Genomic DNA, 144,179 nt, shown 5'->3' with positions numbered 1-144,179 from the left:
GAATATATATTCTTTCAGAGCGGACGTTTTTAACTCAAATCTTTGCTTCGGGGGGGGGGTCCCTGGAACAACATATTTTCAGATGGGGGTCGTGGCATATGTAATTCTGGGGGTCCTTGACATGAAATATGGAGTACCACTGAGGCACTGGCACAGAAACATGAGGTATTTCAGAAAACTGTCGAAACTGTGTGTGTGTGTGTGTGTGTGTGTGTGTGTGTGTGTGTGTGTGTGTGTGTGTGTGTGTGTGTGTGTGTGTGTGTGTGTGTGTGTGTGTGTGTGTGTGGGGGGGGGTCATTTAAATATGTCCACATATAATGCAACAATAAGCTTGCCTATAATGGCATTATCACAATAGGACCACCAGGTTGTAGGGTTACAACACTTTTCAAAACATATCAATTAATACAACAATACAGAAGAAATAAAAGTCATGAAACATAATGAAGAGTAATAATGAGTGTTACAGCGGGTGGTACAGACCCTCAGGTTGTCTAGAGGGGTGGTAGATGTGGATGTCATATGGACGGTTCAGCTTGCTGATGATTCTGGTCTTGTCGATACCATGAGTCTTGTTGGCTCTGTAGATGGACATGGACCCGGTCGTCGAGTCTGTCCAATAGATGTGATCCTCAAACACAGTAATAGTCCAGATGCTGTCCTGGATCACAACTACAGACACACAGAACCCCAAATACAAAGAGTCAGACTGTTATAAAATGCAGGGATAAAGTAGTACAAATACTGCTTTAACATACAATAGAGTATAACAAAGTGAACAATGTTTTCTGTGTGTGCGCGCACGCGCGTGCAAGCAAGCGTGTGTGCATGCGCGTGCCTGTGTGTGTGTGTGTGTGTGTGTGTGTGTGTGTGTGTGTGTGTGTGTGTGTGTGTGTGTGTGTGTGTGCATGTGTTGTGCACCTGTCTTTCTGTTGGTTCCATCCAGGTTGGCAAACTCAATGTGTGTCCCATCTTTGGTCCAGTAGACGTGATCATCGATGTAGTCTAACGTCAGGCCGCGGGGATTGGAGATCTTCTCCTTCACGATGACTGTCCTGGTGGTGCCGTCCATCCCCATCCTCCCTATGTTGTTCTTCACTATGTCTGTCCAGTACAAGTATCTGTCAGGGAGACACCGTGTCAGGGTCAGGGGTGTGTGTGTGTGCGTGTGTGTGTGTGTGTGTGTGTGTGTGTGTGTGTGCGTGTGTGTGTGTGTGTGTGTGTGTGTGTGTGTGTGTGTGTGTGTGTGTGTGTGTGTGTGTGTGTGTGTGTGTGTGTGTGTGTAAATGTATCTGTATTTATTTAACATGTTTTTTTGGAAAGTATACTATTAAATATGTCAGTATATGTCTTTGCATATGTCATAATCTGTCCTGTGCAATTTTTGATTACGAAGCCTTAAAAGCAATCTGAAATTAAAATCAATTCATATGTTTTAATGTTCAATGTCAAAAACACAATTAAAATGGTGATAGCAATTATTTGTGTGACAATTATCCAACTTAAAAGTGTAAATGTGACAGCCCTATTCACAGGATGGTTGATAAATTCAGTGTGTGGTTCATGATGTCACCACAGTGTTCTTACCCGTAGCGTACATCCACAGCTATGGAGTAAGGCTGGTCCAGGTCAGTGTTGAGCAGGACTGTTGGGTACGACCCGTTTAGTTTGGACACCCCTATGGTCTCATGTATCCAGTCAGTCCAGTATAGGTTTCCTCCTATCCAATCAACAGCCAGACCCCGTGGTGTGATGGTCGAGGTGTCGTGAATGACCTGTTAATGAACCATACATGCACTCTGAATATACTCACCACGACTTCATTCTTATATTATGATAGTTAGAGTTTGGACTGCATGGGGTATGTGTGTGCGTGTGTACACTAACTCAGTGGTTCTCAATATCAAGAATAACATATTACAGTACATATTATATTACATATTAAACCCCGACCTCCTGCAAAAAAAAAGTACAACAAAACAATCTGTTTAGCCAGCTCCTTTAAAACTGAATCAAACTGAGTCAAACTGAATAATATAAAACAAAAATAGTCTCATCTTTTTCTGCTGCATATTCCACATTGTGTACAGTAGATATCTATATAAAATACAGCAGTTAAATCTCTCTTGACAGAATATTATGTTGCTTGGGGCCACTAAAGGCCTAGAACCGGCACTGGTACACTGAGTACTAGTATAAATACAACAAGTATCCTTCATTCATCCTCATAGTTGTCGTTGTCACACTGACCTGGACGTCACTGCCGTTGATGTTCATGACACTGATCATGCTGTGATAGGAAGGGGTCAATTCTGTCACATCTATCCAGTAGATCTTCTGCTGCTGATAGTCAAAGTCCAGAGACACTGCAAGCTTCAAGTCCTGTCACACCACAGCAGTTGTGTTAGTCTCAGACTGGAATACATTCCAGCATATCAAAAGCAGTGCGTGTAGAATATTGTATAGGATTACATAGGATGTGTTGTTAATTATGTCCAATGGTTTTCACCTGTTTGAGCTTTGAGCTGGAGCCGTCCAAGCTGATCCTCATCAGGTTGTCATAGTTGGCTAAGATGAGGAAGGGCTCCACCTCTGGATAAAGTGAGACATTACACTTGAGTTGGTTTACTTTTAGAAATACACCAATCTGAGAATCCCATCCAAATATTATGAACTGGGGACCCCCAAAATGAATCATATTTGAACTGGGGACCCCCAAAATGAATCATATTTGAACTGGAGACCCCCAAAATGAATCATATTTGAACTGCAGACCCCCAAAATGAATTATATTTGAACTGGAGACCCCCAAAATGAATCAAATTTGAACTGGGGACCCCCCAAAATGAATCATATTTGAACTGGAGACCCCCAAAATGAATCATATTTGAACTGCAGACCCCCAAAATGAATCATATTTGAACTGGGGACCTCCCACCCCACACACACACACACACACACACACACACACACACACACACACACACACACACACACACACAGTCTTACCTGTGGTGTCATGTGACGGTGTAGCATGGAGAGCTGAGGAGGAACATAACAAAGTAAATGAGCTTCAGTGGAACAACAGCATGGTTGGTTGTATCTGAGGTTTATCTGTTGAAATAATTAATACACGTGAAAGATATCCTTTGGTTCTCCTCTTCACTGCTATTTATTTGCCCCAGGATGGGAATCATGAGTAACTACGATTTCTATCAGAGCTCACATGAAATGAAAATAGCCGGTGTTATGATCTGATCGCCCATGGCTGTGTACTTGTACGTGAATACACAATGTACTAGATATGTATTGTGTACTGCCTGAACTGTAGCATACTTTATAGTTAGCTACTGGAGACATACCAAAGGAATAATTCAACTGGATTGTCACACACCACACCACCCAGACTGCACACACACTACCGGTCTGCCAGAACCAGACGAGGCTCCAATTAGAGTTTACAACAGCCGGCAAGCAACATTTTGTTGTAAATTAGTTCAGGTTGGCTCGCATTTTAGTCTAGTACTCCTCTACACTATCGTATACTTGCCAGCCCATTGTGAACCCGGACATGTTGCATGAGTACACCAATGTTTTATGTTAGATGTGTTGAGTATGGGCCCCCAGCATGTAGACACTGATGTTAGAAGTGTTGAGTATGGGCCCCCAGCATGTAGACACTGTTTTATGTTACATGTGTTGAGTATGGGCCCCCAGCATGTAGAAACTGTTTTATGTTAGATGTGTTGAGTATGGGCCCCCAGCATGTAGACACTGATGTTAGATGTGTTGAGTATGGGCCCCCAGCATGTAGAAACTGTTTTATGTTAGATGTGTTGAGTATTGGCCCCCAGCATGTAGACACTGATGTTAGATGTGTTGAGTATGGGCCCCCAGCATGTAGAAACTGTTTTATGTTAGATGTGTTGAGTATGGGCCCCCAGCATGTAGAAACTGTTTTATGTTAGATGTGTTGAGTATGGGCCCCCAGTATGTACAAACTGTTTTATGTTAGATGTGTTGAGTATGGGCCCCCAACATGTAGAAACTGCCTGATGCTAACTTGCATATGTTGAGCAATTTTCATAATTGGCATAACATGTGCACATCATACTATAATTCAGCGAATGTCTGAATGTCAGTCTGAATGTCTGAATGTCACTGACAGCGCGTTATCTCATCATTGAATGCACCAATCACTCCCAGTTCACACAGGCATTGACCATATGAATATGGAGGTCTTAACGGAGCCCTTTTTTCGATTTGACACATTAATGATTAATAATGAATTTAAAACAGCCGTTTACAGCCAGTTTATTTGTGGTCTATCTCCGACCGAGCCACACTATTAGCACACATCTCTCCATGCCAAAAAAAACCTGCACGCTCCCAGAAACCGGCTAGGCTACTTTTCACAGACGCAACTGTCATATTTACTGTACAAATATTGTTTTTACATCACCACACCATCCCACGGGCAATGCGCCCGGGCACAGTACCCCCTGTGGCCACAAGAGGGGGGCAAATATCTCACAACGGGTAAGGGCTATACCATTAACAACCTATAGAAGGCAAAATGTCATCATGCTTTATGTGTCAAACTAGGGGGTTTTCATGATGCTGAATCCATTCAAAGCATACAAAAAAAGAAATAAGTGAATGGTGCAACTCCGAGTGGGGGTGTGGGGGGGGGGGGGGTGCCAGACCCACAAGAACGCACCCAGGGTGCCGGCCCGATTCTGGCGCGTCCGAAACGGTTGAGAAATTACCGCTGAGTTACCGTGTGGCCTGGGGGTCCCTCTACTTACCCCCTACTGTACTGTACTGTACTGTACTGTACTGTACTGTACTGTACTGTACTGTACTGTACTGTACTGTACTGTACTGTACTGTACTGTACTGGCACCATACAGTTATTATGTGTGTGTGTGTGTGTGTGTGTGTGTGTGTGTGATAGGTTGCGCACAGGTGGTGAAAAACAACCATGCTGTTTTCGTGCTCAGATGCACCCAGCCACCCACCCACCCAGCCAGCCAGCCACACACAGCTCCGTAAGGGAGTGGTTGCACCACTCAAAAACACTCATTGGGCTAAAAACGTCGGAGGCGGACCAGAACATAATAAAAGTATATTAAAAAAATATATATATATACACAGTATGTTGTTTTTATATCTGTTTAACATAATTGTGAATAATGAATCAATGGACTGATGAACTCATTCTAATAATAATAATAATTTGCATAGGCTATTTATTTATTCTCATAATTATAAACCCACGTCCTCACAGACATGGAACACATCTCATTTTTAAGCATAACTTATACAACGGCGTCAGTGATACAGATCTACAATCTCACATGTTGCTGATCAACTCGCATCGAACAACACTGTTACACACACACACACACACACACACACGAGGCGCCCCACACACAAAAACAACAGTATAGCTTAATTGCACCACACACTCAACCCTCCCCCCCGGTCCCCCCCCCTCCGCCACAAGCCTCACAGCCTGTGTGTGTTGATAGCCGTACAGACCACTGTGGAGAAATGGATTGATTCAATAATGATGTTCAATAGATGAGCGATCACAGCCACACCCAGCCTATAGCCTATCCTGGCTCAACAGCTACATGATTGACAGTTACAGTTGGAACCAAAATGGGCCCTTACGGATCAGTACCTCTGAGAGTGTACAAATGGAACCAAACCGGTCCATTTGGTTGCGTGTGTACTGTACGCTCTCAGAGTTATGGGCCGGGGTCCCTGAAATAAAAACCTTTGAAACCTCAACTCACACACTGTAGAGCAGTGGTTCCCAAAGTGGGGTCCGGGGACCCCCAGGGGGTCCTTGAGGGAGTTCCAGGAGGTCCCCAGCTAAATTATAGTTTGGAACCATGTGGACCCTTATGTGTCTGTAACTCAGAGAGTGTCATGTCAAGGAATACACTATTGCATGTACTGTATGTACACACGCATGCGGGCACACACACGCACGCACGCACGCACACATACACACACGCACGATGGTGCGTTCACGCGATGGTGCGTTCACACGATGGTGCGTTCACACGATGGTGCGTTCACACGATGGTGCGTTCACACGATGGTGCTTCACACTATGGTGCGTTCACACGATGGTGCGTTCACACGCTGGTGCGTTCACACGATGGTGCTTCACACGATGGTGCTTCACACGATGGTGCGTTCACACGATGGTGCGTTCACACGATGATGCGTTAACACTATGGTGCGTTCACACGATGGTGCGTTCACACGATGGTGCGTTCACACGATGGCAGATGAAATTATGCAAAGACTGTTTATTTGGAGCAGCTGAGCTACATGCATGTTGCTGGATCCATTGACAATGAATGGATATGCATCATTCAATCTGCCCCGTGTGAACGCAGCATAACCCTGACCGCCCGTGGAAGCCACGTAGTCTGAATGACGGTGCGTCAGAATGCCACTCTGTCCCCAGGAATGAGGATCTATGGAATCTCACATTGCTGACAAGCAATAGTTTGTCGTCATTTAGTCACAGACACCTTCACCACCAACAAACTACTACAATTATCCTTCCTACTCAACGGACTGTGGAACAGTCCTAACAATTTGCACAATAACAAGAAAATGACATTTGGGCTGCAGAGCTCCCTGTGAGAGCTAACAGTGACTACAGAGCTCACATGTACTTGATGTCATCCTAGATTGAACACTCACTGATGAAGACAATGAGCAAGAGGAAGATTCCACAAGAGGGAATCACTGGCAGACATGATGTCATCCTAATAAATGTATGACCTCTGACCCCAGTCCATAGCAGAGGTCACCCTGTGCGTCTCACCCAGTGGTGGAAAAAGTACTCTTTTGAAAATAGCAGATCTAAAAGCTCACAATGTGTCGCATCGTGTGTGTGTATGTATGTGTGTGTGTGTGTGTGTGTGTGTGTGTGTGTGTGTGTGTGTGTGTGTGCGTGTGTGTGTGTGCGTGTGTGCGTGCGTGAGTGCGTGCGTGTGGACACATGGTCATTTTTCAGTCTTTACTCACGACAATCTGCAGGTTCGTCTGACCGGTCCCCACAGTCATCTACTGTGTCACATTTCCATGACAATGGAATGCACTTGTAGTTCTTACAAACAAACTGATGGGGGAGACAGAGGATTCTGTTTAGAATCGGTAAACAATATAATGTAATATAATGTAACACAAAATTAAAACATTATTATAATTTATTACCAAACAATATCCAACTTTTCTTTTCAAGTGAGAGTCAACACAATTTGAGAAGAATCTGAATGTTCACAGTTATTGAGGAGGACCAATATAAAATATCATTGTGTTTCTGTTAGAGGAGTTACTGTACTCTGTGGAACAAAGTACAGCAGGAATGAGTTCAAACAAATGTTTAAAATGTACATATTAAATAGAATAGCTTGGTACGGGAGTTGTAGGTTTTGTTTTGGTGCATCATTCTGACTGTATTGTGTTGTTTGTATTGCTTTCAATGTGAGTCACTGAGTGTGTAAACACTGGGACGGATGTAGTTTGAGAACACAAACATAATGGAACATGGAACATAATTTACTGAAAACTAAATTAAATGAAAATGAAGTAATGTTTCAAATGCAGACATGAGACATGAATTCAGACAGAGTAACACAAGTGAAGCTGAGGTGAATCACCTGGCTGGCAGTGCAGTTGGACATGCACTGCTTGTCGGTGGGACAGCAACACTTGTAGCCTCCTCCAGGTGAGAGCAGACACAGGTGACTGCAGCCTCCATTGTTGGTCTGACATGGATGACCAGACACTGCAGGGTGGAGAAAACATGCAACACATGTAAGGAATATGAGAACACACACCTATATGTTACAACAGTGCCTTATAAACCTGTTGTAACCAAGAGACATGCCGATGTGTGTAAGTAAAACAATAATAAGAAACACCTGTATTCATAATGAAAACAGCTGTTCTACAAGTTCACAACACATCCCGCCGCGATGCATTGTGAAATTGTACATATGCTGTTGTCACATTTTAAATGTATTATTTTCCTTTTTAAAAAATTCCTTTTATTTATGTATTAACCCATTTTGGGCGGGAACCCCTTTTAGTGTTTTAAGCATTATGTTATACTTTAGCTATTGAAAAATAGCACATCTACAAGCTCATATAGCGCGGACGTGCTACGAGCTTGTAGGTCTGCTATTTATTTTTTTATCGTGAAAATGTGCCTCAAATCTTTGAATATATATTCTTTCAGAGCGATCGTTTTTAACTCAAATCTTTGCTTCGGGGGGGGGGGGGGGGGGTCCCTGGAACAACATATTTTCAGATGGGGGTCGTGGCATATGTAATTCTGGGGGTCCTTGACATGAAATATGGAGTACCACTGAGGCACTGGCACAGAAACATGAGGTATTTCAGAAAACTGTCGAAACTGTGTGTGTGTGTGTGTGTGTGTGTGTGTGTGTGTGTGTGTGTGTGTGTGTGTGTGTGTGTGTGTGTGTGTGTGTGTGTGTGTGTGTGTGTGTGTGTGTGTGTGTGTGTGTGTGTGTGTGTGGGGGGGGGGGGTCATTTAAATATGTCCACATATAATGCAACAATAAGCTTGCCTATAATGGCATTATCACAATAGGACCACCAGGTTGTAGGGTTACAACACTTTTCAAAACATATCAATTAATACAACAATACAGAAGAAATAAAAGTCATGAAACATAATGAAGAGTAATAATGAGTGTTACAGCGGGTGGTACAGACCCTCAGGTTGTCTAGAGGGGTGGTAGATGTGGATGTCATATGGAAGGTTCAGCTTGCTGATGATTCTGGTCTTGTCGATACCATGAGTCTTGTTGGCTCTGTAGATGGACCTGGACCCGGTCGTATCGTCTATCCAATAGATGTGATCCTCAAACACAGTAATAGTCCTGATGTTGTCCTGGCTCACAACTACAGACACACAGAACCCCAAATACAAAGAGTCAGACTGTTATAAAATGCAGGGATAAAGTAGTACAAATACTGCTTTAACATACAATAGAGTATAACAAAGTGAACAATGTTTTCTGTGTGCGCGCGCGTGCGAGCGTGCGTGTGTGTGTGTGTGTGTGTGCATGTGTTGTGCACCTATCTTTCTGTTGGTTCCATCCAGATTGGCAAACTCAATGTGTGTCCTATCGTTGGTCCAGTAGACGTGATCATCGATGTAGTCTAACGTCAGGCCGTAGGGCTTGGAGATCTTCTCCTTCACGATGACTGTCCTGGTGGTGCCGTCCATCCCCATCCTCCCTATGTGGGGGTTGTTGTTCCCCTCGTCTGTCCAGTACAAGTATCTGTCAGGGAGACACCGTGTCAGGGTCAGGGGTGTGTGTGTGTGTGTGTGTGTGTGTGTGTGTGTGTGTGTGTGTGTGTGTGTGTGTGTGTGTGTGTGTGTGTGTGTGTGTGTGTGTGTGTGTGTGTGTGCGCGCGCGTGCGTGCGTGCGTATCTGTATTTATTTAACATATGTTTTTGGAAAGTATACTATTAAATATGTCAGTATATGTCTTTGCATATATTATTGTCATAATCTGTCCTGTGCAATTTTTGATTACGAAGCCTTAAAAGCAATCTGAAATTAAAATGGATTCAAATGTTTTTAATGTTAAATGTCAAAAACACAATTAAATTGTTGATAGCAATTATTTGTGTGACAATTATCCAACTTAAAAGTGTAAATGTGACAGCCCTATTCACAGGATGGTTGATATATTCAGTGTGTGGTTCATGATGTCACCACAGTGTTCTTACCCGTAGCGTACATCCACAGCTATGGAGGTTGGCAGGTCCAGGTCAGTGTTGAGCAGGACTGTTGGGTACGACCCGTTTAGTTTGGACACCCCTATGGTCTCATGTAACCAGTCAGTCCAGTATAGGTTTCCTCCTATCCAATCAACAGCCAGACCCCGTGGTGTGATGGTCGAGGTGTCGTGAATGACCTGTTAATGAACCATACATGCACTCTGAATATACTCACCACGACTTCATTCTTATATTATGATAGTTAGAGTTTGGACTGCATGGGGTACGTGCGTGCGTGTGTACACTAACTCAGTGGTTCTCAATATCAAGAATAACATATTACAGTACATATTATATTACATATTAAACCCCGACCTCCTGCAAAAAAAAAGTACAACAAAACAATCTGTTTAGCCGCAGCTCCTTTAAAACTGAATCAAACTGAATAATATAAAACAAAAACAGTCTCATCTTTTTCTGCTGCATATTCCACATTGTGTACAGTAGATATCTATATGAAATACAGCAGTTAAATCTCTCTTGACCTTTTAAACTAAATGTTTTCAAAAGGCAGCCAACACAACTGTTTACTCTGAGAAATATGTAATGTGCTATTTTTTACATAGAGCGCCCCCCGGACCCCCCCCCCCCCCCCCCCCCCCTGCCCTGCCACACGGGGGGGGGGGAACAGAATATTATGTTGCTTGGGGCCACTAAAGGCCTAGAACCGGCACTGGTACACTGAGTACTAGTATAAATACAACAAGTATCCTTCATTCATCCTCATAGTTGTCGTTGTCACACTGACCTGGACGTCACTGCCGTTGATGTTCATGACACTGATCATGCTGTGATAGGAAGGGGAGGTCCATTCTGTCAAATCTATCCAGTAGATCTTCTGCTGCTGATAGTCAAAGTCCAGAGACACTGCAAGCTTCAAGTCCTGTCACACCACAGCAGTTGTGTTAGTCTCAGACTGGAATACATTCCAGCATATCAAAAGCAGTGCGTGTAGAATATTGTATAGGATTACATAGGATGTGTTGTTAATTATGTCCAATGGTTTTCACCTGTTTGAGCTTTGAGCTGGAGCCGTCCAAGCTGATCCTCATCAGGTTGTCAAGGTTGGCTAAAATGAGGAAGGGCTCCACCTCTGGATAAAGTGAGACATTACACTTGAGTTGGTTTACTTTTAGAAATACACTAATCTGAGAATCCCATCGTCAAATATTATGAACTGGGGACCCCCAAAATGAATCATATTTGAACTGGGGACCCCTAAAATGAATCATATTTGAACTGGGGACCCCAAAATTAATCATATTTGAACTGCAGACCCCCAAAATGAATCAAGACCCCCCCCCACACACACACACACACACACACACACACAGTCTTACCTGTGGTGTCATGTGACGGTGTAGCATGGAGAGCTGAGGAGGAACATAACAAAGTAATTGAGCTTCAGTGGAACAACAGCATGGTTGGTACGTTGTATCTGAGGTTTATCTGTTGAAATAATTAATACACGTGAAAGATATCCTTTGGTTCTCCTCTTCACTGCTATTTATTTGCCCCAGGATGGGAATCATGAGTAACTATGATTTCTATCAGAGCTCACATGAAATGAAAATAGCCGGTGTTATGATCTGATCGCCCATGGCTGTGTACTTGTACGTGAATACACAATGTACTAGATATGTATTGTGTACTGCCTGAACTGTAGCATACTTTATAGTTAGCTACTGGAGACATACCAAAGGAATAATTCAACTGGATTGTCACACACCACCCAGCCTGCACACACACTACCGGTCTGCCAGAACCAGACGAGGCTCCAATTAGAGTTTACAACAGCCGGCAAGCAATATTTTGTTGTAAATTAGTTCAGGTTGGCTCGCATTTTAGTCTAGTACTCCTCTACACTATCGTATACTTGCCAGCCCATTGTGAACCCGGACATGTTGCATGAGTACACCAACGTTTTATGTTACATGTGTTGAGTATGGGCCCCCAGTATGTAGACACTGATGTTAGATGTGTTGAGGATTGGCCCCCAGCATGTAGAAACAGTTTTATGTTAGATGTGTTGAGTATGGGCCCCCAGCATGTAGAAACTGTTTTATGTTAGATGTGTTGAGTATGGGCCCCCAGCATGTAGACACTGTTAAATGTGTTGAGTATGGGCCAACAGCATGTAAACACTGATGTTAGATGTGTTGAGTATGGGCCCCCACCATGTAGAAACTGTTTTATGTTAGATGTGTTGAGTATGGGCCCCCAGCATGTAAACACTGATGTTAGATGTGCTGAGTATGGGCCCCCAGCATGTAGAAACTGTTTTATGTTAGAGTGTCATGTCAAGGAATACACTATTGCATGTACTGTATGTACACACGCGTGCGCGCACACACGCACACACATACACACACGCACAGTCACACATACACACACACACACACACACACACACACACACACACACACACACACGTCAGCCGTGATGGGCAGATTGGTTCAATGTATATAGGCTAACTATATTAACCCAAAATATATTCAATCATGAATATATTATATAAATACACATTTTATATGTAAATTAATTAATAGTAAATTATAACACATTATTTGTAGCCTATAGCACCTTTTATGACATGCAATGCAACTCAAAGTGCTTCTCATAAAAAGAGCAAAACGTTTAGCATGGTGTTGATAGCAGAGTATAGGCGCGTACCACATTAAATGTTTTCAAAAACATTTTTGAGAGAAATGTTTAGCTGTAAATTACATTGTGTGTTACTGTGTTTACGTGGCTGTCATGTTGGTAAATCAAGCGGGGCGCAGCAGGTGCTCCGAGGGTTTGATTATAGGCATCGGTCTGTTACAGAGCGGAGCGGTCGTTATCCAGAAATAACACACTGCTGAATATTCAGCGATTGACCAATCAGAATCAAGCATTCAACCAAGCCATGTAATAATTAAACCCATACAAATAATTACCCACAAATGGGCCCCGACCTGTTTGGGAAACAGTTGACTGTCAATACATGCAGAAAACCCCCAAAATAGGCTATATATGGCACAACTGCCATTTCACTTGCCATGACGCGCACACACACACACACACACACACACACACACACACACACACACACACACGTCAATTTCTTTATGCGAGTCCACATTTATAAAATACATTATCAAGGGCACAAATATTTTTCAGTTGCTTTTGATATCCACACACTCGAAACATCATGTGTCTCAGCTTGAGACACATGATGGTCACTTCAGTCTGTTATTATTACCAACACCGAAAGAAAAGCATGGGTACAAAAAGCACCTTCTCCAAATAGACCGACTGCCTATAATGGAGGAGATTGAACAGTATGTTGCAAGCTGCTTTGCTTTACACTTGGACAACCCCATAATCCTCAAGCCTCTGACCACTAGCCTGTGGACATGGTCCAGGATGCCAAATATAAAAACAATGAGCTGACACGTATAGCCCAGCCCGCACAACGAAAATATATATGTGATGTAGCCTATATTTATTTCCGTTTTGTTTTGTTTTCTCGTTTTAACCAAATATTTTGTGCAGTTTCTGTGTGGGAACTGGGAAGTGAATGTGATAGTGTATTTATGTTTTTGGTGTCTTATAATCACATTTATGACAATATACGGAAATAAAGATCCATTCATTCATTCATTCATTCAGGGTCCCCCAGAGTTAGTGTCAAAGTGACACTAACACACACAAGTCACACACACACACACACACACACACACACACACACACACACACACACACACACACACACACACACACACACACACACACACACACACACACACACACACACACACACACACACACACACACACACTCACAGTCCATGTAAAGCAATCAGCAGTAGGCTACTAAATGTGTTTAAGCGTCATGGTTCTCTTATAGTCGTACTAATAGGTCATGGTTCTCATAGCTGTACTAATAGATAATGGTTCTCATAGCTGTACTAATAGGTCATGGTTCTCATAGCTGTACTAATAGTTAATACATCATGGTTTTCAGTGTCATTTCACATCCACATCAAGCAACAAGTGTCATTGTAACAGAGTGTTTACCTGAGCTCCAAAGCAGTAGAAACAATATCACCGTCTCGTCCATGTCTGGATTCTCTCACACTGGATTCTCAACTGGAACTTCACCGATCTGCACCGACTGGTTCTGGCTGGGATTCTGGTCGACACTCTCTGACCTTCACCGATCTGCACCGACTGGTTCTGGCTAGGATTCTGGTCGACACTCTCTGAACTTCACCAATCTGCACCGACTGGTTCTGGCTGGGATTCTGGTCGACACTCTCTGAACTTCACCGATCTGCACCGACTGGTTCTGGCTGGGATTCTGGTCGACACTCTCTGAACTTCACCGATCTGCACCGACTGGTTCTGGCTGGGATTCTGGTCGACACTCTCTGAACTTCACCGATCTGCACCGACTGGTTCTGGCTGGGATTCTGGTCGACACTCTCTGAACTTCACCGATCTGCACCGACTGGTTCTGGCTGGGATTCTGGTCTACACTCTCTGAACTTCACCGATCTGCACCGACTGGTTCTGGCTGGGATTCTGGTCGACACTCTCTGAACTTCACCGATCTGCACCGACTGGTTCTGGCTGGGATTCTGGTCTACACTCTCTGAACTTCACCGATCTGCACCGACTGGTTCTGGCTGGGATTCTGATCGACACTCTCTGAACTTCACCGATCTGCACCGACTGGTTCTGGCTGGGATTCTGGTCTACACTCTCTGAACTTCACCGATCTGCACCGACTGGTTCTGGCTGGGATTCTGGTCGACACTCTCTGAACTTCACCGATCTGCACCGACTGGTTCTGGCTGGGATTCTGGTCTACACTCTCTGAACTTCACCGATCTGCACCGACTGGTTCTGGCTGGGATTCTGGTCGACACTCTCTGACCTTCACCGATCTGCACCGACTGGTTCTGGCTGGGATTCTGGTCGACACTCTCTGAACTTCACCGATCTGCACCGACTGGTTCTGGCTGGGATTCTGGTCGACACTCTCTGACCTTCACCGATCTGCACCGACTGGTTCTGGCTGGGATTCTGGTCGACACTCTCTGAACTTCACCGATCTGCACCGACTGGTTCTGGCTGGGATTCTGGTCGACACTCTCTGAACTTCACCGATCTGCACCGACTGGTTCTGGCTGGGATTCTGGTCGACAATCTCTGAAATTCACTGATCTGCACCGACTGGGATTCTGGTCGACACTCTCTGAACTTCACCGATCTGCACCGACTGGTTCTGGCTGGGATTCTGGTCAACACTCTCTGAACTTCACCGATCTGCACCGACTGGGATTCTGGTCGACACTCTCTGAACTTCACCGATCTGCACTGACTGGTTCTGGCTGGGATTCTGGTCAACACTCTCTGAACTTCACCGATCTGCACCGACTGGGATTCTGGTCGACACTCTCTGAACTTCACCGATCTGCACCGACTGGGATTCTGGTCGACACTCTCTGAACTTCACCGATCTGCACCGACTGGTTCTGGCTGGGATTCTGGTCAACACTCTCTGAACTTCACCGATCTGCACCGACTGGTTCTGGCTGGGATTCTGGTCGACACTCTCTGAACTTCACCGATCTGCACCGACTGGTTCTGGCTGGGATTCTGGTCAACACTCTCTGAACTTCACCGATCTGCACCGACTGGTTCTGGCTGGGATTCTGGTCGACACTCTCTGAACTTCACCGATCTGCACCGACTGGTTCTGGCTGGGATTCTGGTCAACACTCTCTGAACTTCACCGATCTGCACCGACTGGTTCTGGCTGGGATTCTGGTCGACACTCTCTGAACTTCACCAATCTGCACCGACTGGTTCTGGCTGGGATTCTGGTCGACACTCTCTGACCTTCACCGATCTGCACCGACTGGTTCTGGCTGGGATTCTGGTCGACACTCTCTGAACTTCACCGATCTGCACCGACTGGTTCTGGCTGGGATTCTGGTCAACACTCTCTGAACTTCACCGATCTGCACCGACTGGGATTCTGGTCGACACTCTCTGAACTTCACCGATCTGCACCGACTGGTTCTGGCTGGGATTCTGGTCAACACTCTCTGAACTTCACCGATCTGCACCGACTGGTTCTGGCTGGGATTCTGGTCAACACTCTCTGAACTTCACCGATCTGCACCGACTGGTTCTGGCTGGGATTCTGGTCAACACTCTCTGAACTTCACCGATCTGCACCGACTGGTTCTGGCTGGGATTCTGGTCAACACTCTCTGAACTTCACCGATCTGCACCGACTGGTTCTGGCTGGGATTCTGGTCAACACTCTCTGAACTTCACCGATCTGCACCGACTGGTTCTGGCTGGGATTCTGGTCAACACTCTCTGAACTTCACCGATCTGCACCGACTGGGATTCTGGTCGACACTCTCTGAACTTCACAGATCTGCACCGACTGGTTCTGGCTGGGATTCTGGTCAACACTCTCTGAACTTCACCGATCTGCACCGACTGGGATTCTGGTCAACACTCTCTGAACTTCACCGATCTGCACCAACTGGTTATGGCTGGGATTCTGGTCAAGACTCTCTGTCGTCTGTGTGTTTTATAAGTGACACATGTCAGCTGGTCTTATCTCTTCATCATTATGTGGTGTTTTCTTTCCTATGTAAATTCACACCTTTCTTGTTTACTAGAAGTTGCAGCTCCTCCTGCCCTACGTAGTGAGTGAGTGCTTCACATACATTAGAATAGGCCTACATCATTATTTAAAGTGTGGCATAGAAATGGTATTCACTCCTTCAAAGATCTTTATATTGATGGGTTATTTCCGACCTTTGAACAAATACGACGCAAATTCAATTTACCCCAATCACATTTCTTTAGATTTTTTTTAACACAACACACTGCTTCATTTCCAAACATACCTCCCAACTCATCAATGGAATCTATATTTCTACCTGACCCATTGCTCAAAGGAGGTGTTTCTATTATTTATAATTCTCTCTCATGTTTAGATAATAATGCCTCCTTGGAGTATTTAAAAACTGCTTGGGAAAACGACTTAGGAATATCTATCAGTGACGAGCAATGGTCTACATCTCAAAAGTTTGTGCACTCTTCTTCAGTATGTGCCAGGTACGGTCTTATACAGTTTAAAATATTACACAGGTTACATTTGTCAAAGGAAAAACTCAACAGAATGTATCCAAATGTGAATCCAGCCTGCGACAGATGTGGCCAGTCGCCGGCCACTCTAGCTCATATGTTCTGGCATTGCACTAAACTAAGATCATATTGGCAAAGTATATTTAAATCACTGTCAGACATTGTTGGAAGACCTTTTGACCCGGATCCACTGACAGCAATTATGGGAGTCACGGGGTCAAACTGTCTACTTTCCAATATAACATGGTAAAATATGTGACTCTACTGGCTCGCAGACTGATACTGTTGAATTGGAAACAAGCACAGGTTCCGACTCACACTTCACTTATGAGAGATGTTATGCACTACTTACAATTAGAAAAGATTAATTGAGAGGGAGTGAAGATAGATTCTACCAGACATGGCAACCCTTCATTGAATATTTCAATAGGTGCACGCTAACCCCTCCTACACAATAGATAGCACAATAGAAAATTGGAAAGAAAGAAAGGGAAAAAAGGAACTTAGTGTTTCTTTATTTTATTTTTTCTTATTTAAAAGAATGTCTGTAATTAACTTAATTTACAACAACATGCTGGAAAAGTTTGAGAGCAAGAGTGGCTGTCCTGTTGTCTGTTTTGTTTGTCTGTTCACACTTGTCATTGTTTAACTGTTTTTTCATGTTTATCACATTTATATGTCTTTTTTATTATGTATTGTATGTGGAACATTTACATTGCCGGTTATTTTTTTCATTTTATTTAACTGAATTACTTATTATCATTGTCGATAATATTCTGAAATTGTCATACAAAAAATGCCTAATAAAAACAGTATTAAAAAAAATGAATAGGCCTACATTCATTTAAACAATATACAGAAACACAAACTGCACAATAGAACTCAGACATACAAGAAAGAAAGTCAAGGATATTCTGAACAGTAGTGTTAAATGCCGCTGTCAGGACCTGTGGCAGGGATTCCACAATCTGGGAGCTACAGCTTGAGAGTCTCTGTCACCTCTGGTTATACAATTGGTGCGAGGGATGACTAATGGACCATATGCAGACCACGGCCATCTTACCATTATAAGTTAATGGCAAGGTGCTCATGTGACCTGGGCCGATTAGAGTCACATAGAACTTGAATGGAATTACTTCATGAGAAACACAATATATATATTTGAAGTGCACTGTTAAAAGTGCAGGGTGCATAATTGTGAAACCCAATAAAGCTGGTTGTTTGCCACTACGCCACCTTTTTTAACGAGGATGGTCCTCTGCATTGACTGCATAACACTCTTAACGTCGATATAAAGATGCACACAGGTTCTAGTCTTATACCAGGTAAATGAGCATTTAAACATAGGAAACCCAGGAATAACTGAAACAGAAACAGTTCTAAGGTACGGCTGGTACAAAACAATGTGGATTTTATTAGGGCACTCTAAGATGGCCGATTAAAAATACAATAGAAACATCTAAAAGCCTAACCTACCTATATCCTATAAACAAACTAACTAATTAACCAAACAACCAAAACAATAATCAACAAATCTTAAAACATTTACTGTTCAAAATGTGCAACTTGCAAGGGGGCAATTAAGGCCTATTCATAGTCTGGATTTTCGGTGATGAGGTGACCACCGCTCCGGTGGTGAGCTGACCACCGGAGCTGAAATAACATTGAGCGGTAGTGAGTAAAAACAGAGAGAAGGGCTGGAGCGGTGGCGGTGGTTTGCTCTTCACCGCGGCTCGTGACGTCATGTTGTAGTTCGGTGGTCACCCCACCACCGAAAATCCAGACTATGTATGAGCCTTTAGTCTCTTGGCAGACAGGTGGGTTCGAGGGAACTTCTCAGCATCACTGTGAACACACAATGGACACACAGCCAGTTCATCCAGTCCCAATAACCTCACTCCACAAGGCAGCAACAGACAGTATACAGTATGTTGTCAAGGTCAACTTGAAGGACACAGAGGGGGTACTTAGCTATGGAGAGGGGCAAGTCGCAAACTTAGCCCCTCTGCTGCGGTGATTTGGCTTCCCCTCTGTCACTGTCTCGTCTGCCGGTCCAGATCCTTGGTTAGTTGCACAACTCCTCCTCGATTACGTCCCATGAACAGCCACGCAAGCCAGTAAGCTCCATGGCTTAGCCTGGGAGCTGTCTCCTCCTTTGTCCTATCGTCCGCACACAACAGACCCACTCCTCCAGGCCTTCTCCCTTTCCTGGGTCTCTTGAATGAATTCTCTGGCCCCATTTATAGCCACTGTAGCTCCACCCCACTCATTGACAGGGCTGGCACTGGTCAGGTAATTAAGGGCTTAAAGGGGACGTTCAAGAACACAACCCTTAATGATATTACACAACACAACAGTACATTAAGACAGTAATATAAAGGACACAAGGGAAAACAATATTACTGATTAACAGGTAAATACTAAGACCATTAGGAAACACAAAAAAATAAAAAGAACACTTGACCCCCGTCACACTCACAACTTCCCATTGACTGCCCATTCATCCAAACAGAAAAGTCCTATCTGATTGTATTACACAACGTCAAACGCACCAACATTGCAGCTGTACGAAAAGCTTGACTTATTCTCTTTCTATCCTCAAAGTGTTTGTTTCCTAAAAATCCACTGTGGACATGTTATTATGAGTTACTTCATTTCTGTCCTTGCAGGTGATTCTTTTTCAAAGTGTTGCAGTTTGGAAGTGCTCGTTAGATATCACTCAACTGCGTACCACCTGTTTTCAATTTGCACATAACGCAGGAGGCAGCATGGACGTTGCTTTACTGAAAACGAGTGCTTCCAAACTCTGATGGCAAGATGGCCGCGGTCTGCAAATGGTCAATAGACCCTGGTGAGCTGACCTAAGGCTCCTGCCAGGCACATACTGCTTTAGCAGGTCAGTCATATATGCTGGTGCTTGACCATGCAGAGCTCTATAAGTGAGCACGAGGACTTATAAATGATCCCTGAAAGCGACAGGAAGCCAATGCAAGGAGGCTCCCTATAGCTAGACTAATAATGTGACACCTTCGGCTGGGCCTGGTTAATAGCCCGGGAGTAGCACTTGGGATACATTGGAGGCGGTCATAAGGATGCTTAATACTGAGGCAGGTGAAAAGTGCATCACAGTAGTCCAGATGACCAGACCTGAGCTTAGGAATGTTCCTGAGGTGGAAAAAGAATGTGCGGGTTCCTGAGGTTGGAGCACACGTTCATGTTCAATACAGTCTGCCAACTTAGGGGCGAATCGGGCGATACAGTCAGAGGCAACAATGAGAACCTCCGTTTTGGCCTTGTTGAGCTGAAGAATGCTTTTTTGCCACACAGTACGTCCTGAACGTCCTTTAACCCTCTTATGGCCACCCTAATTAACAGTGGATTGTGCCTTTAATCTACCTGCACTATTCATACATACACACTATATCTCATTCTAACACAGTAATCCTATAGACGAATTCAGAAACGGGTCTAAAGGCTGCTGTACTTTATACCTCGTAACCAGTGACTGTGTGTGTGTGTGTGTGTGTGTGTGTGTGTGTGTGTGTGTGTGTGTGTGTGTGTGTGTGAGAGAGAGTGTGTGTGCGCGCAACAACACATAATAATAATTAATAACCCATCCGTTTCTACACAATACTGGGTTTACAAACACAGCTGAAACATGAAGTGGACTCTGGGGGGATATAAAAAGCAATACCATAAGATATGCCTCATATAGGCAAAATCTGTGAAAAATGTGGGAATTGTTAACACAATTCCAATCCCGCACCAAAGACCTACTAAGGCAGACACAAGCCAGCCAGGCAGATACAAGCCGGCCAGGTGGTCTTGCACGGCACCATATTAATCCGCCAGCAGCCAGGTGTCTGCACGGCTGTACTGATTCTACTGAATGGGGGTGATTAGGGGGCCGTCGTGTCACATAACTAGGGATACGCAGGGGGGGGAAATAAACTCAATGCACTAATATTACAATAACTATCAATAAAGGCAGAGAAGCCCAACAGATATCTGAAAAGTTTAGCATTTGTTCACCAGATTATAAGTAGCAACATGGTGACGTAATACACGGCATCTACAGTTAATTGACGTATAGAAAACACAACATTGTGTGTGTTTTCAGCGTACGTTTGTACAGAGATCTGCAGAGAAGCAGGTGTTCTTAGCAAGGCTCAGGCTTGTGGTCGGCTTGAAGGTTTCATAAGTGCACCGTGTGTCATTTCTGGTCAATAAGCATGATGTACATCCTGCTCTGTCTGTGACCACATCCTCTGCTCTAGTGCTGCTGTCGTCTATGTGTTGATTAGTGACATGTCAGCTCTTCATATCTCTAAGTGTACATCATCATGTGGTTTTATTCACACCTTTCTTGTTGACAAGAAGCTAAAGTTCCTCCTGCCCTACATAGTGAGTGTTAACTCAACTGTCAGCATTTAGTCAACTGTCATTTCTGGAGAGGAGTGAATTAAATAATGAATGAATTACACTACAGTAAGGGTATGTTCACACTATACCTATCTTATATGAATAAAACAAAAAAAAGTGTTTTTTTTGTTTTTTCTGCTTCGGCCATCATGATTCATGCGGTGGGATGGTTCTGTACACAGTGGGGACCTCATGTTTTTTTGTATTGTCTTGGTGTAATGTGCTCTGTGTTGTTTTTGATGTGCGTGTTGAACAGATTGTGAAGACGAATATCCTTCGGGACAATAAAGATTATTATTATACGCTGGCACGGCGCATAAACACATCAAACAGCGACATACGAAAACTATTTGTGGCCATTTAGCATGCGTGAGCACTTAATTTGTTCACAAGCTACTGCTGTACCTGCCCATCGGCCTACTTGGGAACGATACAATGTCCGTTGTCATAGCACCCGTTTTAACTATCTGTCTGTGTCCCTTTTGTGTCCATACTGTATATGTAGAACTGGCTGGAGGCATGCCCAATGTCCCTCCATCTAGTCTAGGGCAGTGGTTTTCATCCCTTTTCATATCAAGGCCCATTATGAGCCACGGCCCACCATTTGTAAAATGTTATTTCACAGTATGTACAATGGGTACACGACGTACATTTCAAACAAAAGCACAAGTCAATACAAAACTGCTACTTTGGGGATGAAACCATGAAAAGCACAAGACTTGTTTACATCAGGGTCCACCATTTTCAATTCATCATAACAAATTAACAATATAACGACGTACAAATATACACACGAAAAAGAAAAAAAATGAGGGGCGCTCTATCATCGTGCATCATCATACATACTGTAAATTTGTGGCAACAGGCATTCTGATTGGCCAGTATGAGATGATGCATGATGATATACATTATACAATGATAAGAGCAAATTCTGACTGACGAAGGCCTGCGCGGCGAAACGCGTTTGTCTGTTTTATATAGAAGTGTACGTCTCTAAATGTGAATGATGAATTGAAAAGGGTGGACCCTGTTGTAAACAAGTGTAATGCTTTATCAGTGTCGTCCACAGTAACAGTCTTTGTATTGAGTCGTGCTTTCATGTGAAATGTGCCCATTCTGCAAACTGTCAATAAATACTTCAATCAAATCTTTCCTGTGATAAAATGGCTACCAATAAATTATCAAAAAGGTCAACCAAAGAACAAGATTCCTGTACATAATCTCCTCAGTGGTCAGCAAAAATACTTTGAAGACCCTAACAGTCATTCAAGGTTTATTCAACTATGCATGCACCTCAAAGGCCCTAAAAACAAGGCTCCAGACAACAAACTAGTCAGGCTTCTACTTGGCCTAACTCCCCGAACCCTCCGAACCCCGCTAATTTTGATCGGTCGTTGGAATGGCTTAGGGTTGGCGACAGAGTATAGCAACTTGCAATGGGCCTCGCCTACAAGATTTGCTACACCTCTCTAAGAGGATACCCATGTACCTGTCAAAATACTTCCTTAATGTCAACAAAGTCCATGATCACAACAACAGAGGGAGTGCAACAAAACACGTTCAACTCCAAGGGGTGAAATTCATTTCGTTCCTATGCCACTACAATGTGGAACGGACTACGAACAGCCATTAATAAATGTGAATCCCTAGAATCCTTCAAAACTGGTCTCAAAGAGCACTTATGGGCAATTCAAAAATGGCCCCTGTAAAAAAGTTTTTATTCAGACAGCAAACAATTATATACAGACCGCAGGTTCTTCAAATTCGACACACACGTTCCGCAGTGCAGTGCCCGTAACTAGTCAGTCGGACCCACGGTTCTCCAGAACCACCGCAAAAGGCTCTGCCAGTGCGCCTAATCAGCCTAAATCCCCTCACCTGTGCAATTTCCAGCCTCAGCCAATTGATTGCCATGGCAACCACACACCTGCCAATTGATTACTTAACCAGTCCACTTTTAACAGTTTGCACTCTTCACACACAGGCAGACAGACACAGAGATCTCCATGTGGTACACAGACAGACAGTTATGGGTGCTATGAGGACAGGTACTGTATTGCATACTACAGATATCTCCATATACAGTATGGGCACAAAAGGGACACAGATAGTTAAAACGGGTGATATGACAAGTTGGCAAACGGGTATTATTAGGTTCCAAAGTTGCACCGTTCCCAAGTAGGCCGGTGGCCAACGGGCACCTACAGGTCTGGTGTCATTAGTAAGAGTTCTTGTGTGGCAATAATACAAAAAAAGTGGTGAAATGGGGAACTTCAGGCGGGCCCCTGAATTATGACGAGGAAACCCCGATAGCTGGGGTTTAACAAACGCTCAATTGCACTTTCCGCATTTGACCATCAAAATTTGGTGGTCAAATGCAGAAGTAGACCGTTCTTCCGGGTGCTTCAAAATGAAACTTCCATCAAAAATGAACCGCTCCGGTTCGGCCTCTATCCTTTTATTACTCTATGGTTTAGCCTAGAACTGGAGGTCTAGAACTTGGGGTCATGTGATCAGTGACATCACAAAGGTGTACACTTTGGCCTTGCAGAGTATTTCAGAAGTAGCACTTCCAGTTAAAAAAAGGTGTGTGTTGGCCTGGGCCGTGGCTCAGTGGTCCAGGCACCTTGGCCGGTAATCCAGTCTGGCAGTGTGCCGCGGGGTTCGACTCCCGATCCCGACGGCCTTTACTGCATGTCTTCCCCCCCCCCCCCCCATCTCTCTCCCCATTTCCTGTCAGCCTACTGTCTGTCGCTCTATAAAAAAATATAAAATAAGGGCGAAAGCCGCAAAAAAATAAAATAAATAAAACATAAAAAAAAAAAAGGTGTGTTCAGTGTGGTCAAGACATAATTGGAAGTTGGAACACAATCAATTTGAAGCTCATAAATGGGTTCTCCGATTAGGTGAAATTGGCAAGCCATGTAAACATTTATTTTTCTGTTCATTAAAATACCTGGACACAGGGACACCCGTTACTGAACAAAACAATCTAGTCTATAGTAATGATTTATCCATCAATGTTTGAACAAACAAACAAAAAAAACGTTTTAACCAAAAAATATAATTTACAACACCTTTAATGGTGGCAAATGGTGAACATGGCAAACATTTATAATTTAAAGCAAGTACAGCAACTTTCTCTTGTGTGACAGGAGGAAGTAGGGTAAGAGACACGATCAAAGTGACACACTAAGAAAACTATTATTTATTGTTTTTAAAAAAGCATACACTCGAGTACAGCAGATAAAAACTCCAAATGGTCATTTCAAAACAGTTGTATTTGGAGTACAGAACTTTAGATTATTTTTTTTTGTTTGTTTTTTGTTTCATTTTGTTGTCTTTACAATTCTATATTTGCATCAAGGGTGAACTGGCAATTTATAAATTATGTAAAAACTTGAAAACACAAAAGGACATGACATAAAAAAAGTGACATGAATTACATGTTACCATCTTTATTATTGTACACATAATATACAAACTGGTCCTTTGTATCATTTTGCTCACCTCTGCCTAAATTCTTGCTTGGATTAAAAGGTAAAGAGAAATAAATAGACAACTCTAAGGGGCATGAGGTAAGTGAATATGGAAAGCCTGCTAATTCCAATAAAAGAAGCAAAAGCGAACTCTGATGACATAAAAAAGGACACATTTTCAACCTAGGGATTATTGAATGCATGAGCCGATGCTACAGTAACCAGATTTCTGAGAAGGATAACATTTCCTGTATTGAATAGCACATTGTGCCCATACTGAATAGGAAAAAAAAAAGAAAAAACTGCTTTCAGCCCACTAGCTGAAATAAATTGAAATGAAAAACAAAAAGTTTTTTTAAAGTTGAATACTACAACTAACATCACTTGCAGGGCAATATATCAAAAACAACACAGGCAGAAATTAAGGAACCGGGGATAACATGATGATACAGATGGGGTTACAGCTGTCTCTGTAACAAAAAGCTCAGCTTCTCCAGTTTTGCTAAAGAGAGGGATAAGGAGGGGTAGATGAGAAATACTACCAAATACTGACCGCAAAGTAACACAAGGAGCTCAAGATAAAATGTTAACGTTTATCAAGAATATCCATGAAAATGATCGCTTACCTTTACTGCACATTATCTGTGCTTCTCAGAAGATTTATGAGTGTGAGTGTTAAGGGAAACAAAGAATAATCCAATATGAGAATAAAAGCCCAGCTTTGAACCGACAATCTATAGAGCCACGTGCCCTGACTAGGGGGTCTACAATCTGCTAATATTGTATACCTACGAATCCTAATAGTTTATTATTTTAGCTGAAAATATTCACAAAAAAATGTGTTCTAATTTTCTCTGAATTCTATTGTCCAATGTCAGCTAAAATAAAAAACTAACATTTAGATGCTAAATATTATGTCATTGTTTTTGTTCAAATTGTCACTGAATTATATGGCTGTTGAAAATAGCACTGCTTAGTAACAAGGATTAGCAACGGAAACGTTTCAACTTTGGCAATATAGTAGACACAATCCCGTAAAGAATTTTAAAAAGGTACATCATTCAGGTGACAATTCTCCGCTAGAGTAATCCGAGTTACTTTCACCACTCAAAATGACATGGGGAAGCAATGGTGCACAGCTATAATGAATGTAGCGATTTAAGAAAAGAATGTAGGAACTGTTGTGCTATGACTTGCACTGCAAGACTGAATGGCAACTAAAAACTAAACTAAAAAAGGTGTGTGCTTGTATTGCTTACAGAATGGTGAAAATAAATCATGCCGAAATCTTTCCGATTGTTGTCATCGTCAGTTTTATCTACGTAGAAAAGTCAGTGTTCAATATACATAACGTGATGAACCACCTTAAATATAGGTTATTCAGCCCCAATTGGACGTTATAAAGTATTCACACTATATAAACGGTAAAACAAAGTGCTCACAGTTTTAGGATTTAAATTCAAGGATATTGTTTCTTCTCTTCTTTCCCACCACTACTGTCCCTCTTGTCTTTCTTCTCAGATTTCTCTTTGTCGTGCCTGGACTCCTGCAGCAGCACAGTCACAGAAAGGACATGTAAACGGAAAAAAATCCATAACTGCAATGATGCAAACCCGTGACTAAAACGGAGCCATACACTTTCTCTAGATTTACTACATATAAAACTGACTAGTGTGCAGTGAGAGCCGTCCCGCTCACCTTTTTCCCTCCAGAGGAGGTCCTCTCGGGTTTCGCCGACTCTCCCTTCTCCTTGCTGGATGACTTGGGCCTCTTCTTCTCCTTCTCAGCTGAAAGGGCAGAGTCTGAGGAAGGACTGGCACTCTTGCTGTTTTTGGAGGAATCTGGGACGAGAAGATAAGAATGCCAATGAGTACACCCCCCGAGCGGGTATTTCATCATTATCATATAGGCAAGAGACACAATAATAAAACAAATGAGTGAGATGTGTGTCATAAGTGTCCTTACTGGTGCCATTCTCATCTTTTCTACGTTTGGTTTCCTGGGTCACTGATTCCCGCTCGGCGACAGTGTGGTCCTAAAACAGATCACAACAGGATAACAACCAGGCAAATAAAGCTCTGAAATAATTCGACTTACTGATTTATTTTTTTATTTTTTATTTTCATGACAATTTATGATGATAGAACAATGATAATAAATTCTCACTCTTTTCCTTTCTTTCCGATCCTTGTCTTCTTTCTTCTCTTTTGATCGGCCTTGTTGTGTGTTCTCAGACTCTTTCTTGTCCAATTCCTTCTCTCTGCTCTTGGATCGCGCAACTGAATTGTAGTTGGTGTGGTGCTGTGAAGATAATGACACACACAAACCAAACCAGAAAAGGGCATTATTTTTTTTTTACCCCCTCATTTCAATTTACCATTCAAAACAGGTCTAACTTCATAACTATCTGACAAATGCAAGTCTGGTATGATACAAGAATAATATCTGTTGGAAAGACTAATTGCACAATAATTAAATAGCCTGGACTAAACACATCTATTGGACATAAAAAATACATACCATCGCTGTCAGACAGAAACTTAACCAAAGAAAGGCACTATCAAGAGCTTGTGAGTGACTAAATTGTAGTGATGAAATGTAAACCCGTTTCCATTTCCTGAAAAGTATTGGACACAAAAGGTTGTCCTCTTTGACAGACAGCGAGAATATATAATTCAACAGATCACCCGTTGAACTTTGAGTTCAGACTGGCAGTACATCAGCACAACTAAGGATGGTCTGGTTGGGATTTGTGCTGAAAGAATGATCCATTCCTTAAAATTAAAACTTGATACTTATCAGATGCTAGTTTCTTAACACAGTATGTTTCATGTTTTGTAAATTGACATCAGGATGCTTAAATATATAAATATTCGAACACTGATCGAATATGATTCATTTTTATATTGTAGTTGAAGGAATGGATTTGGAATGCAACACAATATCTAAGATAAACATCGGGCATCCCTTAACCTGGCACACAACATAAACCTTTGCTTGTGCAGCTTGTTTTCACTTCATGAGAATGCAATATTTGTCCATAAAATGCAAACACAGGCTCTAACCACGTTTGAAAGAGATTAACATGAATAAGTATGATTTAGAATAAAATGGCTAGAACAATTTGTTCTAATAACGCCAATGATCACCATTTGACTATTGTTCCGTTTGGAAATTGGACAATGTTTGAGATAAATAGTCAAACATTATATCAGTCTGTACAGTTAACAGAACCGTTAATAGCCACAGTACAATAGATTAAATGGTTCTCTTTCCAAGGATATTCTGCATGTGAACAAGACAAATTGTCTAAACTTTGTTTAGGCCTCAAGAAATAAATGAATTAAACTGTTTTTAGACAATCAAGACTGTTCTCTAAAAACATTTTCTCCCATTAAGTGTGTGCTATAATGCAGTGGTTCTCAAGTGGAGGTAGGTGTATATCCCCTAGGGGTACGTGAGAGGAAGTGGAAAATGGAGAAAAGAAAACAGGACACAATTTAAAGTAGCTCAGGATGGTCTAATTTCAAGTCTTTCACTCCTTTTCTTATGAGAGGTCTGCCCGACAGCAATGATATGCTTAGATCGGTTTTTATCTGAGCAATATGTATGTCGGGTAAACTACTTTGATACAGAAACCCGGAAAAAGGGGGACACCGAAGCCGTAATAGAACTACTCATTCAAGTGTGTCATTATGAAAGACTGGAAGGATGGGGACAAAACACCCCAAGTGAATTGCATCTATAGGCAACAAACTGGGCAAAAGAAAAACTCAGCTTAAACCCATCGAGGACGGGAACCCCTTTTGGTGTTTTAAGCATTACGTTATACTTTAGCTGCTATTTTCAGAAAAATCGTGAAAATATCGCGCAAATCTTTATGTATTCTTTCAGAGCGTACGTTTTAAACTCATATCTTTGCCCTTGTGGGGGTTCCTGGAACAACATGTTTTCAGATGGGGGTTCGGCAGCCAATTACATATAAATGTTGTGGTCCTTGACATGAAATATTGAGAACTAGAGATGTCCCGATACTGTATCGGTATAAGTATCGGATCGGCCCTTATTCGTCATATCGGGTCATATCGGTATCGGTGAATATGCCAGTCTAACCACCAATCCGACACAGGGGTAAAGGGTTGACACTATGGCAGGTAAATAAAATGTTGAGACATGTGGAGTTTGCTTTTGGAGTTGCAAGTGCACGTTTGAGTGAGGAGTCTGCTATAAACACAACACGAGATATATAGCTAGATAATAGCTATAAACACAACATGAGATCACGACACTGGTATCGGTATTCGGTATCGGCTAACACGAGTAGGCATCGGATCGGAAAGCGAAAAAAGTGTTATCGGGACATCCCTATTGAGAACCACTAACATAGAAAACTGTCAGGATTTAGAATACATTTAGTAGACTATAATCGGTCTAAATGGGTAAATACAATGAGTCGTAGTAGTAGTAGTAGAGTCATTTCAAACCTTGGATGCAGAATCCTTGGGTTCGTTGCTATTGTCCTGTAGGAATGAATGGAGATGACAGATGAGCTGGGAGGGGGGTGGGGGAGGTTGTCAGACAGCAGTAGAGTTTGAAGGAAGGAGGGTAGTGGGGGAGGGGTGGGGGGGTGGGGGTCTGTCCCGGGCCGACAGCAAACTTCTCCCCTGATCGCTGACCTTCAAGAACTAAGGCTTTGACAAGGTTATCACATAGAGGAGAATTAATAAGGCTCAACATCTGGAATGTCAATATTTAAAAATGGACAAAAAGGAGAAAAAAAAGTGAATGCAATAAATAAATAAGAGTCTCAGGTACTTTAAAAAAAGTGTCTGGAATTTTATCACATTATTAAACCTTGGCCTACAGTGCAGCTGGGTAAGTAACTATGCCTAAAGTGCAAGTGCTGTAGTGTAGTGTAAATAACAAGTGTGTTCGTGTTCGTGTGTGTGTGTGTGTGTGTGTGTGTGTGTGTGCATGTGTGTGTGAAATCTTGTGTGCTTTGAGCTGCATCCCTACATAGGAAATTGTCGCTGTCACTTACAGTTCTGGAATGGATAAGACTCAGGGGGAGCCTATTTCTCTGGTGGAAGAGTATAATTTAGACCTATCACAAGCCACCTTCCAGTGGTTTGGGGGCAATGCTCCAGTCGATTCCAAAGGGTTCGCCCCCGCACCTTCCCTCCCTCTCTCTCTCTCTCTCTCTCTTTGTAGGGGGGGGGGGGGTAGGCGTGTTTTATATTGTGGCCCATTCAAAACAGCGACATCGGACGTTCTCCGTCTCCGCCCCCGACCTCTCAGGTGCTGGTGGCTTTGATTCCCGCTGTGCGTGCGTTTGGAGGTAGTAGTGACAGAAGCTGGTCAGCTGGTGGGTTTGGGCCGTGTGGCTGTTGTGGGCCCAGCAGGAACGCCTGGGCGCCGACCCGTCTCGACTCGAAGTGCAGGCTTGCATGCAGACCGTTTTGAAACAAACTGAGGTGAAAGGGCTGGGGCTGGAGGGTAGACGAGGGTAGATGATGATGCCGCTTCCGCAGGAAAGTGCCTCTGTGCCACGAAGAGGCTCGCTGGAGACACCCGAAGCCCTCTTGTTGTTCCCGGCATGACGAGGGACGAACCGATGTGTGACAGCATTTTGACCGGGGAATCTTCAGCTCGCCAAAGTGTACGAGCAGGGGGAGGGGGGAAAAAAAATCTCAACTTGGGCCTCCATTTTAATTCTTAAAATACAGCTCTTTGAGGGGTAAAAAAGAAAAAAAACATTTTCAGCTTGCCAGTGGAAAGGGGCAGACATCTGATATGGCAAAGCCAATATGTTTCAGGCAAATATTTCTTTCTCCAAAAAAAGAAAAAAAAAAACAGCACAAGGAACGTAGAAATGCGTTAAAAAAAAAAATCTTCTCAAGGCACTATAACTGCTTTCCTTAATATAAAAAAAATATATATAAATATCTCAATATAAAAATAATATTTACATTATTCTCTCGGGCTAAGTCCTCGATTTCTCTCCCAATTCAGGAAAATAATATACTAGTGTTCATGGAATGCTTTTCCAACTCCCATGGTGTTTTTGGATGGGGGAATTCCAGATGCCACGCCTGCCATGTACGAGATCTCTCCTTTGGGGTTCTTGAGGGTCGATGGAATGGGCAACAGATGGGGAACGCTCCGGTAGACAGAGAAGAAACACGGGCCACAGCTTTCCTCAGGCCATACTAACCTTTACAGATGAGGAGTGCGCTGGTGAAGAGTGGCTCTCGACCTTTCGCCGTTTGTGATCTGTGCACATGTGGGAAATGAAAAGTGAAACTTAATTGGCGTGGTAATTTTTTTGTCAAGACACACGTTCAACACATTTGTTACATTCAAAAAGGTCACTTATATAACTCCACCTCACAGCTTGTGACAGGATTTGGAGACTATGTTTAATATTATGCCAAAGAGAAACTAAAAGCCATGCTTAAAAGAGCAACATTACAGTACAAGAAGTCCATTAAAGGAGAATTCCATGCTAGAATGCTTTCTTATCTTTCTTACCTTTCTTTGTAGTCGTTACGTCCCCACCAAAGAGGTCCAGGTGTTTTTTTGTGCAAAAACTCCTTATTGGCTATTTTCCCTATACCATAAGCCCTCAATTGCATTGCATGGAATGGGAATTGAATGGGGCTATGGGGCGTTATGCTAGTTAGCTTATTTCCATCGAAAGAAGTAGTAAAGTGTGCCGCTTGGGATATTATTTACATTATGAAGAGAGGATATATACAAAGAAATTATCATTTTGAGCGATGGAAATAAGCGAATTAGCACAACACCCCATAGCCCCATTCAATTCAATGCAATTCATTTAGGGCTTATGGTAGGGGAAAAACAGCCAATAAGGAGCTTTTTGCACAAAATAACACCTGGACCTCTTTGGTGTGCAGGGGACGCAACAACTACAAAGAAAGTTTTAGTATGGAATTCTCCTTTTAAAAAAATGTTGAAAATCTTTACCCCTCTCAGACTCGGCAGACTCGGATCTGGGAACTGGCGACTTGAGGGACCCAGATGCGGCGGTCCGGTCTCCCTTCTCCTTGCCCTTGGACTCCTTGACGGCGTCCCGGTCCCTGGACGTCTCCTGGGACTCCCCGTTGTTGCCGGCCTTGGCCTTGTTGTCCTCCTTGCTGCTGCCCTTGTCGTCGGCGGCCGCCTTCAGCTTGTCCCCCCGGTCGGCCTTGGGCGTCTTCTCCTTACCCTCGCGTGCGGCCCGCTCCTCCTTTCCGCCGCCTCCTCTCTCCTCCCGCTGTTTGTCCCGTCGGGTCTCCCCCTTTGCCTCCGGAGTGCTGCCTGGCGTCGTCTTCTCCTTCTTGTCTTTCTTCTCCTTCCCACTCTTCTCTTTGTCGTCCCTCTCTTTGATGGGCTTGGTGCTGAAAGGGGGAAAAAAACGGAGGATTGCTTTTTTGGTTTGTTTGTTTGGGGATTTTTCGAAACGCCTTCGGTTCAACAGATAATGACCAAAAAACCTTACTAAGTGTGACATCAATTCTGACGGGGCAACAAAAAAAACAGTTGTTCCTTAACCCATTCTGACCTGAGATCAGATTCATACGAAGTTTCCACTGGACACACACTGGTCGATTTTTCAAAAATAGCAGACCTACAAGATCGTAGCGCGCCACTCGGTGGCGCGCTATGAGCTTGTAGATCTGCTATTTTTTAATAGCTAAAGCATAACATGATGCGAACACCAAAACGGGTTCCCGTTCAGAATGGGTTAAGACTTTATTGAGAATTTCTTTAAGACCAATATTACCATTATTACCAATTCAACTGTGTTGAGGTATTGTGCTGCTGTCACAGTAAACAGTAGTTTAAACAGCAGTCTACTATCACCCAGGCGGATGCGTGCACACGACCTCGCCTCTTTAGGTTATATTATATTACTGGTAATATTATAATTATACTGCGTCTATTACACAGGTGGCTAAGTGCCTTCCCCTATTTCCACTACAAACGTACCTGTTAAGAGCACCATTGCCATTGCTGGTGGTTACTTTGGCTGCTGTGCTGTTGGCTTTGTTCAAAGGTCCCTTCGCCGTCCCCTGAGATTTATCCTTGCCCCGATCTGTCGAAAAACACAAAAAGCAAGAGCTGGGATGAGCACAACGCAACACAATCACGTAAAATCAAATGTCACCACGCTTTATTACATGTATGTACCATTACCGACTGTCAAACAGGAGACGAGAGGAACCAGAGAGAACCCAGGGGGGGGGGGTGGGAGAAAAACACAGAAAATACTGTCTCAGCCTGCTCCAACTCACCGCCCTCCTCAGAAGTCCCCTCGTCCGTCTTGCTGGCGTTGGCGGTGGGTTTGCCGGTGCTGCCGGGGCCGTTCTGCTGACTGGCCGGGGTGGCGCTGCGCACTGGCTGCTCCTTGTGATGGAACTCGTTCTCTGGGACCATGTGCACCTTCCGGCTCTTCAACTGACCTGAATAACTGCGAGATAACGCATACGACTGGTTTAAACCAGGCACAGGCCATGGGGGGGGAATCAAGAGAACTTTACACAGTGTTTAACGCAACTGTGTGGAAGCGAGTGTCATTTCTCATACAGTGAGGAAATGTTTTTGTCAGTGCGCACATTCGCGTGCGGCGCGCATGGCCGAGTAGCTTTCTTCATAACAGAAGTCATAAAGCTGTACATATATCTCTCTCGAAGCCAATTTAATGTAGGAAAACAGTTTTTTGTCCATAATAAAAAACATGTACACACCCCCCAACAACGCACAGACAAACATTATCGCAAAGTGAAATTAATTTGACACCCCTCTCCCCTACTCCCAGCTAAATCCACAGATTACCTCCACAGAAAAAGGGACATTTATTTGAATGCACACAAGCTTAATGGAACCGGTTCAACCTCTGGAACTATCAAACTGAATGCAAAAAATTACTATCTAAATGTATACATAAAAATCTTAAATTTGAAAAGCAATAGCCACTTATAGCGCGCGCACGCACGCACGCACACACACAATAACATCTCTCTGACTGAAGCAAAAGCGCTTTTGCTTCAGCTAGCACAAACAAACAAACATGATGCATGTTGTATGTGAACAGTGTGGCTCCGCTGAGAGCTGCAGCGCACACACAGGGCTGTTGTTACCCCATGGCCAAGGCATAGAGGTCGGGCCTCTTCTCCTTCTCCTCTAAACAGATCTTGTGGACGCGGCACTCCAGTGCCTGGCCGAGGTTCAGCACCTTGGGGTAACAGGGCAGGATCTTGGTGAGAACGATAAGGATGTTTCGGATGTGGGTGTACTCCCCGGTCTCGAGGCAGTGGACTGACGCCTGGTTGACGGAAAACAATGTTGAAGATGGGGGGGGGAGGGTTAGTTGCCAAATACACACCTTCAATGAACATCTGTAGCAATTAACAGAATATATATATATATATCTAATAACAGACTTAATCATGTAGCTTAACTACTTTGTACAAAAATAGTGAAAATACCCATTAATCATAATTGAAGCAAAAGTTTGAAATACTTAATTTGAAGTCATGTCGTCGCCCACTGTAGGCTACACTTTGGAAATTCTCATCTGAGCAATTTCAACCGACAGGGATGTAAGGAGCATTAGCGGTGGGACTCACTTTAGTCAGCATGTAGTGCCACTTGTGCACCACGTGCCTGAAGTTCTCGTAGTCCAACTGGTCGGCCTTGTTCCCTCCGTCGAAGCCCGTGGCTCTGAAGATGGTCATGAACCCGGGGTAGTTGCCACACTCCTTTCCGAAAAGGAAAAAAAAACAAACGCAAAAGTGAGACATCGATTCAGGAGAAAGCAAGAGAGGACGATACATTCTCGGAGGAGGAGGAGGCGTGAGCCGTGAGGTCACCTTCTCGTAGATGGCGCGGTCGCTGTGCCAGCGAGTCACCGTCTCCAGCATGCAGCAGAGGAAGCGCCCGTAGCGGCGAGACTCGTTCTCCGTGCAGCTGGCGACTGTGTAAATGATTGCGGAGAAAACCTGCGGGGGGGGGGGGGGTGGAAAGACAATGTACAGATCAAATCAAATGCGTTTTACAATATGTGAGGCAGACTTTTTAGGCACACATAGCCAAAAAGAAACGAAAGTACACTAAAATAATCATTATAGCATGACGTAAACTAAACATTCAAATAATTAAGTAGATTAAAAAAAAAAAGAAAACACTAATAGCTGTCATTTTATTTCTCCCTTACAGTACTTCATTAAAAATATTAAATACTTTTTAACCCATTTTGGGGCGGGGAACCCCTTCTGGTGTTAGCATTACGCTATGCTTTAGCTATTGAAAAATAGCAGATCTACAAGCTCATACGAGCTCATACGAGACCTACGAGCTTGTAGGTCTGCTATTTTTGAAAAATCGAAGAACGACTGACACAGAAACATAGCTTTTTCAGAAAACTGTCAGGATGTAGAAGACATTTTTTTAGAATCTGATCTCAGAACAAAATGGGTTAATAACAGTGGTCCGATGCTTACCCTGTCGTAGCACAGGAGGGTGCAGAAGTTGGGCGTCTTCTGTTGGTGCACGAGCTCCACGAAGCGCGCACAGTACACGGCGTCGATGGCGGAGAAGATGCAGCGGGGGAAGATGCAGAGCTGCAGGAACTTGGTGATGGTCTCGTTTTTCGTGGATTCTGTTCGACAAGGAAGCGAAAAAGAGGTTTATTATAATAAAAAATGGCTCCACGACGACAGACAAGAAGAATCCAGGCTGGCCAGAGACACAGCCATAATACATCAAATCTACGCGTGAATAGCAGGCATGGACTTTTTAGCCTGGAACTCACCTATGCTTTCTATGGCATATATAGGCAGCTCCCGGCAGGGGGAAACTATGCGCAACTGCGCGACATGAGACTAATTACTTTGAGCGACAGAGAGACAGAGAGAGGAGTGCGTGTGTGTGTGTGTGTCAATTTAACAAAGGTGCAGACGATCAGAAATCTGCAGAGAGTGAGCGATGTTTGCGCTATACTCTATGTCGTATTGAAGTGGACTCTCGGACCCAGACTTTTTTTCTCTCTCCCTGGAAATAAAAAGGTCTGGGTTTTCCGAGGCTAAAGCCCGTAGTACGTACTAGCCATCAGCCAGCTGTCCTTCTCCAGTTTGAGGCGGTGCAGGACCCTCTGGACGTGCTCCAGTTGCTTCTTCTCCTCCTCCTGCAGCTTGTCCTGCAGGGCCGTGCAACGCTCCTTCTCTTTCTTCTTCTTGTTTAGTTGCTGCAGAGGGGAGGAGGAGAGGAGAGGAAACCACACACCGCAATGAAGTATACCCTTCGTGCATATTAGTACGCAGCCGTGTGTGTTTTATAATAGACTTATTTAAAACAAAAAGGGGACGTATATCTTTTACAGCAGTACGCGTGCATTTGTGAGCGTTACATTAAGGAAAACTTTGACAGGAACAGACTCGCTCAGCGTATAGAAAAATAAGTAAAATTCCTTAGACTGAGACTTAGAAAAATATTTTTTATTTTATTTTATCATGCTCTTGTGGTGCAATTAAAAAAGCAAACGTTTCGGTCCTCAGACCTTCGTCAGTGCCATGTTTCCCTTATGTTTTTGAGACCACCGCTACCGTAGTCAAGTTTGGAAAAGAAAGGACGAAGAAAGGCGCAACAGTTTTCTCAGTGCTTGAGCGTTACATTAACCCATTTTTGGGCGGGAACCCCTTTTGGTGTTAGCATCATGCTATGCTTTAGCTATTGAAAAATAGCAGATCTACAAGCTCATAGCGCGCCAGCTTGTAGGTCTGCTATTTTTGAAAAATCGAAAAAAAACGACCGACACAGAAACATAGCTTTTTCAGAAAACTGTCGGGATTCAATCAGAAGAAATTTTTTAAAGAATCTGATCTCGGGTCAGAATGAAAACCGTCAGGATGTAGAAGACATTAAACATTAACATTATACTCACGATCTCCGGGTTGTCCTCGATGGCCTTGATCTGCACCTTGAGCTTGTTGACCTCGCGCTCGTAGGCGGTGTGCGGCACGGCCAGGTCGTACATGGTCAGGGACCAGAAGGTGGCGTAGAACTGGGGCCGGAGGTCGTCCCAGACCTTGGGCGGGTGGAGGGACACGACGGCCTCGTGCACGGGCGCCATCACCTGCTCACACGCCGCCACGTACTTGTGCACCTTCTGCTGCTGCCGGTTGCCCTTCTCCGCTTTCTTCAGCTCGTCGTACTTTGACTGAAGTAGAAACGGAGAAACTTAGTACACCACGTGTTTTTTTTGTTTTTTTTTAGCATTTCAAAGCCAACTACGATAAAAAATATATATATCATTACCGTCAGGCACAAACCCTGTATCTCCAAATATATATTTATTTCCCTACATAAATTAAATTCCTACTTTGTTGCCCAAGAAGTACTAGTTTTCGACTGCGTGCATAACTACATTGACGCCGTTAAAAACCACAGTTTCCCCCCCCCCCCACTTTCTGAAAATCATGTTTTGAGAACACACAATGTTTCTACGCGACAGTGACGATGTCAGACATCGACTTTTCCAACAAAAAAAAAACTATGTAAGCAATTCATGAAGAGGGGCAACAACAACCAACGGGAGGGACATGACAAAAAGGGTGAATTGTAAAAAAAAAACGGAGCCTACACAATGCCACACACACACACACACACAAAATGGCGGTCGAGTCAACTCACCAGAATCTGATGGGCATACATGGGCCGAGAGAGGAAGAAGGCAGCGTCGTGTGGGGTGTGGAACGTGTTGCACAGGATGTCGATGCTGGGAACTCGCTTGATGTAGTCCTCTGTGCTCAGGTTGGACGCCAGGAAGCCACCGAACTGCACTAGTGTGTCGTGACACTGTGTCACGGGACGGGACGACAGTAGAAGATTGTTATGGGGGCTGTGTATCGTTTCTTTCCATAGAGCCTTGATAGCGTGCGACTAAAAGGGGAATGCCGCTCAACATTAAACCATGTCATTATTATTATTATACCTATTAGTTAGAGCGGTCGTGTGGTAATAAGAACCCCCCACCCTAGAACTGGAGAATGCATTTTTGTGGTCATGTGATCAGTGACGTACGATTAATGTACAGTACTCTTTAACCCATTCTGACCTGAGATCAGATTCAAAGAATGTCTTCTACATCCCGACAGTTTTCTGAAAAAGCTATGTTTCTATGTCGTTCTTCGATTTTTTCAAAAATAGCTAAAGCATAACATAATGCTAACACCAAAAGGGGTTCCCACCCAAAATGGGTTAATCTGGCTCATAGACTATAATGGGGAATGTCGCTTACAAATGAGCACTTATTGGCCGATAGTGCTCCAACAAGTCTTAATCCATTCTGGGTGGGAACCCCTTTTGGTGTTTTAAACATCGTTATGCTTTAGCTATTGAAAAATAGCAGATCTACAAGCTCATAGCGCGCCACCGAGTGGTGCGCTATGAGCTTGTAGGTCTGCTATTTTTTTAAAGTTGTGGAAATGTGGTGGAAATCTTTGAATATATGCAACTGGACACTCAAAAGGAGTAGGGAAAAATAATTAAACTATGTGTGCTATGTATGAACTGTATGTCCTCCATTCAGAAAATAAAACGGAACTGAACTGAACTGAATATATATTTCAGAGCAAACATTTTTAACTAAAATATTGGCTTCTGGGGGGGTCCCTGGAACTACATATTTTGAGATGGGGGTCCGTGGCCCAATAGAGATAATTATGGGGGTCCTTGACATGAAAAAGGTTGAGCACCACTGACATAGAAACATTTTTTCAAATCGACCTCAGTCCAAAATGGGTTAATTTTATATTCAAGTGACGCCGTTTCAGCTGGAAGCTTGATTCCCCGTTTAATCAGTGAGGCACTGGCAGCCTAGACGGCGGACTGTATGTCAATGGACACATGAATGAATTCTCCAGTTCTAGGCAAAAACAGAAGTGGGAGACCGCTTTCTAATTTCCACACAAAAGCCTCCACAACACGGTCGTCTGCAAACCTTTTTTGAAACGAAAAGTGCCATGTTTTTATTTTCCATGTCAACATTAATACACAAATTGCTTCAGTGGCCTGAGCGATGGAAGTGAGCCGTGGTGTCACTAGGCAGATTACGGATGGGGGCAGGGTCGAGTACAGCACTCAAAACTGACATTAGGAAAGTATCAAATGGTCTCGTCTTTCAGAACTCTGTTCATTTGGAGTATGCTGCAACGTTCACAATTGGCCGCAGTAACAGCAAGTAGTTTTCAAACCTTACTACTAAATAAGATAACAATAACAGTATCATGAATACATTAGGTCACTGGTTCTCAACGTCCCAGGAGTAGAAACCAAATGGTTCCGTAATGATCCATTTGGTTTGGTTCCTATGCCTATGGATCCACTTGAACGCTATTGGTTCCATTTTGTACACTCTGCAATATCAAACTGGGGGATCCTTAACATTTAAATGTGAAGAACAACAGCAGTAGGAGACCGGCGTGCATATACCTGGTCGTATAGCTTGCCCACTAGTTTGAGGTGCTTCTCTCCTCCTTCTAAGAAGACCACCCCGTTGCGTTGCTGAGCCATCAGGAGACACAGGGGCAAGGCCAGCTCGTGGTCCAGCAACACGTCCTTCAGACGCTGAGAGGACTTCTTGGTGTTTCTGATCTGGCCAAAGTAGCCACCCTGTGGACAGAAGAAGAAGCCACATCGTTAAAGGCGCAGTGAAACGGAAATGGTGAACAACATGAAAATGGTGTTTCCACATGAAACACCGGTCTGAAATCAATCAGAGTGTCGCATCCCTTCAGGCGATGGGACGGTAGCTAGGGACGGTAGCTATGCTATGCGCTACAGCGTGGTATGTGTTTGTTTACAAATCAGACGGTCGCCCAGCACAACCAGTTTACTGTTATGTGGCTTATTTCTACCCTATAATGTTTTCAGAAACATATTTTAGCGTGATGATTAAGTTGAAACCGAGTAATACACTGTCTGAATGTTATCTTGAATGGAAATAAAAACGGAGTAATCTGTAATCAGAAGCAGCTGTGTTGCATGGATGCGCAGACATGGGGAATTAAACTGGTGAGCTTCATTTTTATTGGCTTTTATCGATGTGTATCTCTACACGTCATCACGCAGCACGTTTTCGTTTTAATAAATAAATAATACAATTGTTTTTATGGACCTTTGATATAAAAACACACAGAAATGAGAATTTTCCCATTTTTTTGGCATCCATTGTTAGGTATGCCCATATGATGACCACGGATATGGTCTAAAAGTGTGAAAAACGTCTTTTTCATTTCACTGCGCCTTTAAAACAGTTCAGAGAGCCTCCTGGAGGAGCATCACATCCAGACGAGGAGCATGTTGGGAGGTGAAAAGACAAAAAGTTGTACTCTGTACCTCGGCTTTAAGTTGTTCCCCACCCGTCATGGCCTCCAGCTGCTCTAACGTCATCTCGTCCGTGATCTCAATGCCCGCCATTTTTTGCACGACCTCCTTGAGGATCAGCAGATCAAAGCTACGGGAGGGGGGAGGGGGGGCAGAGAATACAAGTTGTAATTTAATTTAAAACCATCAAAAAGCAATAATCGTTGTGTACACAATGTGAACCTGACCAGAATAGAAAACGGCTTACCCAACATTTCAGAATGGGTTTTCATACGGTTCTAACCCCTTTTTGTGTTAGCATTATGCTATGCTTTAGCTATTGAAAAAATAGCAGATCTACAAGCTCATAGTGCGCCACCGAGTGGCGCGCTACGAGCTTGTAGATCTGCTATTTTTTGAAAAGAATCGAAGAACGACGGACATAGAAACATATGCTTTTTCAGAATCTGATCTCAGGTCAGAATGGGTAGCAACAGCACATCACACGGACGGGTTTCAGCAGGAGCCTCCCTCCCTCCGCTCACGCCCAAACGCGCCTGTGTGTTGTTGCTGCCGCCAGATGATAAATCATGCCAGATAATAAAACAAGGATTTACAAGGAAGTGCCTAAGAGCTGCTGATCTTGTGATTTTGTGCTTGTGGGAGTAATTTTGCCTGTTAAAAATACAGTGTGCCACTTCCATTTATTTCTTTGCCCTGCATTCGAGACAACTCATTTGAGTAGCCAGATTTCCAGGCCCTAGGACTGAGGCCAATTCTTAAAAAAAAAAAAAAAAAACACCTTCTAAATCCTGACCGTAGTTTTTAATAAATGTTTAGTCAATTCAAATATTACAAAAAAGGTTATGTTGCTATATACTGTACATATTTATATTAACAATTATCCCAAAAGGGGTTCCCGTCTTGAACGGCAAATACCCCAAAAGGGGGTTCCCGTCCTAAAAAGGTTAAATCTAGTCACACGGTGAGACTATTCTCATGGCAGACCCCTGGAGAGGGTTTGTGCCAAATGTGGTGTGGATCGAACCCACAGTGCACCTTTCAAGTCCGGATGTCGAGCTTGTGACGTCCACCCACTGACCACCCACCGTGGACATCCACAAGGTCATTTTATTATGGGAGGATACATTCAGCAGAGTACAGCGAACAGCACTCTTTTCCCACTCCTACTTATAACAGCTTTTGGGTGAGCTGAAATGTTCTCAACCAAGCAGACTCACAACAGACCATAAACAAGCACTTTAACTCTCCAAGCCCAATGTGCCCACGGTTTCACTTGACGTGGAGAATGTTACCTCTTTCCTGCTTTCAGCTGATTGGTCACGTACTGAAGAAGGCCGGCCAATTCGATTGGGTATTTTCGGAACACAGCTCCACACAGACTTGCCAGGCCTTTGGTAGACAAGAGAAATGTCGGCAGGTCAAAAAAAAATGCATTTATTGAAGCACATGAACTGAGACGTACCGCACAGGCCCAGTCATGAAGCAAAAATAAAGACAGCAAATAAAACTTACTCTGAAGCCAAGACGAGATGGTTGTGTCATCGTGCTTCATTTTCTCCTTTTCTGGGTTGGCCAGGGCCTCGATGATGCAATCTGAAGACATAGTTAAGTGGGACATCCCAGAAAGACAGGGCAACCCTCCCCCTCCTCGACTATGCTTTTAATGAATTTACTGCCAGAGTTTCTCTAGAACAGTCTTCAAGCACAGCCAGTATTTTTACTAATATTTGAAGACCAACTGACTATTTTGTTGTAAACACCAAATATCTCTCTACTTTCATCGGGGGGGGGAGGAAATGAGTGTCAGTGCGATGTTCCATTCTTTAGTTATTGGCAGTTGAATATAGCTTGTTTTCACCACAAACTGTGTGGGAACAGAAAGCATCACTCACAGGTTTGCGAGCTATTGTAAACACTGAAAACACCACACGACAATGGTGGTCTGTGCGCTGGATTGAAATGGCGTACATACATACGTCAATGGCAGTCAATAAGTGATATATCTGTGAAGGATACAGGCCAAGACATCGTAGTTGAGAGACGTGAGGTATTTCAGCGAGTCCACGACAGGACCAATAAGGTTGTCGTACCACTGGATCTGAGACAGGATCTAGAGGAGATGCAGCAATGATTTGTTAACACATTTTGTACATAATACGTCCTGAAACGTCATAAGGATTGGAACCGAGAGGTGCCTTAGACGTCTGTGGACGTCCTAGCGACGTCCAAACGACGCGGGCGAGATAATAATATTCAGAATAATTACTTTTTTTTTTTTTGGCATTTCGCTTTTCGCTTGCCGTATGCTAACGCTCTGTGAAACTATTAGCTTGTCATTGACTCCCATGTTAGCGCGGCGGAAAGAATGACTCGTATCTCCTCATCCAGGGCGCTCTCCGTGGTGATGAATGGATCGATATGCTGGCGCTGCGTTTCTGCTCCTCATCCGTCTCTCCCGCAAAATATGAACTCTTTTTGGAGCGTATATAAATATATTAAGATGATCGGAGATTGTGATGGCACTTTGTCAGTCAACTTTTTTAAGAAAGTATTTCCGGTTCATGGCTTTCAAAATAGAAGCGATCACTACTCTGGCGATTACTCTGGCGCAAGCAGCGCCTTTATTTTGATGCAGTTCCGGTACTAAATGTGTTAATGGCGAATGGAGATTACACATTATGTGTAGTAATTATCTTGTGTTTAACGGTTTTACATTGTGAAAGCATAGTGAAAATAAACTCAACTCATCCTATTAAACAATATATGCACTCTGGTTTCATCCTAGGCTTCCGTTCTTCTCTGCACTTAAATTAATACCTGTGCCCCATACGATCGGCTTTTGGCTGAGGAATTTAACAACCAGTTTGGCACATGAGAAACTAACTTATGTAATTAGGAAGAAACCTGAGGTATTCTACAAGATATGGGAGAAGTTCTTGGACTTCATTAAGCGAGGTGATATTGAAGAGGCTTTGGATGTATAGTGGTTAACTGAGTAGTCAGCTGGGGGCCGGTAGGGAACTGTGATGGACATTGTGAATCTGTTTGTTTAACTGTATGTAATTGTAATTTATTTCCGTTTTATTTTTCGTTTTGTCATTATTTATTTATTTTTGTTTTGTATTTATTATTGTCAAATCATTTCGTGATAAGATTTTGTTTGTATTTGTGCTGCCAGGGGGATGTGGGGGGGGAGAAATATATATATGTCAATTGTTGAAAATACTTATGTGCACTATAAAGAAAATGAATAAACATGTTTAAAAAAAATATATAATAAAAAAAAATAAAGATTAATACCTGTACCAGTGATAAAATAGCACATACTCCTGATAAAAACAGCCGCAATACTTACATAATCAAAAACGATGGTGGGGTTGCTGTGGCTAAGCTTGCCAATTTGCCTTCCAGACGGTTTCACACTCTCTTTGGTCAGTCGCCTGGCAAAAAAAAAAGAGATACAAAAGGTGTATCAAATCTATTATGCATCTTGATTAGGTTATAGTCGTCGAGCTAATCGATTACATGTTTTTATCATGTGGAACTTGGGTGATCAATACAGGAACTGCGTCACTCCAATCTTTGTTTCCAGCCTGTGACGTCAGCCGTCTACTCTATCAACATATCTATGATGCATGACAGCCAGATCAGAGCAGATAAAATTAAAGTGAAATATTGGCGGATTTACTTCCGTTGCCTGCTGGCAGTGTGTGCATTTTGCGCTCAACTAGATGGCCAGACTCCAGAGCCATGTGGTAAAAGAATATGGATTTGAATTAAAAAAATTAACAATTTTTGGAAAACAAAAACTCTGCTTAAGACTATATTTGGTTGTCCATCCCATTAGTGACAGTGATTTCACTGAAGCGCACATATTCTTTCAACAGCTGATCTGAAATTGCTGGTGGTGAAGGAAAAAAAACATTCAAGGACGAAAGAGTCCTTTTACGAGTGTCTTACTTCATAATGTATTTGGCCCTTTCCACAGTTTGAGCTTTGACCTTGACCAACAGTGGGTGGCTGAGGTACGTCTCATTCTTCCACTGCCCATATAACCGGTATCTGTAGGAGCATAGATCGGTAGACATCAGTTAGGTGGGATAGTTATGCTGCTGTCAACAACAAAAAAATACATTACCAGCACAAAGCTGAAAAGAGTGCTTCATTCAAACACAAACAAAGATGTCTGAACACGCGCACACGAGTGAATTATGCTTCTCGTTTTGCTTCCATCTGTGTATGTGAATCTCCCACCTGTGCTGGTAGGGGAAGAGTTTGAAGAGGCCCCAGAGTTCTTCAGATATACACGCGTTGCACTCCATCAGAGAGATAGAAGGCAGCAGCACCTGGTCCGCAATGCTCAGGAAACAACTCAGCAATATCTCCTGCAAATTCATTCAAGTACAGCTCTTTAAACAATGTTAACCTGTGATGGTGCATATCTGCTCAGAAACCACAAACATCAACGTCAGACTAATCAAAAAGGTCACAAGCACAGTAAACCAATCCCCATTATCACCAAAATCACTTAAATCAGGACTCAAGAGTTAAATTATTGTTAACCCCTTTTGGTGTTTTAAACATTATGTTATAATTTAGCTATTGAAAAAATAGCAGATCTACAAGCTCATAGCGCGCCACCGAGTGGCACTCTACGAGCTTGTAGGTCTGCTATTTTTGAAAAATCGTGAAAATATTTGTTTCAGAAAACTGGAGGATTTAGAAGATTTTTTTTTTATTTTGAGGTCAGGCCTAAATGGGTTAAATATCTGCATTACTTTATTTACAAGAATAATAATTGTTATTTTGATCATGTCTGAGTCACTCTGAGTGGTCTATGGCTCAAATGGCAAATAATGGACAAATACAAATAGGGTGGAAAACCGCTGACGTAAACCATATATACGCAAATATCAGAAATGAAGATAACAAGGTGCTGGCTATTTGTGACTGTTCGTATATTATGACATGCCCAGAACAGGGTGGAAATGTTTTGTTACTTACCATTTTGTCTTTGACGTCGGACCTCGCATCAATTTGGTACTGAAAAGGCATGAAAGAAACATGTGCGTCAAGATCGCGAACGAGAAGATTCGGCCAAAGACTCGTGCAGTGACAATGTTGTGTGTACCTCTTTCATGAAGCCCTTGCCCAGACGCACTATCTTGGCGAAGAGGATTGGGTCATGGGCGAGGTGGGGGCCCAGGTATCCTAGCATGCTGAACGTGTCCCTCCGCAGGTCCTCGAAGCACTCTGCTGGCCGAGGGGCCCTTTTGTTCCTCAGTGGACATAGCTTACATCCCTTTGCTCCCTTGGGGACCCCAGCTCTGCAAGGTACAGACCAATGAGTAAGCGTGCGCCTCTTGGGTGCTCCACAATGTCTCAGCCATTAGATCCATAATGTGTATTATTGAATGTCCATGCGGTGGAAAGGGCAAATGGTGTACAATCTCGGCGTGTTGTTTGGTAGAAGATGCCTGCTGTTATGTATGGTATGGTGTGGTGTACGTATGGCATGAAGTAAATCCATGATGGTAGCTAGTCACCTTCGGTACACTGGCTCCACTGTCAGGTGCACCAGCTGGCAGAGAGCCAGAGCAATGGCCTTGTGAGAAGTGGCGTAGAAGGAGGGCATCTGGTCCATAATGATCTGGGCATGGTGCCAGTCACCAATTCTGAGCAGCGCTTCCAACAAACCAAGCTTCTGGTTATCTGGTGGCTGAGGGGAGAGGGGAGAGTAGCAGCTTAGTGACCGTTACAAAGTTTAGGAAGGATGGAGCCAGGTGAACCTCTCACTCTCAATAGAAGGATGGCTAAATAAATAACACATCGATGAGCTCAACTGGCAGCGAATAGATCTTTTTTGAGGGTGGACAAATAGTAAACGGCGCCATTATCATCGTACACATATGACGTAAATTCTCCTTTCGTTGTCAATGTGAATTTAATGTTTGTGTAGGACAAAAATACAGATTTGCTCGTCCACATACGTATGACGTAAATTCTCCATCGATTGTCAATGTGAATTTGATGTTTGTGTAAGACAAAACTCTACACTAATACTGAATATAGGAGGGGCTAGCGCCCCTCAAAAACAAGTACAAGGTTCAAGGTCTTTATTAATGTCCCAGAAGGGCAATTAGGTTTACAGCAAGAGTAGTGGTTTAAAACATACAAACAATACAGGACAACAACAGACACGAGACACCATAGCATAAACAGCGGTCTGGTCTGCATCTAGTGCAGCTATAGAATCAAAGATTGAGCTTTCTCAAAGATGTCTACTCTTGTCTTTCACTTTGTTGCGTTTTCAACCCCCCCGAAAACCCCCTGTCGTCTCAACGGAAGGCACATCTGACATTTCATTTTGCCGTCTTCTCTAGAGACCCTAAATCTCCCCTAGCCACACAGTACTACCTTCATCACTAGCTTCCTTATGCATGTGTAGAACAAAAGGGAAATGTCTCTGAGAAAAAAAACTTTCTGGAAAAATAAGTGATAGAAAAAAGTGATAGAACAAAAAATGTATGCAGTTACAGGTGTCAAGAGAGAGCAAGCACTTCTGTGCTGTTTCGTGTTAAAGCTCTACTCCTTCCATCACTGTCATCACCCTGGCCATCAGCATGTCATTGTCTGACTCGCACATCCTTGGTAAGGCTACGTTTACTGCACCAGTCTTTCCAGAATTTAAACACCTCAGGCCTTCACGAAGAACAGGAGACAAGGAACAGAAACAGAAATCCAAATATTCATTAACATACCTTGTCGTTCTTCTCCTCTTCCTTCTCTTTCTCCTTTTCCTTGTCGTCACTCTTTTCAGACGGCAACACCACCATGATCAGCTTGCGGGCGAGCTGCTTGGCCTCTGAAATGTCTCGTTTGTGTTCCTCTACAATGGCGGCATCCGGTGGCATGAGCTGGAATGACAAAGGAGAAAATAGACAAGGTTTCAAGAGTTACAGGGAAATGGCATAATCGTTATTCTGATGTCCTACACAATGTTTGAGTTAGTAATAGTATTTTTCTTCTGCCATGTCCAGAAGCTGACAAATCGAGAAGTAAAATAATGGCAATACATTTACTAAACTTATAGTCATACTGTGTAACATTTGTGAATGTGATATAGTCTTATACTGGTATATATATTTTTTTTTAATGTTTTTTTTGTGGCTTTCGCCTTTATTTTATATTTTTTATGGAGGGACAGACAGTAGGCTGACAGGAAATGGGGAGAAAGACGGAGGGAAGAGATGCCGTAAAGGCCGTCGAGATCAGGAGTCGAACCCGCGGCCACACTGCCAGACTGGATTACCAGCCACGGTGCCTGGACCGCTGAGCCACGGCCCCAGGCCTACACTGGTATATTTTTCCACGTATGTGTTTTTTGACAACTTCTCTCAGCACTATTTTCAGCTGTGAGCGACTTGCCAAAATGACACGGGCATCGGACATTTCCTGGAAATGTATTCATGTGTGTATTTTAAAGTGAATGTTGCATTTGCGTTCCAAAATAACCTCGGCCTCGACCTTTTTCTCAACTGAAAATACACTTTACACATAACACTTTTTCAATCAAAATCTAAGAGTTTACAGTGAAGTCTTTCTTACATGTGCATAGAGGTCTTCCAGCTCTATCAAGTTGTGGTGAAGCAGTGCAGCAGCAATGTGGTAAAGTGATTTAGGCGTTTCCTCACTGGGCTCCTGAAGACAGATGAGAAAGTATTTTTTATTTTTTATTTTTTTAATCAAGAAAAACTATAAAATGCATATACAGCTTTGTTTTCATTCAGATTGTCATCCTTCGTGAGCTCAGCTCAGAACTGATGTTTCTCACCTGGTAGAACTTGAACTTGAAGCCCAGGATGTGGCAAAGGGTGAGTGGCTCACACATGTAAGACTTGATGAGGGGCAAGAAGAACTCGTCTTGGTCCGACCGATCCTCATAGACCTCCAGGATGATATCCAAAACACGGTTAGGATCCAAGTTGAAACATCCTGCATGAAGGAAGCGTCATGTTTTTGTTTGTATTGCATCTATAATAGTACATTTAATTATTCGCTTAATTACATAAAAGCATTGTTTTCCCATTTAAAAACGGTTAAGGCTCATACATAGTCTGGATTTACGGTGGTTAGGTGACCACCGAACTACCACATGACGTCACGACTTACGAGCCACGGTGAAGAGCAAACGGCCGCCACCGCTCCAGCCCTTCTCTCTGTTTTTACTCACCACCGCTCAATGTTATTTCAGCTCCGGTGGTCAGCTCACCACCGGAGCGGTGGTCACTTCATCACCGAAAGTCCAGACTATGAATAGGCCTTTATCGCGACCAGCTTTAACCTACATCTGTCAGAGCGATGCTGCTTAATACATGTCATTACATGTGTTTCAATTTGAAGTAATGTGTTTTATAACAGCACCGTGAGAGTTGACACATGTCAGCCTCGCTGGATTGTTATTGTAAAAAAAGGCAAGTCTTAGCTCGCATAATGCTTCCCCACACACTCGAGTTCGCCATATTCCCTCATTCAATTCACCAGGTGCCGCTTGATGTCCTCGACTCAGAAATCGAAATGCAAAAAATGTGTTTAATTACTTTTTCCACCTCAATTTTCATACATGCAGGTCTGTGGGCAGCACCTTCCAAAAAGGCAGTTGATCAGAAATTAAGATTTTAAATCAAAACTGTAATTTGGGCTTACACTCTGAGGTGAAGTCATATAACTGGGTAACAACAAAGCAGTCGTTTCTTACCTATGAGGGATTTGATGCTCTCCAGGACAACATGGCTGGTGATGTTACCCGATAGGTCTTGACCCAGTTCAGTGATAAGCTTGGCATACCCTTCATTCTCTTCCCTCAGCAAGTTAAACTTCTGTTGCTTGTAGCTTAAACAACACACAAATCATAAAGATAAGCATTATTATTAGTATTATTGTTTTGACAGGCATTCCAATGAGAAACTCCAAATGTTGATGTAGGATAAGGCCCTGACATAGACGTGAGGTGACACAAAACATGGACGAGGCCGATGGACAGACTTCTGCACCTGCATTAACACATTTTGTACATAATACGTCCTGAAACGTCATAAGGATTGGAACCGAGAGGTGCCTACGACGTCTGTGGACGTCCTAGCGACGTCCAAACGACGCGGGGCGAGATGATAATATTCAGAATTATTCTTTTTTTTTTTTTTGGCATTTCGCTTTCCGTATGCTAACGCTCTGTGCAACTATTAGCTTGTCATTGACTCCCATGTTAGCGCGGCGGAAAGAATGACTCGTATCTCCTGATCCAGGGCGCTCTCCGTGGTGATGAATGGATCGATATGCTGGCGCTGCGTTTCTGCTCCTCAACCGTCTCTCCCGCAAAATATGAACTCTTCTTGGAGCGTATATAAATATATTAAGATGATCGGAGATTGTGAGGTCACTTTGTCAGTCAACTTTTTTAAGAAAGTATTTCCGGTTCATGGCTTTCAAAATAGAAGCGATCACTACTCTGGCGATTACTCTGGCGCAAGCAGCGCCTTTATTTTGATGCAGTTCCGGTACTAAATGTTAAGGGCCTTTCAAACGGGAAGCAAGGAACGCTTGGATCAACGACAGGTCTCCTCCAGGTCTGGATCAACGACAGGTCTCCTCCAGGTCTGGACCAACGACAGGTCTCCTCCAGGTCTGCTCACGTGAATACACTTGCGTTGTCGCACCGCAACTTGCTCCCCAGTGCTCCGCGCAAAAAAACGCAGGTCTCATTGAAAATGAACTATAGGCACGTTATATCACTTCACGTTTGAAAGTAACGTTAGAGTAAATAACTCTACATACCACCAAGACATGTCTTTTGTTATTACTTTTTTTTTTCTTTTTTCAAAAGTACAAAATATAATTATCTTTAACTAATCTGTACATTTCACTTACAAGAGTTTGGTCTTGATTTTTACAATCTTCTGGTTGAACTGATGGGCTTGCTTTATAAGTCCAAGAGACTCCAATGTTTCTGGATCCAGCCTCTCTTTCAGAATAGACTCTGGCACAAAAAACTGAGTTTGGGGAAAAGGGGTGTGGATGGGGGTACAATACAATGCATTTGATTAAATAACATATTTAAGACAGCAATAAAGAATGACCAAAACATGTGGGTAATTGCTCATGGATCCACAGTATCACACACCCAGGAGAAAAATAAAATCATGGTAATGAATTACTTATTTTTAATCAATTCCCCAATTTGCTTTCATTTCGACCCAGCTCGCTACCTTGAGGGCGATAACTTTAACCGCCCGACAGCAACCCGATCAAAGCGGGCGGTGGAAGCATTCTGCTTCAGGCAAAACAATAAACCGTTCATGTATCGATTCAGTGTCACAAATAAAGCCTAATCAGTAATCATTCTCAACCACAGCATGTTAAAGGGGAGGCGTCCTGTGGCACTGAGTGAGTTTTAAGTAAAAAAAAATTAAATAAAGTTACGGTAAGTAGAGGCAGTTACCCAAGAACATGGTTATTATGAATAATATTGTATACTTGGCAATGTAGTGTGAAGTATGCCACATTAGAACAGGTTTGCAGTAATTAACACTTGGCAGCTTGTCAGTACAGAATGTGAAGGAGTTGTGTGTAATGCAGTGCTACAATACAAACCCATGGGGAAACTATATGATGGCTGCTAGGTTGAGGGCAGTAATGTTAATGGTTACTGCAGGCCAGTGCAGCAGATCGGTTCAGAGGTTTTGACAGCAGTGGAGCGCACCACAGAGCTCAGTGCCCTCACTGCCCTGCCCTGTAGTTGAACTGTTATGCAGCGTCCTATAGGGAAATCCCTGCTGGGGTCACTAGAGTAGATTGACTACATAATACCATCTTCTCCTTTTGAAACGATATCTAGTCCTTACTCGTCCCCTTACATTTACTGACTGCAGTGTTTGCTTCAACTAAGCGTACATATATACTGTAGGCCTGTATGTATTACTACTGTACTGTCTACAACCAACGTTGAGAATCACCAAGACGTGTGCGCCACCTCAACATAGCCTCACAAGTCTCGGTGTCTCAGCGTTGACGGAGGATTTCGTTCAGGCCTAGAACTAAGTCTGAGAAAACTCTGCTCTGACCAGGTGCCGACTGTTTTAACACTCTAGAGCCCAATGTCTGTTATATACGTATAGTATTTAGTGTTTTATTTTTTTATGAACATATGTATATTTATCTTCACACATTTTTTTTAAATATATACACAGGATTGTCTAAAAGCTAATAATATCGTGGACATATATATATATATACAGAAATACATATAATTGTTATAAGACCTTTCATGGATATTTGTTTTTCTTACCAAACATGCTCCCACCAACTGTGTGTAATGATCGCGTTTGTTCTTTTCTTCCAGTGCACTCGTTTCTATATCTGTGCAAAGACAACATTCGTCAAAATGGCATCACGTTTACTAGTTCAATTTATTAGTCATAACAAACACTTTAAAATGACAGTAGTTGTCATTTAATTATCTTAAAGCAGTGGTTCTCAACCTGTGGTAATCTATTCAGTCAGACTCTGTATAGACATCACTTTTTTTTATTCAACATTAAGGAACACAATTCCAAAGAATGTGACATGGATATTTTACCCGAGGGCCAATTCCAAAAAAAAATAAAATAAATGAAAAGGAAAATAGACCACTTTCTTCGGACGAGTCTGGTTCGTTGTATGCCATCATTACCAAATGGGTCGCCGGTTCCGGCTTGACCTACATAATCATTTTGAATCAATTGAATTGATGTGATTCCTGACTGTGTGCATTCAGTGCACAATGCCTTTGCGGTTACCAGTCGTGGTTGTCTGTCTGCAGACAACAGACCGCAGTAAAAAAGTAGAGCTTAAGGTCCCTGCACACCAGGCGCGTTTTCGGATTTTTAGCTGCGTTTTTCCGTCGTTTTTTCCGAAAATTTTCATTATCCAAAATTTTCATTTTATTTTATTTTATTACTTGAACCTTTTTTTTATTTCTTTTTTTTTTTAACTTTCATTTCTTTTTTATAGTCCAATATACGTTCATATTTCAAATAGTGGTTGAAGGCCCCAACTACACACACACACTGTATAGACAATTGCTCCTTCCAATAGACATGGTGGTGAAAACTGGAGTGGAAAGAAGGAAATCACTTTGCCGAAAATAGCCGATCTAGGCGCTTACAGCACATGGCACCTTAATGCGTTGTGTGAGCTTGTAGATCGGCTATCCCCGTCCGTCCAGGGATTCTAGGGTTAAGGACAACAAGCACACAGTTCCAAACCGTCGAGCCAAATCCAAAAATCACACCTACCTAGTATACTGAAAACATCTGCTAAAATGGATGGCATGTCATCTCTGAATTCCTGAAAAAGAAAAGAAGAATAGTGTGCAGTTACCGTTACAGTTACCGAAACTTTCAGTTAAGAAACTGTAAAAATAAAAAAAAATAAAACATCAGCATCATAACAAATGCAGATAGAAGAGAGGAGGCTATGTCCTATGTGTAATATATTATATTATATTATATATTATAATTTAATAATATGTTCTATATGGTTAATTTACACCACTGTGTGCATGCTGTTCATGTTGTTCAAATAAAAATATATCACTAAAAAAAATGGCTTTAGTCTTTTTGCGCTCTTGGTCTCCTGGTGGTGTGCCTGCGTTACACACTGCAGACCTGGCGGAGCAGACACAGCAAACGCACTGTAGGAAGAGGGCATTTGAAAACAAAGATGCTATGGCTGGAAATGAGTAGTTGTGTTTAGAAACACCCTGCAGCGGTCCCGCAATGAGTTGGTTTATCTCCTCTTCTCCCCACGCCTGTCTCGTCTGTCCCCAGCCAGCGAGAGGCGGCTGGGGACAGGGCTAGACGCTTAGCATTTTTTTGTTGAAAGTTGAAAAATCTAGCAGCGCACAAATTATTTTAGGAGCGCGATGAAAGGTTATCAAATAACGTTTTTTTGAGGGGCGCTAGCCCCTCCTATATACAGCTTTAGTCCCCACACGTCTCAATATTTGCCACGGACAATGAACGGAGAAATTAGGTCAAAATTCCGCTAAATATGACGTGAATTAAACATCAAAACATTAAACGACATTGACATTGCAAGGACAATAAACGTCATATGTAAACGAGCAAATCAGCTAACCAATCACAGGCAACAGGCATTCTGATTGGCCAGTATGAGATAATTCATGATGTATAATGATAAGAGTGCCCCTCACTTTACACAGGTGTGATTTTTCTTTAATAAAGTGATATGAGGTAGGGGCGGGCAATATGGCAAATGATATCACAATATCTTTTAAGAAATGATCACAATATTGATATTCATCTGGATATCATTTTTATGTTTGTTTTTATATCATCTATAATCTATATAATCCATTTGTTTTTATACTGATAGACTATTAGTTTTGTATGCAGAATTGCAGATAGATAATCAATTCATTTCATGAATGGATGGATGGACAGACAGACAGACAATCCGTTTTTATCTTGCTGTTCTATCATGTGAGTGTGACATTTAGTGCAGAAGCTACTCGATGGTGAATTAGTATTGTAACTCTCCTTGGCTTTGACTGCTTCAGTTCAGACAGAACATCGGACATATGCTACACCTCGGCGTGGTGGAAGGAGGTGGTGGGGGGGATCTTTGCCTTTTTCCCGTTGCTCGTTATGCAGGCCACTGACTAGCTCTGGTCCATAGCTCTAGTCTAATGCGTTGCATTTAGAGCTATGGACCTGAGCTAGCCACTGACTAATATATCCAGCCAGGTCGGTCATTCGTATTGCGGTGCGCACGCGCTTTTGTAAGCGAGGTGCTAAACAAGGGTTGTTTTTGTTTGGGTATATCAATCAATCCGTCCACTCCATGTGCATGCGCACGTGCACTCTTTGCGTGCACGGCTGCACGCCGTTTCAACGACGTTTGGTTAAAAGTTATATCAAGTTATATCAACATTTAACACAAACTTTCAAAATAACTTTAGTATTCAACGTGTCGGGGTCATAGCAACTCCTTCTGTCTTCTGTGCTACCATGCTATCCTGCTGCGTTAGCTCCGCTGCTGACAGGGAAGAGAACTGAGCAGCAACACAGGGAGGGGTGGGCGCAAAGGGGACAGATCTTCAAATGAACGCCACATTGAGCCTCGACACGTTGTTAGCTTGTAGCTCTGCTCTTTTTGGCGAACGACACCGCCGTTCAGAAATATAAATTTAGGTATAGAACCGCGACTATAGAATGTGCAATTGCTGTAGAGCCTTGTCTTTATCACGATTTAATTGTCAAACCTGTGCTACAAATTGCATGTTACAACTCGCACTGTGATATTTTTAGTAGCAAATGCGAGCACCTAGTCGCACTGTCGAGCTCTGGCTGGGGACAGTGCCCACTCTCTGGTTGAACACGAATCTTCACTTCAAGTATACGTAAATGATTCAGTTAGCACTTGAGGTCATCGTCGTCTAGGCTTGTAGGGCAGAGTGCCGACTGTTCTCAGGGAAGGGAATGGAAACAAACAGGGCAAGTGTTCCGCATCGCTGTGTCCGAATGGTCTTCCTCACAGGGGCCGCTTGTACCGAACGTTCCACGGGGGGGGGGGAAAGGGTCCGACTATGATCTTGTGGTACCTACTGCTATGTGCCCAATGCCTGGCCAGAGGGGCTCGCTTTCACCCTCGGAGACACAGCTAAAAATAACAATAGCGATTATTGCCATTTAAAAAATAATAAGCGTAAACAAACTGTTTCACATGAACAATGTTGGTGTAACTAATAGATTTGAAAGGGAATATATATTTTATAGAGATTTACAAATAAAAAAGTTTTTCCATGTACTCTATTTCCTGGTTTTGTGGTCCTAGCGAAGGGGGAGCGATACACGGGCAGGCAGGAAGATAATTTATTTTGAACATTCGTGCACAGCACACTTGCGCACCAGTTATGTGCACGCCTCCATGGAGCTTTCTAGTTTGCATCTATTATTACAGAAAGGAACTTGAGCGAGACACTTTTTTACAAATATAACTATATCAATTCTTGTTTTAATTTTCCAAAAGAGAAAAGACTTACCATCATGTCACCAAGGACACAAGCAGCAAGATCCAACTTCAAGTTCCCCTGTACAACTTGCCAGCAGAGTTCATACAAGGCTGATTGTATATCTAGATTATATGTATAAAAAGACAAAAGGCAATTTTAAGGCAAAAAAGCAAAAGCAGCTTCCAAATGCCTTCTGAATTCTGTGAATTCAAATAAACATTCATTTAATTTGCTCATTTCCACTGACTCAAGGTTATGCGCATTACAAAATCCCAATATATGAGCTAATACAATTCCTAATTGTATAGATGCTTGTTCAGTATTATCACAATTTTCATTTCTTAACAAGCGTATTATAAATGTTAATCCAAACAAAACATCCTGCATAACGTGTAGGAAACTGTGGCGTGCCAATGGAGAGGATATTTTTAAGCTTACCTTGAATAGTACTGCCATGATTTGTTTTCTCTGTGAGAACCTTGCACAGCTGGACACTATGGGAAAGATAAAATAGAACAATCAGTGGCCGCGTTTATATGAAGGGTGATCATTCCGAATAAATACTTCCGAATAAAATACTTCGGAAGTAATGTTTTTTGCTTCGAGTTTCCATGGGAAATGGTCATTCCGAATGAGTGTTTATATGGAGAAGTGCTATAAGACATGATACATGTTAATTCACGTGAAACGCCATCTGTTGGATACATGAAATATAGGCAGTTCATTCATTGTGACTGACTCTCAACAATACAAACATTACAGACGAAAGACGATACTTTGAAATCCCATCATTTCATTCCGCAGTAGCTTAGAGGCTGCTGGTTGGATAGGGGCGGGCATATATGTTTACCGTCTTTTTTTCCCCCACCCGCTGCGGCTCCCCTTCTCCGCTGGGAAGGTGAACATCTCATTTTTATTTGTACTTTTGTACTATTATCTACAGCACGGTATCGGGTCGCTCATTATTTTTGAGAGAGAGAGAGAGACCGTTGAACACACACACACACACACACACACAGATCAGGGGTATCATCATCTGCTGCTGCTCCCCGTTTTTGGTGCGGATTTCGGATCTGCAAAATGCACAAAATAACGATAATCGCATCGAGCATTTTCATTCGGATTTAAGTTTTTGTAGGTGTTTATATGACAACGTTTAATAGGATTTAACTTCTATTCGGAATGAAAAGGGGATTTAACTGTCCATGTAAACGTAGCCAATGTAATGACAGTGATACAGACTATCAGTATTCATTACAAGAACATGCAATGGAATCCTTCTCATAATTAAGTGGGCCTGACCAACAATGTAGTTTATACAACCCAACCAAACAGTTGTGGACATTTAGCAAAAAACAGGCAACTAAGCATTGTAGCCAACAGGATCTAACAGAAATAATGTACATCATCATGTCGACAGTACAAACTGCACAACATTAGTTTTGATGATGTGTGTTTGCCAAAATAGCAAAGCAGAACACCTCAAGGTGACATAATCCATCACTGTGGTGACCACACAGATGGAAGTACAAGTGTACGGGCAATTAAATGGATTTATTTCCTGCTTGGCAGAGTATGACAGTGAATTCCCTATATCTTTTTTACAAGATGAATGATGAAATCTTCTGAACTTGTAAGTAATTTATACTAACTCAACTTTAGTTACCAACGTACCACATTAGTAGAGAAATATCAATTATGCATCATGCAGGATGACTGACAGCTTTGATGCAACTATGTATATATTTTGGGGAATATGACTGTGGGATTATGGTCAAGAGAGATTCAAAATGTCAGTACTGAAATACAGCAACTCCAGCTATTCACTCACGTATTGGATATATGCTCGACATATTTTTGACCCAAGAACAATGGCCTGGCAGCGGCGGCGGTATTGTGCAGAATTCACACACCAGCAGCATCGTTTTGCTGACACATTCTTAGAATGCAGCGAGTTTCCAATTCCATGCAAAACCGTCTATGGATAGGAGCAACCACTACTTTCCACACTGTGTCGGGGGTCGACCCAGCAAAAAGTGAAACATCAAAGTTGAAAAAAAAACGTCCAACTGCACAGAGCAACAAACCGTACCTAAGCACGCCTGTGCTCTTCTGTAGGCTTTTGTAGTAGTTTGCATATATACTACACTCAGAAAAAGACTACTTGTACGGATATAGCAAATATTGATAACAATAGGTGTGGGCGTGAAATTAATCAACATGACCTACTACATGTGCATGGCTCTTGCCTAAAATGTATATACGGCATAATGGTTTACAATCAGGCTGTCAGGTACGAGCATTGAGCGTCTCTCCTCCTCTCTGTGAGGTACTCAGCTTCTGCTGGATTTATCCGCTTGGACCACCAGAGCTCTTGCCGGCAATGGAATAGGCATATACCTACATACAATTTACACATTTAGGAAGCTATAAATAGCAGACGCTCTTAATCCAGACAGAGCGACTTACAGTAAGCAAGAACAAAAACATGGCAATACATAAGCTAAGAACCTAATAGTGGAATATCTAATGAAACAATGCATATACCGTGGCGTACACTATACGAGTGCTATGTTTATGTCTACATAAAATGCTATCTAAACACCACTTAAGATAGACAGAAACGGACTGCTGTGTGGAAGTAGTGAATATTGATGGCATCGTTTTAAACTAGCAGTTGTAGATAACTTGGATAACATAGAGAACATATTACATCCCTAACAATCTATCTATCCCTAGCCCTGCGAGAGCTGATAGACATGAGAAGAGAAGTAGATCTATACAATATTGCTCAGCTCTGGCTGCCTGTTTGTAAACAAACTATTCAAAAAATGTATTGCATTTTGTGAATGTTCACATTCACAATGAACATGCAGTGTTAGTATTCAATGGCACACTGACAAAAGAGCATTTACATGACACCTGCCTGCACTTGATGCAAACAGAGCATAGGCATACAGTCTTACAAGATGACAGAAACATTCTTCACATCATGCAGTTGCAAGCCGAAGGCCTATATAAAAGAAACCTCAAACATTTCCATGGCAATTGCCCAGGAGGCCATTCTTGCTTCCATTTCCTTAGTAAAGACACAACTACAATAAATACAGAAAGTACACAACTGAGAAGTCTACACAATCCTTGTCTGCAATCACATTTTCTGTATTGGAAATGAAAAGAAAACACTAGATTTAACTACAAGTGTTTATTAGATGAGATGCTGACCCTGCAGCCAAGATGTGTGATTTATCATAACCCACTGGTTATGCTCTGAACAGTGCAGTGGTGAAGGAAAGTACACTAAGCACATATTGCCTTTGCTGTGCTCCCTTTCATGATGGTGACTGGACATTACGATATATAGGCCAATGTATGAATCTGTTTTGACCTAGTTTGAAGCATATTGTTGTATGGGTATGGAAACATTGGAACCATATGAACTATGAAACTGCCTTCTTAGCATGTCTCACTGAAGGCCATACTTAATCATGCACGGCCTGCTAAGATAATAAGGCTGCTGCTAACGTTATTAATATCGTATGGGATATTATATAGCGCCTTTTATTGATTAAAAATGTCGCGTCAGGACAATAAACGTATTAATTATCATTTATACTTTGTGGAAATGACCATGCCTCGCGCAAACTAAGGTCAATGAGGTTGAGGCAGGCGATCACCGACGCATCAACACGTTTTGAGTTAATGTTAGGACATTTCCCTCCCATTACCTAACGTAGGTTAGCGAGATGCTAATACATTAATGGTCTCCTCTGGTAGGATGAGAAGCAATAAGTGGCAAAGTGCAACGGTCTAAACCTCTTGTTTGCAGAGTAGACGCCTATATTACAAACATTGCACTGGCTTTCAGAGTGTGATGTTTGACCATGTTTAGAGGATCTCACTGAAGACCGTGTTGGCTTTAGCTAGCTGAGCTTTGTTGGCTGCGCATGCCAATGTGTTTACAAATGCATTAGCCTTTAGCTAACGTCGCCAATACACCTGAATGCCTTGTTGAAGCTAAAGCTGTCTAGACACGGAGTGTTAGCATACAGATGGCCGCACCGACACAAGATTGGGCGCATCACATTTTCTATAATGTACCTATATTTTAATGTTGCACACCTAACGCCAGCTACAGATTTGACTGTTGTTTTCCTTGTTAACAACTTGGCAGTTGGGCTGCACGGCTAACACAACGTAGCAGGCCGGGGTTGGCGTTAGCCTAGTGGGCTAACGTCGAGTCCGCTGTGTGTTTGTGATGCCACGGGAATGAAGACTAGCAGACTACATGCTTGACAATATTTTACAAACTGGTTCGCCGCCGAATAAACCTCACACAGCATTACAGTACAATCCTAGTACTCACAAGTCGTGTTTTCCTGATTTTTCCCAGTTTTTGATCCAATCACCAGGGAGGATAAGTGTCGCCATCTTCCCCACACAGACAGCCCGGATGTCTACTTCGTCATGGCACGTAAAGGGTCAATGTGTGGAACTGTGGGACCCTCTCAAGAGTAGAGGCTTTGTTTCTACTAGTAATGTGACGCGGATGAAGGCTCCCGTACTGTAGTATACACTGACTGGGGGTGCCAGTGGGGATTGCCTTACGTCTTAATCAATACATTATTCCACGGACACTGATATGAAAACATGGTTTGGTTTATGTTGTAACGTAATCTCATATCTCTCTCTCTCTCTCTCTCTCTCTCACACACACACACTCTGACACACACACACACACACACACACACACACACACACACACACAGTATATATATCGCATTGTAATAATTCCACATGAATTGTAATTCCATTGAATTAATTATTTTGTATTGGGCTTATATTGGGCAGTGACTTATATATAGAAGTGTATATTCGTATGTCTCTAAATGTTTTGATGAATTGAAAATGGTGGGCCCTATTGTAAACAAGTGTAATGCTTTATGGTGTCGTCCACTCACAGTTAACAGTTTTTGTATTGAGTTGTACTTGAAATGTACTGTCATTCTGCAAACTGTTAATAAATCAATCAAACCCTACCCAGGTCAAATAACATAGTGTCCTCCGGCTTGGCCGGGTGTCCATATGAAAACAATTGGCCATGTTCGCAGGGAAGCCAGGCATGAAGGGGAATTTCTGTCAGGGTGGCACCCTGGGTGGCACCAGCATCACTATACGGGCTAGCAGGGTGCCTGTCGTGGAGGGTGTTGAACGCTGACGCATACGATATGATTAAGACTCCATTGCATCATAGAGCACTGAAAAGGTTTAGGCCAGCTAACTTTGATTTAAGCAATATTACACGGGAGGGTGTGCTTTACTGTCATTAATGGCACGCCTGCGTTGCCGTTGCTGCAGGAACAGGATAGGCGAGTTCCGTAGGCAGCGCACTTCAAACGGAATGCACCATGCATAGACAGGCAGACATAATCAAATCATAACATCATTGCAGGAGTTTATTCTGTTCAAAGTTACATCTCCAGACATAAATACAAACAATAAATGATGCAGTGGACACTTTGTCAATAAAAACACAAATGCATATACACAAATATTTAAATATGTGTGTGTATACATACAGAAGTATGCACAGGATCAGCTGTTCAACGCGTAACAGAAAACATCCAAAGTGACATGATGCAGGAAAAGTGAGTGTACAGTCCATTAGGATTTTTTTGGAAGAATTAACTGCAGTATTAATAGTTAAGAATATGTGATGAAATCATGAACCAGAACTTGAAGAAATATTTCTGATATTTGATATATTCCCATAAGTTTGCAGCAAGAATCTGCCAACCACCCCAACTCAACAAATGGAAAGAAATATGAACACAACAAGCCTTTAAAGCCATACTCTTTCTTTCACTGGCATATTTTCCACAATAACCATTCCACATGAATGCATTTTAACAACTTCTCTAACCACTATTAATATAATTAACCATTATGTTTGTTTGTGAGTGTCCCCGACACACCAAAATTATATAGGCACTGGAAATGCATGCATTTATTCATGTGTTTTACAGTTAATAAATACCGTTTCTGACAATGTGTTGTTGCTTTACAAAATGTCCTCGGACGCTCAGACCGATATATTATAACTATATGGCTCAGACCAGGCTGCAGTGTTCCTTTTTCAGTGTTCCTTCTGACAAATTGTAATGACATGACAAAGGAGCTACAAGGGGGGGGTCCTAAAACAGACAACCAAAATGAATGTTAAAGGGACATTTCACCGCTGGAAGAAACTCCAGTCACTCAATGTTATTAGTATTTGTAGTAGATAACAGTCAGTAGCACAATTTGAAATGTGCGCCCTATGGCAAAATAATGGAAAATAATGAAGTCTGTGTGTTTGACTGGATTGCTGAATTCCTACAATGGCCATAATGCTTTGGTGCACTGGCGTAGGCTGCATGCGGAGGTGTGACTTGTAGTCCAGGAAGGAAGTGAGACCACATTGTCATGACAAATTTTCGTCATGAAGATGCATGGCGTCAGGACTAAAATATCTAAAAACACATATTACAGATAAAAAAAACACCAGGAAAGTGTTTCTTGTGTCCTAAACATCATTAAAATAAGATCTGGTTGCAAAAGGGGTTTAGTGGCCCTAAGGTCCCTGCAGAGTGCAGACTACTTTGTTTTTCCAAAAGACGACGGCAGTCTGCAAGGATCTTTACAGTACGACTTAATTGTCTTGAAGAAGGCAAACACAACAACAATACAGTACTTATAGAAAGTGTATATTTAACTGCAAATTAGAGTGTTAAATTCAAATAACCTTCCATTTACTGCAAGTTTTTTGCTAAATTGGATTTCAAACAAAATTTGCAAATACAAAATCAGCCCCAGCAACAAACGTATATGTTTAGCTGTGTAATATAGTTGTAATTACACACAAATATGATACAAGCTTAGTTCCTACTACTAGGAAATAAGTAGTATACTATATGTACATGATTCCTGTTGTGAAAATCAATAAATCTAAATCCTATCATCATGTAACTTAGAATCATTGTAGAACACTTTCATACCTACAATAAAGATATCAAGTAGTCATCAGTGATGTCAGATGGAAGCATATCTAGCTGCAGAACTTAATGGGGCCCTTGACCACTGTAATGCACCAAAAGCCTTTCGCTCAACAAAAAATATATATAATTTTCACCTCAAGTTGTAAATCAACTTGTTGAGCTTTACTGAAATGCTCCTCAGAGGTGAGCCCTTCCAGGGATTCCATGTTACACTACTAACTACACAACTGAACTAACAAAAACAAAAGAGCAACACAGATTGCTCTGTCAATGGTTTTCAAATGGCACACCAAAGGGCAGGTAAAAATGTCAAGGCACACCTGTATTCCTATATCTGTGTAAAATAGTCTCTGTAACACGTATTATCACTCTTATTTGTCTGTAAATGTATATGTTTTTTTTTTACATACTAATGCCAAATAAATAATCCTATTTCACATTTTCTTTTATTTAAAAATAGCTAAAATAGCCAATCTACAACACATCACTACATTGTGAGTTTGTAGATCCGCTATTATTGCTATGTTTGAAAATATGTTTGGGGAAAAAAACCAAAGCAATTTCTAATAAAAGGAATATAAGGAACATGCCCAAAATAGGGGCACCAGCTTTAAAGTTAGTAAAATATATATTTTAGGGTGTAGAATGTTACTCTGCACTGGGCAATGACCAAGGGTCGTAACATATTGGGGTCTTGAATGGGACATTAGCTGTGTTGTGACTTAACCTTTTTTCTTAGGCTATTCATATACAAAACCTGTGCAGTTCCCTGTAACTAGAGAAGGTCTCCAGCAATCAACGACTCCACACCGAGGGTGTTGTCATCAGCGTCCATATGATAGAGTCTATAATATCTATAAAATCTATTTTTATTTATTTATTTTTATTTTAAATTTTGGTCAAGTGACCCTTGTGGAAATGGAAAAGAATAAATTAATCCTTAATGTCAGGGCCCCATTAAACTGCAACATACATTCTTCCTACTGTTTGTGACATCACTGTCCTATACTTGGTACAGTATATTCTGTCTTATACCCGCATTGCAAAGATCCTGAAAAAACACAAGCACAAATGCGTATTCAATGCCTTTCTTTTGAAACATTACATTTATAGCATTTCTTGCTTCATTAAAGGGGAGTATTTAATTTAAATAGTGTACAGTGGAAAATAAAATAGAGGAGAGCTATTGTCGACGGTCATAGGCTGGATTTAAATGTACTGTATGACATTGCAACTGCTCCAGCTTATTCAACATTATTTGTAAGTGCAGCCGTCAACAGGTTAAATTCCATTTGGATATTACATTAGTCATTATCTCTACAAAGATGAAAATAAAATATAAATTGCAGGCCATATCTTATCTATATAACATTAGAATTACAAAGTCAAAAAATTCTCTACTTGAATTAACACGATTACAAACAATTAATTTACATCTGATTGTCATTACAAAATATCTATAAATCAAAATCATCTATAAGGTATAAAAGCACAACTGATATATCTCTAAAAAAATACCATGATAGAGACACCGCACATCACATTTGCGGTAAGGCATTTCAACATTATAGGATGCCATTTCACATTTTTGTTTACCGTGTACATACTGTATTTGGCATATACAATATATGGCTACATGCCATGCCAAATTCTAGTTTAATAAAAGTATATCAGCCATATTTACATAAGACATTAGCTGTTTTATTAAAGGACAAATGTATACCTTGACTATTTTAATTTCAGTCATATTTTTCTTCATCAAGCACTATAGAGAAGACGTTTCTATATTGGCACTTCAGTCGACCAAAACACAGCTTTTAAGCATCCACCTATCCAATCCAATAGGTTCAAGCTGGCTACAAGTTAACGGTGTTAACAAGTTGTTTTTAGGCTAGCTGAATAAAGGTGGAAACATCTTATACATTAATGCCACTACTACAGCCACGTGAAGAAAAATATCAGAAAATGCAACCAAGGCAACCTTTAAAGTTAAAAGTCAAACAAGACGTCGAAGAGAGGCAATCATTGGTGTCTCACAAGTCCCATGAGCAACTTACATTTCTTTACGAAGAAACGGCCATCTTATTAGAGCGGGATCTTCAATAAAAGTATCCTTATATCCCCTTTTTACTTTTAGAACATTGGAACATTCAGCACCTGGAGGAAAAATAACATGATTTAGAGTCTATATATGTGTTTGTATAATAATTTTAAAAAATTGGAAAAATGAATTATTGCATTGTATTATTTATTTTAACCAAGTCGGTTGTTTTCTATTTAGCACAGGAGAAAAATATTTAAAAGAGAACAATAAATCATATCAAGAAATTGGGAAAAACTAGGTCAATAGTTGGTATTAAACTGTATATCAAGATTAAAAAAAAGGTCAGCTATAACGCAAAGTAAGCCGAAATCATTCATATCTGACACTTGATAGGTTTCTTTTCAAAGCGGTTTCATGAAGTTTGTCCAGATTCTTAATTTCTAGAGGCAGTCTAAACTGTGGTTTAGTGGTTATGATAGATGCAACAGCATATGTGTTAAATATTTGAGATACCAAGCCACACAATATGTAATTGGGGGTATAAACTATAAAGTGGCCAGTAATCGAAAACAAGAATGCCTGTATGTATGTGTGTACGTGCACCCTCCTGCAAAAAGATATATCATTATACATATCTCATTCTCCTGAATTAAACCACTTATTCTTTAGGTATGAATTGGCCATGCCACAATCTGCAACCAGATCTTATTTTAATGATGTTTCTGGGAGACAAGAAACACTTATCGTCATTGAACTAAAAACCCAAATTACCCACATAGAAACCCCAGGAAAGTGTACGACTCGACACCGGGCACGGCACTCTCTGTGGGGGTGTGGAACGTGTGTGTCGAATTTGAAGTCGGTGGGGCGAACGGTTCTCGAGTTATGTGGATTACAGACGTGTACACACACACACACACACACACACACACACACACACACACAGAGACTTGGTGCATTTATAGTGAGATGTAATTGTAACCGCCACAAAAGTATGCCTACCGAATCATCCATTATGGAGGATGGATCAAAGTAGTCTGGCTTCAATTCAGCTCGTTCTCTGCGGTTCTTTGATGGTGGCTGAAAAAGAACAGGTACTGTATAGTCAGGTGGTTTGAGCTCACAGTACTTGGGAGTCATGGAACTCAGTTTATTTCATTAGTGTATTTGTGGAACTCTGGAGAGTTTAACTCCCCAGCAGTATTTTCTCTGAGTTTGTTTAGTTACCGGTAGTTAGTTTTTTAAATTTGATAAAACCTTTTTTTCTTTATCAAATTAAAAACTAAACAAAAACATCAAACTTAACTTTACGATGATTAAGTATTACCACTGAAATGTGTTGTTGTGAGATGTTTGTTCTAGGTGAAATTGTCCCGGGTAAAACAAAAAGAAAGAGAAAACTAATTACCAAGTCTATGTCCATGGTGTCAAAATCCATGCCTTCATTGAGGTCTTCCAAGCGGTCCTCTGATGACATCATAACATCCTCCACTATTGGTTCTTCATCGTCCTCCATGAGCCCGGAGCCTCTGCGACTTAATAGTGCCCATGGAAAGTTATTATAACATAATAGGAATGTGCACTAATGCAGTGTTTCTCAACCTGTGGGGTCCCGACTTTTCCCGATTTTGGGGGGAGGGGGTCCCCAGATGACAGTGAAGTGACAATTTAGGACTTTTAAGACCTAATAGAAAAAAGAAATAAGACCATTACGGCATCAAAAGTAATAAACAAACTATACTATAGAAAACTGGTCAAACATTGACTAAATTGTCAAATTATATAAGAAAGAGTGTGTGAAAATAGCCGATCTACAAGCTTGGCGGTTGTGAGGTTGTAAATCTACTATTTTCACAATATTTATCCGTGGTCACAGACAAAGTCAGAGAGAGAAGGACGGCAGGGCACTGTGTCAGGCACCCAGAACTTGAGGTAAGTAAATTGACCCTATGGGAGCCAACCCAGGGCAAAGCCAGGAGGGGAAAGGAGCGTACCACCTAATGTAGACGTGCTGCGGCTACGACAGCATGTCTGACAACACTGAAGAGCTCAAGAACCCGATGTTGTACAGGAAATTGCGGAGGGCAGCGATCCAGGAATCCCGAGTTGGTCTTGGCTATAGACCTCACTCTCGCAGCAACTAACTAACTAACTTATCTGTGGAACCGAGTCAAACAAAATGCAATGCCTCAAGTCCTACAATTGAGTGCTTGTCAGGGGGGTGGGGGGGGGGGTCTCCATAATAATTTGGGAGGGGATCGCGGACGCGGCATGAAAAGGTTGAGAACCACTGCACTAATGATGCACCATGTCAGCTCAAACCCTCCAGTGAAGAGTATGAGACACAATGATTCTTATTGTAGACAACAGTGGTTTCCCAAAGTGGGGTCCTTGAGGGAGTTCCAGGGGGTCCCCAGCAGCTAAATGATAGTTTGTAACCAAATGGACCCTTATTTGTCTTGTAACTCTTGAGAGCGATACAAATGGTATCAGTGGACAAATGTCTGTTTGGTTCCATTTGTACACTCTCAGAGTTAAATTAACATTGATTTCACAATATAAATGTGGGTCTCAAGAGATAGAAATGCCATTAACCCATTCTGAACGGGAACCCATTTTGGTGTTAGCATCATGTCGTGCTTTAGCTATTGAAAAATAGCAGATCTACAAGCTCATAGCGCGCCACCTAGTGGCGCGCTACGAGCTTGTAGGTCTGCTATTTTTGAAAAATCGAAGAACGACTGACATTTTTAGAATCTGATCTCAGGTCAGAATGGGTTCATCAGACCAGTGTGTGTGTCCAGTGGAAACCTCGTATGAATCTGATCTCAGGTCAGAATGGGTTAAATGGGGGTCCGTAGACTGATGCATGTCAAACTGAGCGTCCTCAGTCCATTACAATGGTTGAGAATCACTGCTGTAACTGGGGGGGGGGGGGGGGGGTCCCTGGCATATCTTTTCAAATGGGGGGTCCGCATGAATGACACAAGTATCCCTTTGGGGGTCCTCGACATGAAAAGGACCCCCCCCCCCCCCCAATGGGAACCCCAACAGTGAGATCTTGACTTACACGGCATGCTGCATGTGGTTCCTCATCTTGGCGTACTGCATGTTGGCCCGTTCCCGCTGCTGGTGTGCTTCCGCTTGCTGCCTTTGGGCCAGCATCCAAGTGACCTGGGTGCTGGTATAGGGGGGGAGAGAGAACGTCCGACACTTTCAGAAAATATCTATCACAACATGCTGAGGTGGATAAATGTAGGAAAAAACGTTTGAACCTGGAAATCGGGCGTATATGCACAGGTGCGTGGACATCAATGAAAGGAATAGAATACACCCGCACACTGAGTATCTTCGCGTACGTATCGGTCCCTCCGGAACCTTCTTCTTCGGGGCCTGAAGAAGGGTATTCTATTCCTTTTCAGAGGTGGATAAAATGAAAGGCATGTGATAAATGATGCATTATTACGTGTAATCCATGGCAGCCTGGTGGTGGTGGTGGTGATGGTGTTGTTGGGAAGGCATGTCCCGGTGCCGCTCCGACGACACGGCGTACACTCCCGCGTAGCCGCCGCCGTCGTCTGGCCTCGTCTTCTTGGGATCCCTCAGGACAGCGGCGGTGAGGTGGGGAGACATCAGCGTGGCCGGCGTCTGCACCGTGGACGTGGGGTGGGGAGACACCGCCATGGCTGGCGTCTGCTGCACGATGGAGGTGGGGTGGGGACTGGGAGACATCAGCATGGCTGGCGTCTGCACGATGGAGGTGAGGTGGGGAGACATCAGCGTGGCCGGCGTCTGCACCGTGGAGGTGGGGTGGGGAGACACCGCCACGGCTGGCGTCTGCACGATGGAGGTGAGGTGGGGACTGGGAGACACAGCCATGGCTGGCGTCTGCACATTCTGTTCGCGGTTCATCCAGACTGCATTGCTACTGCTGGAGCTGTTTTCCTCTCCTGAGAAAGGAAGGCGTGTATGTATATGCAGATCATATTGTGTAGAGTGTAGATCATACTGTAGACTGAAAATGTTAAATACCAGCATAATTATAAATAATAATAAAAAGAAATCGCACCTGCGCTAACTTAGAGGTGCAACTATTTATATACTTATATTGTTATCATTATATACAGTATATATTTAAAGCAAGTCAATAATTTGACTATTCATGCCCAGGGGAAACTTATTGAGGTTTTCTTTTTTTTCAAAGATATTGTTTTGGGGGATCTTTCTGCCTTTTATTGATAGATGAGCAGAAGACTGAGATGGGGGGGTTGACGACGCGCAGCAAAGGTCGTCGGTAATACGGTATCAGGACTCAAACTCGCAAAATGCTATCAGGCTGGATTACCAGCCTAGGTACCCAGGTGTTCTGTAAACAATATTTAACCAAAGCAAAACAAGAAGTTGGGGTTGCGCACGCTTATCCGACATACCATTAGACATGCAGAAAATGATCGGATTAGTTGGCAAACATGCGTTAAGGTTGGCGAACATGCGCTGCTCCGTGCTTGCGGCTATGGTTAGGTTAGGGTTTGATGTAGGTTGTCGTTGTCGGACCAATAGTATGTCGAAACTAAAAGCCTGTACCCACAAGTTGTCCAGTACATTCTTGCAGCATCAGGGCCCTCACCTTCAGGAAACTTCCTCTTGCCTGTGCTAGCCGGCTTGGACTTCTTGCTCCTGACCGTGGACCCTCGGCTGCTATATCCACTGAGGACGGACATGGTGTCGTCGTCTCCTCCAGCGTGTAGGGAGTTCCTGTAGGAGATGAGGGGCAGCCAGCAGTCCTCTCGCTGTAGAGACATCTGAAAGGTCATGAATCGTTCCAGGTACAGGTGACTGTGGACGCCAGAAAGACAAAAAAGGTCATGATGATGCAGTAGGGCTGCAATATTCGTTCATTTTTTTCTTTTCTTTTTTTTGTATGTATCAAAATTCGAAATAGATTTCGTACTGGCTCGAAATATGTCACAATTGAAAGAAAAAAAAGAATGAAGGCAATAAATCTTAGTTTGAATTAAAATCAATTATCTTTTTTTTTTAAATATAGCCACACACGTCTTACACTTACACCGTTTTCTTGTCCTGTCGCATGAGTTTATTAGAGAACTCACTCAGCACGTCCAAAAAGGCTAGATTGAGAGGTGGACCCCCCTCTCCCTGTGGACTAGGCTCCTTGAACGCAAACTCGATTCCATCCCTGAAAGAAATACATTAAAAAAAAGACATGAAACGTATGGTAACTTGGTCCAAATAGGTTGAACAACTTCACTCGTGTCAACACTCAAAACGTATAGACGGCAACCTTCTGGCTCACAATTCACCCGTTGTCAAGTCCCGCCCACGGTTGTGCCCCTCTTCGCACCCATTGGTTGCCGTGTTTTCGTGGTTGGACAAAAATCCTTTCTGACTCTACCATTGAAATAACGTGTTTTTCCAGTTTCTTCGTATTGATATTCTGTGTATTACTTGTATTCAATTCTTATTTTAAACTTGGTGTCAGTAAAAAGGAACATCACAGGTGTAGCATGGTGACTGGGCATACATAATCTTTTGGAAAAAACTAATGTTTTAGCAAATTCAACATAAACAAGGGCGGAACCGGGGCGTGAACAAGGCAGAAAGAGCCTGCTTGGTTACAGTGGTTAGTCAGTCAGAGGGACCAATCAGAAGGCTGACTGAAATGGTGAATTACCACTTACTTATGTAACATGGCAATAGCCTCCCTGGTCTTCAATTGATCCAATCCAAACGTTAATGAGAAACGTCGGGAAAGCTCTTTTATGCCGCAGAAGGCCGATGAAGAGCGGTCAATATTGCAGCCAAGGTCAGACAACATCTCATTGAATAGCTACAAAGGAACACAAAACACTGAACTGTGAACAATATTAATATGAATTATACATTTGAAGAAATACGTCTTAGGATGCCTGAAGGTCAGTATAGGTCGGCAAATAAATTGAATATGCACAGATTTGAGTGTGTGGAGCTTCCCCTTATTTTTTCTTCATTATCCTTTTTTGTTCTTTAGCTTACGCATGTTTATTTTTCTTACTTTTTATTTATGTGATGTATGCCGTGCATTTTGTTATTGCTTAATGTAAATCGCTCTGGATTAAGAGCATCTGCTAAATGCCTAAATTGTAATTGTAATTGTAATCATGCTAGCACGATTATTAGATCCGTTTTCGTGGGCTCAAGAATATAGATGTAGAAAAGCGGAAGATAGCCGATCTACAAGCTCACAACATGTCACTTTGCCATGTGTTGTGAGCTTGTAGATTAGGCTATCTTGCTATTTAGAATGAGAATGATGTGCATGTGTGTGTGTGCTCATGCGTGTGCTCATGATGTGTGTGCTCATGTGTGTGTGTGGGGGGTCTCAGTTTTTGTCCAATGTAAGAAGCGGGGGAGGCCCAAGGAAAAAAGTTTGGGAATCACTAGTTTAGTGTCTTCAAATGTTTACAATTGCTCAGCTCTTAATTCACTTAAAGGAGAATTCCATGCTAGAATGCTTTCTTATCTTTCTTACCTTTCTTTGTAGTTGTTACGTCCCCACCAAAGAGGTCCAGGTGTTTTTTTGTGCAAAAACTCCTTATTGGCTATTTTCCCTACCATAAGCCCTCAATGAATTGCATTGCATTGAATGGGAATTGAATGGGGCTATGGGGTGTTATGCTAGTTAGCTTATTTCCATCGAAATAAGTAGTAAAGTGTGCCGCTTGGGATATTATTTACATTATGAAGAGAGGATATATACAAAGAAATTATAATTTTGAGCGATGGAAATAAGCGAATTAGCACAACACCCCATAGCCCCATTCAATTCCCATTCAATTCAATGCAATTCATTTAGGGCTTATGGTAGGGGAAATAGCCAATAAGGAGCTTTTGCACAAAATAACAACTGGACCTCTTTGGTGGGGACGTAACAACTACAAAGACAGGTAAGAAAGCCTTTTAGTATGGAATTCTCCTTTAAGACAAACAGCTCTATGTTCTATGTTCAGCTCTATGTTCACATCTTTGTAGTGTTTGGAATACGCGGCGAGTGTGAACTTTCTGCCATAGGTCAAACCACTACTGCCCGAGTGTCAAGTTGGTTCCAGCTCACTATAATGTAGTTCACATTTATAGAACGTCCCCCAATGGTTGAGAGTTACAGCCCTGGGAGCAGGATTTCAGAGGGTACCAAATATAGAGTAAAGGAACAACAGAGGTTGTATTTTGAATTACAAGCTGAAAAGCTTGGACTCCTCGCTCACGGCCGACCTGCCAATCAAATCAAATCAAATCAAATCTAATTTTATTTATAGAGCACATTTTCAAAGACCAGGAGGCCAAACCAAAGTGCTGTACAGGAAACATGACACAAGTAACATAAAGTAAAACAAAATCAAAGCAACACAAAAAGTACACAAGTTACATTACAAAATCAAAGCAACACAAAAAGTACACAGGTTAATTAGGTCAAACATTGAAAGCCAGGGAGAAGAAATGGGGTTTTTAGTAAAGACTTAAAGGCCTCTAAGGAGGGAGCAGACTTAATATGAGGGGGCAGACAGTTCCAGAGTAGCAGTAGCAGGTACTGTATATAAGATATGAAAAGTACAGGAAGGTGCAGTCCTAGATGTTGGGGATGCAGCAATCTGGCAAGAATGGAATTGTTGCTACACCTCAGGGCTCTATGTCCTCTGTGTCCTGTCCAGTGTGCCACAGAGCAGTCCAGACTCAGATTGCTCTGTTCAGCCATCTCTCAGTGAAACTCGACAAATTGAGACGTGCCATGGTCATTATCAACTTTGACGGATGAACAAGTGGCCCGTTGTGCTTCTTGAGTGTCTGCTTTTGTAAATGTACTAGTGTAAATGCAGGTTTCTGCATTTCTGAAGAAACGGTATTTGTTCTACTCGTAGTTGCCAAGAATCGTACCTTTTGTAAGCTGACGACGAGTGTCTTCGCACACTGTATTCTGTCAATCTGCCTCGCTTTACTCATGGTTTCCTTGATTATGTCTCCATAGTCATTGTAGTACTGAGGAGAGTCCGTGGATAAAGGGTGTTAGCTGTGAGCAGCAGTGAGACAGAATTTGCTGTATAGAACCGATGATAATGAAATAGTAAACGTACCCTCATGTACTGCTTAAATACATCCGCTCCTGTATTTATTTCCACAACGTTGTAAATGATCAGTTTGCAATAGGCTGCCAATAGGTTCCTCCGTTTGTGCAGTGCTTCTATTTTACAGGCTTCGTCATCTTGCTGGCCATCTAGAAGACACAAAAGAGAACAAAATACAGGAAAACAGTCCTATAACAATTTTATGCTTGTAAGTTTGCAAACGTTACACTGCTAGACCGCTGACACACAACAGGCACCGGCCTACTTGTGCGTGTCTGCATTACTCTGCGACAGAATAAAATGACCTGCATTTATCACTTATCAAAATGCTTTTTTCTTTTCTTTATTTTGAAGGTGAACTAGTCAAGAGATTCTGACCTGCGCTGTTGTCGTCGTCGTCGTCGTCCTGGTCGATGAACACTTGTTCTAGGACGAAGTCGAGCAACTCGGCCTGTAGGCGAGAGTCGGGGGTGAACACGAGCGGCTCCAGGAGCTCCCGGCCCGCCGACGACGACATGATCTGGTGACTGAAGATCAGCAGCACGTCACACAGGAGGGTGAAGGCCTATACAAGGAATAGAGCTCGACACTTTAGCTCTTTGAGCGACCTGCACCTATACCGTGATTTATACTTTCATCTGAATGTTACTGTATAACTGGACTAATTAAAGCCAGGTCTGGTATGCATGATCCCGCACCTGTTCTTTTACAGCAGTGTTCACGTTTGTTAGGTAGCGCTGGCACGTTAGGCAGAAAACCCTCATTTGCTTTCTCAAGGTCACCATGTCCACCTAAAGAAACAAAAAGAAAGCTAGTAAATGAGAAATAAATAAATCACAGACAGCCGGGGTGATTTATGTATGAACAATGACCACCTATAGCCATTCATTATCCTGCTTATTACTTAATACATAAATTAATAAATTGGCCCAAAAGGGACAGCAAAACAAAGCATTTCAGAACCAATCCGTGTAATAAGACAAAGTAAAAGCCATTCATACTCCTATTTTACCGCTGTAGTGCCGAAATGATTTCGGCTCGTCAGAAATATTCAGTAGCACCGAAGAGCCGACTTTAGGACAGTACCCCCCCCCCCCCCCCCCGAACCTCAAATGACGTCACATTGTAGGCTCTACAGAGCCGAAGCGACTTTTATTCGGCTCTAAAATAGGAGTATGAATCGGCCCTTACTCTCTGGCATTTTCTTATAGCCCAAAGTGACAGGAGTAAAAGCTAAAAAATAAACTGTACTGTTCCATGCATAATATATCCATGCATTAGACATCTGTATAGATAGACAGATTGTGGTACAGAATGTTAACCAAACATGTCATATTGTGAATAAACAGTAGGTTATAGTAATATGTACCTTTGAGGAGCTGCCTTCTGAGAAATTAGCAAGATGCCACAGGATGATATAGTGTGTGCACTGCATTGCATGAATGACAATCTGTAGGGGAATGTAAAAACAACAGGGTGATGAATGATACAGACAGTTAGTTAGACTGATTGAGTTAGGTTAAAGACAAAATACTCTAATTACCTGCTCGGGCATGTCTCCATTTTCCAGACCAGTGTTGAGTAGCTTGTAGTTGGAAGTGAAGAGGTCCCATTTAGAGAGATCATGTGCACTTGTAGAAGGGGGGGAAAAAGTGTTCATTAAATTAAATGACATGTGATCATTATGGGTCTTTCTACCGTAAAGATATATTTTAATACGTTCAGATGAAAACGAGTCCGACATAGCCATCCATAGAACACAAAACAAGTTATTCACATCTTTAATTAAGTGATGACTGAAAAACAAGAAGCTACTTTGAAATCATACGACCTAGACTTTCAACATGCACTAGTATATGTTGTTTTTTTTAACTTAAATGAATATGTTCATTGTTTTACTTGTGAAAAGCACTTATCCTCTTCAGTGTGGACAGAACCTGGTAGGCATCATCTTCATCTAGTTCTTCCCCCTGCCAGAGTAGAATGCTCTCTTGTGAAACGCCCGACACTCGTCTATAGAGTACTGCACATTTACGTTGAAACATTAAATGAAATGAAAGTAAACGAAATGAAATGTGAACAACACAAATGACAAAGTAAGGTCGTGAATCCCGCCTGCCATTTAATTTACCTCGTGCAGAAAGTCCTCCAGCAGCTTGTTGAACTTGTCCACCAGCTCATCCAGGAGCTGTGAGCGGGCAATGTCCACACGGTTGTAGATGGTGAACTCCTCGTTGCACAGGTAGTGGTAGGTGGTAGAGCAGGCTTCAAGCACGTCCGAGTCAGTGTGCTTGTCCAGCACCTCCCAGATTTGCCTCAGCAGAGCATCCAAATGCTATAAACGGGAACAGGAAACTCGTGAAATAAAATAGTGTTCGGCACCAATCGTTTTCATCACGGACAGTTTGAGTTTTAGCAGTTGGAACAAGGAATGCACATTTCACTAACCTTTTCTAACCGACCAGTAGTGTAGATGTCAAGATCAAAATACTTTGGAATTTGTAGTAAATTGGTCACCTTTTCAACATCGACACAGTACTGTAAAGAGACAAAATAAGACGCCCAACAGTCAGTATACACTGTGGTTATGGATTACCTGTGACTGTGACCCAAGTTATTTGATGACTACATAATGTTGCTAACCACCTTTATCAGCAATAGAGGCAATGCCACTGCAAACATCTCTGTGATTCTTGTTCTGTCATCTAGCTGCGCTTTCTTCTCCTTCGCGGTAAGGACCTTTGACATGCAGGAGACCACAGTTATTTGTCAAAATCCAGCATGATAATGTCATTAGTGTGAACGCTCATGAGGTGGTTGTAGTTTGCAGAGCCAGGCAACGCACCCTCTTGCCTGTGCCTCTACCCACTGGAGGGTGGCATTCACAAGCATGCCGGACAGCAGCAAGCATGATCTCTATTAGTGCTGTCTCGTGGCGGTCGGTCAGGGCTGGAAAAGACACAGAAACACAGTATACGGTCGATGACCGAATGAGGATGAGACTTTGTCTTTGTCCATATGTCAACAAAACACACCTGTGCAATTAATGACTGCGTAAAACACATCAAGTGTCTCTTGCATAGAAAACTAAATATATATAATATATTTGCTATTTTCAAGGGCTCACTCACAGACAACGGAGCATGTTAATACTTTTTCTTTAACCACTTGAACTCTCCTAGCGTCCCTATTTGGGGGATGCTAGGGGAGTTAAATTCCCGGCGGGCGGGACCATCTTCTGAATGGCATCCCCTCACTCTCGCTCCACTGTCGGTGGTCTTATCGTCATGCATCACATTCCGTGCTCAGCCAATAAAATAATTTAAATTTGGAGACACACAGACTGCTGGGCATAGGAGGGGCGCCCATCAAAAACAAAAACGGTTTCCGAGGCTGTGAAACGTCCATTGTACGAGATGGGGAAACTCACCCTCCTCCCCTGGCTTGGGTTCATCCAGCAGAAGGCTGATCATGCTCTCCCAGTCTTTGAGGAGCTCTGCTGCACACTCCCACAGGCTGTCTACCAGGTAGGCCCCATGTTCATGGAGCTATACAACACACAAGAGTGCACATCCCATCAATATATTGTAACACTTCCAGCGCTGTACAGCTGCCAGAGACACACCAATGACAAGGTTTGCTTCCAGCAGAGGAGAACCATGGACACAAATTACCTCACTTTCCAGGAAGAAGAACACCGTGGTCTTAAGGAGGCTGCCGTTGAGGCTTTGCCTGCCCCTCCTAGGCAATCCTTCTTCCTCTCCGCCTTGGTGGCTGTACAGCCTTTTAGCCAGCATCACAACACAAAAGGTCAAGCGTTATCCTCCATTATACTGCATTATTATAAACATCAACTTGAGTCATCTGGACGATGTGTAGGGCTGGTGAAATCCAGTTTCATTCTCAAAAGCTCAATAGCACACCTTGGTATTGTTTCAATCTACGACAAACTCTTACTTTTTGTAGAGAAACTCTCCTGCGGCTACAGCTATGGGCCGATGGGCTGAATACACCAGATGATACACACTCTCACAGTCCTCTGCCGTTAGGATCTCATCACTGCTCCTGTTAGATCAAAATGAACCATTTGCAAATATGGAAGGAGCTTAGTTCTGCACTTCTGCACTCCACATTCTGTGACATTTGGACAAAATATCTTGAAGAAAATGGCAGAAAATCTAATTGTTCATTTTTTACTTGACTGATGATGATGTATACACGTATATTTTAATTTGGATGAAAATGAAAGAAGCGAAGGTACTGTATATCGATGATTTCAAACTCATTAGCGTTGCAGGCGAGGATACTTACTGTAAGACAAGAGTCAGGAGTTTAATGGCTTGTACTGCAACATCATATTCCTTGTCCAGAGTCATCGACACAACGCGATCCTGTCAATGACAGTAAGGTTCGTCAGCATGTTGTATACTAAGACTAAGATATCACAGTACAGTACAGTACAGTAAGTCATACATTTACTAGCTGTGGTAAACCTCCAGCTTGGAAATCCAGGACACTGCATGTTGTTTGTCTTCCATGAAAATTGGTCTTTAACATTACAAATGTGATGCGAGAGCCCTGCAGCTGGTATAGTGTAGTGATGGAGTAGTTGGCTCACCTTAAATCGACTGGTGAAGAGTTCCAGTCGAGTGTTGAGCTCCCTGCTATAGTACAAGCCCTGCAGGGCTGTCAGGCACTTCAGTCGCACCTCACCTTGCTTAAAAATCACAGTAACCATATGAGAATTATTAGAAATGTTCAAATCAACCAAATCTAGTCATCACAACTGATGAGATGAGAAAATCATAATAATCATAATAAACATATAGAGCAACGTGGGTACTCAAAGATGCTTTATGAACTAAACTAAACAATCATGTTAGGAAGGCATCCCATTACAGAACCAGAATCAGGGGAAAGGAAATCGTTTTTTAAGTGGATTTTAAAACGAACAGATTCATCCAGATGCTGTTGTAGAATCAAGTGCACCTCACTCACCTTGTCATGCATTGTCCACCCAACATATTTCAGGTAACTGTCATTGAGAAAGGCGTCACTGTACAATTTCATCCACACTCCAATCTCCTCGATGCAAGTCGCTCGGATTTCGGCAATGGCATCACTGATGAATATAGAAGGATTGACTGAGAATCAGAAAAGACACGCAGCCCCATAACATCCAAAATGGGGTTTCAATCCACTCCTCATCCGTTAACTCATGATGGCACAAAATATGAACACAGAACAGCTTGGAGCAGCACCCTACTTTTGAGTAGGCAGCTGCTCCAATCGGACACCTGCTGCTCTAATCGGACACCTTGTCAGGTAATAAAATTAAATAAACATTTAGCAGTGGTCTTGGTTTGATGTGACACGATACTTTATGGCATGAGTGGGGTCACTCATCATTAACCCATTCTGACCTGAGATCAGATTCATACGAGGTTTCCACTGGACACACACTGGTCTGATTAACCCATTCTGACCCGAGATCAGGTTCTAAAAATGTCACAGTCGTTCTTCGATTTTTCAAAAATAGCAGACCTACAAGCTCGTAGCGCGCCACTCGGTGGCGCGCTATGAGCTTGTAGATCTGGTATTTTTCAATAGCTAAAGCACGACATGATGCCAACACCAAAATGGCTTCCCGTTCAGAATGGGTTAACAGTGACATTTCACAGTCAGTATGGTATTTTAGTGCTCAGAGATACATACCGATATCTATGCACAAACACTCCTTTGAAAATTGCATTCATCATGTTCTCAATTTCGTCTTGGTTTTCTTGAAGCTGAAACAAAATAAGGGGAAGATCGAGCTTCATTTATTTATTTATTCTTTTTACATATTTTACGTACAGTACTGCTCCTCATTGAGGTTCTTTAGGCCCGTCTCAGTAGGTGTCTCAACTTGATACATTTTGTACCTACCAGCCTTTGAATTTGTCAATAAGGGAAATTACTAGCCTTACATAGTAGTAGATAGTATATACAATACTATATATATTCATCCTAAATCTTGCCATTTGTTTGACATGAGACAATGAGTGAAGTTAAATCTGCGCCACTTTCATTTCCGTTTTCCCCTGCTTGCAGACCGCCAAAGAAACGTTAATATTTCAATCGCGATGCAATGAAAAATCACAAATCACTCGTAGTTTCAGAGAAAAGAGTGAGAGGAAATCCTATTTTAAATGGGATGCACGTGCACGTTAACTGGTGCTGGGGGTATGCAAGGTGTTTGCCTATAGCAACCGGGCCAGTGTTAAAAGTAGATTTTCAGCTAAACCATTTCATATCGATAAAGTACATGGCTTCAGCTCACCTCTTTACGTTTCTGCAACAGTAACTCCAGCCTATCGTTGGCCCTCTTTCCAATGACCTTGTTCCTCTCTGCCTCATATTGTCTTTGTGTGTTGTCCATGTTAATGCTCAGGTTGAGAGCAACATTCACCAAGGCTGTCATTAACTTCATGGCTTTAAAAACAGGAAAAGAAAAGGCATCGTAGCTCTGTTATGCACTTGAAAAAGACGAGCAATTCACCCTTTGTCAAGTCCCCGCCCGTGGTTGTGCCCCTCTTCGCACCCATTGGTTGCCGTTTCGTGGTTGGACAAAAATCCTTTCTCTAGTCTCCATCCACCACCATTGAAATAAGGTGTTTTTCCGTTTCTTCGTATTGATATTCTGTGCGTTCAATTCTTATTTTAAACTTGGTGTCAGTAAAAAAGGAAGCACGGTGACTGGGCTGATATCATATTTTTTGTGTTTTCCAAAAATGATGTTTTAGCAAATTCAACATAAACAAGGCGGAACCAGGGCGTGAACAAGGCAGAAAGAGCCTGCTGGTTAGTCAGCCAGGGACCAATCAGAAGGCTGACAAAGGGTGCATTAAAAAAGTGTAACACTACAGTATACAAAAAACACTGTTCTACCAAATCGACAGTAACAGAAATACTAGCAAAGGAGTGTGCTTGAAAATAAATACAATTTAACTTTATCTGACCTGCAAGTGTGCTCGTGTGCCTGAAAGCCCGGACTTGTGAGTCGGACAGGCCGGTGAGCAGTGAGATGACCGTGTCCATCATGTACTCGTCGTAGATGATGCTGTACTGACACTGCCGGACCAGGACCCCGATGAAATCACCGAAGCTTAGCCTGAACTTCTTCCACTGCGGCCCCGCTAGCGTCAATGGATAGTCGCCGCTGTCCTGTTCCGACATTGAGGAAGGAACATGTGGATTTTAGATGACAATGAAAAATGTAAAAATAATTAACATTGGATAGTTTTCCTGATTTCCTCAAACTCAGCCACCATTAACCCATTTTGACCTGGGAACGATTCTATGAATGTCTTCTAAATCCTGACTGTTTTCTGAAAAAGCTATGTTTCTGTCAGTTGTTCTTCGACTTTTCAAAAATAGCAGACCTAACAAGCTCGTGAGCTTGTAGATCTGCTATTTTTCAATAGCTAAAGCATAACATAATGCTTACACCAAAAGGGATTCCCGCTCAAAATGGGTTAAGACATTTCTCATGTTTGATTGGTGCTCATACATTTCGGTCGCATTTCTATTTTTTTAGAATCATCTCAACATCGCAGACTGCACCTCATCAAATTCCTCTGTCATTTTCCTGATGATCTCGGAGTTCTGCATATGTCTGAACATCTCTGAACTCACAGCACCTGTGACAAAGAATAACATATTTTCAACAAAGTTTACTATCGTAATTTTTTTAAGGGTGCCCCATGGAAGTCAATTCAGATAATTACCTTTACATCCAGAGCATTGGATGAAGAAGTTGATTAAGTCCAAGAGAGCGACGTCTCTCTCTTGTTTGTATGCCTCTATCCAGTCGTCAACGACAGACTGGAAAACAAAAAGATAGTGGTAAACATTTGACAAAATAACCCGCCAATCGTGGTATTCTAATTTCAAGTTTGAAACGATCCCACAGCTCTGTCAAATCTTATTTTGATTGCATTAGAGATGTTGGAACACCCAAGCTGTTTTTTCATGAACTAGGCCTAAATGTGTGTGTGTGTGTGTGTGTGTGTGTGTGTGTGTGTGTGTGTGTGTACCTGTGTGGCACTCTTTCCCATTTTAACCACCTCAAACAGGGACATATTCTCCACTCCATTATGCTGATGGTGACCATTCACCCAACCAATGCCAGGAACCTTCCCCCCCGTTCCACCTTTGGCCTTATCTCCAAGGGTCTTCTTTCCCTTCTTAGCAGCCTATTGGGGGAAAGTAATTCAGTAATTATGTACAGAATAACTGTAAACATTGTGTTGAATATACCAGCCCATCATTTGAGGTGGAGGTTACTATTCTCTTTCTTTTTTTTATGACACCACAGTGTCCAATTGTTCCTTATATATACAGTATGATGTATGAAAAGAAACACATACGAATGCTTTCCCTGGCTTTGCATTCCGTCCATCAGGATCTTCAAAGTCTGCGTCTGAAGATAACTGTGTATCAGCTTCTCTGTACAGTACACGCAGCAGCACAAAAATAAGACAAGCAGTATTTAGAATAATTTCAAGTGAAAATTTCAAATACAATTATAGAATGTGCAAGTTAATACTTGATGACAGACTATTTCTTACGGATAAGGCGGATTATCTGTTTGCAAGTCCTGTGTTGCTATCATTTCTTTAACATTTTCTGAACCAGCTTCAATGAGTGATTTGGTTGCTCTGGACCCCAAAAGCGTGTTTTCTCCTCACCTAAATCTGGAATGAGAAACAAATCAAATGATTACTGCTAATTGATTGTATCCATCAATAACATCACATAAATCTCAGTTATACCTCACCTAACATTAATTTTGTTAGGAACACGTGGAACACTTTGATTGTTAAGTCAAGCATGTACAAGTCAATAACAAATGTTTCTCTACCAGCAGCAGTGGTTTGTGGTACCAAAGATTGACTGTCCATGTAGGGCAGTAATAAGGGAAAAAAATCACACCCGTGTGAAGTGAGTGGTGCAACTCCGTGTGGGGTGGGGGCTATTTTTACTATTTGACATTTAAGTTAACCTTTTCGGTTATAGACATGGCCAAAATAGAGACATATGCATATTAAATACTAAATAATAAGTCACAGTCACAGATAATCCATAACCACAGTGTACTGACTGTTGGCGTCTTATTTTGTCTCTTTACAGTACTGTGTTGATGTTGAAAAGGTGACCAATTTACTACAAATTAGTATTTTGATCTTGACATCTACACTACTGGTCGGTTAGAAAAGGTTAGTGAAATGTACATTCCTTCTAAATAATTTTTTACCCTTCTTTCAAAACCTTCGTAGGAAATATTAAGTATTAAGTAAACACATGTCATCATCATTCATAATCATAACGCATTGAAACACATAAGTGGTGCACACCATGGCTTAATTATAAACAGTGTTTATAATTAAGCCATGGTGTGCGCCACAATAACATCACATAAATGTGATACACCTCCTTAACGCAGTGTTTATTAAACACTGTGTTAAGGAGGTGTATCATTTTATCACTTCATGGCAAAAGTGTTCTTTGTTTGATGCTGCTTTATAATGTTATTTATTTTTAAGATGAAGGTGGAGAGTATTTTATTCTTCTCAAACTTATGTATATGCTTTGGTTTGGTGGACTGTAGTTTGTAGACTGCACAAACCACAAAAACCTTGAGCTCATCTGTTCAGGTCAGGTCCATTGCTGTACCTTCTTTGCCAGTGGTTCCCAAAGTGGGGTCCGGGGACCCCCAGGGGTCCTGGAGGCATTTCCAGGGGGTCCCCAGCTAAATGATTGTTAGGAACCAAACCAAATGGACCCTTATGGGCTGGTTCCATTTGTACACTCTCAGAGTTAAATTAACATTGATTTTACAAATATAAATTGGGGTCTCAGAGATAGAAATACCATTAAATGGGGGTCCGTAGACTAATGCATGTCAAACTGGGGGTCCTTGAAATTAAAATGGTTTAGAATCACTGCTAGAGCCGTAAAAAGTCCCTGGCATATCTTTTCAAATGGGGGTCCGCCATATGGGGTCCGCAGGCTAATTAGTGTCAATTTGGGGGGGTCCGTGACATGAAAAAGTTTGGTAACCACTGCTCTTTGCTATTGCCATAGGGCTATCACAGTGACCGCGATATCTAGCTAGTAGCCAACGCCTTATTGCAAGTTAACTTGTGCTACTATTATAACACAGTAGTACGAACAATATTTTCTCTTCAGATGATGTAGCCGTAGCGTCACTCAACACTACCATTCCATATGATTAGTAGCTACTATCACGTAAACAAAGCGTAGTTTGTCACTTATTGGTAGTTGGCTTAGCGAGCTGTAAAACCAGCTGTCAAAGATCAAGAGCTGCCTATTTAGCATTAGTAACAGCTTCATAACAAAGTGGCGCATCACGCATGGATGGATGGAGACATAATGTTAGCCTTAGATAATGTTGACGGAGGGCTCCAATTATAACATCAAGACAACGTCATGTAATGTTAATTTACCACACGGCCGTCAGCGTGTCGCTTGACAAAAATGACGTGTTTACAAGTGAGAAAAAGTGTCGACGCGATGAGGAGCGCTGACACTTTTTCCATTTTGAAAACAAAACAACGTCATGTCTTTTGGACGAGCGGAGCGGAAGGCTCGTGCAACGACCACGAACCGAACGAAGCACAGAACAGCCGTTAGCCCCAACAGAACAGCGACATCAATGACAACCTCGCCGCCATTTTAGCTACAACTTACCTCGTTTTGAAAACAAATGCGGGACGGAAACCATCCATAAATTAATAATAAAGACGTTGTTGGCCTTGCGAGTGGGGGCAACGCGATCCTTAATGTGTGATATAAAAATACATTTAGCGGACCCACATTTTTTTCTCGTCACCTAGTTGTGATTCCAAGCTAATGGCGTGAAGCATATGATTGCTAACATACCATATAGCATGGCTCAATGTTTGGTTTCGTTGCAATGTATGCTGCACATATACGCCACCTATTGGTAGCATTTTGTAGTGCCGCGGGTTTGGCCCCCTGGCTAGGACAAATGTATATTTTTGGAATCAGAAGAGAAGAGTAGACTAGTTGATTTTTTTTAATTAAATAAAAAAAAAGAGAAGAAGAAAGAAAGAAGAATTTGTTTTAATATATTCAAAAGCATGTTTTTTCATCTAGTCTGTTGTGTTTTTGTTAGCCTGCTCAGAGTATAGGCCTACAAACAAACAAAATGTGTCCTATGAGCATTGACTTTTTCTTCATTAATGTTTTGAAGGTGTCCTCTATATCAAATTGATGAGCCACCAGGCACCAGCTGTCGTTTAGAGCTAATTATTTAAGCCAGTTGGCTCCTTCATTTACATGAAAATTGTTTTCCATTCAAAAGCCACATCTCTTCAGTGAAACAATGCAGCACACAGCAATTCAGTCACAGTTAAATCAGTGTTCTTTTATCCATTTATGTGTGCAAACGTTACTGACATTTGGACTGTATTTACTCTTTACTGTGGGATTCATTCTAAGAAAAAGTGGAAGAAACTGTTGACCTTCCCTTCAGGTGTCTCCTCCTCCTCCTCCTCCAAACCCTCACAAAAAGAAGGCGGGGTAAGATAGTCAGGGTCCTTAATCTCAACCTCCACATTGACATTGCTGTGGAAAATCGACACAAATATTACATGTAAACGTTGCCCCTTTACAACCCTTACAAGAAAGTCCAAACCGTTTAGATCATGCATGCAGTTATCAAACTTTTTATAATTCCAGGGATCTGCAGTGTGTGTAGGCCTACAAATGGAACCATGTGGACACTTACGGGGTCCGTTTTGTTCAATTTGTACCATCTCAGAGACCTGCAAGGTCAATGTGGTACCCACTACCTGCCTGGCCCCACTCAGAGTAATCTAGTAAAGAGTGGCTATACTATAGTGTCGACTCCCATTGTATAACAATGGAATGCGGAAGTGCTCATTCTATATCTCAATGGGATAGTTCCAATGTTTGGAACTATAGCGCATAGGAAGCGCAAAGCTGCCAAAATTCAAATCAAATGGCAAATACGAAAAGTCAATTGAAATAAGAGAAATACAGATGAAGGCGCCCGCTTTGCGGCGAGATCAAAGCGTGTCGCCACTCTCTCTTACTAGATTACTCTGGCCCCACTTTGAGAACCACTTGTTTTAGACAACCACACAAACCTGATCATGAGGATAGTTGAGTCTGTGCTGTATATAATACTCAGAGGCACACATCCTATACTTGCAGACATGATATATGGTTCTGAAATCAAATGACAGAGAAATAATAATTCCTCAATTTGTAACGCTCTCAGTGTGTGCTCAACATTATCAAAGATACTTTTATTATTATTATTATTATTATTATTATTATTATTACACATTGAAATTCAATACTGTTTGTTTTTCAGCCTATCTTGCCTTTCAATCCCGGGACTGGCACAGACCAAATGTTGAATTGTAGACCTTCCTCTGGAACAGATGCACGTCCAAGGTGAATGTTAGCAAGGAAATGAGCATTGGAGGCAATTTGCAGTGGATTTGAGCTCATATTATGCATAGATTTCTTCTTGCAGCTCTGGTTTTTGGCATCAATTTCATAGAGCATGCCCTGCCAGACACAGTTATGAGAAAAGATAATCACATTCACAAACAAACAAAGCAAAAAAGATATTTATATAGCAATAATATTTGTCATATAAATAATGTTCTATATACGTTACCTCCTTGAAAAACATCAGCACATCCATATCCTTAGAAGCGTTATACTGGGAGTTGAAAGTCTCATTTTGAACTACTTTGAACCGTAGTTTCTTGGCCCCACTATCATAAACATATGTAGCCATAGTGTATGTCTTCTCCTCCATGTTAGACTGCATGGTTTAATTGGAAAAACACAAAGCAGAGATTTAAAAAAAATCTAAATATTATCCAACATTGTTTTTGAATCACAAATATTGGTGAACTCACCACTGACAGGACCCCTGTCATATTGGGTGACTCTAAAATAAAACAATATGAGAGAATATTACTTGTCATTTCAAATAGGAAAACATCATTACGACGACGATTTAAACAAAACTACTTAACAAACAGACAGGTAATTACATATTATTATTACGTAATATTATATAGACAAATAATAGTTTTCTAATATTCTTACGGCACGGTTGGTGGTGATGGTCTGCTAGGACAGTAGCACTCAAACACATAAATATGAGTGTGAAAGCTGCAAACATCTTCCTGGCCCTGAGAGTCACAAGCAGATAATTCAAAGCCGAGACAAAAATTCACGTTGAAGTTATAACCGCCCCCCTTTTATAAGGCTGAATAGTGTACATTTGTGTTGTCAGGTGGTGTTGCGTAAAGATTGCTATGATGGTAGACCCATGCCATGATGCCGATCCTTTAACCCCACATCGAGCCTCTCTGACTCCCCTCGACTATACAACCACCTGTACAAATATACTTCAGATTTACAAGCAAGGGATAATCCACACACAATATTATTATTATGATAAGCTATAGAGAGGTGCCCGTGGGGCCTCTACGGCGGTGCCCGTTGGGCACTGGCCTACTTGGAATGATGCAAGTTGGAAAAGCATGCCCCACCCAGATATTATGTCTGTGTCCCTTTTATGCCCGACAACTACGGGGGGGGGGGGGGGGGGGGCACCCCTGAATTACATTGTTACTTTTGCAGAACGTTATACATTTGTGTCATTTATGCGTCGTGTGTATGTTGGTATAAAATAGTGCATGCACTACAGTGTATAGAAGTTGTTTGCATTTGACTGTGTGTGTGTGTGTGTGTTGCCAGGTGTTAAGGCTGAAACAGCCAAACAGGTGCTTGAGGGGCATGTGCAGTTCCCACTTCCCAATGTGCCAGGCGGTGATGCAGCCCATAAGATCTTGAGCCCCATGCTGAACGTCTTCAGCTGCGTCAACTGAGAGAGGCGTTGCTGCAGCCCTTTTCACCCTGGGGATTCCTGCGCTGAGGGTCGTAGGGTCAGAGGTGTTGGAGCCCATCCTCACCACCTGGGGTTGACCCCATAAGATGTCCAGGATCGATCCAGCTGCACAGGCTTCGCTTGAGTCCTAGACTCCTAGGACCATATAGGCTATTCTATTCTGCTATCTATTTTCACTATAGTTTGGGTCCCGGGCAAACATCCTAATATCTCTTTTGGGTCTTGAGCTAAAATGTTTGGAAACCAGTGTTGAGAAGATAGGAAGTCCACTGGTCTTGAGCTCCAAAATAAAATGAATTATAAGAGAAGCTCAAGACCGGTGCTGTGCACATGTGTGGACTTCCTAACTTCTCATCTGTATGTATTTTTGTTCAGCACCCGTTGTCACGTGTGCGGGGCAGGAAGGTAGGACCCAAGTGCAAGACAGATAGGCGGAGGCAAAGGAGCTCAAATGCAAGAGAGTTTAATGACCAAAACTCACAAAAGTCCAGAACCAAACACGAAGAAAACACACTAGGAGAATACTCGGAACAAAGACTACTAGGAACAAGACTAAGCGCTACACACTATGAACTGAACACTGGTGACTTACAACAATGATCTGACAAGGGAAAAGACAAAACCAGGGGAGTATAAATACACAAAGACACAGGTGAACTCAACAGATAATTATCACAATGATTGGCTAAAAGGACTAACAAGACAAGGTGGAAACACTAGGGCATTTCCACCATTTCCGCAATTACAATTTCCGCAATTTCCGCAATTTCCATTTCCATTTCCAACTATTAATGGCAGCTGGGTTTCATCATTCAAATAAAATAGAATTCTGTCCGTTTAGCTATAAAATTATGTCAGGGAATAGGGATACACAGTATATGTCTTTCATTTGCATTGCATCTCCCCCCCCCCAAGCTTTTATTTTCGTTCGAGTAATAGTACAACTCTAATAGTATTACTTATAATAATGTAATTAAAGATAACTTCATTCAGATTTATTTATTTTTATTTCATTTTCCAGATTTTGTTTTTCTTCTTTTTTTTAGATTTTCATTGGTGGGCCAGCAGGCCCGCGGGCCTGAGGTTGAGTATCACTGATATAGGCTATTCTATTTTCACTATAGTTTGGGTCCCGGGCAAACATCCTAATATCTCTTTTGGGTCTTGAGCTAAAAATGTTTGGAAACTAGTGTTGAGAAGACAGGAAGTCCACTGGTCTTGAGCTCCAAACTAAAATTAAATATAAGAGAAGCTCATGTGTTTTTTTAGGTTATTCATTTTGCTTTTCTGCCTTTATTGACATAGATACAAGTGAAGATTGACAGGAAAGAGGGAGCGAGAGGGAAGGGGAGAGACATGCAGCAAAGGTCGTCATGGATGGGACTCGGACACGCGACACGCTGTCAGGCCAGAGCCTATATATATATATATATATATGTGGCATGGCATGCGCCTGGACCACTATAGGCCAGCATGCGCCTGCATGCACCCGTAGACTTTTTTTTAGATGTGCGTGCTTTCCTGCTAGATTCAACCAATACCATAATGGAGATGGCCCCTGACAGGATGCTGGGTTGTAGCAGAGTAGAAAGACTTAAGGAAATTTCAGAGCCGTGCAGAGAGCACCGAGGGGGCAGGTGCCCAAACCTCACAAAAGGTCACATTTTTGGGGTGGTCTTTTTGTGGTTGTAACTTGGCCCAAGTACCACACTATACGTCTACTTGATCATTCTTCAACACAATAGTGAAATTATAATTATTTGTCAGATTCTTGTCTTGATAAGGGATGTTGGGCAGGCATGCCATTATTTCTTTATTGTTTCTTTTGAGAAAGGGGCACTTTGAGGCAGAAATCACTTCTCAAAAGCCATCGTTTCCCATCGAAGACATCTTTTTCAAAGGTGCTATACTGTATATAACGTTTATTCATTATTATTTAATTATCATAAGACTTTTATTTATTTAGGCTATACATGTCTTAACCAAATATCTTAACATTTATTCCACACCAGAATAAATATTCTTAAAAAAAAAAAAAAAATGGGAAGGAAATGTAACAACAACAAAAAAAAGACGTGCTGTAGAAAACAGTGAGCCTGAATGAGATGCAACCGTGACTCCCAATGAGACTGGAAATGCAATGGCAGGAGGGAAGTTTGATGTCTGCAGTGGAGAACGAGACTCGGAGGAAAGCCCTTGTGTGTGGAAGTCTCAAGGGGTGTCTGACTCATCGCCGATATAGGCCCTACGACTACGTAATAGATTGAGAGTAAAAATGTCTATTTTAGAGGAGGAAGTATCGTTCTCTGTAAACCTTATTTGGCTCCCCCACAGTTTACTACAGCCATTTCCTTTGTCCATGCAGTTGGTAATTTGGGGTTTTCTGTGTGGCAATGTTTTGTATGTAATTTACACTGAGAGTTTTATAAGAGAATTGTATAGGCTAATTAACGAAAGCAAGCCTCAAATTTGGTTTGTGTGTCCCATATATATATATATATATATATATATATATATATATATATATATATATATATATATATCCCCAAAAGGGAAGCACGCACATCTCAGAATTTATTGACGGACCGTGATGAACAGAAATATATATACATTACATACAGAAAGAAGGTATTGGATGTCCGCACACCTTCTTTCTTTCTGTGTCCCATATATAACCTGAGGGTGTGCACTGTGCAGTGCAGTGTAAATTTGGTTGGACCAATGGTTTCTGAGAACTGGAGAAAAAAACCTGTATAACTCCAGATGCAGACAGAGCCTTGGAGTGAAGAAATCTAGCCACACTGTCAAGGCAGACAGGGAACCCAGATGCAGACAGATCAGACAAGGAAACGTGGTACGATGCAAAAACTAGAGTATTTATTCACTCCAAAACACAGAAGTTCTTCAGGCAATGTTCAAGGAAAAAATTAACTTAAGTCCAAAAGGTATAAAGTCCCAGTTTCCAAAGCCGAAAATAATACTTAGGTCTTCAGTTGGAGCTGCATGGAGAGGTGGTCAGGCTGGCAGGCAGGTACTGAGAAAGGAGACCAACAATTAGGATCTGGCCAGTAGAGGAGCGGAATATGTTCTTGAGTCTTAGAATTCAACTGACCTAGTACAAAAGCACAGAGGTGTGCACTGGCCGAAGAGGAACTATCACTGAGCACTGCGTGCCGTCACGGCCAGGTTTAAGTAGCCAGCCAGGTGATTGCCAGATGGGGACCAGCCAGGTAATCACCAGGACACACCTCTCCACAGGTAGAATGCAGCTCCAACCTAAAGGACATAGAAATAAAAAGTTAGAACAGACAGACAAGCTGCCTTAGCCTATACACAACTTAATGTATATGTGGGGTGTGTGCATGCATAACAATATTGCATTCCTGCACACTCACAAGTGTATTTGACTATTTTTAACAGTGCATTATAATGCGCTCTTATTAATGGATTGAGTTGAGTTGACTGGACTGGACTCTGACAGTTTTATGCCATGAAGTTACCCCACCAGTGTTTATTTTGTCCTTTTCATTCTCTCTGTTGATACTGCTATGTGTTATGGTTGCACTAAACGGAATTTCGTGACAGTGACAAGATCTTATCTTATCGTATGTGTATTCAGAATGTTGAGGTCAAATAATACAAAATATAGGTCAGTGGGTTAACAGAATAACCTGTCCTACATAGCCCTCCACAGGTGTAAAAACTTCACTGAGTACCTTTGTACCCTGCTTTTTGATCACTAGTGTATGCTTAGCAATAGCAAACCTATGTCCCACAGAAGTACAGTAGCTTGGAACTTGGATCGATCAGAATGTTTGACTGAAACTGATATGACTGCATGCAAGCGAGGTAGGCTGAAACTTCTAATTGTGTCGTTTTCTGGTCCAAAGGGATTTCCTCAAATTTCCCATTGTCTTGAAATGGATAGTAAATAATCCAGGCTAGAATCTGATCGGCTATTGCCCTTTTAGGGAAGTCACCTCTGAATGGTGTTAGATTTATGATTCCTATAGCTTCATTAGCCTACCATCAAGAATGTCAATATTTTAGCAAACTCACAATAAGGACATTTTTGTACCAAAACAAACAATATTCAACCCCATTCAAGTCCATGCATGGTCACAGGTTACTTAGCACACAAGTGCAATTTCATCCCAAGAGTGATACAACTATTTCTAAACGATACCTAAAACGTATTTTTTTAAATATAGTTGTCATCACTGCATTCTGGGGTGTAAATCTAAACTTTACATTTAAGTGCATATTTTTACTGTATATACAGTAGATCATTATAAGCAAAAGGATGCACAGCACACCGGTCCTTGTGAGGTGCCAGCCAACGGGAAAGTTAACCCATTATGACCTGAGATCAGATTCTATAAAATGTCTTCTACATCCTGACAGTTTTCTGAAAAAGCTATGTTTCTATCTCAGTCGTTTAAATTTTTTAGCTATTTTTCAATAGCTAAAGCATAACATAATGCTAACACCAAAAGGGGTTCCCGCCCGGAATGGGTTTTAATACTGAATGAAAGAAATGTATAGCCGCACACTTGCCAATGCATAAGGTTTAATGAGGACACAGAGACACCAATGTTTCGGACCCTTGTCCCCATTAAAACCTTATGCATTGGCAGCTATGAGTGTGCGGCTATACAGTAGAGTAGATAGTCTATACAGTAGAGTAGATCATAACATGCCACTCCATGAATCATCACTAACCACAAGATACAATGAGAGAGAGAGAGAGAGAGAGAGAGAGAAAGTGAAGAAAAACTCCAGACCGATATCAGAAACTGAAAGTGAGAACAAGACCATATAAATACTCTTATAGTGAACATTCCTTACAACATGCAAATATCTCAGTCAGACAAGGCACACCAATTTGACAAGGTAAGATATTCAAGAGCACCTGTACACTTAACATGCTGTGATATTGTATTTGAATCAAATAATTACATTTATTTAGAAAATATATTGACATGGAGATGACCTGTTGAGTTAAAAAAAAAGGGAAAATATATTTGTATCTTATCTTTATTCTGCTGCATGCACATTATTGTTGGGTGATTTGTACAATTTGTACAATTTCACAATTCAGACAATGAGTCGAAAGGAGATTGATTACCGATGAGATTACTCATGTGCGAATGTGCAAATAGTATGTGCAAAAGCGTAAAAAATGACCCTCCGCTTTGAAGAAACACTCAAGATGTTGCTGTGTCAAGTTCACAACACGTTTTGAGCTTGTAGCTGTTATTTTCTGTGTGCAACACGTACAGCTTAATGACACTGGGTGAAAAACGCATCTTAATCCTGGGCTCAACACTCCCTCTGCCAACCTGGGGAGAGCAACGGACTGACCTCATGCTTCCTTCTATGCATGCATGAGCACGTGGAAGGAACACGCTATTCCAACCAGTTCCTTTCCCCTCCATCAGGCGCCGTGGCTGGCCAGGGGGAGGCAGTTTAGAGACCAGGATTACTGCATGTTTTTTGTGAGGGTACCACTATACCTACCCTATAGGCCGGGGACACAAGGAGAACATGCAAACTCCACACAGAAAGGCCCTTTCGCCAACCCCACCATAGGGAATGGGCCTTTGTCATCCATTTGGCATGCTTTTAACCCATACTGTATGTTATGCCTGTACTTCGTAAATAAAGTTAATCAAAGTTAATCAAACAGTAAGCGTCATAACACAATATTACCAACAGCATTAGTGTCACTTTCTCCTGCATCCAACTCTTCCAGATGGACACAACAGTATGGTGTGGCGGCTTTTCTCTGTGTCTTCTCTGTTTCATCCTGAACTGCGTGGACCCATGTTGCTCTTCCCGTTCAGCCATCCAGAGGGCCAGGGACTACAACACCTCCCTAAGTCTGACCAGATTCACACGCAGCCGCGTGCAACAGCTGCTGCTGAGATATGTGAGTGAGCTCCATTCTTTATTAAAGTAATGGGGTTTAGTCTGAAAACATAGACGCCATTGCTATAGCCTTCCATTCTTACCACCGTACCTTTGTTCTCTCAGAAGGAGCAGCATTTGGGGGACAAACATTTTGAAGACAGAGACCTGCAGTTGGAGGCCCTGCCAGTGCTTTCAACAGACCTGTACATGTGGCTAAATATGAAGGTCTGTATCTGCCCTGTATATCACCATTTCCTTAAATTTTAATTGTTTTACACAAGTTGTTAACTCAAGTTAAATACGATTCTATTACACGCCTACTTTAGTTTTTAGTCAAAGTTTTGGTCGATATGAGTGAAATCCACACACAGCTTGAAGACTGACTGACATGTCATCTTGTAGTTTATCCAAATGTTTCCTCTGGGGACAATAAAGTAAATCTGGAGTCTAAGGGCCCTATTTTTGTCCGTTCCTTACCCCTTATCCCTAAACTTCTTTGCCTTTTTTTCTTTCTTCAAATAATAATAGATTCTAGAAGCTCACAAAGTGTTGATGTAGATCGGCTAGTTGAACAATTCTAAAATGTTTTTTCAAAATAGTAAAAAAAAAAAGAAAGGATAAGGGGTAGGGGCACAGACCAAAACAGGGCCCCAAATGTCAGTGCAAGGGTTGTGCTGTGTTATTATTAACCACATGGTGGCGATGTTTTAAATGTCTGGTGTGCCCCGTTCAGGATTGGGAGCGGTTACATTCTGCGTCACGGGACCTGCGCGCCTACTGGGAGGTCCTGGAGCAGAAGAGAGGACAGCTGGAGAGAGAAGACAGACGACTGAGGAACAGGCCCGAGCCCACCATCACCACGGGCATAAAAGTCGTCGAGTTAAACCTGATGGACCTCATGGGGCAAGTCAACAGTCAGGTACACGTTTACTTACATCAGCATAGCACCCATTGTTTTGTGCCCTTATTTAGCTATAGTCCAGAAGAAGAGTATAAGCAAATGGGAGTGGAGTGAATTTATGCTTCTTTCCTACTACAAGGTATGAATTAGGTCCAAGTTGAGATGAGGACAAGTGCGCTGATGTTTATTTTTTATTTCACCCTGCAGCTGAAGCATATGAACAGCTCCAGGATGAGCCACGTGTTTCCCATGGTGCCGACCGTCTCAAGCGTCCGTGCCCCGAGCCGACAGCCCCCGTCTCAGACGCTGTGGGACAGCCGCAAGGAGGGCTATGTCATTCTGAGGGACCTAAACCTCTACCTGACCAAGATGGCCAGAGACTTCCTCCTGTTGGCCTCCAAACACAGGAACACCCGCAACTCGAAACTCACTGGACACTAGAGGACCAAATGCACACAGTGGAATCCTCAACCGTTAATCAATTTGACTCTTGACCCAATCGACCCAAATTAGACCCTTAAGGGTCCATACAGGTTCAGAGTTAAGAATCTTAGGATCATATTGTGCATGCACACAAGCAGACTCAACCATTAATCAATGGTTTTACATTATGCAAAACATACTGGTAGAATTTAACCGACAGTACAGTAGGCAAGCAACAGCAATATATATATATATATATATATATATATATATATATGTATTTAAGCCAAACACAGTTTTGCCACTTTATCTTTATCATATGTGTTGTCCACATTTCACATGGTCTGTGGGGTTTTCATTCTAGTGATGCTTTTATATTACTGCATAACTGGCACCTTCTGGGTATTTCCCAGAGTCATCTCTTTTTTTTTTTAAATGTTACAAAAAAATATGCTACTAGACCCAGGAAAATACTTTCCCCTTTCACCCAGGCCTAAAACTATTGGAATTTCCAAAGATACTGTACCATATATACTATTTATTCATTTATTTATTTATTGATGTATTTATTTATTTATTACAAGTATGTGCTATTTATTTGTGCTCATTGTTCATTTTTGTTATACAGAGTTATTTATTTATAACACAGAAATTATTTTATATGTGATCTCATGGAAAGGTATTTGCATACAACATTAATTATCATATATCAAGTGTGAGATTTGCAATTGTTCAATTCTGTGCATTTCTTGTGATTTCTTGCAATGTTTATGTTGGCTAAAAAGAATGACTTGCAGTACAGGAAAAAGTGTTGAAATAGTGAATCTTCCTTTGTTGTTCAGTGCTGTTCCAATATATACTGCGTGTGTGGTTTGATACTAATCCGAGCACTTCTGAGCAGCAAACATCTGCGGTTAGTGAAAGCTTCAGTGGTTCCCCCGAAAGACACTTGTGCCGGTCCGGCAATCATGTGTTGCAGAGCGGAGGGGCAGTCTGCAAAGTCATTGAGACACCGTTAAGACGGCAGAAACCCTTGTAGAAGCTTATTAATGAATATGCTGACATAACATAACCCATGATGCATATTCAGATAACAGGCGTTTTAAACGTTTGACTCTCCCCCCTCCTACAGTACCTCCCCTTGCGCCACATCATCACACCAAAACAAGCCCAGACTCACCACTAGCAGATGTCCTTTTTTGCCTTTGGCCACCTTCAACTCTGGGCCCCCGATGAAATCAATGATCCCCTCCTTGCCTCGAGCCAGAGCAAACGTAATACTAGTGTAGACCAAAGCCAGAGGAAAAGAAACAGGGAGGAAAAGGGAGCTGTGAATTTAGCTTATAAAGTCCTTAAAAAGGTATATGGCTCCAAATGTAAGTCAATTACAGAGACAATGAAACAGGCATCACAATACATAACATACGGTAGCCTATAGACATTTAAAAATCAATGACACAAAAGATACACTTCACTATTAAGAAATGCTGTAGTTGCTGAACATTGCGCAGGAGATATTTGTAATGGAGAAACGTACTCATACATTGAGACTACAAGGGGAGTTATTCACTGAAAAATGGGCAAAATGGACTGAATATAGAAATCAACAGGACGACACAGATGATAATAATGATGGGCATTCATGAATGGACTGGAATATGTTGCTCATTAATGATGTATACGAACCCTTACACTGTGACTAATGTTTTGTTTACCTGCAAATAAAAATTAAGTAAAAAAAAGTAAAAGAAATGCTGTAGTCCACACAGTGCATCTCATTTAAAACTGAGGCTGCAGTTGGTATAAAAGGCTTTTAAATGTGCTTGTCCGTGGGACCTTGTACGTTCGACCTAGTGGCAGCTGTTTAGAGCCCTGGAGTGGGTGATTTTTGTTCTGTCTGACTGCTTGGGAGGTAGTGGTCCGTGAGTAGTATCTGTGTATTCCAAGGGATTTTGCTTGTTCTACTGTCCTGGACAGTAAAACACAATGTTATTAGTAATACTAAGCCACTCTCAATGAGTGCCTTGTTAACTTGGGAGAGTGCCTTGCTCCGCATGTCAAAACGCCTGAGAATCTGTCACTGACAATGTCTATGTTGCACCCTTTTGTAGTCGAGAGCGGTCTCAAATTTGAGGTCAGGGTTGACACACGTTACACACATGACGTCACTGAACGTCCGCCCACCTCCATGAACGTGCTGCAGTTCCACTTTTGGCCAGTAGGTACTAGTGGCAGCTTCAGCGTTGGCCAGCCCTTCTGGGGGCTTGCCCAGGGAGCGCTCACTTCGGCTGTGTGGCGCAGGGCTTAGGAGGCAACCAATCACGACTAGGTCGCTACTACGCGATTCGAGTTTCAGACTATACCATTGGCTTAGGGCGCAGTCAATCATGACTAGGTCGCTAATGAAAACGGGCCTGTTGGCAGTTTTCACCTGACAAAAATGAGACTTTACAAAACCTACCTGAAACAATATTGTGTACCAACATAAATGAAAAAATACAGATTACTAAATACGCACACAATACGCACGCACGCACGCACACACACAGACAGTGTCATTTAGAATACTTACTGTATGCCTGGGAACTTTACTTAAGTGCCTCAAAAGGTTAATGTCAAGCCCGGCCTATAGATACATTGCTTCATGGATCAACTAATAACAATATCGTGTGTAGAGGTACTGCAGTATAGGAGAGGCACCCACCTGCCCGGGCTGATGTTGACATGGTTGACCTTGCCGGCCATCATGACTATCTTTGTCACCACCTCAATGACATGTTCACACTGGAGCACCACGTCACCCTGGTGGGAGGGAGAGACACAGGGGGGGAGGGAGTGGGTTTGAGCGCGCAGTATGCAGCAGTTGAGTGCGTAATGTTGTGACCCGGTGTGACCTACCTAATGCTGTGACCCGGTGTGACCCTACCTTCTGTTTGTTGTCCTCGTTGGGTGCGTGCAGGACGAATATGCCATCACTACGAGAACTCACGGAGACGCCTTTGGAAACAGAAGAGCTGCCTTGGGTCCATTTGCACTCAACAACATCATGTGTGGTCCTATATATCCCATTCTGACCTGAGATCAGATTCATACGAGGTTTCCACTGGACAACACACTGGTCTGATTGACCCATTCTGACCTGAGATCAGATTCTAAAGAATGTCAGTCGTTCTTCGATTTTTCAAAAAATAGCAGACCTACAAGCTCGTAGCGCGCCACTCGGTGGCGCGCTATGAGCTTGTAGATCTGCTATTTTTCAATAGCTAAAGCATAACATGATGCTAAACACCAACATGGGTTCCCGTTCAGAATGGGATATATCATCAGCCAGTCACTAGAAGGAACTATAATGATCTCCCTGATTGACTCGTTCTCAAAGTGGGTTCCGGGGACCCCTCAGCTCTCCTTGAGGGGGTTCCAAGGGGTCCCCGAGCAAAATAAGTTAATATAGCATCAAAATCAGTTTAACCACTTTACACTTTACAATTTAGGCATTTAGCAGATGCTCTTGATCCAGAGCGACTTACATTTAAGCAAAAACAAAAGCATGGCATACATCACATATATAAAAAGTAGTTATCATGAATCATGCGTAAACTAAGAACGTAACAGTGGAGTATCTATGTCAACTATACATACTATACTATATTATACAATATACATGTGTACTATAAAGTGCCATGACTACATAAAATGCAATTCTAGTGCTGTCTACATAACGAGCTATAAGTCTGTCTAAAAAACAATGCTAACCTAAGTCTACTATCTAAGTCTACATAAAGGGCTAGGCTAGGGCTAGCCTCGATACCCAGGCTTTCATTGCGTCTGCACGAAAATTGAAAGCCTGGAGGAACGCATTGGCTGCCTTGGTCTAGAAGTGGGAGTCAACGCTTCCGGGTGGGTGTCGCTCCAAATTATGTGACGTAGCGCTTCACTAGGTGGGAGAGGAGTGGCCCAGGGCTGACGGACAGATCGGTGAGATCCAATCAGGGCGTGCGCAAATCTCAGCCGCGACCCACCCCTAGTATAGACCAGAAACTTAACACGTTAGCTCAGGCTAGGCTAGGGCAAGTGCTACAGGCCTTTGAAGTTAGCAGATCTACAAGCTCGCTTTAGGTACGTTTGAGAACCAGTGGCTTATATGACTCAAAAGTAGCCATTTTAAGATGCTCCTGCTTTATCCTATGACACATGCTTGCAATGAGACATGCTGTACCACAACCATTTACTATTTAAACCCAAGCTTAATACATATACTATAGGTGCTTAGGGTCCTCATAAAAAGGTTTCTGTATGGGTAGCAGAGTTGGGGTCCGTTACTCATAAAAGTAAGGCACTACATATTACATATTACTTTTGAAAAAAGTAATGCCTTACATTACTTTATTACTCCCTGGAGAAAGTAACTAGTTACATTACTCGTTACATTACTTTTGCGTTACTCCATAAAATCGCCCGAGATGCATTGTCAAATAATTTGCACTGAACTGCCACACAACAATATAATATTTAGTTTGGGGTCTGTGAGGCCAAATCTCATCAAATGGTGGTCCATGGCTAAAATGCAGAATACATACTGGACCTTGATATGAAAATGGTTGAAAACCACTGTACCACGTGGTTCTAGGCAAATATTAACTTTCCCAACAATATATATTCAAATAAAATAATGAGACTGAGATAAATCAGTAGACTATAATTATGTTCAAAGTGCTTTAGGATCCCTTTCTTTATGATGTGGAGTCCCCTGCTCCATTGCTCATTAAATGTAGTTTTTCATTTCGGCATATTTGGTTTATTTATCTCTACATTAACTAACTAGTGATTGTGAGAGCACACTTCTACAACAAACAAACAGACCCTCCCATTGGCAGTGTTGCCAGGTTGTAGAAGAGAAACAAGCAGCCATGTCTATGAAAACAGCCCAAAAGAAGCCTGACTGGGCTATCATAAAACAAGCCCAAAGTCGCTTGTAATAAGCGGACATGGCAACACCCCAACGCCTGCTCTGTCTCTGTGACAGTGGGGAGACTGGGAGCTTTCTGTGCAGCGGAAAAGTGCTACGGAGATTTTAATACAGAGACGACTTAAATGACAGTTATGACACAAGCACTGCTATATCACAAAAAAACGGACAATGATGTGTCCGGCCAGAGGTTGAGTTGGGAGGAGGAAAGGTGGGTCTAAAACCGGACGTCTGGCCACCCTACGAGTCCACGACAGTAACGAAAAATGCTGTGCTGCTGATGATCTGACACCGGTTTGACATGTTCTAGTCCGTACTGCGTACTGCGTTGCCAGCGCACCATTAGTGTTCATGTTCAACTCATCTCCGTTGTGTGCATTATTCTCTAAAGCAACACTGCTGAAAGCAGCCACATGACGCAAGTAGCGAGTAACGGCAGCGCTAAAGCGACCAGTAACTGTAGTGTGATTATCAATTTTGGAGGAGTAGTGTCGTTATATTACTCGCTACCGACCAAAGTAGTGTCGTTACAGTAACGATATTTTCCGTTACTCGTTACACCCAACTCTGATGGGTAGTACTGTATACTCCGGCCACACACTCACTTCTCAGTGTCATGTAGTCAATCCGCTGCTTAATCTTGGTCCTGTCCACCAACGCAGCGAAGGAGGACGTTAGGAGGAGCTGACGAGGGCGTGGCTTGAAACCCCTCCTGTCATACTTTGTGACCAAAGCGGCATACTGCAGAGAGGAGAGAGAGAGAGACCATGACGAGATAAGACGAGGAGGAGTTGCCGTCTGTCTGTTTCTTTGTTTAGTTCATGTCATGCAGTGTTAGTGTGTTTATCATAATACGGCAAAAATACATTTGAATCCCCACCTGGACCTTTTCGTTGCCAAGAGTCTGAACGGCTTTGAGGTTGATCTGTTCACTTTCTAGATACAAGAAGAGAAACCATCGGTTACTTCTGTATAACCGTACTGTATGCGCGTGTGCGTGCGTGCGTGCGTGCGTGTGTGTGTGTGTGTGTGTGTGTGTGTGTGTGTGTGTGTGTGTGTGAATGCCTACCGAGCCGGGAGCCCAAAAACAGCTTGGCAACACTCTGGGCGTAACTTTCTTTCTGCTCTTTGAAGATCTCACTTGCTACAACCTTCTGCTCCAACTGGAAGGAAGACACAAATTGAATCCAAGGTTGAAACAAAAGGACTTCACAGCTGTATCAAATGAGAACAAACATGGGAACACATTTAGAGGAGCACTTCGCCCATTTTTAACCTTATCTTCACAATATTTGGGCTTTGGCCCTTAAGCCTAAGCCATTTTCGTTACCGCTAAACCCCTTATACCTAAACTTCTTTGCCTTTGTTTTACTATTTTGAAAAACATTTTTGAATAGTTCAGCTAGCCTCTACATTGACACGTTGTGAGCTTGTAGACTGGCCATTTAACAGCAATGTCTGTGTTCACCTATGTATGTGTTCACCTATGTACTGTATGTATGAGCGCCAGTATAATGAGTACCAGTAGGGGTGCTGTTTGCCAGAAACAGAGAGAGAGAGAGATAGTATTAGTGCTGCACTGTTGCCTGCTTAATGACAGAGAGGGGGGAGAGAGGGGAGTTGCACCACTCAGTTCACACGGGTGTGATTTTTTGCAAAATAGTTTAGCGGTGACGAAAATGGAGCACTTAATGCTGAATTCTAAGATGGCACAATGTAGGTATACTCACTCTGTCTGCATCTTATGTGTGGGCTATGGACAGTTCAGAAAGCTGCCTAAATGACATCATCGATGGGGATGCAAAGCTTATAGAAACTACGGTCTTTCTCTTCCTCAAAGGTTGGAAATCTTGCTCAAAATAAACAGACCTGCCTATACTGAAGATGTCACTGGTAGGCAGGTCTCTGAACCTCTCTCCTCTGAGAAACAGAGTGAGTAGACAGAATGCAATGCAATTTGATAATGAGCATTAACAGGACCAAATACAGTATAAAGATGGGTTGAAAATGGGTAAAGTGGCCTGGGCCGTGCATCAGCGGTCCAGGCACCTTGGCTGGTAATGCAGTCTGGCAGTGTGCCGTGGGTTCGACTCCCGATCCCGACAGCCTTTACTGCATGTCACCCCCCCCCCCCCATCTGTCAGCCTACTGTCTGTCCCTCCATACAAAATATAAAATAAAGGCGAAAGCCACAAAGAAAAGAAATGGGAGAGTTTGTTCGTTTGTTATAGCCATACTGTAAGTGAGTCCAACCTGCTTTCTCCACTCCGGCTGGATCCTCTTGCAGTATTTCAACACCATGTTCATCATGTTCAACCTCCACAGGTGCTCAGATGCCTGTACAAAGTATACATAATGTATTCAACACAGGCTTATTATATTATTTGTGACATTAGTTATGACTGTTAAGGAACGATGACGACAAGTTGGGTCAGCAAAGTTGACGTCATGTGTTTGAGCAAATACTTGGAATTGGTTTCATGTCGAAATCTAACGGCTATAAATATGTAAATGTATTTTCACTGTACCTCGGTGACAGAAGGAGAGGGCGTGGGCCAGCTTTTGTCCAGCACACTCTTGGGCAGCGTTCGGCGCAAGTTCTTGAGGAAGGAGAAACGCACGTGGTCCAGAAAGTAATCGTTTTCCGGACAGTACTCCTGGTGACGATAGATGAAGCCTTTTATGAACCTGAGAAAGATCATATAATGGAGAACGGGATGTAAATGTAAATTATATATTTAAAAAAAAAATCACACCCGTGCAAAGTGAGGGGCGCTCTTAGTATCGTACATCACCATGATGTAAAATAGACACTATGCCTATTTGCTCAGACACTATGACGTAAAATTGTCCATTCATTGTTAATGGGAATTTATGTTTATGTAAGACAAAAAATCGACACAAATAGCTGAATATAGGAGGGGCTAGCGCCCCTCAAAAAAGCGCACACACACACACACACACACACGCACACACACACACACACACACACACACACACACACACACACACACACACACACACACACACACACACACCTGCGTATCAAGTCTCCCGCCTCTCTGCGCCTCTTGGCTCGTCTACGTGCTCTGGTCCCTCGCCAAGCGGACTGGATCACTATCACTACAATATGCACATGGACACGCCGGTAAACATTCACACTACAATGTCAAAAGGTTTGACAGACATAAGGATGTAACAACTACTATTTAGCCTATATTATGCACCGGGGCACTGACATCGACTAAATTGTTCAATTTGTGAATTTCCTTGTATCACCTGGATTCACATGACGCCAGATCAATGACATGGACAGACAATTAATGCAACGTCTTATGCACACCTGATCAGCTCAGAGACGGGTGCGTATAGGCAGGGATCAGACGTATATAGAATACAATAAAGTGACCCGCACACAGTCGACACTTGCACAATAACAACAACTTCATTTTGGCATAAATACATTTGTTGTTATTGTGTAAGTGTGTAGACTGTGTATTTTATACGGATAAATAAGAGTGAAACATGGAACTTGGTGAATGGCCATTATGCTATTATTTGAATTTTGTTATTTTGATAAAAAAACAAAAAACTTGACAGGGAACATCCCAGTAGAAGCATGACAGCTATTAGACAAAACAAAAACAAAATCAAGTTAACCATGCGAGTTGCCCTGACCTGCATTTCTGATGCGTTTGTACTTGGCTCTCTCTCTGTAGCCTCTCCAAGATGTCTGTAGAGTTAAAGCTGTACATACATACAGAGAGAGAGAGCGAGAGAGAGAGAGAGAGAGAGAGGTTGGTGGTTACTGTAATTATATTATTCACTAATAAATATTATGAAATCCCCAACTCGGTAGCGTTTAATAACCCCTTCCACAATTACTCACCTACAGCTGGCTTTTTGGCTTCTAGTGCATCTTCAGTGGCGAACAAAGTTTTGGGGAAACGGATGAAGATTTTGGACCTGCAGGAGACACGTGAGGTTACCGGTATTTTTTAGATTAGATTTAGATTATTATTTCAACAAAACTAACCGTAAGAGACCCAACAATCTATCAGCTAAACCCGTGGCAGTTTTGGCACAAAATGATACCCACTGAACAACACAACTTCTTGCTCTGCCATCACAGTACTTTTAGACTAATTAGCTCTGAAGTAGCCTCGGACACCACAGGGCCTTTTAGCTCTGAGGTAACGACAGCTCACCACTATCTCACATGGTTACTGCGTGTTTTCTCATGACTTATTTTCTCCTGCACAATGCAAGCTTTGTTGAGGGTATATATTGTATAGAACTGTTCATTAACGCTTTCTGTGTGACGTTTCTTCTACCCTGCTGCATCTACACAGTACTCTTGCAATTGTATCTTAACTGCTGTGCTGTATCTGGCGACTGAATTTCCCCCCAACGTGAGCAATAAAGGTGTTATCTCATCGTATCTTACCTGCCCAGTTTGTACTCTTCTGGTTTGTAGCCTAGGTGTTTGACCAGTGTGGAAACACCATCTGCCAGAACGCCATTCCAGTTGGGCCAGGTCTCAGGACACAGCGGTTTGTACCTAAACAGAGAGGGATAGCTTTACAGCAAAGCTCTCAAACTAAAGTCATTAGGAAAGCGTTCTCCACATACTCCTCTGTATACCTCGATCATTTCAATCAGGTAGGGCGGCTTCCGGTTGATGATGACCAAACAAGACTTTGTTTTGTAATTTGTACACAGAATTATAAACAAGACTACTCCCAGGAGGTACTTGACCATTTTAAACCCTCTATATTATTAGTTGAACCGTGGTCTGTACTTTGTTCGTTCCTTTTTCACTCTACACCAAATACTTTTCGTTGAAAATAGCAGATTTGCATGCATGCTCAATACGCAACACGTGTTGAGCATGTAGATCTTCTAGGTTTGCCCCAAAAATGTCGCCCAGAATAAGGACACTATAGGATTCAGGTCTCTTAATGTACACAGGTGCTGCTGAGAAGAATAATCTGAGTACCACTCAACTCAGATTATTATCAATTCAGAGTAGAAATTATTTCATGAGGAAGGTGAAGAGTAGAGTAGAGTTAAAAAGCGAATTTTTTATAAATGTTAATGTGAATTTGAAATGAGAAAATCAATAAAAAAAGAACAAAACATTACATTCAAAGCCGTGTTCATTCAGTCAGTAAAATCATTAGTGTTCATTTAACGCATATTAGTGTATCTATGATGGGACCAAATGGACCCATAAATGAACACTCTGGAGTCAGTTGGTCATCCAGCACCGTGATGAGTCACCTCTGTAGGAAGGCTTCGAAACGCCGTCTGTAGGCAAAGCCAGCTCGCCTGACTCGGAGGTTCTCCATCAGGCCCAGGTACTTTACTTGGTGTCGGACCAGAACCTCGTCAAAGCGCCCTGCAGGGACACACATTATACAACATTCAAACCCCCTAAATCCATACTGTATACAGTGTTCATTTCTTCCCAATAGGAAATGCTTTCTCTTCATGACGGAATCAACACAGAAAAGGGCTCAGATATGATATGCGACAACTTACACAAGTCATTCATTTGGCACTTATTTTGGGTGGACATACAGAAATACTGTAAAAGAAAACCGCACCCGTGCAAACTGAGTCTGGTGGGGGCAGCCAGTCACAGAGCAGACGTGATTACAGTACTGTGTCACACGTTGCAGTGGGCAGGGTCAATAGAAATGTGACTGTGTGAGTCTACACAGAATATACTGTACCTGACGTCTTGCCATCATTTGGTTTGATGCATCGCACGTAGGATGGCTCTTTGGACATGAGTATCTCCATCAGTTTGTTCAGACTGTTCTTAAACTGAATGGCCGCCTGCAACGGAGAGGCGCACGTGGCATTAGGATCACGTGTGTGTACAGTATGTACTAGGTACAGTATGAGTGGGAATGCATAAAGAGGAAGGAGAGATGGAAAAGAAAAGTAGTGCACGTGTGCGACAAAGAGAGAGAGAGAGAGAGAGAGAGAGTCGGTCACCATTTCGGGACGTTTCTGGTCCGTCACTTCCTCTCTGCGGAAGCACTGGCTAAGGATCTGGTTGTTTGACTGGCACATGACCTGGATAAGGAAACCACAAACCACACACAAATTGATCTCTTCCTTGTCTCACAAGGGCAGGCACAGAACCGTAGCAGCAAAAAGACACAATGCGGCAACAGTTCGGAAAGAAGTTCTCAAGCCTTATTGTGTTTGATCCTTTTGACAGTTACACACAGATATATCTATAATGCATCGTCAATAAAGAGACGTCAATCCATCAATAGATTTTTTTTTTTTAAAGAGAGAAAAGGACATGATTGAATGAACGTTCCAAAGTCACGGTGAGTGTACTGGACCTTCTATTTCACTATACCCTCACCTCTTTCAGGTTCCTGTTGAGCATATCGTTGTTCTTGTCCAGAAATCCTACCAAGACAGGAATAAAACACTAGCTTTAGACACTGAGGAATCAGCGAATCATCACCTGTACCATGTAATGGTTTGCAGTATGCTTTGAGTCAGTCAGCAGCCTTTCATCCAGACATAATGAGTGCGCAGTGTTGTTTTTGGCAGCAAATTTCTATTTTAGTTTAGTCATAGTCTTTGGACTGAAACTTCGTTTAGTTTTAGTCACATTTTAGTCACCTGGAATGTCTTAGTGTTAGTCTAGTTTTAGTCGACTGAATGTCATAAGATTTTAGTCGACTAAATCTACAGTTGATTTAGTCGACTAAAATTTATTTTGGCGGGTCTTGATGCCGTCGTAATGATTGTTTTTACACTTTTACACTTTAGCCGATCTATATTTTCTACTGGATCTCTTGTCCCTTCCTAACATTTTAGTCTAGTTTTTATTTGTTGACGAAATTGTCAGTATATTTAGTCTTAGTTTTAGTCACCGTAGCTTAGTTTTCATTTAGTTTCCATTTGTTTTTGTCAGTAAAAATAGGTAGTCGACGAACATTTTTCGTCTTAGTTTTAGTCGACGAAAACAACACTGAGTTTGAGGTTTATGGGATAGAATAGTGAGGTGGACAGTGACGTGCTGCAGCTCACCGCTGACATTGTAGTTGACCTCTCCAGCATAGTGCAGTAGCCTAAACTCTTCTCTGCTCATCACCCGACGAGTCTTCCCATTCGCCAACTTGTGACTGAAACACACACACACACATGCATACACATTAGTGCGATATCAGAAGCATTCGCGGCTACGTCGTAGCAGCGGAGAACGTCTTCTCCGCACACTATGCCAGCATAGTATGGCCTGTGTTTTGTGTTCACTGTGAGTGACAATGGAGAGGTGGCACTCACGTGACGAAATGGGCATGACCCCCCAGAGTGTCCTCCAACTTCTCTAAGAAGGAGATGTCACACGCCTCCCCAGGTCTAAGACACTCGTCATCCTGAAAGCCAAAAACCCAACCACAGTATTTTATCTTTCACCTTGCACACTGACAAGAGGAGATAATGTAGGAACGCACGCACACGAGTAAAACACACAAGGGGGGCCGTCATTCGTACCAGAATGGAGATGATTCCCTTGTGCTTCTCTTCGATTAGGTCGCAGATTATCTTGTTGTCGAAGTACTGCACCGTCTCCCACTGGAATTAAGTGTGAAAGAGTAGCCCAGCGTTAGTGTGGGGAAATGCCTGGCGTCCGCTCATCACACGCAGCAGCAGCCTCTCATGATGAAACACACGAGGTTGGACCAACAGCCACTCAACTCACTGCTATGCCCTCTGTCTCGTACTCCTCCTGCTCAGACTTGAGGGTGAGCTCAATGAAGAGCTGCTGCAGCTTCTCGTTGCAGTAATTGATGCAGAACTGCTCAAAACTGTACAGAGAAAGAGGAGGGGGGAAGCATGGAACCATGATCACAATAAAACCAAGAGGGAAAAGCCTAAAGGACTGGTTTTTGGGGGGGCGTTTAATCCACCGACTGACTACAAATCAGGTATACTTCATTTTGGAATATTTCCCCTACAGAACCTTCCAGGAAGGTTTCCGTTAATTTCAGTATGGGATGAAAATCAACTTGCATGACATTTGAGTATTCAATACTATTCAACACAGCAAATGTTGTTACAGTGCATTACCTCATACAGTATACGGTATGTGGTTTTGTAGTCTGCGGCGATAAAAACATGCAAAATCACTGGCATTATGGGTCCTTTGAAACTATAATGAAGACGGGAGAGAAGAAGGCAAAAGGACACAACACACCTGTTATGCTGGAGGACCTCGAAGCCGTAGATATCAAGGAGACCGATGACTGAAGAGCCTTTACTGCCGTGGCCCACTTCATCCTGCTTGATGTAAATATACAGTTTTCTTTTTTTTTTAATATATATTTTTTATCCCACGATTTTGTAACCCATTTTTCACCCCTGTGCCAATCATCTACTGTGATCCTGGGCTCTACACACCCTCCGCCAACCTGGGGAGAGCAACGGACTTAACTCATGCTCCCTTCATGCCCAAGTTGCTCCTTTACACCTGACAGGGGGGAGTTTCCCTGGACGTAGCGCGTGGAAGGAACACGTTATTCCAACCAGTTCCTTTCCCCTCCATCAGGCGCCCCGGCTGGCCAGGGGGAGGCAGTTTAGTGACCAGGATTACTGCATGTTTTTGTGAGGGTACCTACCCTAGGGGACACGGGGAGAACATGCAAACTCCACACAGAAAGTAATGGATATTTGATGAATGACCTTTGGAAGTATATGTGTGAGAAAGGAATTTATGTGAGACTAAACCTGTGTGAAGACATACTAATGAGGGCATAATATGTAGGTATTTCATTTACTGTATGTATGTATGTATGTATATATATTATTTATTTTATCCCTTGATTTTCTTGTGTGTTGTAACAATTATATTGTACTGTGATGCCCGAGAGAACCTGCTTACTCTCAAAAAAAGAAAAGAATAAAAAATAAAGTAAAAAAAATAAAATAAAGGCCCTTTCGCCAACCCCGCCTTCGGGTATGGGCACTGATGACGCGGAGGAGGAAACACGCCGCCAGCACCCACAGTGCCCCGAGCGGGAATCGAACCCAGGACCTTCTAGCTGTGAGGCGACAGCACTACCAACTGTGCCACCGTGACCCGCTATATACAGTTTTCTGAAGAAGCTATGTTTCTATGTCAGTCGTTCTTCGATTTCTCAAAAATAGCAGACCTACAAGCTCGTAGGGCGCCACTCGGTGGCGCTCTATGAGCTTGTAGATCTGCTATTTTTCAATAGCTAAAGCATAGCATGATGCTAACACCAAAAGGGGTTCCCGCCCCAAAATGGGTTAACCAATTTAGACCCGAGGACACATTATTGTCACCTTGTAGCTTTTAACCACTTTAACCATTCTTTTAAACTTTAGCGTTTTAAAAAATAGCTTCTGGGGGGGTCCCTGGAACAACATATTTTCAGATGGGGGTCAGCAGTCAATTACATGTATAATTTTGGGGGCTGCTTGACATGAAATAGTTGGAGCACCACTGAGAAACAGAGGTTTTTCAGAAAACTGTCATGATTTGGAAGACATTTTGTAGAATCTGTCCTGTAATAGGTTAAGTGTACCTGAAGAGCAAGAGACTTGTTTATCTTCTCCACCAGCCAGGTGAAAGTGCGTCCGTACACAGCCTTGGCTAAGGCATCGCGAGCTGACCCTGCCTGCTCAAAGTTTAGTGGGCTGATCATCTGTATCACACACACAAACAAAAAAATACCAAATGCAGTTTAGGACAGAACATCACATAATGTGCTGTACACGAAGCAACTGATAACAGCGACAAAATCCCAGATATCCTCACTTCCTCTCCTTTGGCGATGAGTTTCTTGTGGGTTAGTGCCTCCCTGAGGGCTGAGCCATCAACACCCAGCAGCTGGAATACAATGACATCAACACATCTGCCGCCGTCAACAACATTTCATTTTGGCGAACATTATGTGCATGAGAGTAGTACATACGGGACTGTTTGTTCCCACCTTCGAGAGATAGTGCATCTGGGTCTCGGTTGTAATGTCAGTTTCTCCGTCCTGCCCTTCGCCGAACTGAACGTTTCCCAGATGCAGAACACTGCCGATGACATTCAGCAGCTCCTGAAATCACAGACATTGCGAGACTATCATGAACCGTTTCCCTTCTCAAGGGCCTTTCAAACGGGAAGCGAGGAGAACGCACACGTTGTTGCCTGGATCAACGACAGGTCTGCTCAAGAGGCGGCGCGACGACGCAAACGTAACAAAAAAAAAGCTAAACAGAATCCAGGTCTGGTGAGTCGCGGGCGTGTGCGCGTAACGAGCACGCGCGCAACAAATCCACGGGATGGCGCTCACATAAATACGCTTGCGTTGTCACACCGTCCGTGACTTCTCCGCGCAAAAACGCAGGTCTCATTGAAAATGAAATATAGGCGCGTTATATCGCTTCACGTTTGAAAGGCCCCTTTAGAATGTTATGTTGATTTTCAGTAAGAAATAAGTTTTAGTGCAAGCTACCCACAAATTGCATTTACATTCAAGAATATGGGTAAAACTACACAAAACTCATCATTGAATATATATTGAGTGTGTAAAAAAAGTCTCTTGTGCAAATAAAATAAATAATAATATAGCTGTAAACATTCATAAAATGTATGGAAATGGGATTGCATCTATATACTCTATATCTATACATGGAGTGGTAGTACTAGGCCCATTCAGCAGCCTGCCTGGTTGTGGAAACTGTTCCCTATAGTCTGTTTGTTCCAAGATTATTATAGCTTTGCAATTTTTATTATTTTATTTGTATTTAATTCAGCTGTGTATCGTATGTCCATGCGACAATTAAAGGTAGAGTAAGTGATTTCACTTAATTCAAATATCACTTATTTCTTTGTTTTGTTGTGATAATCCTCCCTACTATAGAGTGTGCTGACCATATAAGTTCCTCCCCGTCCCCAGTTAACCCCTGGGGGTCAAAAAACCTTAGGTTTCGTTTTTGGTTCTCTATCCTGATTGGATGAAAGGCTGGGTCCCAAGGCAAAAACGAAACCTAAGGTTTTTTGAGTGAAATCACTTACTCTACCTTTAAACACTTTGATCTCCGAAAACAAACCCTATACAATCCAGACATCCTTCACTAATGGCTATTGGAGTGCTTCTGACCTGCACTTCTTCCTCTGCGAAGCCGATGACAGGGAGGGCCTTTGTCACAGCTTTCCAATCCTTCTTGTCATTTATGGAGCTCACTCTTGGACAGTTGCCCTGATAAAAAAAAACAGAGTTATAGCCATGTATACTGTAGTACAATATACTGTCTACAATATAGGATTACTGCATACATGATAAGACAAGACTTGTGTGAAGTGAGGCGCTCTTATCATCATACATCATCATCACATTCCGTGCATTCCGTGCTCACGCTCTCGCTCTCACACACACACACACACACACACACACACACACACACACAAAGCTGTGCATAGGTTAGCGCCCCTAAAAGAAAATACATACAAAAGAATAAATTAGCACACTTGAAATACACCTACACATGCACAAACATGCGCACGCACGCACGCACACACCTTGACCAGGTAGTGGTACTTCTGAGGGCTTCTCTCGAGGTGTAAACGTGTCAGCAGCTCGTCGTCTCCTCCCGTCAGCAGCTGGTAGAAGATGTGGAAGTTCCTCTCGCCGTGGTTCTGGTGCACCACGCGGGACTTCTCCAGCAGGTAGTTCAGGATGTGACCGCCCACTGGTGCCCCCTAGGGGACGTGAGGGGTAGAGATGGAAGCTGTCACAGACGGGTTTTGGTTTTGTTTGGAACATTCGAGCCTCACCATGACTCTGTTATCTGTACAAAATAAAATAAAATAAAATAAAATAAAATAAAATAAAATAAAATAAAATAAAATAAAATAAAATAAAATAAAATAAAATCTCAAAGCTCTTTACAATGGTTCATTCAATCATACATTGGGAGGTGAAGCGGCGAACAGTCGACGCCAGAGCGTCCTCACTTCCCACATTCGCACACCAATGGTGGCGAGCTCGCACCGACCGACTCATTGGAGGTAATGTGGGGTTCAATGTCTTCTTGCCCAAGGACACTTCGACATGTGGACAGGAGGAGGAGCCGGGATTCGAACCGGCCGACCCATGGATCATTGGACGACCTGCTCTACCTCCTGAGCCACAGCCCTGTGATTGATATGAGGCGATTTATAAGGAGTCTATGGAGGGCCATTTACCTTAAAGTCAAACTGGACATCCATGTATTTCCCAAAGCGACTAGAGTTGTCATTCCTCAAAGTTTTGGCATTGCCGAACGCCTGTGTACAGAAAGACAGGAAATTGGAGAGAGGAAGCTGATGTAAGCGAAGGGTAACAATAGAGTGATAAAAATCTAATAATCAGAAGAAAGTATTTGAAATATTTGGCAACGAATGACACAGTAATTAATATAGTTGTGGATGAATTACATACTGTAATGTTATACGGCAACATTAAATCCTTCGCCTGAACAACATGACAGATTATATGTTAAAAGTTATCTGGCAAAGTTTAAGATGTTATAGCAGTGGCGTGCACAAATAGACAAATGTGACCATTTGAAAAACCTTTTTTTGCACAGTGTACACTGTACGGTATGTGGACCATGGTGACATTGATCAATTCTTGATTAAAAAAAAGCTTCCAATATATTATTTAGGCCCAAAATCTAAATCTAAATATCACACTATTAAGGCAACCGGACGCTTCCACACGCTGCACAAGGTGCCCTTTTTTCACTTGAGCACCTGCCCCACTAAATGTCTGTGCACGCCACTGTGATTGATTGATATTCATTTATTAATTATTAATATTTATCAACAGTTTGTAGAATTACAGTACATTTCAAGCACAAACTCAATACAAAGACTGTTAACTGTGAGTGGACGACCCAATTAAGCGTTACACTTGTTTACAAGAGGGTCCGCCATGTTCAATTCATCAAAACATTTAGAGACGTACAAATAGACACTTCTATATAGTTAAAGAACAGAACAGGAATTCATCATAAAGGAAGCAAAAAGGGAAAAGAAACAAATACAGTGAGGGGGAAAAGGGGGGGGGACGACATATCACTAGATGCGTATGTGCGGTGCGTGCGTGTGTGCGTGCGTGTGTGTGCGTGTGTAGTAGTGTACCTCCAGAACAGGGGTAGACTGCAGCAGGCGGTCACCAAGGGAGGCCATGTGATCGTTAGCAGTGCAGGTGACAACAGCATAGTACAGTAGGATCTTCTTGGAGGCCTCGGTCTTTCCGGCTCCACTCTCCCCCGAGATCAGGATGCACTGGTCTCTCCTCTCAGTCCTCATGGCGCGGTATGTGTTATCGGACACAGCGTAGCTGATAAAAACATATAGCAGTGCTCGTTTTAGACCAGTCATTAGTCCTATACAACTATACAACCTATCTCAAACCCTAAACCTATAACCTCCCACGGGGAGGCAGCACACCTAAACCTATAACCTTAACCCATGTCTAACCAACGACTAGTCTAAACGAAGTATGCACCCCATCATCAGTTTCATATTTACACAGATTAAATTATCATTATAGCACCTTTTTTTTGTGTCGTTTGCCTTTTCTGTGAGAACACAGAACAATGTCAAACAACTTTGGATGAAAGCTATGGTGTGTCAAGTGTTAAATAAAACACTGGGGGTGTGAGAAGAGAAGCTACAGGTTTTATGTCAATGCATGAGATTTAGGGCCGATTCATACTCCTGTTTCGGCGCTGTAGTGCCGAAATGATTTCGGCTCGTCAGAAAATTTCAGTAGCACCGAAGAGCCGACTTTAGGACGGTACCCGCCCCCCCGAACCTCAAATGACGTCAAATTGTAGGCTCTACAGCGCCGAACCGACTTTTATTCAGCTCTAAAATAGGAGTATGAATCGACCCTAAGAAGATTGATAAAGTAGCCAATGGCATAAAAATGTACCTACACTACAAAATAAGTATGATGTTTATGTATTTATGTTGTCCTAGGATGATGGCATCAATGCCTTATGGATACAAAACTGATTGGGATGAAACTTCAAGAAATAACTTTTTTTTACACACATATTACATCACATAGCTGCTCCTGTTTTTCTGCTGTGACTTTTCTGGGTTTTATGAGTCAATTTTGTGTGTGAAATGACATTGTTGGCAATGACCACATGGGTCATTGCAAGAGGTGATATAGCTCATGTGGACATTTCCAGCTATGTAATTTCTTTCAAAATATTTTTATTTTCGTTGTATAACAGTATGGGTGTCACAGCTCCATAGAAAAAATAAAAAATAAAATAATCAGATTTTAGTATCAGTGACTGAGGTAAACAAACGTACTGTATGAATCACAGAGATCGTGGGCAGACATAATGAAAAGACTTACTGTGCAAAACATGCCCCGTCAAGACAAAAGAAAAACATTTTCTCCCCTTCCAAGTCCCAATTTAGTAAAGCCAATTCCCCAGCCTCTGGGTACAAGCGCTCCATCTCTGCTAACCCCCACAATCAGTCATTGGGAGGGTGAAGAAAGCCTTCAAGCCTCAGCTATGCAATTTCACACACAATATTGACTCGCGCACACAATACTGACTAAGCAAATACATTGTAATAATTGTGAATCATTTATATGATTGAATTGTATGCCCAGAAAGATCAATTTAATGAAACATGGTTGCCGATGACCCCATCTCTTTGTGTTCCATTAAAGTAGCTGGAACTTATTTTCCCCGTGTTCTGGGAATGCTTCCCAGGGGGCCACATTCTGGAAGATGATTGCTTCGAAACATCTCTGAGAGGTTTGAGATTACAGTGACTCACTCGCCTGTTACACACTCATCCCACATGATGAAGTTGGTATTGTTTCTTATAATTGCTATATCTGATATAGTGGCCTTCCGTATGAATATAAAAACTCACTGTATACTGTAAGTACATTCCTCCTTAGCCCCTCTCGGAACCCTCCGAAAGCTTTTATGATTGGACCTAGCTTTGCGTAGGGTTCCTGGACATTACAAAAATTTCTAATGCGATTGTTGGAACGCGGATATAAACAAACTCCTCGTTTAGTCGATCGGCGCAGTATTACGACGTTTTTTCCTGTGTTGGCTTACGAATGTGCGAACTATAAGTACCTTACATACGTCTGAGAAAATCTCCTGTGTCGCGGAAGCCGTTAAGTATTTTTAATCCATGTTTGATTAAAAATGTCGCTTTGATTCCTTCTTGTTTATTTACCGTTTATTGTACCGCCTCCCGATGTGCGGTTGGCTTGTGCCGGCTACGTCATAGCTATAGCGCCACTAGCTAGCCAGATAGGCGGTACAATGAGGTGTCAATAAACAAGGTAGGAAGAAGCAACATTTTTAATCAAACCTGGATTAAAAATACTTAACGGCTTCCGCGACACAGGAGATTTTCTCTTTTTTTCTTTTTTTACTTATAGTTCGCACATTCGTAAGCCAACACAGAAAAAAACATCGTAAAACCGCGCAGAATCTTTTCTCCTTACGTGTTTACATTGTATGTGTGTGTGCATACCTGGTGGCAGCCCAGCGTGAACCAGGACCCAATGGGTAAAGTCATAAAAGTGTCAGAAACTTTACTACATTTGGGTTCTGCTTGTGGGGCTAATTCCTCCTATGATGATTTTTTCCAAAACACTTGTCTAAAGTATTACACCTTAACAGTCAGTGGGCTGTATTTTGCGTGTCTTAAGTACCAGGTCTTATTCCCTAACTTGAGTAAACTAAAGACCTGGAGGCTTGATCAATGCTCTTTGGCCACTCAGAATAGCCAAATGGCATTGATCACGCCTCCAGGTCTTTAGTTTACTCAAGTTAGGGAATAAGACCTGGTACTTAAGACACGCAAAATACAGCCCACTGTCTCTGAGTGAATGCACTACATATTGCATGAGAATCCTCGTCAGAAGCAGGCCTATAATGCCTAGATTTCTATGGTCTTTTCTATGATCTTCACATACAGTACGGGCTGAAAGATTACTCACATGTGAGGCGATATCTCGTAGAAGCTGACACCTCTGTAACGCTCCATGTGTTGCTTGGAGTAGATCTCCAGATCTTTATATGGATTCACCGACACCAAAACTGAGCCAATATAGGTCTGAGGCAAAAATATATGGACACGGGAATACGGTATTCACCTCGACAGAAGATATGAAAATACTGTATAATCAAGAGCAGTGGTTCTCAAACGTTTCCATGGCAAAGACCCCCAAATTATCCCCATCCGAAAATATATATATAAAAAAAAGGAGGAAGGAAGGTACAAAAAAATAAAGATAAGCTGATTTACAAGCTCGCGACACATTGTGAGATGTAGATTGTCCCCGAGAGAATAATACCTAGTGGCAGTGGGCACTTCAGGGGAGACTATACCCAAATAAAATATACTGGAACACTCAACTGGTCTGCACTCTGCACAGTCAAACGGGTTTTACTCTGAGGAAGTCACTTTATTTATATACCGTACTGTAGCACGTTTCAAAACTCAGGGTTTACAGGAAGTGCTGTACAGGAAAAATAAAACCGAATACACACAGAAAAACAACATGCACCATGGGAAAATATCATGGACCAAAGAAACACAAGCGGGGTTAAAAGCCAAGGCATAAAGGCGAGATTAAAAAGTCCCGATGGAAGGGGCCAATTTGACGTGGGAGGGGAGCGCATTCCATAATGTGGGGGCTAGCTACAACAGATATTGTATTTGGGTAGTCTCTCCTGTAGTGCCCAGGTATTATTCTCTCTCATTCAAGTTGTCCCTGGTGAGCACCGACGAGCCCTTCAACTAGTTTCAACTAGCTTCAACTGGCTGAAGCGCGATGGGCTTCTCTTTGTACTTGTAGATTGGCTATTTTCAAACAGAAGATGTGGTTACTACGATACACGATACACTCAACTTTTCACGATATTTTCAACACAATTATTTTCCAGACAAATTATTAATGATTTATCTCCCCCCCCCCCCCCAAGCTTTTTTCACAATTTTTATTTAACTACATTGCAAAAGTAGCATTACTTTATGTATGTAAGTTTACTTCATTTCTGTGCAACAACTGTAAATATGCTTTCATGTTTAAACCTAGCTCGAGTTAATTGCCCTCCTTGATGTATGTATTAATGAGCATCAATAACGACCATCACCTGTGTCACAGACACATACAGCTCCCCTCTGCAGGCCTCTACTACTGAAAGTGACTGCATGGAGTCTGTCTCATTTCTCTCCAAAAGCACGTGAATATGATGGAATATGATTACAGCTCACATTTCATATCACACACTAGCCCCCCTAATTCTTAATTTTTTAAATAAATCGATACATATCGTCGGGATATAATATCGATACATATCGATATACGATATATCGTTACATGCCTAGTGGTTACAGGAAAAGACCCCTGAGAGACCCCACTTTGAGAACCAGGGATTAGGACAAACGGTGATTAATGTTAATATATTACATAGATTAGGTTCTCTTTGAAGCGCCGCCGCAAGTTCTCTATGAAGGCTGCCTCGCTGGTGAAATTCTCCAACAGCACGAAGTCCTGCACGCCCACCCGGTCACGTGCGGTCAGAGCACTCTCCATCACCAGACGGACTCTTCCCTCAGCACCCATAGTCTCCTACAGGACGAAAAAGAACAACAAAAAGAGGGGACATGGTGGTCAAAATTATTTAGTATTATTCTTTGAATGCAGACAGTTAGCTGACAAGCAGGAGGCACAGATATCCTAATCCAATTCAGCCTGATATAAATCTGAAAGAATGACCTCACATGCTAAAAATGTACAACATGCAACAGAAAAAAATGTTTTGCAAAACTCTGCCTTCTTTTGGCGTTTTGGGGCAAAGGTTCTGCTATGGCATTCAAGGAGTGCCCAGATTCAGATTGTTCGGTGCCAGAGACAGACACACCACGGACGGACGGACGGACAGACTGACGGATGGACGGGGTGCAAAACATAGTCTCAGCCACGCCTTTGGCCTGGCAGAGACAATACGTACATACAATACTGTTTTTATTTAGAATAACCCATTAAAACCGGGAAAGCATAATTTTAGATTTTGCCTATATATGCAAGGGTTTAGAACAGTGGTTAAAATATATATATTATATATATTTTATTTTATTTTATTTTAACACGAATCTTCTCTTCAGATGGGGTGGTGGGGTCACAGCCAAATACATTTTGGGAGTCCTTGGTCTGGCCAAGATTAAACAATGTAGACATTTACCAAATCTCAACGGTAAAACAGAGCCCAGGCACTATTGTGTGATAGCTAGATAGTGTTTAAGATGTATGTGCAGTGTACACAGGCCTTTAATACCAGGCAGGTTCTGACCCATTCCCCCGGTGTGTGTACATGTCAACCCCATTGTGATGGCAAACATCAAAGAGCAGACAGGAAGTGATTGCCAGTCTGGAAAGTGAAGGTTTTCGGATAAGCTCAAATTCCCAGAAGTATTACTTATTTAGACGAACGTATGAGGACAAATGTTACATGCTCATGAAGCATAACTGCACACACACACACACACACACACACACACAAAAAAACAGCAAAACATTATTGCACTTACCATAATAATAAATAGGTAAATATCCAGCTATAAGATTCAGTCCGCTCTCTCTCGGTTATCGGTGACCATTAAAAGGCAGAAAGCCACTTTATTTCAAACGTCCCTGAAGAAAGAGAAGTGGAACAAAGGGACTAGAATTCCACATGGACACGTTTTTATACTAAATACACAAGCCTCTCAGGGGTCTCATTTGGCCGGTTAAGAGCAGCCAAGGGGTCGTTATATCTCTGAACATTAAGGGATGGAAAAGGCTTGGAACAACAAGAAGACAACAGTGGAAATGAGCCAACAAGTAAGACGAGAGGAAAGGACATTTCCACTGTAGCCACTCCTCTCGAACAGTACACGCTTCCTCACCTTGGAGTATTGTTCTTCCACTATTGCAGGTGGCTTTCCCACAGCGGGTGACACAAAGCCCAGTCAGACTTTCCAACGGATGGAACTAAAGAATGTCGGGGCCGAGCTCGGGACAGGGTATACAAGAAAATGTGTCCATTCATTCACACAATTTTACAGCGGTTACTAAATACAATAGAGCCATACTGCAGCCCAGAAGCCTAAACTTGGTTGCGCATCGTCACACACACACACACACACACACACACACACACACACACACACACACACACACACACACACACACACAAGCTTGTAGATCGGCTATTTTCATAGTGCAGAGTATTAGTTGACACAGATACTTGCCCTCAAACAACTTCACAGGAAGCTGTCCCAAGGGCCACAAGAGATTCTTACTTGGGCCTCAGCACACTGTTGCACCATAATTTTATGATTTCAGTTCGCAACTATTCTGGTACATGACATGCCACAGTAAATTGCAAATTAACTTGTCAGCAGTTCAGAGCCGAATTAAGCAATGTTACACGAGAGGGTGTGGTTGAACGTCATTAATGCACGCCTGCGATGCAGGGCGAGTTCCAAAAGCAACGCAGAAGTGACGTTAAACCCCCCCCCTCGAGTGTAATATTGCAATTATACAACAGTTACCCTTAAAACTAAGAAAATCGCTGAAAAACATTTCTTTAATGACAGATGTAGCCACTATGGCCACAGTGTCCCAAGAAACTAGCTATAGCATAGCCACCGAGTATGGGAGAACAGAGCAGCTGAATTCTTTGTTTTGATTAGCCATTCCATGATGCTGGTTTGAAGCACGGCTAGAAGGCCGTTTCAACCAATCAGATTGCTTCCTCGAAACGACCCGTTGTATAATGTCTGATATGGAGTCTCAAGGTGAGCACTGGAAAAGCCTCCTACCTTCCTCAAAATCATCTGCCGTCAGTATCATCTTCAATTACTTCATCATCATCTTCATTTATTGTAGGCAGCAAGCCACCAAGCTCTTACACCAGGGGTGGGCAAACCTTTCAGGCACATGATCACCCAATGCCACAGTGAAAATCACTATTGCTTTGTGTTATATGACCTCAGCTGCCTGACTCGGTGACAAAACATTTATCTGCATAAGCATATTTGATAACCATGACATCCGTCCCATCGGAGGGACTGACTGTACGTGCAATATGATATGAGATGCATGCAGGTTCCTGCTCATTCTGTTCTTCTTTGTTTGCATAATCCGCTAGGGACGTCATAGATCCACTGGGCCTCATGCGCCAATAAGTTCCCAACTTTTCCTCTTACATTTCTTCCTAAGTGAATTCCTAAGAGAAGTCCAGTCAGATTGATGAAACGTTCTTAAGTAGGCAGAATTGTTCGTATAGGCTTGTTCTTATGATGATGAATCCAAATCCTCGTAACTTGAAGGGGTGTGCCAGTTCATTCAAATTACCATAGGTAGACGCCCCACCTATCCCAATTAGCATCCTATAATTACCATAGGGAACCGCCCCACCAATCCCATGTAAGGCATTGGGAATTCACTTTCCTACCTGCGTTTGACCCAGGTGGGTGCGGTTATGCATGACTCCATGGCCTTGCCTGCAGTCACACCCGTGTGTGATTGCAGCACACATAAATCACAGGGCCTCACACACAGAAATAAAGTCGAGTGAATGAATTGAAGTCAAGAATATCCAAACTAAAGTCTAAATATAGTGGAACGCCAGACTCCAAAACATTACAAATCAATAGTACTGTGGAGGTATTGAAGTGAACAGAAATGTTCATATTTTCAATATTCATGAATGTATTTTATTATTTATCTCACAATAGTCAACTTTCACCACAGACATCAATGTAAATTTGCTGAAATTAGCATATTATCCATATGTCATGTTCAGAAGTAGTGGATAGTATAGTGGATATAAAACATTTTAGCACTGGAGGGTGGATATGAAGGGGGGGGGGGGCTTGCAGGTAGGAAGCTTACAGGAAAATGGAGGTGGTGGCTGTCGGTATATGAGGTGGGGGTGTATTGGGGGGGGGGGGTGATGTCGGGTGGGGTGGGGGTTATGTGGTGTGTATGGGTTTGTTTGGGTCGGGTTGTAAACTCCAAACCAGTGGTTCTCAAACATTTTTATCAAAGTGTTTCGAAAATAGCCGATCTACAAGCTCAAAATGGGCAGTAATGGGACGAGTTTGTGAGCTTGTAGATTGGCTATTTTCAAAGTATAGAATGGGATTAAAGTGGTAAAATGTTCCATATCTTGCTGTGTGGACTGCCTGGAACTTCTTCAAGGACCACTTGAGGTCCTCAGACCAAACTTTGAGCATCATGCAGAGGGCGCTGTTTTTCCTTTATGTTTTCAGATTGCACTTAAGAACAAGAAAGGCACCCAAAGAGTGATCCACAGTGTGCATAGATTCTGTTCTTACCTACGAACAAATCACAGCTAAGAAAACATTGAGGGATCCCAAAACCTTCTTAAAAACTTCCTAAGAACAAATAAGCAGGAACAAAAAGCATGGCAATACATCACATACATAAAAAGTAGTTACCATGAAACATGCGTAAGCTAAGAACGTAACAGTGGAATATATATATAATGAAACTATACATATAAACTATACTATACTATACTATAAAGTGCTATGACTACATAAAATGCAATTCTAGTGCCGTCTACATACTGTAACATGCTATAAGTCTGTATAAAATGCTATCCAAGTCTACATAAAGTTCTATCTAAGGGGCTAGGTTAACAACTCAATAGATCGGTACGGGGTGGAGTGAAGGTCCAGAATGCATCTGTTCGGTGCGCAATGCATTCAGTGTTGCACCTGTGCCATAAATGTAGCCTAATGCCAGAGCTTTTGAGTCTTGAGATTTATATTAATTTTGAGGGGCGCTAGCCCCTCACAGCTTTTGTCCGCACACGTCTCAATATTTGCCATTGACAAGGAATGGAGAAATTAGGTCATATGTGACTCAAATATGAAATTAAATGGCATTGACAATGAAGGGAAGATGTAGACAAGCAAATCGGCTAACCAATCACATAAATTCAGTTGTTCATGATGAGATGTATGATGATGCATAATCATAAGAGCGCCCATCACTTCACACAGGTGGGATTTTTCTATAGCCAATTAGGAGTGCACAGAAATCTGGGAACCTATCAGCAAAAAAGGAGGGGGGAAATCCTTTGAATTTGCAGAGCTCTGAATCTGTCTTGATAGATTAGGTTTACGATAACTCTTTCTATTCTAGCACTTAGTTTAAAAAAAGGGGAGGGGGGAGGGCAGTATATCATCACAGTTGGTTCAAAATTAAGTTGTTTAATTGGGTCTATGAGAAAAGACCACATTACCACCCTTATAGACTCCCAAATTATTTTAGGATGCATTTTAACAAAGGTTTTATTATACAAGTTAAGATATTAAAAGGAGTAGCGCCAATGCCTGTCTCTGAACGTTTAACGCCATGTAGGCCTAGTGGAACACACTCTGTAAGCAAAACCTCTATAGTAGATTAGCAAATAACAGGCACATCATTCAATGTTTCCATTAGCACATAATTACATTGCTGCGACAAGTGCGTGCAATGCGGGTGCGGTCTATTGTATAATGCCTCAGCTGTCAAAACAGATCCCAAGTATAAATAGTTTTCTTATGTAAATCATTGCAGTTCATAAGAAAACTATTTATACTCGGGATCTGTTTTGACAATGTGCACACCAGGCTTGTCAAAGTCTTAGGCACATGTACACTGCCTTGTTATAGCCTACTGTAAATGATTCCTTTGCCTTTTAGTCGCTCTGTTCAGTTAGCTGTATATTTAAGTATTTAAGGATTGTGTCCCCATTTATACATTATTAATAAATAAATAAATATTTTGTGTCCCGAATTATAAAAAAGAAAAGAAAAAATAAATATTTAAAAAATAGCAAAAGTAGCAGATCTACAAGTGGTACAACAAATGGTACCATGATGAGTTTTGACACATTTGAAATAAGGCATTAACCCATTTAGGACTGAGGCTGGACAAAAGGGGTTCCCGTCCAGAAGGGTCAAAACACCATAAGTGGTCGAAATGTATTCACATTTTGCCATGGGTAGTGCTGGCAGCATTTGAATAGGACTAAAACAGCAGAACGGTAAACCAAGTAGATATCATACTACTCTACTCGTGCACAAACTCAAGAGATCTGTGTCAACTCAACTTGCATGAAAGTTTACATCCAAGCGAATATTAGATTTTCATCATGTTATGAACCTTCTTGAACGCTCCTGGACGACAGTAGTGAACGTTCACCAGTACATTCATATTTAATGACTACGCACGCAGCCCGTCACATGCTTAGAAACCATAGAAACCCCACTATCATCACAAACAACATAGGCTACTCCACAAAATCTAGAACAGTCATTTTCAGGACACACCAATGGGCTCGAGGCATACCTGTAGGCTGTAGTCATATCGGTGGAAAATAACCTCTATAGCATGTGCTATCCCTCTTATCACTCTGTAGACGTTTTTTATGTATTCATTAATGCCCAAATGAAATGTTTAAGCCTAAGCTCTGATCTATTTCATACTTCCAAATTGTCCAAAAACAAATTAGCACAAACAGCAGATCTACAAATGTGTAGATCTGCACAAATGTGTAGAGTTTAGTAATATATAATTCATCACTTTTTGTTTTGTTGTAAATATTGTAATAATAATGTGGTTATCATAAAATCCCAAGGGCAACATTGTGCCTCAGCACACTTGTACAGAGTATAATTCTCAGAGAAATGCAGGGATAATGGGAAGCAAAAGTCTTTATAAAGGCTGCCTGCTGTAGTTAACTTGACTGCAAGACTGTGCGTAATACATAAAAGCCTCAGGGTACGCAAACCATGCAGCCTTGTTGTCATTCAACTGTTCGGGCATGTTTGTACAGTACAGAGTATTTCACTAAAAGAGAGGCTTTTTATTAACAAGCTTTCGTGGACACATCCTCAGACTCAGAGTATATTTAAGAGTGTAAACATGTACCCACATGGGTGCTTACAGGTCCATTCAGAGAGTTAAATGAACACCGAGGGTTTTTACTGTGCAGATGACTACAAGGGAACCTACGGGGGTTGTGTTTACAGAGAGGTAGTGGCAACCGGCCGAGAGTCTAACCTAACAGTGGGGCTTGGCTCTGAGCCCCATGACTAACCTCGCTGGACCGACTACATTCACTTTGTCTTCCTTATAAGGCGTGGTCCACCACTCTGTCCCCAGACGAGCTTTCTGCAGCACCACATCTGACTCTTCTTCTCCACCATGATAGATGTGTGAGTGGAAAAATACCACGCCTCGCTTTGCCTCGTGCATATAAGCCTATATATATATATATATATATATATATATATATATGCACATTGAGGTTCAAGTCAAGACATGCATAAAACATTATGCACACTCTGTTATCATCCGTGGTGCCACTATGAATGGAGATTTCAAATCAAATTGGTGGCATTAAGTTAGACGGCAAGTTAGACTTACTTTTACTATACACATTACACTCTAACAAGACTCCAGTAGTCCAGTCCAATCTACTGTATGTGATCAGGATCTTACCCTGCCTTGGTACCTCATCCTGTCCCTTTCCTCCTGGGCGTACGGTGAGTCGAGCAGGCCGTTCCCTCTTGACTCTTCGGCCGCTATCTCCTCATCAACCTCTATCCACGAGCAACACAATCAGACGACTTGTGTTTTCCTCCTCCTCTGGTTGACGCGTGCTGTGCTTCTTTCAGTCGTGTGTCTTTCTCTCCCTCTCTGTGTGTGTCTGCCTGGTGTCCCTGTGTGGAGAAAGTGCACCAACTCAAGCAAGGCAGGAGCTCTCCTTGTTTATACGTTATGGTCCCATTGACAGGTCACATGAACGATTGTCTCTCTCACCATTGCTCTCTCTCTCTCTCTCTTTCTCTCTCTCTCCTTCTGTCTGAATCACTGCAAGAAACAAGGGTAGCAACTCCACACACACACGTCACACACTTGGACATGAGAAAGAGAGAGAGGGAGAGAGAGAGAGAGAGGGGGAAAAAAGCCTAAAGGGAAAGTATGCTGAATGCAAAAACAAATAAGTGCCATAGAAATGGGGGGGGGGGGGGGGAGTTAAAATGGTTTGGAAACATTTGCTAACTTGGGCCTGAAATTGCTATCATGTTAATCAGCAATACAAAAAAGAAAAACAGAAATCACATGGTCTATGTACATTCCTTCTTTTCGCTTCCTCCCTTCGTCCTTAGAGAGGAGGACGTCCCTCCCGTTTCTCTCCCCCCCCCCCCCCCTCCCACAAGCTGAGGCAGATTCATATTTGGATGAGAGTTAACACAAGTGCCTTGCCAACAGAATGAATAACCGTGGCATGTCTCTGCTGTTGAAACAACTCTTCATAATCTTTATTATTACCATGTCACTTCGCCGCACCAACATGATGTGCAAGGAATCGACATTCAATTACCTCCAATTGGAGCAAAACTGTGATTAGACCTCCCGTTACTTTCTGTTAGTGCTAACGTCGCTTCGTAAATACAACTAATTAAAATATATACTGTACTGTTGAGACCAGAGCAGATCTCAATCCTATTCTACAGTTAAGGCTAATTTATATTTGAACATATTCAACCATGCTGCTCGCTCGCCGATAAGCAGCTAACAGCTTCTTTACAGGCACAGCAGCAGCTGAAAATCAGTATCAGCAAGTGATGCAGTTGTACGACAAAGTATAAATGACTCTGACTGTAATTGCTCTCGATGGGGGTGAACCATCTTATTTAACCCTCTAGCACCCAGAGTTGCTTTTTAGCTACAATTTTATTTTAATTAATTACTAAATTATTATTATTTTTTTCTGTTCCTTTTTCACCTAAATGTCATCAGTGATGTTCATTGCAATGCCAATTCAATGCCATTAGTCATGATATTTGCATATAAATACCCCCCACAGAGGCTGAAATTCACACAAATAAAAAATGTTTGGACTTTTGAACATTTTTTAACCTAAAACTTTTGACCTTTACCCTAATAAAAGTAGGTAAAATAATTGTAATATATGTTTTTTTGTGATCATTAGAATGTCTAGAACATGTTTTATTCATTATTGTGAAAGATATCCCTCAAATGTAAATTATTAATTTATTATATTATTATATAATTATTATATACCGGTAATTATTATAAATTTTTCATCAAACTTTATTTTTTTATTTTTTTTAACATCTTTTTTAGTGTCAGTGCTAGTAGTACAAAGTAGTAGTAAGGTTGAAATCTATTTTTTGCAAGTAGAAATTAATGCGGGTGTTAGAGGATTAAGGTCAAGGTCACGTTGCGTCTGTGAGAAGGCAGTGCCCTCCGCTGGTTACCTCTACTTCAAAGTTACTCTTGCTCCTTGAGTAATAGTCAGAGGATATTGATCAAATCTGGGAATACATTTCTTACCAAGAATTGTCTTCACCAATGTGTTTGTAAAGGTGTCTACTAACATATCCCACATTGGTTTCTACTAGTCAACCACCCTAGGGGAAGTTTTGACAGCTGCTGAAATATATGGCAAAGTGTTCTACCTTTAAGTTAAGTAGCATGCGACGTGTCAAACTAGGGGGTTTTCATGATTCTGAACCCATTCCAAGCATTAGTTTTGCACGAAAAACACTCCTAAATTCGGTCATAGCCACTCCTTGGGATAAATTCGGTCATATGTCCGTTTATATGTTAGTAGACACCTCTAGGGGAACTTTGACAGAAAAAGACTCGCTCACCGTATAAAAAATTGAAATAAAACTCCTTAGACTGAGGCTGCAATTAAAAAGTGCAATTAAAAGTGCAATTAAAAAGCAAACGTTTCCGTCCTAAGACCTTCGTCGAATCGTCGGTGCTATATGATTTTCACAGACAAAGAACTTGCTCTTAAAGAGCTCCAAAACAATACAGCTCAGGTGCTGATAATTGCTAATTACTAATTGATGACATCACCAGATGGTGGAGCGTGGACATTACAGAATAGATATACAAAATCACACAGTTATATAGCAAACAAGAATATTGCATACATCACATGTTGACAGACTTATACAATCACTTTTGGAAAATCACTTTTAGGTAGCACTGGAGGGAGAGATCTTCATTCAAGCCACCTGGATTGACAGACTGTAAATAAAAAAATCCATCTAGATTCAGTTTGGAGGAGTTTAGTGTCTAAATCTAGATCTCTTCTAGATTACTCAGTGCTTCAGTAGACACCTTCACAAACACATTGGTGAAGGAAATTCATGGTAAGAAACGTATTTCCAGATTTGACATTATTCTGATAATATTCCTCGACTATAATACCTCACTCTAGAGACTCTCCCTCTCCTGCTCTTTGCTCTCAAAATGCCTTGCCAATATCATCACATATATCCAAGGAATCTGAATAATGTTACCCAGATGGGGAGAGTCTCCTCCCCCTCTCGTTCTCCCCCTCGCCCTCCTACGTGCTTGTGCCCAGAACAGGGAGAATAATAAATCTCCACCCAGTCTCATTTTATACCCACGGCATGTGGTGTTCACTCTCTCCACCAGCTATAGTACGGTCAATATGCAGTCAGTAAGCACAAGTCTATGAAATAATTTTGATGAATAGACATGATACAATATCTGAAAGTACGATAATAAGCTTTTGACAGGTGTCAGTTGGTGTCAATCAAAACAACATTTTGGAGTCCTGTGAATTGCCACTTTTACTCCCACTATAACTGGTATGCTCTATGCTAATTTCATTTCATTACTTCACGTCCCTTCACCTTCTCTATAGCTTCTAATTACACTTCCCCAAGCATTCCTTTACCGCATTCCATTGCACTGAACAGCAATCTGATCTAGATACAAGAGAAGGTTAAAGAGAACCACACCATTGAGCAGTTTAAGTCTGCGGCGGTTGCCAATCACACCAGACACACAGATCACCACAAGTCCGGAAGTTTACATCAGTATAGATGTCATGCTGTCGCATTTCGACATCATTAAAAATAGACATTTCAAAGTTGGTTCATACTGGAACATCTGAGGAGGGACAATTTGTGCCTTTGTGGAATGTCATAGTGCGTACAGCTAGATACAGAAAGCTTTCCATTGTTGCAGCTTGAAGGTTTGTGATTGTTTACCTGGCAGTGTTAGCTCCCTTTCGTATTAATAAGCGCCATTCATGCCATACTACTGCTTCCGTCCGACCGTATCCACTGAGGTTCCTTGATGGAAACCCCAGGGTCACGTAACCCTTAACCCTCTTCCACATGAAAACCAAGCTGTGTTGGACCCGGGTCTCTCCCATTACGCGTAATTCTCTGCAAACACATTTGTTTTCGTCTGCCCTGCCTGGACACATACTTTGCTATCACCCCCCCCCCCCCCCAATTATTAACCACTAAAAATAGCAAATCCTCAGATTAAAACAGTTACATAAAATACAGCTCCATTAATGTGTTAAACATGTAAAGAAATGTATTAGAAAATGTTGCACTTTTTTCTCAAAAATCCTGGTCAAGACATTTTCTGTGGTCTAGGTCAGATTCTCGAAGATTTTGATCAGTATCGGACCAGACACCAATGTGACATGTCACACTAAACCGAATAGAGGGTATGGGGTATGCGCATGCTTAAAGTGAATGGCACATCGAGTGGCAAAGCAACATGTAAAGTGAGTTTAACATTGTTTAACGTCGTTTAATGCAATCGGATATGACTTTTCTGTGTGGATGCATGGGCTGTCAAGGCCAGAAAGTAGTTTTTTGCCACTCGGTTGGCCTTCCTGCATAACTTCCTGGTTTGATGATGATGATGTCCCCGACTCCCGTGCATACCCTCTATCTAAGGGAATCAAGATGGGCATACCATCACCCTTCACTGAACAAAAACGCTTCATCATCTTGTTTTTTCCAGTTACGTTTTTTTTCTTCTTCCAATCCAGTCTTCCTATCTTTGTTTTCCAGTTCCCTTTCTTTGAGCCGTCCTTCCTTCCTTGCTCTTTCCTGGTGTTCACCATCTTCCGTTGTGATCATTTCCTTAAGTTCAGTTTTAGCATGAACTGTTCCATATTGTCAATTGCTATGCATATCCTGTAGTGTACAAGATTCCTTCTGGTCCTGCTCTAGGTGGCGGCCTATAGGGAATCTGGACGCACGTTTCAAGACCAAACATCAGGCCCCCCATATGTACCTATGACATAATTATTCTGTTGATACAGGCGTATTGAGAGAAATAGTTTTGACTGTTCAAAGTCGCACGCAGCCATTACTCTCGACAATTACGAAGCAACAACGCCTCTCCTCATCCTGTCGTCCCTTCACAATAAAGTGTCTCCCCTTTACCTCCCAATGCCGCACACTTTACCCAGGTTATTAACAGGATATATCTGTAGGTGTAACTTAACATCGTGGGAGAGAGCAAGGCAGCGAGTGAGTGAGAGAGAGAGAGAGAGGGCCATGGGTGGCGGGGGGGTTGACTGACGCCTGACAGTCAGTCGGAGCTCGGAGGCCCCTCCGAGGGTGGAGACCAGTTTCAATTGAAACTGGTGAAACATAGTGAAGTGAGGGGTGTCAAGTCAAACTCTCTTTCCACTCCAAATGACATTAAAGGAATCAACTCCAAGATTTTCCAACTCAAACAACTTTTATTTTCCAAACTTTTGCATGATGTGCAGTTGGCTTCACTTGTTGATTTGGTTGGTTTTGTATGGGTTAGGTTGAAAACCTTTAAACACAGAAACAAAGGATTAACAACAATGTCAAACAACAAATGATAACTCTTTTCAAACACTTTTCCAATTAATAAGTTATTTTTAAGCATCTTGTTTTTAAGCAATCAAGTAATTTAAACAAGCAAATGCATTTTAAGCAATTCAAATGCCTCATTTAAAGGACTTTTAAACTAATTTAGCAAAGTCAATTTAAGAAAACCATTTTAATTAAATATATCAAATTAACCATCTAAGCACTTGGAATAAAGAAATTAGATAAATAGCTGATCCTAGAGCTTGTAGATCAGCTCTATTCTAAACAGACATTTTAAACCTTCATCATATGAACCATGAACTGTTCACATTTTAAATTCTTAAAGTAAATAATTTCTAACTTAGTCTTATTTTGTAAAGTTATACTTTTGAAACATAAATGAATGCTTCCAAACATAACATGAGATACTGCAATGTGGTCCTTCTTCAATCCAAATTATAGCAGTTACTAAATACATTTAGCCCATTAAAGCCAGATTTTAAACACATTAAGCAGTATTTACAAATAAGTAAACAAATAAGACAAAATATTTCACCGACCATTGGCGTCTTTGGACTTGGAACATCCTGAGTAGATCTTGCTTCTTGTTTGTGGTGTATAGATTGTTTGACTGCTCACTCCACCTTATCAGGTGTTCCAGCTCAGCCAAACGAGCAGCCATCTTGCTGCTGCACTCTGGGAGATGTAGTTGTCTGAGATTCATGCTCCATTTATGAGTTTATGCTCCACTTATGAGATTTAACTCAACACCTCCCACTTGAGCTCCTGGGTTCTTAACCACAGAGAGGTCACTCAAGTCCTTCACACCTCTGTTGTTCTTCAGTAGGAAGTAGAATGACCAGCCGTCTGACATCTCGATGCAGAATTGTGGCCGGGATTTTGGTTTTTTCACGGTTTGATTTTGTGGGCTTTCCTTTGTCGTTTGCTTTTGTGATGGGAACAGGATAGCTGGGAAAGGTCCTCACAAGCACATCTCTTACGATGCCTTTGCTGTCAGCGTTGACACTGACTACTCTAGCCAGCTTGTACTGTCCTCTCAGGGCATTTTGGTCAGCCAACCAGACCACATCTCCAACAGCAACATTTCTCTCTTTGGTGTGCCATTTGTTCCTTATGAACAAATTAGGACCGGCCATTTGGCTCCATTTCTTCCAGAACTTGCTGACTTCTGCCTGAATATTCTGAAGTCTTTTGTATGGGTAGCCATCAAACTGAAAGTCTCCAGGGTCACCTTTAGGATGGGCTCGTCCTAAAAGCAGAGAGTTTGGAGTGATGTACTCTATGCAGTCTTCCCTGCTTTGAGTTCTTGCATCGATGGGTCTCTCATTAGCAAGGTTGGCTGCCATGAAGAGAAACGTTTGGAATTCTCCCCATGTGAAAACACCTTCTCCACCAAGGTTGCTTAAGGCCCGCTTCACTATTCTGACAGCTGCCTCTGCTGCACCGTTCCTGTGGGGAGAGTCTGCGGGGTGGATCTTCCACGACCATTCTGTGCCATGTTTGGCAGCTTTTTCTTCAAGTTCAGACCTATTCAGTTGGTCAAGGAATTTGTAAAGTTCTTCCAGAGCAGGCTTGGCTCCCACAAAGTTAGAGCCAGGGTCTGACCAGAGTTTCCTGGGGTGTCCTCTCAGCGAAGTGAACCTTTGATAGGCGAGCAGGAATCCTTCGGATGACTGGTCACTCACCACTTCAGTGTGCATGGCTCGGGAAGCCATGCAGCAGAAGACGATTCCCCATACTTTGAGTCTGGTTCTCTTCTTGACCTCATCCTTCACTTCATAGGGGCCGAACAGGTCCATGGTGGTGAATTCAAAGGGTGCAGCTGGGCCTGTTCGCTCTGGAGGCAGGTCAGCCATGATTTGTTGACACTGTTTTACATTGTTCTTTCTGCAAACAACACAGCTGTCAACCACCCTCTTGGCAAGTCTCCGGCCTTTTATCACCCACGCCTTTTTCCTCATGCGAAGAAGGGTTCCTGCTACTCCCTCATGGTTTGCTTTGTGGGATTCTTGTGCCAGCAATGTGGACACCCACGATTCAAATGGTAAAATTGGCACTGCAGTCTTCACTTCGTTGAACATCTGGATTCTGCCTCCACAAACTAGGAGTCCAGAGTTCACGTCTTTGTACACTGCCAATCTGCTTAGAGTCGTCTCTGGGAAGGCTATAGCTTCTTGAGCAGCGAGGAAAAGGTCTTTAGATGCATTGTCAAGTTCCTTTACAGTCAGCCCAGCTTGATTGGGTGATGCCTCCCACTTTGACTGCCCTGGCACCTGGCACTTCCTCTCTAGCCACTGCTTGACAGCTCGACAGACCCAGGCGACGACTCTAACAAGTTTGGATAGGTTGCTGAATCTTTTTATTTCCACAAGATCTTTGACCCAGCCAGTGGGCTTCTTTCTTAGAAGAGTTGGTATTTCCTCTTGACATTCCTGTGTGGTCAGAGTGTCGTCTGCCTGCGGACTGATTTTAGCTTGAGCTCGTGTGATTGCAGCTGAAAATGCCTTCCTTTGGAGTGTGTTTACGCTCTCCCTGGCCTGGGCAGCTACCTCTCCAGCTGATTTAATGGGCCACTCCTCCACTGGCCACTTCAGGAAATCTGGTCCATTTTGCCAGGTGGAATCCTCTCTTAAATCTTCAGGAGTGCCTCCTCTTGTAATGACGTCAGCTATGTTCAGATCTCCACGGATCCACCACCAGTCCTGCACTGGTGCAGTCTTTTGGATTTCACCCACTCTGTTGGCAAAGAAGCTTTGGTACCCATAACTGTCTCTCTGGATTGCCCCAAGGACCGTCTGACTGTCCAGCAGATGGAACCATTTCTCGATGGTCATTCGAGCATGCTTTTCCACATACTTTCTGATTCTGGCTGCGAAGACTGCTCCACAGATCTCAGCTTTTACAGCTTCTCCCTTTTGATCCAGAGGTGTCAGTTTGGCTTTTGATTCCACAAACCGAACTTCAATGCCATGACTTGTTTCCCACCTTAAGTACATCACAGCTCCAAAGGTTTTGTCACTTCCATCAGAGAATGTGATGCCCCAAGGGTTTCCTTTCCAGTCAGCTGGTGTGAGGCTTCTGTAGAATTTCACCTGACCAAGCTGTACATATTCTTCAAAGAGCTGTATGGCTTCTTCTCTGATGCTTTCCGAGAGTGGTTTGTCCCAGGTTTCTTGGGTCAGCTTCCCACCTCCTCCCTCTTGGAATGCCTTTCTGACAAGAATTGCTCCCTTCTGCTTGACCGGTGATACTAGGCCAATAGGGTCGTACAGCCCGGCTACTTGGCTTAAGAGAGCCCTTCTAGTCAGTGGGTTTGGTGTTTCGGTTCTCACCTCTTCTTTGAGAAGATCTTTGCCAACTCTCATCTTCTTCTTTCTTTTGGAAAAGTTAACTGAGGTTAACATGTAGAGTTTGTCTTCGTCCACTTGGTAGCCGATGCCCAGGGCTTTGTTGTCTTCTTCCCTCATTTGATTTGGGAGAATGAAGGTTTTCCCTTGTTCCTCCTTTAGGACTTCCTTGTCTGTTCCTTTCCTCCCACTTTGCCCAGACCGGACCCATGGTTTGAGGAAGAATCCTCCAGCTTCCAAAATCTCTTCAACTTTTGCAGTGATTTTGTCGAGTTGATCCAGGTTATTGTGGGAGGTCAAGAGGTCGTCCACATAACTGTCCTTTTCAATGACTCTGCGTTCGTCTTCCAAGTGAACAAAGCTGGGCAGGCTCGCAGTTTCCCTCATAGCCAACTGAGCGATGCAACCAGCAGGTTTGTCCCCAATGTTGACTCTGGTGATTGCATATTCACTGATCTCCTCTTCTGGGCTGTCTCTCCAGAGGAATCTGTGTAGATGCATCTCACGCTGCTCCAGCCACACAGAGTTGTACATCTTCTTTATGTCTCCTAGAGCTGCATGCACACCTTCTCTGAACCGTAGCAGTACAGCTCGAATAGGGTTGAGTACATCTGGTCCCTTAAGAAGAATGTCATTCATGCTCACGCCTTTGTATTTCTGGCTGCTGTTCCATACAATACGAACAGGTGTTGTCACTGAATGGGGGTTTGGCGCCACCAGGTGGCTCACATACCACACTGGTCCAGTCCACTTGTCAATGATGTCATCGGTGAGTTTTAAGGCTGCTTTTCGTTCGACCATTTCATGGATCTGGGTTGTGTATGCGACTTTCCAGTCTGGTTCTTTGCTCAGTTGCTTTTCCATCCTTAAGAAGCAGGCCTGGACTGCACTTTTGTTGTTGGGGAGAGAGACAGGATCTACGGTCCAAGGATATTTTGCGTCCCAGTGTGGAGATGGGGTGTGAGCATCCTCCTCTTTGTAGGTGAGGCCTCCTTTAATGATCTCATACTCCCTCTCCTCTGCCAGGGTCATTTCTTTTCCTCCTGGTGGACAGTTTCCACATCGACATCCTCCACATCTTGGTTCACATGCAGCTCCGATGCTGTCCCAGTGCCACCACTCAAGGAACTCATGGTTACTGGCAACTGTGAATGTCTCTTCATATTTGACTGCTGCTGTTCTCATGGAGCGAGCAAAGTGCGTTCTTGATTCATATGCTTCCACGTCCACCTCTTCATGCAGATCAGGATGTGCTCCGCCCACCGTCTTCCCCAGTGGACTCTCCCACAAGACGAGGTCTCCAATTACTTTTACTCTTTGGGGAGCGAGTCTTCCCTCTCGGTGGCTTATGAGCAGCTCAACCTCTTCTGGCCTTTCCAGCTCTTCAAGCTTGACCTCCGGGAAAAATCTTTTCAACTTCTCTGGTTGAATCACTTGATGGACCTTGGCTATTTCATCTAGGCCGTAGCAGACCAGTTCGTGGGCTCTTTCAGTGCCTTTAGGAGTCTTCACTCTAACTTTGAGGAGGTATCTCTGAGTGTCCACCTTCATGGCCATTCCTCCAACCCCATGCACAATCAAGTTTATCTTTTCTCTTCTCAACCCAAGTCTTTCAGCAGCCTTATGGGTGATGTAGTTTGTATCTGATGCCAAGTCAATCAATGTCCCAATTTTCTGACCAGCGTTTGCAGTGACTTTCATCAGCATCATGATGACAGGAAGCTCGGCGAGACCATTTCTTCGCAGTAGTTCAGACTGGCCTGAGGTTTTGAGTGCCACTGTTGTTTTGTTGGTGAAAGCCCTTCTGCCTCGATCTGCCATTTCCGAGGAGAGTTCAGACAAGAACGACTCTTGTTCCTCTGTGAGTTTGCCTTTGTTGCCGTCTCTTCCACTTCTTCCCTCTTCCCCTCGAGGCTTGACTTCTCCTTTTGGGCAGAGGATATAATGGTGGTCTGCGGCATTTCCTCCCTTCTTACAGTCTGCATTTCTGCATAGGAATGTCTCTCTGCAGTATGCAGTTCCGTCATGGCATCCGAGACATTTCCTGCATGCTCCCAGCTTCTTCAAGGCAGCCGTCTTCTCCGATAGCTTCAGTCCCTTGAATTTCCGGCAAAAGAACAGTTTGTGGTTATGTCCACTGTCGCCACAGACAACACATCCGTCAAGCTCTTGTATCTTTGTGTTCTTTGTCGAGGCAAACTTTCTTTCATTCTTTTTGTCGGGGCGATCTGGCTTGTCCGTCTTCTCCACAATCCTTAGTTGATCAAGCCTCTCCAGTACGTCTTCCTGGTTCTTCAAATATTTCAAGAGCATGTCAAAATGGTTCTCTGCTGTGACATTGCTGCTGGGATCTACCATGAACATCAACCAGTCTCTCTTGATAAAGTCAGGTAACTTGCTTTCGATTGATTTGATCACAAGTGGGTTGTTTATGGCCCCAGAGTTGCCCAGTTCAGTGAGATCTGACAGAGCCTTCTCCACAGTTTGTATAAGGTCGATGACCTTTCTTGGCTGGTTTCCTTTTACATATGGTATCCTGTCGAGCTCTTCAAGGATTTCGACAGTGATACTTGATTTATTTCCATGCCTGTTCTCTAAGACTCTGAAAATGTCTTTGGCTGTAGTGTAGGTAGAAAGTCTAAGTTCTTTGGAGATTTTCTCCTCCACGCTATCTAAAAGCTGGATCTTTTTCACTTCAGGGGATCCGGATGGCTCTCCCTGCCTTTGCAGGCTTTCCCAATCCTTCCTCCATCGGTGATATTCTCTTTTATTTCCAGAGAAGGTAGGTAGGGTGGTTGGCTTTATCCTCACCAACGGTGTCGTCGGATGGCGTGGTGCAACTCCTGTGTCTTGCTCAGCAATCCTCAGGCTGCGTGCAAATGCAAACTGAGGTTTCCTCATCTTCAGCCTGAGAAGGGCGGCTCCTAGGCCCTTGAGCCTCGCATTCAGTCCATCACTGGATTCGACAGGTATCCATTGGTCCCACGTAGACATTATAGAGATGGCCTTGTCTCCCATTTCTTCTGAGAGCGTTAGGTGCTGTTCATAGCACTCTAAAGATTCACTCGTCACTGGCACAGCTCCTGCTGCTTCACTTACTTTCTCAGTTCCATCAATAGCCGTTTCCAGCTCATGTTTTCCATATTTGGACCACAGGATTAGCTGCACAATGTCTTTGATCTCTGCCATCTTTGTTTCGGCTTCTTTTGAAGTATGTTTGAGGTCGTCCTCTTGCTTCTCGTCAAGCCCTTCCTCTTCATCAGGTTTGACTTCATCCTCAAGCCCAAACCTGAAATCATCATTAGCCTCAAGCACAGCTCTATAACAGAGTGAGAGTGTGCTGAACTCGTCCATCAGCTCGGATCGCAGCATGGCGTCTGCTCCCCTGGCAATGTGGTTGGCCTGTTTGGTGAAGCGGCGTTTTGCTGTGGTCCTCTCCTTCTTTAGTTCTTTGACCTTCTCCGCCATATCTTCAGCCATCTTTTCCTTATGTGTCAGCAGTATTGGGTCGAAGCAGTTTGATCCTCGTCTTCCACTGCTAGCACTTGGTTTTCAACTGTCAAGTCAAACTCTCTTTCCACTCCAAATGACATTAAAGGAATCAACTCCAAGATTTTCCAACTCAAACAACTTTTATTTTCCAAACTTTTGCATGATGTGCAGTTGGCTTCACTTGTTGATTTGGTTGGTTTTGTATGGGTTAGGTTGAAAACCTTTAAACACAGAAACAAAGGATTAACAACAATGTCAAACAACAAATGATAACTCTTTTCAAACACTTTTCCAATTAATAAGTTATTTTTAAGCATCTTGTTTTTAAGCAATCAAGTAATTTAAACAAGCAAATGCATTTTAAGCAATTCAAATGCCTCATTTAAAGGACTTTTAAACTAATTTAGCAAAGTCAATTTAAGAAAACCATTTTAATTAAATATATCAAATTAACCATCTAAGCACTTGGAATAAAGAAATTAGATAAATAGCTGATCCTAGAGCTTGTAGATCAGCTCTATTCTAAACAGACATTTTAAACCTTCATCATATGAACCATGAACTGTTCACATTTTAAATTCTTAAAGTAAATAATTTCTAACTTAGTCTTATTTTGTAAAGTTATACTTTTGAAACATAAATGAATGCTTCCAAACATAACATGAGATACTGCAATGTGGTCCTTCTTCAATCCAAATTATAGCAGTTACTAAATACATTTAGCCCATTAAAGCCAGATTTTAAACACATTAAGCAGTATTTACAAATAAGTAAACAAATAAGACAAAATATTTCACCGACCATTGGCGTCTTTGGACTTGGAACATCCTGAGTAGATCTTGCTTCTTGTTTGTGGTGTATAGATTGTTTGACTGCTCACTCCACCTTATCAGGTGTTCCAGCTCAGCCAAACGAGCAGCCATCTTGCTGCTGCACTCTGGGAGATGTAGTTGTCTGAGATTCATGCTCCATTTATGAGTTTATGCTCCACTTATGAGATTTAACTCAACAAGGGGCGCTCTTCATACATCATTGTATATCAGCCAATCAAATCATCACACACACACACACAGCTGTGCATATATAGGGGGGGGATAGTGCCCCTCAAAAAAAATGCTAAACCAAGACAAATGCTGATCAGGACTAAACACACAAAAGCCAAATTCCAATACCCAAAACCTCGGCCACTCGCTCACTCACACTCGCTCACTCCAGCATGGCAGTGTTACGGTGAAATTGGTGACCTGCCGAAATATATCATTGTAATTAAGTAGTCTCTGCATTTATACAGTATAATGTGCTTATTGCCCATGGAAAGAATGATAATATCCCTTGGTTGGTTTTCCCAATTCTTGTGGTTTTACTAAAATGGCTTTCAGGATCAACAATGATTCAATGGAATGATGAATCATAGAGGAATTATATATGGGTGGGGTCAAAATGTGACTTTTCTCTCTTGCAAAACAGACTCCCTCTCTCTCTTGCGCACGCACGCACGCACGCACACACGCACACACGCACACACGCGCACACGCACACGCACACGCACACGCACACGCACACGCACACGCACACGCACACGCACACGCACACGCACACGCACACGCACACGCACACGCACACGCACACGCACACGCACACGCACACGCACACGCACACGCACACGCACACACACACACACACACACACACACACACACACACACACACACACACACACACACACACACACACACACACACACACACACACACACACACACACACACACACACACACACACACACACACACACACACACAGTGAGCGAGAAAGTGTGCATTGAAGAAATAAGATAGTGGGTATCAGGTATGATCCTTGGCACTGAGTATTTATCTCAACATTCTAGACACCAACACACCATGATGCCTCCAATATGTCAACAACCCTATATAAAAGTCAGAGATATAGGCTGCTATATCCTCCCTGCCCGTGTTCTCTGTTTAGGTCTTCATCGCCCACACATTCCATCTGTGTCACATTCCTACAGCACGCATCTGTTCTTTGTTTCTCACCCTATTTTATCTATAACCTCTTAACCCTACAGTACATCCCTGTCAAACACATCTTAAGATGTAGGCTACAACACAATATTACAAACAAGCGTTGATTAATATGGAGTCGTTTAGGAATGCAATAGGCTTTCTGGTTATTAGTATACATAGATGGTAATTAATCAATGGTTTCATGTGATGTAAATGTGTTTATTTTAATAAACCACAACCAGTTGGCAAACCCATCAGCTCGCTGTTCAGGATTATATTACATTCTGGAGCCTGGAGGCAATGCTCAATAGTTGGAGGGCTTATAGCACTGTCTAGTGGCAGTACGTCAAACTACAGTATAACTGGATCTTCATGCCTCTGTATTGATGATTTGTCAATTGCTCATACCCATTACTCAGACATAAGAACAATACAGTAGGCTACTATATTCCTTGGTTGACTTGTTGGTTTATAGGAGTCTAGGCAATTTGAAAGTATGCTTTTTGTAATGTACAGTATAGGCTACTTCCGGAACACTTGAGAAAAACAAATATCTGTAGTGTATTTTGCACTATGTAAGACTGGCTATTCATTCAAAAATATAAAATATTTTAAAGGTTATCTTAACTTAAGTAATGTGAAGTATTCATGATTTGAACACGCAGGTACATCATTAGACCGACAAAAAATGTATCCTTGGCTTCAACTTCTTGTTTATGCCCAAAATTATTGGATATCAAGGTTTTGTAGCAATAGCAATTATTAGTCCTTAATTTTCGAATGTTCAAGCATGTTTTAATCATGTATATACATAAGACCTACATTACTTAAGGGCAGGCCTACATTACTTAACCCTAAAAAACAGGGTCGTATTATAATCAGGGACTAGACTATTTGACATTCAATGTTCTTTTTCCACAAGTGAGTCTTGAAAAATATGTTTAATAAATATATGTTTTATGGAATATTTTACATTGGATAAATTATGTGAATCTTTTATATCCCCAGGATCATTTTAGCCCAAATGTGTGACTGCAGCCTACTGTCCTTGATCGTGCCGTTTGCAAAACAATCAATCAATCATTCAATCAATTACCCAAATGACATGGCAATTGAACATTTTCAATTTGAAATGATGCCGATGGAGAAACATGCTCAGCTCAGCATTAATTTATTCAACTACACAGCTCCCTATACTGCCATTGGTAGTCTACCCAGTACCATGTTAGCCCGAGGAAGTGATGAGTAAACAAGAAATGACAATGCATACTTACGCCTTATCTTGCGTCACTCAATGCTCTGGACGCATCGTGTGAAACTCCATGCAGCAGTACAGCAGTGCACGCCTGCACGGTGTCTCCCATTCTGACTCTCCAGTAAAACAACCTTCTCAACGGCGCCGTCCCTTCGCTCTGACGCCACTGACTCTGGTGGTCTGCATCCTGCACTGGACTTATTCCGGGCGAATTTTAAGGAATCTATAAAACAATAATCATGCTACATGTGTTTTTTTCCACAACACCACAGATCAAACAGCGCATTATGCATTCTGCTTCAAACAAACTGTTAAAAAAAAGTTAAAGTTGGCCGAAGTTATCAAGACAAAAATAAAAGGTTTTCTGACTGCACGAATGATGCCTACATTCATTTGCATTGCGTGATATCTGATAGCCTGCCATACAACCTATATATATCCACCAGGGGGCAATGATGTTGCAGTTCGAAATTAGCAAAAAAGTCATAAATCAGGATCAATATCTGATTATGACATAATTATCACTGCACCATGATCATGTGCTGCAAAATGTTGACATATCAATTGGCAGAAGTGGTTTAGTATGCAGTATTACAGGGGCTTCTGTAGGCCTTTACCTTGCAATAATAATGACGATAATTAAGCAAAAAGCTTAAATTCACTTTGGGCTTCTTCTATAAATTGAAGGCTTGTTTTGCTTGTTCAGCTCGCAAAAAATGGTCACTAGTCTCTTTCTGTCCCAATTGGATTATGGTGATACCATTCATAGGTTTGCTTGCTCCTCCACTTTGGCCAAACCGGACCCCCTGCCCTGTACCATGCGGCACTGAGATCCATAACCAACTCACCTTTCACATCATGTAGCGGACCCAGCTGGCCATGAAAAGGTTGAAGACTGAACTGATGATTTTGAAGTTTCTTTATTAAATCAACGTAGAACTGACAAGAGAAAAGGCATACAAATGCATCAATAAACATCCAGTATCCAACATCTCATTATCACATTTATCAGTATAAGATGTATATCCCATACAATATACTATATAGCTTAAACTACCATATCAAAATGCCATATGAAAACCACCACAATAAACCTCAGACAATAAACCACAAGAATATAAGACCCAGTCAGACCAAATAAACATTAAAAGAGATTCACCAATATCCCCTTTCCAGCTGGGTGCTAAAGTGGCATGTGCTTCACTGCTTTATGTCCATAATTTGTTCAGCTTTTGACCGTCAGTCCTTTCCATTGGCCTTCCTTTCCATAAGCCTTGACCAAACTTTGTGTACTGGTCCCATAGTGATGCAGTTCTCGCTCCTCTACCACTGAGGCCCTTTTATTGTCTACTCCTGCTATCTGCAGCACCATGCTGGGCGTCGGCAGCACAACAGGTGAACTTCATCAACCCATCAGTGCCCACTGCCCATTGATGTGCTCCTGATGTTTGAACAGGAAACTAGTCAAATAAAGGTCTGTATAAGACCCAACATGGCAGGAACCCCTTCACAATAAAAGTTTGACCATCCCGGGGTCCGTTACACATCACATGCACATTGTATGCTGCAATTGGTCGGTTGGTCTTCTACATCTCGCAGGCTGCATCATTGGTATATTTCCATTTACAAAGCCATTCTTGGTGATCTGCCTTCTTACTTTGATTTGCTCCAAATTCGATTTGGTCAAACCTCAGATCGAATGCTTGGCTATGGTGTGTACTGCGTAGTACCAGCATTCAAATCCAAGGAAGGTAAAAAAAAATTCTGTCCTTCTTTGGCCCCTGGTCGTGGAACGACCTGCAGTCCAGACTAAAATTGGCTTTGACTCAATGACTCAAGTCTCAAGTTTCAAAAGGATCATCTTTAGATGTACAGTCCAACACCTGCACATGTTTGGATATGTACTACTGTCTACTACTGCAGCCTTTTGTTCGGGCCTATATTTATTATTTCCATTTATATTTTGCACATACAGTAGTGTATTTGCCGTGCCACTAAAAGATTAGCACTTTGATTTATTTGTTGTATATATATATATTTCATAGGTACTTTGAGGTGTATCATGGATGTTTTATTTGCTGTTCTGTAATGTGACATGTGTACGATTGAAGCATTGAAGTGTACTTTTATTTCCTCTTGGCCAGTTACTTACTTACGCCGACTACCCCTTCTGGGGCACAGGCCGTCAACAAGCTCCTCTGTCTTGAGCTGTTCTCTCCAGCTTCATGGTCTTGGTGTCTGCCTCCAGGTCTCTGCGGCAGGTGTTTCTCGCTTGCCCTGCGGGTTCCATGTCAGCGCTCGTCTAATGATGGTGCTTGGGGGGCTTTCGTAGGGTGTGGCCTATCCATCGCCATCGGCGTTTTCTCATCTGTTCTTCTGCGGGCAGCTGGTTTGTTCCCTGCCAGAGTTCTACGATACTGATGGTGTCTGGCTGGATGTGGAGGATCTTTGGTGTTGGGGGGGGGGGTCAGTTCTTTGGAACTCCAGATGTTCTGTAATTGGACGAATGCCGGATCCGAGCTCCAACATGGGCGTCCGTGCCACCCTGCGTAAAGGCTTCCACTTCTGCAATGCCTCGCCCACCAGTGTGATCCCACTTGTAAAAGAGACGCAGTCTCAATGTGTTTTTACTGGTTAAATAAAAATGTATATACAATTTTGGTAGACCTAGAATGATCAACATGCATTACATGTTCTATTTATCCAACAATGTATCATGACTAATGTCATTAGGAGCATTTGCAACCAATCCATTTCACAGGAAATGCCTAAGAACATGAACATACAGTTTGCAAACAGTATAATGCTCACTCAGACAAGAAATACCACAAGAAGTATGAGGACAACTTTACAAGATTTAATTTATTAACTATTATACAGTTCACATAAGGCCTTCATCTTCATCCATCATTCTCAGTCAGAACATGTCATGGTTTGCTCTTGATGCACAGTACTTTCTTTCACTTTTAAGCTATTTCACTTTTGTATTGTTTTCTTCTCTCATACTAATGTTTTAAAACAGGGAGAGGGGTCAAACCTCCTCCCTTGGCTTGTTCTTAAATCATGCACTAAACTTAAGTGGCCTTAAACCATTCACAAAATCGTAAAAATTGACTTTCAATCATTGAAATACACACTAGAAATGTTTCCTACCATTGACTAAAGGGTGGTTTAGACCCCCCTAACATACAAATAAACAACCATTATAGAATAGTATGCACTCACGTTTTGCTCAGAGTGGCAGATTTGCCAGGGTTGTGTCAGAGAGGTGAAGTGATGCGGTGAGATTACATCCTCTCACAAGTCACATTTTAGAGGGACATTTGGGGCCAATTTATACCTCATCGTACATCCACATCACTCGACGAAAATAACAGATTTCCAACTGAAAAACGTGACGCGTATGACAAAAAGTATACATTGGGCTTTGGTTGGCGTTATCAAATCAACAATGCTATAGCTTGCTACTCCGGACTGTGAGACACGCCACACATCAGCACGGCGATCAGACGACCCGACTTCCAACAGCATCGAGATTCCTAATAAGTACCAGTAGGTAATGATCCCAAATATTAACACTAGGCAAGCTAAATCTGATACGCGCTGCAAACGAGAACCACGAAGGGGGGACCACAATCACCCCACAACTTCCCGTGTCAAATGTGGTCAACCTTCAAAAACGTCCGCGGTTAAAATGGACAGTGCTCAGTCGAATGACTTTTATAGAGGGGGGGCGGTTAAAATATATGGGACATTCATTTAACTGTGCAATCGCTGGAAGGAAATGGGCTGCTGCTTTTGCTCGTTTTTTTTTTTTTCTCCGCCGTTAAAGAGAGGACAACATGCCAGCACAAAACTAGTAAACTAGAGCAGCTAATAAATGCTTGGTGGGTATAGTTCATCCCTGACTGTCCATACATGGTCCTTCCCTCTACAATGGTCCGTGTTTCATAGCAGAACTAGCAGAGTGAGAGTGTTTTGAGAATACCCAGCTATCGGGAGTTAAAGGTCCTTAATATTAGATGAGTACAAAGGGATCGGTTTGATAGACACAGCCTCAGCAACACATCCGGGAACCCGATCAAATTTCACGCCTGCGGTTTCCATAGACACCAGATGGCAATGTAGAGTCATGTTCTTAGTATGATGATGGTCTAAAAGCCAGCCTCTTCTATTCCTACAAACAGCATGGGCAAATCAATCAATAACTTTACCACTGGCAAGTAAAGTCTCCTCCGTGGTAATCTAACCACCTGGGTTTGAACAAACTTCCCTAGACCACTACTCGTATCAATCAGCCACAATAACAGCCAGAGGGGGAGGTTTTTTTATTTTAACGTGGCTGGACAAACACATAACATGGGCAGATTTTAGATTTCCCCCCCATCAACTAAAAGAAAAAAGTAGATTCTGGGTTAACTGAAAGAAGACTCTTATCTGTTTCACAAGCCCCCGTGCCAATGCCACTCTCAGCCACTAAACAACATGGACAAATTGATCAAAGTGGCATTTCATCACCTTTTAAACACTACACTATCAGAAAGTGCTTCAGAAAAAAAAGTATGTGGATACAAAAACAAGTTTGATGTAAACAAATTTTGATCCGACCAAAGCTCTGTAGAGGCAATGGGTATGGCTGTTTTGAGCTGTGAACTTAAAAATACACACACTCACACAAAAACAGTCCCGACAACTCCCCTTATGCAGGGGGGGGAAAAAAAAACAGTGATCATTAAAGTGCATCCCTGGATGTCCCCCCCACCCCAAACCCCCCCCCCCCCCCTTACCAAATACAGAACAGACGTCTCCACGCTGAACCCTAAGTCGGAGCTGACAACAAGAAGCTCAAGGCAGGGGTCCCAAAGGCAGACGGAGAGGAACCTTCTGCTAAATGGGGCAAACTGCTGGCCAAAAGGAACACGGAGGAGGGCAGTCTATAAATCCAGTGGCAGTACTTTTATGAGCACAAAAAAAAAAAAAAAAACTTTATACACAGATAACATGGGAGGCCACAAATCATATCTTCCAGGTTGACATGGAGGTTTGGACTTCTTGTGGTACATGACTACACGTGTTGTAGGCTGATGTATAAAGCGAAGCTTAGTGTTTACAGTATTACAGCTCGTGTCCCTCCCTTTTCTGCACTACACTGCCCCGGGTTGGCAGAATCCAGGCTGTCGGGGGCGGGGGTCGGGGCTCAGGCAGAGGGGCACAGAGAAGGGTCAAGTCAGCCTTGGTAGCCGGCCCTGGCACATTATGTAAGCAATGGTGGCAAGTCAGGTTTTTTAAGTGGCAAGTCAGGTTTTAAGTGGCAAGGTTTCTCAAGACGCTGCACGGTTCATACCTCCATAGTTCCGCGTTATCCACAACGGGGGAAGAAAAAAAAAAGTAGTGTCTTTTTAGTGTGCATGTGTGTTTGTACAGTATGTGTGTGTGTGTGTGTGTGTGTGTTGGAGGTAAGGTCCAGCATCGTTGTGGGCGGGGCACGT

General features: G+C 42.3%; 6 protein-coding genes across 13 annotated transcripts in view; 1 reads left to right on the top strand and 5 right to left on the bottom strand.

The window, feature by feature from the left end:
* Nucleotides 1-24,626: 24,626 nt before the first annotated feature.
* On the bottom strand, nucleotides 24,627-59,944 carry thoc2 (THO complex 2). Of its 3 annotated transcripts, XM_080779581.1 has the most exons (39): nucleotides 59,747-59,942; nucleotides 55,819-55,874; nucleotides 55,411-55,502; nucleotides 52,640-52,691; nucleotides 51,652-51,722; nucleotides 50,235-50,356; nucleotides 49,066-49,199; nucleotides 48,142-48,302; nucleotides 47,916-48,008; nucleotides 47,069-47,224; nucleotides 45,854-46,026; nucleotides 45,439-45,634; nucleotides 45,312-45,350; nucleotides 44,562-44,692; nucleotides 44,268-44,369; nucleotides 43,663-43,747; nucleotides 42,324-42,417; nucleotides 41,820-41,900; nucleotides 41,600-41,696; nucleotides 40,317-40,434; nucleotides 39,411-39,590; nucleotides 37,611-37,775; nucleotides 36,862-37,137; nucleotides 36,024-36,165; nucleotides 35,423-35,580; nucleotides 34,793-34,921; nucleotides 34,550-34,681; nucleotides 34,061-34,245; nucleotides 33,215-33,390; nucleotides 32,910-33,015; nucleotides 31,905-32,317; nucleotides 31,132-31,190; nucleotides 29,402-29,437; nucleotides 27,084-27,218; nucleotides 26,883-26,952; nucleotides 26,616-26,758; nucleotides 26,387-26,463; nucleotides 25,544-25,583; nucleotides 24,627-25,419 (listed from the first exon to the last, which is right to left on the bottom strand). In XM_080779581.1, the coding sequence occupies exons 1-38, from the start codon at nucleotides 59,809-59,811 to the stop codon at nucleotides 25,556-25,558; spliced, it is 4,728 nt and encodes a 1,575-aa protein (XP_080635707.1). In that variant the 5' UTR covers nucleotides 59,812-59,942; the 3' UTR covers nucleotides 24,627-25,419; nucleotides 25,544-25,555. The 3 variants fall into 3 exon arrangements, 1 of the variants encoding a protein (XP_080635707.1); XR_013965112.1 differs by lacking the exons at nucleotides 24,627-25,419; nucleotides 25,544-25,583; nucleotides 26,387-26,463; nucleotides 26,616-26,758; nucleotides 26,883-26,952 and having other exon boundaries at nucleotides 27,122-27,218; nucleotides 29,959-31,190; nucleotides 59,747-59,944; XR_013965113.1 differs by lacking the exons at nucleotides 24,627-25,419; nucleotides 25,544-25,583; nucleotides 26,387-26,463; ... (2 more) ...; nucleotides 27,084-27,218; nucleotides 29,402-29,437 and adding an exon at nucleotides 29,454-29,608 and having other exon boundaries at nucleotides 29,959-31,190; nucleotides 59,747-59,944.
* An 871-nt stretch (nucleotides 59,945-60,815) lies between these two features.
* LOC308327459 (cohesin subunit SA-2-like) lies at nucleotides 60,816-83,522 on the bottom strand. Its single transcript, XM_080780968.1, has 34 exons — nucleotides 83,334-83,522; nucleotides 81,191-81,316; nucleotides 80,990-81,068; nucleotides 80,657-80,815; nucleotides 80,348-80,444; nucleotides 80,184-80,260; nucleotides 79,580-79,784; nucleotides 78,901-79,052; nucleotides 78,294-78,367; nucleotides 77,577-77,700; nucleotides 77,197-77,295; nucleotides 76,890-76,969; nucleotides 76,536-76,643; nucleotides 76,253-76,361; nucleotides 76,009-76,126; nucleotides 75,424-75,527; nucleotides 75,225-75,317; nucleotides 75,027-75,116; nucleotides 74,710-74,913; nucleotides 74,478-74,548; nucleotides 74,122-74,209; nucleotides 73,948-74,028; nucleotides 73,277-73,369; nucleotides 72,957-73,143; nucleotides 72,588-72,727; nucleotides 72,391-72,492; nucleotides 70,161-70,309; nucleotides 69,530-69,658; nucleotides 69,089-69,297; nucleotides 67,928-68,411; nucleotides 67,532-67,642; nucleotides 65,870-65,996; nucleotides 65,464-65,541; nucleotides 60,816-64,574 (listed from the first exon to the last, which is right to left on the bottom strand). Exons 2-34 carry the CDS (start codon nucleotides 81,232-81,234, stop codon nucleotides 64,551-64,553), a joined length of 4,089 nt encoding a protein of 1,362 aa, XP_080637094.1. The 5' UTR covers nucleotides 81,235-81,316; nucleotides 83,334-83,522; the 3' UTR covers nucleotides 60,816-64,550.
* Nucleotides 83,523-84,097: 575 nt separating this feature from the next.
* LOC308327486 (uncharacterized protein) lies at nucleotides 84,098-85,836 on the bottom strand (the record flags this gene model as incomplete). The annotated part of the gene is made up of 2 exons (XM_080781007.1): nucleotides 84,098-84,233; nucleotides 85,766-85,836. 2 exons carry the CDS (start codon nucleotides 85,834-85,836, stop codon nucleotides 84,098-84,100), a joined length of 207 nt encoding a protein of 68 aa, XP_080637133.1.
* A 5,583-nt stretch (nucleotides 85,837-91,419) lies between these two features.
* Nucleotides 91,420-93,873, top strand: LOC308327485 (uncharacterized protein; the record flags this gene model as incomplete). The annotated part of the gene is made up of 4 exons (XM_080781006.1): nucleotides 91,420-91,461; nucleotides 92,324-92,500; nucleotides 93,143-93,400; nucleotides 93,590-93,873. The coding sequence occupies 4 exons, from the start codon at nucleotides 91,420-91,422 to the stop codon at nucleotides 93,821-93,823; spliced, it is 711 nt and encodes a 236-aa protein (XP_080637132.1). The 3' UTR covers nucleotides 93,824-93,873.
* A 467-nt stretch (nucleotides 93,874-94,340) lies between these two features.
* Nucleotides 94,341-138,765, bottom strand: LOC308327096 (unconventional myosin-Ic-like). Of its 6 annotated transcripts, none has more exons than XM_080780242.1 (32): nucleotides 138,710-138,765; nucleotides 123,383-123,603; nucleotides 116,285-116,446; nucleotides 114,809-114,924; nucleotides 111,949-112,150; nucleotides 111,010-111,090; nucleotides 110,344-110,523; nucleotides 109,925-110,023; nucleotides 108,764-108,877; nucleotides 108,589-108,660; nucleotides 108,356-108,475; nucleotides 107,005-107,087; nucleotides 106,510-106,615; nucleotides 106,302-106,382; nucleotides 106,092-106,183; nucleotides 105,837-105,931; nucleotides 105,160-105,206; nucleotides 104,510-104,858; nucleotides 104,055-104,172; nucleotides 103,219-103,332; nucleotides 102,661-102,737; nucleotides 102,450-102,518; nucleotides 101,810-101,894; nucleotides 101,300-101,459; nucleotides 101,025-101,108; nucleotides 99,841-99,934; nucleotides 99,652-99,707; nucleotides 99,377-99,512; nucleotides 96,732-96,802; nucleotides 96,510-96,607; nucleotides 94,986-95,085; nucleotides 94,341-94,798 (listed from the first exon to the last, which is right to left on the bottom strand). In XM_080780242.1, exons 2-32 carry the CDS (start codon nucleotides 123,398-123,400, stop codon nucleotides 94,772-94,774), a joined length of 3,306 nt encoding a protein of 1,101 aa, XP_080636368.1. In that variant the 5' UTR covers nucleotides 123,401-123,603; nucleotides 138,710-138,765; the 3' UTR covers nucleotides 94,341-94,771. The 6 variants fall into 6 exon arrangements, with proteins under 6 accessions (XP_080636368.1, XP_080636370.1, XP_080636371.1 ...); XM_080780244.1 differs by lacking the exon at nucleotides 138,710-138,765 and having other exon boundaries at nucleotides 104,510-104,615; nucleotides 104,778-104,858; nucleotides 107,005-107,090; nucleotides 123,383-123,740; XM_080780245.1 differs by lacking the exon at nucleotides 138,710-138,765 and having other exon boundaries at nucleotides 104,510-104,615; nucleotides 104,778-104,858; nucleotides 123,383-123,740.
* Nucleotides 138,766-144,055: 5,290 nt separating this feature from the next.
* arhgap35b (Rho GTPase activating protein 35b) overlaps nucleotides 144,056-144,179 on the bottom strand; it is a 13,801-nt gene continuing 13,677 nt past the window's right edge. The window contains exon 7 of the mRNA XM_080779973.1: nucleotides 144,056-144,179. This exon is cut by the window's right edge and continues 463 nt beyond it. The gene's annotated coding sequence lies outside the window, so the exon portion shown is untranslated.

The sequence above is a fragment of the Protomyctophum bolini genome (assembly GCF_963924005.1).
Source record: "Protomyctophum bolini genome assembly, chromosome: 13".
Lineage (NCBI taxonomy): Eukaryota > Metazoa > Chordata > Actinopteri > Myctophiformes > Myctophidae > Protomyctophum > Protomyctophum bolini.
Note: the sequence above shows the minus strand (reverse complement) of the source record. Positions and strands in the feature narration are given on the sequence as shown.

Coding starts and splice junctions, on each gene's coding strand:
- thoc2 (XM_080779581.1), bottom strand. CDS start 59,811: ATGGCGACACTTATCCTCCCTGGTGATTGGATCAAAAACTGGGAAAAA. Junction 41,901..42,323: donor CAACTACGATGTCTTGGCCT/GTATCCTTCACA, acceptor CTATGTCTTCAG/ATTGCATCATCGAGGCCCTG. Junction 27,219..29,401: donor CCAAGGATTCTGCATCCAAG/GTTTGAAATGAC, acceptor TTATCTTCACAG/CACCACACCAACTACAATTC.
- LOC308327459 (XM_080780968.1), bottom strand. CDS start 81,234: ATGATAGCAACACAGGACTTGCAAACAGATAATCCGCCTTATCC. Junction 79,785..80,183: donor TGACAGAGGAATTTGATGAG/GTGCAGTCTGCG, acceptor ATGTCGGAACAG/GACAGCGGCGACTATCCATT. Junction 76,127..76,252: donor TCTTCTTCCTGGAAAGTGAG/GTAATTTGTGTC, acceptor TGTGTTGTATAG/CTCCATGAACATGGGGCCTA.
- LOC308327096 (XM_080780242.1), bottom strand. Junction 112,151..114,808: donor TACGAGATATCGCCTCACAT/GTGAGTAATCTT, acceptor TGTTTTTATCAG/CTACGCTGTGTCCGATAACA. Junction 102,519..102,660: donor AGCCAAAAAGCCAGCTGTAG/GTGAGTAATTGT, acceptor ATGTATGTACAG/CTTTAACTCTACAGACATCT.